The following is a 144,179-nucleotide window of genomic DNA, read 5'->3' as shown; positions in this document are numbered from 1 at the left end:
TACAGTGCAAGACAAGGGGAAAGAGAAGAGACTGGTCTGTCAGAAGGATTCCCTGGAATGGAGAATGTCCTCCCACTGCCTTCTATATTCTAGATAGATCAGATTCAGCACCCATTTGTCTAAAATATGTTTCTAAAGAGACAAATGGAGATTCAGACTGCCTGGAAGGGATGACAGACTGCCAGTGTAGGGGGAAGAGATGAGGCCTCTTTCTGCAGTCATTCTAATTTAACTGCCTTTTGTTCTGGGTGTTCTTGCTTTTGTTTTTTTTTTTTGCCTCCGTGCCACTGCTTTTTAAATATCTGCTTGCCAGCATTCTGCCAAGACTTTTTCTTTCTTGCCAAAATTAGATGAAGGAAGCACAGAATCCCTTAATGAATTTACAGGCAGAGAGCTGAGAAATCTGCAAGATTCCCAAAATCAGGTTACATCTCCCATCACATTTTTTGATCCTCTGCAGCACGTCAAAAACTAAATCTCTATCCAAGGGAGAATTCAAATGTACAATTTTGACATCTGGGAGGTTTTGAGAATGCAGCCAGGGAAATCTCCTTAATGGTATCAGTGGCAGCAGCCCTGGAAGTAGTATCTATAGAGTCAAACTCTTTGCCAACAATAAGTAATGACTTGAGAAATGGAAGAAACTCAGCTACAGAATACAGATTTTTTTTCCTCTCAAGAGAAAACTAAAACCAAAACATTCCCCATACTTTCACAATTACTCAGGATAAACAAATACACGAGCTTGACAGCTTAAAATTCTAAAAATCAAACAGTTTCTTCACAAAAAAAGTGTAAAACAACTTTTAATCACAAAAGGGGGACAGTGCACTCCCATGTACAAGTATGTGAAAAAGTCATGGAGAAAACACACACACTTTCCTAGCTTAAAAGCATTTGTTTCTCACAAAAAGTTATTCCGAGAAAGTAAAAATGTGACATGAAATGTTTCTCCTCAAAGGGTACTTACCTGCCCAGCAACAGAACAGCATAGCCAACAGCACTCTTCTCAGGGGCAGAAAAGCTCTTAAGGGCATGGTACCCAAACCTGACTTTTAGGCAGCTCAGCTCAAGCTAATGGCTTGGGTGCAAGAAAGGAGCCCTGAAGTTTTGGATGCTGGCTGGCTGTTATATCCTACACAGAAAATAATTCATACAGCAAAGACTACTGCAGTTGTAATAAATATGAACATCTACTGTATCCTTACTGCCGATTATTCAAGAAATTTCCACTGGCCAAGAGAGTTCTTCCCAGATCTCTCTCTGCCTAGTTGCTGCTTGCTAAGCTGGTACCAAAAATGGTGTGGACTCTTCTGCATTATTGAAAAAAGTGGCATTGTGAAGTCTGGAATGCAACTTTAAGCAGGTATGTACAGCTATAGAAAAGTACTGAGGCACAAATCCTGAGGCAAGATTCACAACACTGCCAATACTGAAATCCAAATTCCATCACAGACTAAAGCACCAGACTATACAGAAAATGTTCATGTAATGTTGTAATAAACGACTAAATGAAACCCAAATCTGGCAGTAGATCAGAGTCTTACAAATATGAAAGAAACTACAAAACTGACTGAGGTCTCAGACTGGGTTCAAAATACAAATAAGTACCTTTTATATGTAATTCTACTTAAGGAAATATAAATCCAGTATAATGTATAAACCATGCTAAAATCTTGCAATAAAAAACGGTCTTGTTGCTTCATTTGAAGTTGTATGAACAAACGTGTCAGGAAAAAAAAAAAAAATACATGCTTTGTACAGGTTTTAGCCAAAAAAGTTACCACTGAAAATTCAGAAAGAAATGACAAAGATCAAAGTGCCTCATCACCCACTGGAAAAGATGGAAATGTATACAGGAACATTTCCATCCAAGGGAACAGGGAAATACTGATCTTCCAAGCATGGTTGCAAGGATGCCTGGAACAGAATTTTTCTAGCCGTCTGTTTTGAAAGGAGGTGAAGAGATCTATTTGAGACATTCCCCACATCTGTACTACATCCTGAACCACCGATGCCTTGAGCTTTCACTCCTGCAGATCTACCCAGGATCTGCTTAGTCTGTCTGCCACATTTTGCTCTGACTGGTACATGATGCCTGAATAGTCATAGAATGCTGTAAGCCAGTTCTCAGGCCATCACTGCCATCCAGCACAGATGGGTCTGACCATGTACCCCCCCACACTTGCTCACTGAGTTACAGCATTATGGTGTCTGTAACACAAGACGACCCGGTGTCCACAGGTGGTAAAGGACTTTCAAGAAGTGGATCACAGACAATATATCTGTGATACTGATGTTCTTCCATTCAGCCTTTGGTCTCCAAGTTGATACAACTCTGCACGCAAAGTCATACGTATCTGTTTGGACAGAATGCACCAGAACAGGTGGGAAGAAAGGAAGTCCTGGACTGATATTCAACTGTGCTCTCTAGCACTCTTGTCTGATGAAGGCCAGCATTAGCAACTGCGATTCTAGAGAATTTAGGTGCTGGGTCCAACAATTTTGTATATACCATTGAGTTTTCCACATGTGAAGAGGAGTCAGTTGTAGCATGAGAATCACGGGCACCGTTAGTCCTAGCATTTTTTGGAATTCTTTTGCCGATGCAACATTCCTCCTGGAGGATTCAAAAAGCATTGTCTGGTAGGACACGACAATGTCTTTGGAAACAAAGGCAATTCTTTTGTTGGTGATTAAACTACCCAGGAAGACAAGTCTTTGGGAGGGTGTCAGGCACAACTTCTGAAGGTTCAACTTGAACCCTAGCTGGTACAGTAAGATGGATACCTTCTCTAGGGATTCTAAACACTTGGATACAGACTACACAGAGATCACCAAGTTGTCTAAGTAAAGAACAAATGTGAATGCCAAGAGTTCAGCAGTGTCACTACTGAACAACATATATGGATTATACCAAAGGGCAATGCAAAGATCAATGGTGACACAATGATACACATCCTTCTAGTCCAGGGTCACCTTGATGCAGTGGGCCAGCAGAAGAGATGGTGTTTGCAGGGTGAGCATCTTGAACTCTGGAACCTTGACAAACGTATTCAGAAAGGATAGTTCCAACAGTGGTCTCCACAACCGGTCTTTTTTTGGGAGCTATGAAAATTCTGAAGTAGAAACCTTTCTCTTAGAAGGACGGACCAGCTCTATGACCCCTAATGTTCAACATTTGCCAGACTATAGGAGGGAATAAAGTCTTGTCTGGTGGGTGAGGGGGATGTTTCCCACACTGCCACCTATAACCTCTGCCAATGCCATTGAGCATCCATTTGTCATAAACCACCGTTTGCCAGGCCATCTTGTTGACAGCTAATTTCTGAGATAGGGCACCCAAAGGGGAACTTGGGAATGATGGGAGCCAAGCCTTGGCATAATCACAGGTAGAAGGTGGTACCCTTTCTGAAAAAAGAACCCCTCTTTAGGATTGACAGAGTTCTCATCCTATTTGCTTTTGGTGCCTTGACTTTCGTTTGGTTGACAGTTGCATTTGTTGGACCACCAAAAATTATCATACTCATCGAAGGAAACTTGAGAATATGGAACATTTCAAGCACACCTTCCATCAGTTTATTCTGTTACCAAATGTGTTTTAGAATCAGAATTAAGTGGAGCATTCATAATCTCATTTAACTCATCAGAAATGCATGGCTACACAGCCAAAACCTACTTCCTTATCACAACAAATGTCACTATTTTTCTAGAAACAGTATCAGTCCCCTCCAAGACACTCTAAGCATGTTTAGCCACTTGAGAAAACTGGAAACACACTTTTAGTCTTTCTAGTCAGCAGGTGACAATACAATGAACTTGTCCAAGCTATACATACACCTCAACACAAACTTCCACATAACACACTGATAGTTACACACTTTAAAAAGCTACCATGCAGGACTGCGCCAGCTTCTTTGCCTGAGATTCCAGCCACTTGCCTAGTTTATCTTGATGGACTGGGTTTGACGCACACATGGACTTTTTATTGGCAAGGGTTGGTGGGGGACACAGTGGTAGGGTCAACAGACAAGGGGGCTTGGAGGCCAGGCATGACTGAGCACACCCTGAACTTAAACACTTTTGTAGGCAGGGACTTGTTCAGCAGAGGAGAATAGCAAGTTTTCCTAAAAATAAATATTCCCCAGCACTGGAATCAATGGAGGGAAGGTTGCCACATCTGAGGCCTCATCCTCTAAAAGATCATATACCCTGCTGATCTCAGGGGCAGCTGCTGATGCCTAGCAACTAAACACATCCCTAAATCTAGCCAACATTTGGGAAAAAACATCTCTTTGGGGTTATGAACCTGTTCGTCCTCAGATGAAACTGACCTGCCAAACATGGATACTTCCAAAACCTCAGATCCCCTTCAAAATCAAGATCCTTGGGTGGTTGAATGGGGTTGGAGCACTGGTGTTGCTCATAAGCTGGGTAAGGACCCTGTAATCAGCAGCCTGAATAATGCATCTAGCCACACCCCCACCAGCTCAGGTGGAAAACAGTTTGTGGTGGGTCCTCTATCTTTTTCACGTGTACTAACTAGGGGAGAATCCCTGGGGGGAACTGCATCTACACTAACATTCTGTATTCCTCACTTCCCCTAACCTAAAGGGTTTGGTTCTCCCATACCTAAAGCAGGCAATGATACACAGCTCAGTAGGATGCTTCTAACCCTCTTGCCACACAAAGTTGGGATACCTCCACCACACCATGGGACCTGCAGGCAAAAGGAGAGTGGTCGGATAGCCTGCACAAGGCTACTGTGGAGTCACAGGCCATAAGATGAAGCATACTTTATTTACTAAAACAGGAAAATAAGGGGCTGCATCAGAGTCCATCAAGTTGGGGAACAAAAATAGCTGCATGGTCAGCTGTAAAAAATCCCAGTATTATCCCTCTAAATAGCAACCTGAAGTCTATTTCAGCAGGAGTACTGTTCTGAACACTGCACTGAATTAAATGGCAGTACTTTCAGTAACAGTTCAAAGCACAAAATACATGCACAAAAGTCCCCAGAGCTTTGTAAAAAAAAAAAAAACCTAGTTTCTGACTCAAATAAAAACAACCTACATTTCAGACAAGAAATAAAACAAACTTATGAAAAAAAAATCTTATCAGAAATGTTTAACATATAAAATGGCATCAAAAACATGATTTAAATGAAAAAGTAATCTTTTAAGACACTGTAATCCTGCTTAATCACCTCAAATGATCATAATCCCAAAGAAATAACTGCAATATCAGCAAGTTCTTGTGTCAAAACCTTCAAATTAAGCATTTTAAACAGCAACAGGGATGACTGACGTGTGGTTCTGGAAGCAAAAGGAACTGTAGTAAAATAGCGGAGTTTTTGTACCAAGGCCAAACATTCATAAATAGCCATAAAAAGCATTTAAGAGTTAAAAATCCCCAGAAATCAACAAATCGGTTTATGCCTTATACTCTGCAGTCAAAGTAAAAAAGGAAAGTATATACAAAATTCCCACTCAGAAAAAACCCAAAGCAGAATACACCATTCAAGCACTGAGAAAATCAGAGAGGAAATAAAAAAAACCCTTAAAAAGCAGAGAGGAAATAAAAACCCTAAAGTTTTTCTCACTTGAGCAGTCTTCCAAGAGATCCTTCTCTTACTATGACACAAGAAAACAAAGGATCCTGTCTGCGGGTCTATAAGGCAGTCCCTATACTGCCAGGTTATTGGTCCATCACACCTACAGACAGGCAGTAGGAGGGACTCTGAGCTTTGACTGCCAGAGGAAGGTAGGAGGGCACTACTACCTGAATGCCATAAGACAAATGTGTCAGTTGAACATCAGGAAGAAAAGCCAGAAAATGAGGGCAGGGATGAAGCCCCTCTGTCTGCCTGCTACCAGAGGAGGAAGCAGAAGACACATTTCATGCACCAGTTTCAAAAAAAAAAAAAAACCCTCAACATCATCTTCTAAACATTCTATAGCCACAGTTACAGAGTGACTATGGAAGGACTTAATAGCTCTAGCAGATGGGTACCCTGACACCAATGTCAGACAGGGTGAAACACTCATCTTGCTAACCTCTGAGAGTTCACTCACAACAGGCAGCTTAGAGTGGTAGAACAGTTAGAAAAAAAAAATGGGCTACCCAAGCTTTTTCATCAACAGGAAAACTTTTTGTGATGCAGAGAGAGGAAGAGTAGTAGTATGGTGGACGGATTCCAGTCTTTGCCTTTCTAACTTTGGAGTTGTGAGACTGAGGCTGCAACTTGGAGTTGATGGAACTGACCCAGAGCCTGTGACAGAGATCCAAGTCTCACTAGGGACAGATGCAGAGCTTCCTTTTAAACTTCTCAAAATTAACTTATAATTTGAGAGTTAAATGTTTCAAATCATTCCTCTCACAAACATACAACACAAATAAAAGTAAACTAAAGATGATTAAGCTGTGTCTGCTTGCCTCTGTTTTGGGGGCTGGGAGGAGGGATTGTGCGCTATTCTTTGCAGCCAGCCTTGGTTGAGGCCAAAGTTCAGCGTGCAAGTAGAAATGGGTTAGGTCTCTGCTTAGGGAAAAACCAATGCATGCAATACCCTGTAAAAGAAGTTAACAGAAGAGAAGGGGTAGGGACTCAATATTAATTAAGCCCCAGCTCTGGGCAACAGGTTTCTCTCCCATTTCCTGCACCATTCACTTCACCAGTAAGGGGAGGGCTGGTGACCCCAAATGGCAGAGATACAATGGAGTGAAAACAGGCTTGGGCTCATGGGGGATGCAACGTCACCACAGACTGGTATGACTTGAAATGGAAACAGTTCTGACAAACCAAACAGAATGTCTACGAAAGGTGCAGAAAACTTTAAAATTTTTAGTCATGGAACCATTTCTCTGTGATGAATGGTATGATGAACAGGAAAAAAACACTGGAGATGAAGGTGGCTAACAACATTAAGGTAAATGGGAGGAACTAGTGGCCTAGGAAAGTTTCCAATGACAATCTGACTGAAATTGTGCAGTTTCAGTCCTACTGGTTAACAAAGATGGACCTTCCCATACTAGACCCATAGATCATCCCAGAGGAGGTGGGACAACCTCATCCTCCTCAAAAACAGGATCAACTTCCAGGAATGGTTAAGAAGCTTGACTTCGCTCACATATTTTCAGACTACATTGTCTCTGGGGAAGACTTCAGTGGAATCATACAAGGCAGCCAGAGAATGAGGACTGGCAGATATCAAAGAGATAGGGTTGAGGGATTGGCTTCATGGCCAAGGTGTTTATCTCGGAGGCACAAGGTACATGGGTTTCATTCTCACCTTTGGTCACTGGTTATTGACTAGGTGTGTAGTAGTGAGCAGAATTATTGCCTATTATTTAACCATGAACCTATAAGATGAAGGGAATAACATTGAAAAAATATATCTGCCCCATCCCCAGGGGACAATATTGCAGTTGCCCCTACAACAATGTAGTACAGAAGTTCTTCCAGGAGACAGGGAGTGAGCGAAGACAGAAGCCTGCTCCATAGATGCCTGTGAATCTTGCATATGGTGCAATTACGTTTGGTAAGTTGCCATGTTTAAGCCCACTGTCAAAGAAAATCAGCATTGAAACAGAGATTAGGTGAGCCAACTCTAGAGATGTAAGCACCTGGGGAACTTAACTAGAAGGATGGATGCTTGAATGGGCACACAACGGGGTATGAAGTCTAGTAAGAAGACACTGGATTTTTAGCATAAATCCAAGAGTATCTCAACTCACTGATAGAAGCCAGTAAATAATAACCTTTACAGACAGGGTAGGTATGACCCTCATAGAAAAGGAAAGAGAATGGAGTGGGTAAGCTGGAGGCAATGGTAAAAAAAAAAAAAAAAAATGGATGGCTCAACTGACATTGAGGCAGCCTCACCAGCAAAGGTGATGAGCTCCATAATACTCATTATGGGCAGTCACAATGACACCCAGTTTGCACCCCACTGCTTTTTCACAATCAGACTTTGGGAGGAATAAAGCAAATCTGTACAATCCTTGAAATTCCTGTTCCAGTCAGTAATCTTAAGTGGCATTAAGTAGCTTTTATGGGTTGTCCATCTATGCACCTTATTGAACAGCTGACCTTTCCACAGATATTGCAGTTAAGGTTATCAAGCTATAGACCAAGACAAAACTAGGCAGCTGAGCTTTTTCAAGCTGGAAGAGTCTCATTCCATGGGCACATATGCCTGCAATAGAAGTCTTTAACTGCAGAAAAGAACTAGCCCCTCCCGTCAAAGCATAAGCAAACCCTAACCTGAAATGCTACAACTGGCCTAAGTCATAGGTTGTTACTAGGCATGAATTCCAGGAGACCACTAAGGAGCCTACCCCAAATTCATAATTTCTGCAAAACTGTGGTGAAGTGACATGCTGAAGGTCACACAGTAAGTAAATGAAGGCCAAGTGAATTAAACCCTGTACTGCAGAAGTAACCAGTTAATAGCTCAAAGCCTTAATCATATGCTCCAACAGCCAAAACAATGAGGACAGGACCTTTTATATCGCCACTTATGTGAAAGAAAGAACGACAGAGAGGGGAGAAAACAAGGCATTATGGAATTGAGAAGACATGGTAAAGAACTTAAACTTGATTTCTGCATTAGTAACTGTATTTAGAGCACAACCTAGGGCTGTTTACTGAATTTCCTGTTTGCACTTATTTTTAAAATCATTTTTTACTCAAAACTTGCATTTTATCTGTCTTTGGCCTAGCACCCTTGTGTGGGGTCATTTACTGCACTGTTATAACTTGTTAATACTTGTGAACCTCTGCTATCTCTGAAAAAACAAAAAAATCTTGCTTTTTTCCCACTTTTCTGAGATTTAAAAAAGTTCAGTTACAGGCTTGCTGTTGTTGAACTGTTTGTAAGTTTCTGTGAGGCCATTTTTTGCTTGGGCTAAAGGGAAGTCTCTCTGTTGATCAGTGGCAGTGAAAAACATTGAGCAGCCTGCCTGCCCCTGTGGGAGTGGTTACTGACTTGAAACTGTAGTTTTATTGGCCATTTTGGGTCGATTCCAAAACTCCTTCATCTTCCTCTCTTAAAACCCTCTTTTGCGCAGTTTTGCACATTTTTATGCATAGCGCAACAGCGGGCAGCGCCGCCTAATTGGGTTTAAACTATTCCTGGATCCACAAAGGCTGCTCTTCACTTTTTCCCTTAGAACTGCTCTATCTCTCAATTTAAACACCATATTCTCATCCTAAGGCCCTTCACTGGTCCAATTAAGTAATCCTACAAGTTAGCACTATTAAACCATAAGCACTACTTACTCTTATACTCTCTACGATTACCCTGTCCTCTATTGGTCCGTCTTAAATTCAGTTTCCCTATATTACTCTAGCATGTTCAAAGGTCAGTCAATGGTTTCCTCTCCAGTCCAGCTGGTGAATCTGGGAATTTTGAGGCAATGTTACAACTGTCTCATGTACACGGACAACCCTCTCCTCCTCCAAACAGGTTCAAATATATGTGAGAGATGCAACTATGTAGCCAAACTGGAGGCTGAGCTCTCTCATCTCAAAACTGGTGTAACCAGTCAGGAGGAGAAGGTAACCTCACACAACACAATTCCAGTATCACATAGTCCCACCACATCAGCGAACCAAACACATAAATACACAAAAACATACTCGGAGGCTCTAAATAAAAATCTACCTAAGCAACAGAGACCCCCAAAGCAGACATCCAAGCAAACGCTACCTCAAAACAAAACACGCACAACACATAGCCCACAATGTCAGTGTGCCAAGCAGACACAGCCCTTAAGGCTGAATAACACACCTGATACTCTTGTAATAGGTGACTCTATTGTCAGACACACTGACGTCCCGCTCACCAGGCTGAATAAAGAGAAGGTCACGGTGAGCTGCCTGTCGGGTGCTAGGATCCGCCACATAATGCAAGCACTCCGGTCACTCCAAAGCAAATACAAATATGACACAGTCATTGTACATGCTGGTGTGAATGACCTGAGACGTACCTCCCTGGACTACATGAAAAGAGACATAGAGGAGCTCTCTGATCATGTAGCCCAGGCTAGTATGACCCTGACCTTGAGCAGCATCTTACCCTCACCTAGAATGATGCCACAGTACAAAGACAAAATGATCGATTTTAACAATTGGCTAAAATTTTGGTGTCATTCAAAGGGGATCCAGTGTCTGTCAGCCTGGGATGACCTGCTCGACAAGCCACGTTGCTTCCCTAGGGACGGCTTGCACCTGTCGCCACTGGGCTTTCGGATATTGGCAAAGGCTCTTGCCACCCCCATAGTGCCTTTTTTAGGCAAGGCTCAAAAGTCAAACCCACCCCCATAGACAGCACAAGGAACAAGAAACTAAGGGTAATGCTGCTAAACGCCAGAAGTCTTAACCTCAAGATGCACGCACTCGAGCTCTCCTCAGTATGGAGAACATGGATATCTGTGCAGTGACAGAAACTTGGTTCAAGGCTCCAGAGAGCACCCCAGCACTACCGGGCTATACCTCATATCATGCTTTTCGGCCCCAAAACCTGGACCGAACCAAAAAAAAGGAGGGGGAGTTTCCATATTTATCAAGGATATCCACACCTCCAGGTTAGTGGCATTGCATGAAGTATCGGAGACCATCCATGTGCAACTAACAGTGGGCAAGACTGCTTTTCAGTTTATAGCATCCTACAGACCACCCTCTCAAAGTCAGGAATCCCACTCGGCTTTCCAGAAAACATTGGAGAACATGGAGATCTCTCCAAACACCATTATATTGGGTGACCAACTACCCAAACATTGACTGGGAGCACTACTCAAGCCTCAGCACCTTAGCCCAAAGGTTCCTGGAAATTATAAACTCAAATGCTATGGAACAACTAGTCACCACTCCCACAAGAGGGGGCAACATACTAGACCTGATCATTACCAACATGGGGACTCTATGCTCCACACCAGAAGTATATCCCTCATTGGTAAGATCAGACCATAAATTAATTTCACTGGATGCCCACATCCCGACCCCACCCCCAGCCCAGAAAACCACAGTGAAAAACTTCTCAAAAGCGAACTTCTCACTTCTCAAAACTGAAGTGAAATCCTTCAAGGCCCCAGGGCCATTGGAAACTACGGCCCAAACTGCATAATCCAATATAAACGCATTCTACGGACATCTCCAGGAATGCATGGATCATGCTATCCCAAACAAAACCAAGCCCCAATCATCCAAAGGCAGGCGTCCAGTCTGGTGGACCCCTGCCAAAAATAAACTGTATAACAGAAGGAGGAAGCTACTACATGATAGAGCAAAATCCCTAATAGGGAAGGCATCTCTGATCAGTACTAGCAAAAAATTACGATCCCTCATAAAATCCTCCAAGGCTAGCTTAGAGAGAAAAATTGCACAGGACACCAAAGACAATCATAAGGCTTTTTTCAGTTATGTTAGAAACCTGGGATGCAACTCCCAGACATGTTCCGAGTTGATTCTAAACGACAAAAAATACACTGAACCCACAGACATCGCCAATATCCTGGCAGACAGGTTCAGTGCAAACTTCTCCACCCCCCCCCCCCAAAAGAGCAAGTATCTATCCCAGCAGAGGGCTGTCTCCCAAACATCTCTGATGCTCAGGTGAAGGCTGCCCTCTCCAAAGCAAAAAACACTGCTTCCATGGGACCAGATGGTGTCCCAGGTTGCGTCCTACATGAACTCCAAGAGGAACTAATCCCTCAAATAAAACAGCTATACAATCTCAGCCACACTACAGGATATGTGCCCACAGAATGGCGTACAGCAACAGTGGTCCCACTCCACAAAGGTGGAGCCTCTATGGACCCTGGAAACTATCGCCCCATAAGCCTGACTAGCTTAGTCTGCAAGGCTATGGAGAGGATCATCATGGAGCTCATAAACAAAGACATTGGGGACCTACAGACACTAGATCCTACCCAGTTTGGCTTTGTCAAGGGCAGATCCTGCCTTTTGAACCTGGTTGACTTCTTCGAAACAGTCACCAAAGCCATAGATGAAGGGAAGGTAATCCACACAGCCAATCTGGACCTTGCAAAGGCATTTGACACAATACCCCACTCGGGCATCATAGCTAAGCTATCCAGCTTAAATATAAACCCCTATGTCACAAGATGGGTTGCAAACTGGCTCAAAGACAGAACCCACAGAGTGAGAGTTGCTGGAGCCATGTCAGACTCAAAACCGGTCACAAGTGGCGTCCCACAGGGTTTTGTCCTGGGAACACTCTTGTTCGGTATATACTTTTCTGAGGTACAGGCAAACGTGGGAGGACTATGGCTCACCAAGTTCGCAGACGACTGCAAACTGGGTGCCATAATCAACTCTCCAGCTGACACAAACATCCTTCAAAAAGGTCTCTCAGAGACAGATAACTGGTGCCAGCACCATGGTTTAAAGTTAAATGCCAAAAAATGTATAGTCATACCCTTTGGCAAAAACAATGTGCCCACAAATTACCACATAGGCGGAAACCCATTAAGTACAGAGAAAGTTATTAGGGACCTGGGGACCCAAGTTGATAGCAATCTCTCCTTTGAAAACCACATTGCCAAAGTGGTTAGAAAGACCTTCTACATAGCCCACCTCATCACGAAGGGTTTCACATCTAGATCAAGAGAGGTAATCGTGCCCCTTTATTCATCCCTCATCAGGCCCATCATAGAATACAATGCCCCTTTTGGGATGTACCTTACCCGACACCTGCAGCAATTAGAAAGGCCCCAAAAGTATCTCACCAAGAGGATCAAGGGTCTCAAACAGATGCCATATGCTGCTCGGTTAAAAAAACTCCAGCTCTACTCAGTTGCATACCGCCTACTTCGAGGCGATCTATGCCCGACATACAAAGCTATGTCAAATCCAGAATTAATGGACATGCTCCACCTCAGTAAATCTAAATCCCTTAGAGCCACACTGAGGGACTTGAACCTCAGCACAGAAATAAATAGAACTTGCTGGAGGGACAGGTACATAACCCAGAGGCTCCCTTCGCTCTGGAATAGAATTCCAGTTCATGTGAGGCAGAGCACCTCACTGAATCTCTTCAAGAAGAATCTCGATAGGTGGATGGGGGATCGTAGGTTTGTCCCAGGGATTACTCCAGTGTCACTATTAGACAGTGGCACAGTAAACTAAACCTTAAAAAGGTCACAGTATACTCAAATCAAGGGGTGGCGTAAGCCATACAGAATTGGGCTAGGCTTATAATTGCCTCAGGGCAGATAGCCTAGTATGAACCGCCAAGTGTTTCTAGTAACCTTCACCTTAAGTTCTATTAGCTCCTGTAGCTGGAGATTTCGAATATCAGATCATTAAGTTAAGCTTTTACTCTTCAGGTTGCAACAGTCACATCATCTGTAGTATGTAAGCAGGTTCAGGGGAAGACTGCTACATTTCAGACTTGTTTAACCTTGAGCAAACAAAGTAATTAAGACGGTCACTGATTCTAGCTACAAACTGTTAAAACAAATAATGTGCATTGTTTTACGCAAGTGTTATCACTTTCAGATGAACTGCCAAAAATGGGACTTGGAACTACAATTCTTACTTTGAATAAATGAACTAAAGCAACTCCTTCAAGGCTAACATTCAAAATGCATGTTAAATGCTATGCTAAAAAAATTACACTACCAAAATCAAAGGACAGGATTGTAAAAGAAATGGACCTTTGGCCAGGGATGCTCCAAAAGAACAAAATCCTATCACTCTCGAAGTCAGAAACAGAGAAAACCGGTATTCTCAAAAATAAATACACCTCTGTGTGTGCCCCTATAAAATTGAAACAGGGAAGTAAACTACTTGATTTGGACAACAAAACTATGTCAGCACAGCAACTTCCATTAGACCATTTCTAGTTACATAAATAAATGATGCAAAGACATAATGGATACAGAAAAGATCAAGCCGTGAAGGGGAAAAAAGTCTTCAATGTCATTAAGCATTATCTGTTAACATGGTAAATACTTAAGTTAACAGATGCACAATGTAAACAAACATGTAGCTGGCTGCATGACTACAGTCTCAATGATGGTAAACAGGTTTTGACATTAACCAGAACTACAGTCCTAAATGCTGACAGAAGTCCTAAACAAACATTTCTGAGCAAGTCAGTTAACCAAACCAAAGCTGCGAGTTTAAGGCTGGGTGTGCTTCGGGTCCAACACCTGAGGTCAGAATGGAGCTAGTCAGTTTTTTGATAAGACACCTGAGTTGGCAGTAATGCAGCTAGACAGCAACTCAAGCAAGGCCCATATATTCCTCTACTCTGTTGCCTGGAAACAGAACAGAGGACAGCTATTTCATTATAACTTGTTTGCCCTGGCTGACCACTTATGTTGATTCACGTAAACTTAAGTGTTGCAGCAGTTAGCACTACATCCTCACAAAAAGTACAGTTGTGTATGCCTGCCATAAATGTAGATGTTTGAGTGTATTCACTGTTGCAGTCATTACCCAAATGTAATGACTGCAACAGTGTATTCACTGTTGCAGTCATTACATTTGGGTAATCCTACTGGCAGGTTGCCCTCAGTCGGCCTGAATTCCAAAGTCCTGGGTCCTGCGTCGGCTGCTGTCACCCCTTCCCTGATGTCAGGTCATCAGGAGTATAAAAGCAGCAGCCGACACCATTTTCTTTAGTTTTTTTTTTGCCCCAGATGTCAGGTGCCCCCTAAAAGGGTTGCCAAAATTTATATATGAATAATTACATGCACCAATATAAACTTTACCTTCATCTACAAGCAAATACACCACAAGGTTGTATAAATCAAAGAAGGAAAGATAGGTTCCATTAGAAGAAAAGGGGGATGGTGGGTGGATAACCTAGACTGCAACAGTGAATACACTTGAACATCTACATTTATGGTAAGTGCACACAACTGTACTATGTTCTTCGTGTTTCACTGTTGCAGTCATTACATTTGGGTAGAGTCCCAAAGCTAAGGTTGGAAGGCTGGAGATAAACAGCATTGGGAGCGGCTATGAGGCCCTGCAGAACTGCAGTGGCAAAAGCCTGCCCTGGATTTAAAGTAGAATGGCAGATGATAGTGCTTTGTAATGGTGTGTACTGAACTCCAAGTAGCAGCCTCTAAAATGTCCTTTGTACGTACTCCCCTGAGAAAGGCTGCTGAAGTGGCTGCAGCTCTGGTTGAGTGTGACCTAATGCCCTTAGGTACTGGCTTGCCATTGTGTACATAGCAGAAATTAATGCAGTGGCCTATCCACTTTGAAATAGTCTGCTTTGAGATAGCCTTTCCTTGTGATCCTGCAGCATATGCTACTACCTGGGCGACTGTCTAATCTAGCTAAACTGCAAGTATTTCTGCTTCTTGAACCATTTTAAACTGTTTAAAGTTGTTTTTGCACCTGCACGTTTAAAGTTTGTCCTGTTTGTTGCATATACCTGTTGAGGCTACACACTGAAGTGCGCTAGCCTGTGTTACATATTTTATTGCATTTTCCTACGGTTTGTTGCAAAAAAGAAAAAAAAAACAAAACCATTATCCTTGTTTCCCGTCTTTCCTGACCTAGAGTAGTCCAAATACAGGCTTTGCTGTATTCTGGACTTTTGGAAAGTTCCTGTGTTGCCCATTTCCTTTCTTGGATAAAGGGAGGCTTCTTTGTCACCAGTGGTAGTGGGGAGCTTAGAGCAGCCTATCAAGTCCCCCTGTATAAAACCCACTTTGGCACGGTTTTTGCGCTTGTTACTACTCAGCCAAGCTCCTCGTGGTCCTACAGAGTAGCGCTAGCAGCAGAGAGGCTAAAAGAGCAACTGCTAACCTGATAAGTGTTTTTTTTTCCTGCTACTACCTGGGCGACTGTCCGATCTAGCTAAACTGCAAGTATTTCTGCTTGTAGAACTTTTTTAAACTGTTTAAAGTTGTTTTTGCACCTGCACTTTTAAAAGTTTGTCCTGTTTGTTGCATTTACCTGTTGAGGCTACACACTCAAGTGCGCTAGCCTGCATTACATATTTATTGCATTTTCCTGCTGTTTCTTGCAAAAAAGAAAAAAAAAAAAAAATCCTTGTTTCCCGTCTTTCCTGACCTAGAGTAGTCCAAATACAGGCTTTGCTGTATTCTGGACTTTTGGAAAGTTCCTGTGTTGCCCATTTCCTTTCTTGGATAAAGGGAGGCTTCTTTGTTCACCAGTGGCAGTGGGGAGCTTAGAGGAGCCTACCTATCCCTGGAGGAGTGTTCCCTGCATAAGAATCTGGTAGTCTACTGGCCGTTTTGGGCCAATTTCTAGCTCTTTCAAGTCCCCCTGTATAAAACCCGCTTTTGCGCTGCTTTGCACGATTTTGTGCATAGCGCAGCATCGGGCAGCTCCGCTTAATTGGGTTTGAACCATTCCCGGCCCCACAAAGTCTGCTCTTCACTTTTTCCCTTAGAACTTATCTAGTTCTCATAATAAACACCCTACTCCTACTCTAAAGCCTGGCACTTGCTCACTAAAGCAATTATATAAGTCAGCACTAAAAAATGAAAAGCACTACACCCTCACAAACTCCCCTTGAGTACCTTGTTTCCCACTGGCCCTTTTTCTCAATTATAAAGGAATTCCCAATACTATTCTAGCATGTCCAAAGGTCAGTTGTCAATCTCCTCTCGGGTCCAGCTGGTGAATCTGGGAATCTTGAAGCAATGTTACAACTGCCTCATGTACACAGACAACCCTCTCCTCCTCCCAACAAATTCCAACACATGTGAGAGATGCAACTGGAGGCTAAGCTCTCTCAACTCAGTACTGGCGTAACCAGTCAGGAGGAGAAGGAAACCACACTCACTACAATTCCAGTCTCACATAGACCTACCACGACAGAAAACCAAACACAAACACACAAAAACATACTCAGAGGCTCTAAATAAAATTCTGCCTAAGCAGCAGAGACCTCCAAAGCAGACACCCAAGCAACCGCTGCCCCAAAACAAAACACGTGCAACACATAGCTCACAAAGCCAGTGTGCCGAACAGTCACAGCCCTTAAGACTAAACAACACACCTGATACACTTGTAATAGGTGACTATCGTCAGGCACATTGACGTCCCGCTCACCAGGCTGAACAAGGAGAAGGTCACGGTGAGCTGCCTGTTGGGCGCTAGGATCAGCCACATAACACAAGCACTCAGGTCACTCCAAGGCAAGTACAAATATGACTCAGTCATCGTCCATGCTGGTGTGAATGACCTGAGACGTACCTCCCTGGACTACATGAAAAGAGACATAGAGGAGCTCTCTGAGCATGTAGCCAAGGCCGGTATGACCCTGACCTTGAGTAGCATCTTACCCTCACCAAGAATGATGCCACAATATGAAGACAAGATGATCAATTTCAACAATTGGCTTAAGTATTGGTGTCATTCAAAGGGGATCCAATGCCTGTTAGCCTGGGATGACATGCTCGACAAGCCACGATGCTTCGTTAGGAACAGCTTGCACCTGTCACACCTGGGCTTTCGGATATTGGCAAAGGTTCTTTTCACCCCCGTAGTGCCTTTTTTAGGCAAAGCTCAAAAGACAAACCCACCTCCATAGGTATCACAAGGGATAAGAAACTAAGAGTAATGCTACTCAACACCAGAAGTCTAAACCTCAAGATGCATGCACTCGAAACTCTCCTTAGCATGGAGAACATAGATATCTGTGCAGTAACAGAAACCTGGTTCAAGGCTCCCAAGAGCACCCCAGCACGACCAGGTTATACCTCATACCAAAATTTTCAGCCTCAAAACTTGGACCGAACCACAAAAGGAGGGGGAGTATCAATATTCATCAAAGATACCCACACCTCCAGGTTGGTGGCACAGCACGAAGCAGCAGAGACTATCCATGTGCAACTAACAGTGGGTAAAACTGCCTTCCAGTTTATAGCCTGCTACAGACCACCTTCCCAAACCCAGGAACCCCACTCGGCCTTCCTGAGAACACTGGAAAATATGAATGTCTCTCCAAACACCATTATATTAGGCGACTTCAACTACCCAAACATAGACTGGGAGCATTACTCTAGCTCCAACACCCTAGCCCAAAGGTTCCTAGAATTTACAAACTCAAATGCTATGGAACAACTTGTTACCACTCCCACAAGACAGGAAAACATATTGGACCTGATCATCACCAACACGGGGGCTCTATGCTCCAGACCAGAAGTGTATCCCTCACTAAGATCAGACCATAAACTAATCTCACTGGATATTCACATCCCGACCCCACCCCCTGCCAAGAAACCACAGTGAAAAACTTCTCTAAAGCAAATTTCACACTCCTCAAAACCGAGGTGGAATCCTTCAAAACCCCCGGGCCTGTGGAAAATACGGCCCAGACCGCAGAATCCTTTATAAATGCATTCTATGAACACCTTCAGGAATGCATGGATCATGCAATCCCAAATAAAACCAAGACCCAATCCTCCAAAGGCAGGCGTCCTGTCTGGTGGACCCCAGCCATAAACAAACTATACAATAGAAGGAAGAAGCTACTGCATGATAGAGCAAAATCCCAAAAAGGGAAGGCATCTCTGATCAGTATTAGCAAAAAACTACGGGCACTCATAACATCGTCTAAGGCCAGCTTCGAGAGAAAAATTGCACAGGACACTAAGGATAATCACAAGGCTTTCTTTAGTTATGTTAGGAACCTGGGTGGGAATTTCCAGATATGCTCAGAATTAGTCCAAAATGACAAAAAATACACCAAATCCACAGACATTGCCAACATCCTAGCTGACAGTTTCAGCGCAGCCCCCCCCCACCAAAAGGGCAAATATCTATCCCAGCAGAGTGCTGCCCCCATGACATATCAGATGCTCAGGTAAGAGCCGCCCTCTCCAAAGCAAAAAAACAGCATCAATGGAACCAGACGGTGTCCCGGGCTGCGTCCTACATGAACTCCAAGAAGAGCTAAACCCAAACATAAAACTACTGTTCAATCTCAGTCTTACTACAGGATATGTACCCAAAGAGTGGCGTACAGCAACAGTGGTCCCTTTCCACAAAGGTGGTGCCTCAACGGATCCTGGAAACTATCGCCCCATAAGCCTGACTAGCTTGGTCTGCAAAGCTATGGAAAGGATCATCATGGACCTCATAAATAAAGATATTGGGGACCTACAGACACTGGATCTTACCCAGTTCGGCTTTGTTAAGGGCAGATCCTGCCTCTTAAACCTGGTCGATTTCTTTGAAACAGTCACCAAGGCCATTGACGTGGGGAAGGTGGTCCACACAGCCTACCTGGACCTCGCAAAAGCCTTCGATACAATACCCCACTCGGGCATTATAGATAAGCTCACCAGCTTAAATATAAACCCATGTCACTAGATGGGTTGCAAACTGGCTCAAGGACAGAACCCACATGATTAGAATTGCTGGAGCCATGTCAGACTCCAAACCAGTTACAAGTGGCGTCCCACAAGGCTCAGTCCTGGGACCTCTCTTGTTCGGTATATATTTCTCGGAGGTACAGGCCAACACGGAAGGACTGTGGCTGACCAAGTTCGCAGATGACTGCAAACTAGGCGCCATAAAATCGACTCTCCAGCCGACACAAGCATCCTACAAAAGGGCCTCATAGAAACAGACAACTGGTGCCAGAGCCATGGCCTCAAGCTAAACGCCAAAAAGTGTATAGTCATCCCCTTCGGCAAAAACAAAGTGCCCACAAATTACCACATAGGTGGTAATCCATTAAGTATGGAAGAAGTAATTAGGGACCTGGGGACCCAAGTTGATAGCAATCTCTCATTTGAAAATAACGTGGCCAAAGTGGTTAGAAAAACATTTTATATAGCCCACCTATTCATGAAGGGATTCACATCTACATCAGGGGAGGTCATCGTGCCTCTTTACTCATCCCTCATCAGGCGCATAATTGAGTACAATGCCCCTTTTGGGATGTACCTTACCAGACACCTGCAGCAACTGGAAAGACCCCAAAAGTACCTCACCAAGAGGATCAAAGGGCTCAAACAGATACTATATGCTGCCCGGTTAAAGAAACTCCAGCTCTACTCAGTGGCATACCGCCTGCTCAGAGGCGATCTGTGCCAGACATATAAAGCCATGTCTAACCCAGAATTAATGGACATGCTGCACCTCAGAAAATCCAAATCCCATCGAGCTACGCGCTCGAGAGACTTGAACCTCAGCACTGAAATAAATAGGACATGCTGGAGGGGCAGATTCATAACCCAGAGGCTCGCTTCACTCTGAAATAAAATCCCAGTCCAGGTTAGGCAGAGTCCCTCATTGACTCTCTTCAAGAGGAATCTTGATGAGTGGATGGGAGATCGTAGGTTTAGCCCGGGTATCACTTCTGTGTCACTGTTAGACAGAGGCACAATATACTACCCTCGAAAAAGGGCACAGCAAAATTCATTTAAAATGGGTAGCGAAAGCCAAACACACTCTGGCTAGGCTTATAAATGCCCTAGGGCAGATTGCCTAGTATGAACCTATGAACCTATATGTCACTAGTAATTGCTCTGTCTTTCTGAAAGCTTTGGTTCTGTCCAAGTAGAATCTAAGCTGTCTGTGCACGTCCAAGGAAATGCAGAATTCTCTCACCTTTGTTCTGTGGATTTGGATAAAAAGTTGTCAGGTGAATAGTTTGGTTGAGAGCCACACTGGACACCACCTTAGGCATAAATGTTGGGTTTGTCCTCAGAGAGACCGTCTGGATAAAAGGTTCCACAGCCATGAGTGCCTGTAGCTCTGAAACTCGTCTTGCAAATGTTATTGCTAGGAGCAGAGCTGTTTTCCAAGATAAAAACTTTATATCCACTGTAGCAGCTGGCTCAAAAGGAGGCAGGGTGAGTTTTTCCAAGACATAGTTGAGGTCCCATGCAGGCATTGGTGATCTCCTTGGATGCCTTACATTTTTGGCTCCTCTGAGGTACTGCTTTAATAAGGGATGAGAAAAGATTGATGGCTCTACATTGTAATGAGCCGAAATGGCAGAGGCATGAATTTTAATAGATGAAAATGATAGGCCTTTGTCCAGCATCTCAGTTAAGTATTGCAAAATCTGAGGAATATGTGGCACAGCTGTATCAGTTCCTTGTACCAAGCACAGAATCTCTTCCACTTTCCAGCATAAGATTTTCTAGTACTAGGCCTTCTGGCTTCCAAAATGACATCCATCACAGCTTTACTGAGAGGTGTGTCTTGTAGGACATTATTCGCCATGCTACCAGGTTTAAAGTCCTGAGTTGGCTGTGCAGGATCTGACTGTTTTGCTGGGACAGTAGATGAGGTATTTGAGGTAAGGTCCAAGCTGGGCATTGAGACAAGCTCCTTAGTACTGGATACCAGTACTGGCGGGGCCAGTCTGGGGCAATCAGTATCATCTTTGGCTTCTCCTGTCTGACCTTTAGGAGTTCCTTGGGGAGGAGAGGCAGATGGGGAAATGCATATACAGATAGGGCGTCCACTTTCCATGCTTGTCTGTGATAAATCCTTATGCAGAATCTTTTTAGTGGGTAGTTGTGAGGGGAGGCAAATAGATCTATGTCCGGGTATCCCCATTTCCTTGTTATCATGCTAAAGACTTGTGGATCCAGGTGCCACTCATGGGGATCCATGAGGTTTCTGCATAGTTCGTCTGCCAGAGTATTTTTCCTTCCTGGCAGGAATTGTGCCTGCAGATGTACTTGGTAAGTCAATGCGGTGTCCCACAAAGTCATGGCTAGTCTGCAAAGGGGGTAAGAATGTGTGCCCCCCCCCTTGCTGGTTTATATACCACATGACCCTGGTGTTGTCTGTCTTTATCAGTAGTTGTCCTGGATGAAGTAGGTCTTTGAAGGCTGTCAGGGCATTTTGAACTGCTAGCATCTCTTTTTGATTGATATGTAGATGCATTTGGTTTGAGGTCCATGTGCCCTGAATGCATCTTCCTGCCATGTGGGCCCCCCAGGCATAATCTGATGCATCCATTGTTAGTGTCTGCCTGGCTGGGGGTAATGTGAATAGCTGTCTCTTGTTTTGGTGACCAGCATTGGCCCACTATCGAAACTCCTGATGCAGGCAGGGAATGAGAGTAATCATAGTTTCCAGGCTTTGGCAATGTTGAGTCCAAACACTTTTTAGGTACCACTGAAGTTTCCTCATATGCAGTCTTGCATATGGAATTAGTAGGATGCCATGAAGCCCAAAGCCTGCAGAATATTTCTTGCAGATAACTGGGCCTTTGTTGCCAACAGTTTGAAATAGGTAGTCAGTTGCCTTTGTTTGTCTGGTGTGAGATAAGCCATCTGGGCAGTTGTATTTAAGCTTGCACCCAGGAATATTATCTCTTGAGAGGGTACTAGTTTTGATTTCTTTTCGTTGACTGTGTACCCTAGGCATGTTTGAAGTCTTTACACAAATGTCAGATGTTGTAGAAGAATGTCCTTGTTCTCTGCTTGAATTAGACAGTCCAAGTAAGGATATATTTGTATTCCTCTTTGTCTGCAGAATGCAATTACTGGTGCCAGGCACTTTGTAAAGACCCTGGGCGCAGTAGATAAGCCAAAGGGCAGTGCAGAGAATTGGTAATGCATTGAGCCAGCCTTGAATCTAAGGTATCGTCTGCATATTTGTCCGATTGGGACATGCAGGTATGCCTCTTTTAGGTCTAAAGTCACAAGCCTAGTGTTCTTGCCCAGCATGGGCAGAAGCTGCTGCAATGTCAACATCTTGAATTTTGGTATATCTAGGAATGTGTTCAAAATAGATAGGTCCGGTATTGGCCTCCAGGCCTTGTCCTTTCTGGGTACCAAGAACAGTCGAGCAAAATCCTTGTCCCTGCTCTTGCTCTGGTACTTGTTTAATGGCCCCCATGTCCATGAGGGATGAGACTTGTTTTTGTGCCTCTGCCCATTGATTTTTTGGCAGATCTGGCCAGCCATTTGCCTTTGGCAGGGTATGGAAATGAAACTTGTAGCCTTGTGACACTATATTTAGGACCCACTTGTCCTGGGTTATAATGTGCCAATTTTGAGAAAAAAGTGCTAATTTTCCCCCTAAGGGTGCTTGCCAGGAGACAAGTGCTTGGTGCAGGCAGGGAGAAGTCACTGGAACTGTTTCCTGTATGGTTGTGATTTGTCTTCTCCAACCTTGGAGGCAGAAGCCCCCCATTGCTTTGACCGGTATGAACATTACGCCTGGGATCTGCCTCTAGGGCATCTCTGCCCCTTTGAGGTCTGTCTGACACAGGAAAGACCCAATTCTTTGTTGGCCAGTGTCTACTAAAGCTAGGTGGCTGTACTTGTAAAAAAATCTTTGACCGTTTGCATAGATTTAGCTTTGTCCTCCATTTTCTTTAACACCTCTTCTGCCTTAACACCAAACAAAGTATCATGCTGTAAAGGTGCATCTAATAATTTCACTTTTAACATGATCAGGCAGATTTTGTTCCTTTAACCAAGCACGCCTCCTAATTACAGAACCTGTAACTGCGGCCCTGCAGGAGGCCTCTAAAGAAACAAAACCACATTGTAAAGTATGCTTTCCAATTTGTTCAGCTGCATGCAGTAAATCCTGCATTTCCTTGTTTTCTGCACATTCACAGGTTAACAACATTTTCTGTTTAAGCAATTCCATGACATGTTGCTGATATTGGAGCATATGTAACTGACAGTTTAAGGCCCTTATAGCCAAAGTGGCAGATGTGTAAACCTTTTTTTCCCCCCATCTATCCAGTGCCCTAGAATCTCTGTCAGAGGGTGTAGGGTTTTTTTTACAGCGGAAGCCTTAACTCCTTTGGGACCCTGAGAAATAGTTTCTGGGTCTGCAGCAGGGTTTTTAAAAAGGAATTTATGAGAGTCAGGAACCCTGTAATATCGGTCAGGCTTAACAGGAGCTGGAGGTAAGGAGTCAGGGGTAAGACTAGACTCCGAAAACACATCATCTACAATGTCTAACACAGGTAGGATGGCTAGTGGCTTGTGTTGAGGTAGTAAAAGGAAATCCCGGAGCCACTTTTTAGATTCTGAAAAATCTTGGCTCTCCCAGTGGAAATGCTCCCTCATAGTATGCAAGGTTTCCCCAAAAGAATAGTCCTCTGGAGGAGAAGCTGAAGGTAAAGATTCTTCAGCATCAGAATCCTCATAGGGGGGAAGAGAATATTCTTGATCAGAAGAGGAATCAGAAGAAATGGAAACCTGATCTGAAGATTCATAGTCAGTCTCTTGTCTAGGCCTCTTATCAGGAGGGGGATGGGAACCCCTGATCAAGGTAATCAAGTCTTCGGACATTTTGAGCATCTGTTTTTTGGGCATAGAGGCCTGACCACGTGGCTCTTGAGTTTGTTTCTTTGCTTTAGAAGGTGCTTTAGTCTTTGCCTTTGAAGCTGAAGTCGGTTTGATGTAAAGATGTTTAGGTCTGAATACACCCTCAGAAGTCAGTGCCTGCTCAGCAACTCCGGACCCATCTGAAGGGATAATATCAGAGGCTCCAATACCTTGAGTTTCCAGTGGCATGGCCGATTCCACGTGGGAGTCGGTAGCGGCTTGCGATTCTAAAGTAGCGGGCGTCAGGGGCTGCGAAAGCGCCTCACTGAGGACCGGCGAACTGGCTTAGGAGAAGCTTCGTCGGTTTTGGGCCTCTGTTGTCTCTTTCCTTTTCTTTAATTTTTTGTGAACTCCGGTAGTCGGATGGCTATCCGACATTTCTGGATAATTAAACCGGTGTCCAAAATAGCTTAAAGCAAAATCATACCGACGCTTAATAATGCGTTGGTTAAATCTAGCACAAAACCAACAACCAGAAACTTTGTGATCAGGGCCTAGGCAATGAATACAGTCAGAATGAAAATCCTTATGCGGTATTTGCTTTCCACAAGAAATAAAATTATTTACTTTTTCTGACACTGGTCTGGAGCAAGAAAAAAAAGTTTCTCCAATGGGGTACTTAGCTTTGTTGAAGACTTCTGATCTGAAACTTGAACATGAAAATCTCAGGAGTCGGCCGACTGGCACTTGCGAACTGTTTCTGCTTCGGGCACCGCACGGTAAGAAAGACTAAAGAAAATGGTGTTGGCTGCTTCTTTTATACCCCTGACTACCTGACATCAGGGAAGGGGCGACAGCAGCTGACGCAGTACCCAGGACTTTGGAATTCAGGCCAACTGAGGGCAACCTGCCAGCAGGATTACCCAAATGTAATGACTGCAACAGTGAAACACGAAGAACATCTTGGTTTTCCCCATTTCATTCCATAGCCAGAGTTCTGTTTGGAATTTGTAGGTTATCGCATGTCTGTGTGGGGTTCTGCTGTAGTCCTCAGTTTTACCCATGTCACAAAAAACAAACAAACCTGACCACCCTCCCCCAAAGCAAGACTGTGTGCTCTGCAATTGGCTGGTATCCTCTCCAAAACACTTACGCCTAATGTCCCGATTTCCTACAATCCTGAACTGGGTAAGCAGCCAATAAAAATGAATGCATGAAGTACAGTTATGTAAAATCCTACATAACAGTAGATGTCCTTCCCTTCACTGTTGCAGTATTCCTTACTAAAGGTATCCCTGCCTAGGGTAGCCTTATGTATGGCCAGTATACCAAAGCCTTAGGTTTTTTAGAAGGATGCCATATGTTGCACGTATGTTCCCCACACTCAGTGTAGGGCATAAAAGTGACATACAGATGTACCTACCTCAGAACTGAAAAGTAAAAACCGCAGGAGTAAAAATAGACCAAGTAAGGAGTTTAAAAAAAAAAAAAAAAAAAAAGTAAACGTGACAAAGAAAGACATTTACTGTTATGGTAAAATTTTCCACAACTGTACTATGTCATTCCATATCATTGTTGCAGGATTCCTTACTAAAGGGAGAGTACAAAATCTCAAGAGGAAACTTGAGAAAAGGAAAGCCCAGCAGATCTTTCAAGAAAGCCATGCAGGACAACCCTGGCAAATCCAGCTCTCTCTCCCTGGAAACCACATCCAGTTCGTAATGTTTTGTAAAAGTAGTCCAAGTAACAACCTCAAGGATGGAACTGGTATCCAATCTCTTGAAAAAAGCACCAGAAAAAGCCATAGCCAAAGGTAGAATGAGCCTTGACAGAAGCAGAAATGCGTTTCTCAAAAAAGGACTGACAAAAGGAAATGGCTTTAGAAATCCAAGAAGAAATGGTTTGCTTAGAAATACCCAAACCTAGAGATCTAGGATGAAAGTAAAAAGTTGCTCAGACTTGCAAATGGCCTTAATCTTATCTAAAGAATAGCTGAGCTGCCTTTGTAAATCCAAGGTGTGAAGAACCTTCTCCCTAGCAGACTGCAGAGAAAGAAAGAAAAAAAGTGGGCAAATGAAGACTGCTGAACTAAGGGCCAAAAGAACAGTCTTCCAAGAACAATGCTGCCCTTAGCTAGGTGCAGAAGAGAACCAATGCTGTCTGGACCAAAAGGGAGTCACTAACAAGATTTTGGGAGAGTCCTGTTCTATCTTGAACAAGACCTTCCATATGAAAGGAAGGAGAAGAAAAGCATAGAGAAACATCCCCTTCCAAGAAAAAGAGGGTGTCCACCTTCCATGTCAGAAGACTTGGGACTCTGGTTCAAGAGAGACAAAGTTGACTGCTCAGGAGTACCTCACATGTGGACAATGTCCAGAAACGTATCTCTGAAGAATCCACTCACGAGTCTGTTATGGACCTGCTCAGTGTCTGCCATAAGATTCTGCTCTGAAGGAATATAAAGAACCTGAAGAGTCACTTGATATTGGGCAGCCAGATCCCAAACCTGAACTACATTTAATAGAATGACAGGCCACTTGAGAAGATGAGCCCAACAAAGAGGGACAAAACCCTCCCCTCAGAATCAGGAAGGTCAGAAATAACCATATAATCCTGAGAGAGAAAAGCCTGGTCATATGGGTCTAGTAGTTAATAGTCCAAAAGGCTAGTGTACCAGTGCACACCTTTTTGCCTAACAATTCCACGGCCCTACTGTCTTTGTCAGAAGGGATTAGTAGAAGGCAACAATTTGGAACGTTTGTCAGAAGAAACCAGACAACAGGGATCAGCACAACAACATTTGTAAAGAAACTTGCAATCATCAGGCACCTTATAAAACAAGAGGCTGGGGGCTGGGAAGCTGCAGGAGGGACAGCACAGGGCTTAGGAGGAGTTCACAATACCTCTTCTGGACTTCAAAAACCTGGGTACAGTTCTATTCAAAAAATTCCATCATACAAGATGCAGTATCTCCAAAGGAAAGTTCTTCAAGGGGAGAACCTGGGCTAATGGACTACTCTTCCTCATAACCATAGTCTAATGGAGAAGGAATCTAAGAGGAATAAGCCAAAGGGTCTTACCCAGGGTCCAATTCCTCGCTAAAAGAGCCCTACTCCATAGTCCTCTTAATAGGAGTAGACAACCCAGTTGGGGGGGGGGGGGTTCAAGGTCATGAGAACTCTAAAAAAACCCTGTATAAAATCTTGCCATTCACTCTGAGGATCCATAGGAACAAGAGAAATATGTTGTGTTTTCTGCTTCTTTTTCAAAGGGACGTCAGCCCTAACTGACAATCTAGTGGGAATTTCCTCCATAATCAGAATCTGTGAAACACCCCTCGGTCCCTTAGTTATGGTCAGCAGTTTCCCCTCAACATCCATAACAGATGTCTGCAGAGCCTCCAAGGATGTGCAAGAAGCCAGAGCCACGTCAGCCTCCAAAATGGTCACAGCAGAGGAATAGTACAGTTGTGTACACTTACCATAAATGTAGATGTTCAAGTGTATTCACTGTTGCAGTCATTACATTTGGGCTATCTGCTTGCAGGTAGCCCTCAGTCGGCCTGATTAACAAAGTCTTGGGTCCTGCATCGGCTGCTGTACCTTATTCCATGACGTCAGGTTGTCAGGGGTATAAAACATGCAGCTGATGCCATTACATCAGTTTTTCTTGCCCCAGATGTCAGGTGCCCCCCTAATGGGGAGAAATTAAATATAAAAGTACAATGATATGCCTTCAACAAAAAAGCAAATACACCAAAAAGGCTTTTAAGCATAGTAAAGGAAAGTAGAGGTATAGCCAAAAGAAGTTAGGGGGCTGGAGGGAGGGTAACCAGGACTGCAACAGTGAATACACTCGAACATCTACATTTATGGTAAGTGTACACAACTGTACTATGTTCTTCGTGTTTCACTGTTGCAGTCATTACATTTGGGTAGATTCCCAAAGCTATAGTTGGGAGGAGGAATTTAGCATTACGACCAGCTAGAAGGTCCTGAAAGACTGCAGTGGCAAAGCCAGCTCTGGATTTAGAGAAAATTGGCAAATGATAATGCTTGGTGAAAGTATGCACAGAACTCCAGGTAGCAGCTTCTAGGATGTCCCTGGTAGGGATGCCTCTGAGAAAGGCTGTAGAGATAGATGCAGCCCTGGTGGAGTGAGGTCTGACCCCCTGGGGATAGGTTTTCCATGGTGCTTATAGCAGAAATGAATGCAATGGCTTATCCATTTAGAAATGGTTTGCTTTGAAATAGCCCTCCCCTCTGCCCCTGCAGCAAATGCCACCAGCAGTTGTTCAGATTTCCTTTGAAGTTTATTCCTGTCCAAGTAGAATCTAAGTTGTCTGTACACATCTAAGGAATGCAGTATCCATTCCCCTTTGTTCTGTGGATTGGGAAAGAAGGTTGGCAAATGAATGGACTGATTAAGAGCCACACTGGATACCACCTTGGGCATGAAGGATGGATTGGTTCTGAGGGACACCCTGTCCACATGAAAGATGATGAAAGGCTCCACTGCCATAAGGGCCTATAACTCAGATACCATTCTAGCTGAAGTGATTGCTAAAAGGAAAGTTGTTTTCCAAGAAAGAAATTTTAAGTCTGCAGTAGCAGCTGGCTCAAAAGGAGGTAGAATGAGTTTCTCTCAAAGTTAAGGTCCCAGACTGGGGTTGGAGCTCTCCTGGGTGGTCTCAAAATTTTGGCCCCTCTGAAGAACTGCTTGAGCAGTGGATGAGAGAAGAGGGAAGGTTCTGTGCTACAATGAGCTGAAATGGCTGAGGCGTTGATTTTAATGGAGGAAAAAGACAGGCCCTTGTGAAGCATCTCAGTTAAGTATTGTAAAATCTGAGGTAAATTGGGGGCTGCTGTGCTCATCCCTTGAGATTGGTTCCAGGGTAAGAATCTTTTCCATTTTTCAGCATAAGATTTTCTAGTACTAGGCCTCCTTGCCTCTAAAATGATATCCATCACAGGTTTACTGAGGGATGGTACAGGAGAGATTAAGTAATTAGCCAGGCTGCAAGGTTCAGTGTTAGAAGCTGAGGGCGCAGAATCTGGTCCTCCTGCTGAGACAACAAGGAAGGAGACTGAGGCAGGTGCCATGGGGATAACCATGACACACTGTGCAGGTGGGGGTACCAGTGCTGGCATGGCCAGTCTGGAGCAATCACAATCATCCTTGGTTTGTCCTGTTTGATTTTTAGTAGTACTTTGGAAAGCAGAAGGGGGAAGGCATAGACTGATAGGTTTTTCCAGCTGAAGGACAGAGCATCCACTTTCCAGGCTTGTTTGTGGGGAGTTTGTGCAAAATTTGGCCAATTGGTAGTTCTGGGGAGAGGCAAACAGGTCTATATTTGGGCTCCCCATTTGCTTGTGCAAAATTTGTCCAATTGGTAGTTCTGGGGAGAGGCAAACAGGTCTATATTTGGGCTCCCCCATTTGCTTGTCAACATGTTGAAAATCCTTGGGTCCAGTTTCCACTCGTGTGGGACCATGAGGTTTCTGCTTAGTCCGTCTGCCAGTGTATTAATTTTCCTGGCAGGAATTGAGCTTGTAGGTGCACTTGGTAGCTCAAGGCTGTGTTCCACAATGCCATGGCTAGTCTGCAGAGGGGGTAAGAATGTGTACCCCCCCTGCTTATGTACCACATAACGGTGGAGTTGTCTGTCTTTACCATAAGTTGTCCTGGAAAAATGTGGTCCTTGAAGGCTGTCAGAGAATTCTGTACAGCTAACATTTCTTTTTGATTGATATGCAGGTGCATTTGACTTTGGTTCCATTTGCCCTGAATGCACTTCCCTGCCAGGTGAGCCTCCCATGCATAGTCTGATGAGTCTGTTGTTAGGGTTTGGGCAGCATGGGGTGGTGTGAAAGGTAGTCCCTTGTTTTGGTGGCAGGCCTCTGCCGACCAAAGGAATTCAAGGAGTAGGCCTCTGCCAACCAAAGGAATTCAAGGCATAGGCAAGGTATGATAGGAATCATTGCTTCTAGATCCTGAGAAGGTTGACACCATAGGCTTTTTAGATACCACTGTAGTTTTCTCATATGCAGTCTTGCATATGGAATTAGAAGAATGCAGGAGGCCATAAACCCAAAGGCTTGCAGTATTTGTCTTGCAGATAGCAGGGTTTTTGTGGCCACTTGTTTGAAGTAGGTCATCAAATGAATTTGTTTCTCTGGAGTGAGGTAAGCCATCTGGGACATTGTATTCAAGCTTGCTCCCAGGAATATAATTTGTTGACAGGGTATATCAGGTGTGATTCCTTTTCGTTTAATGTGTACCCCAGACAAGTTAGAACCCTTTGCACAAAGGCCAGATGATTCAAAAGTATGTCCTGGCTTTCTGCCCGAATTAGACAATCGTCCAGGTATGGGTATATTTAAATATACCTTTGGTTGCAAAATGCAATAACTGGAGCTAGGCACTTTGTGAATACCCTGGGCGCTGTAGATAAGCCAAAGGGCAGTGCAGAGAACTGGTGGTGCGTGTAGCCTGCTTTGAAGCGTAGGTATCTTCTGCAAGATTCCCTGATAGGGATGTGCAGGTATGCTTCTTTTAAATCTAGTGTTGCCAACCAGGCATCTTTGCCTAGCATAGGAAGTAATTGGTGAAGAGTCAGCATCTTGAATTTTGGAATTTACAAAAAGGTGTTTAAAGTAGACAGGTCCAGGATAGGACGCCATGAATAGTCTTTTCTGGGTACCAGGAAAAGTCTAGAAACCTTGTCCCTTTTCCTCTTCTGGTACCAGTTGAACAGCCCCCCATGCTTAAGAGAGAAAGTACTTGTTTTTGGGCCTCTGCCCACTGATTTGGGGGTAGGTCCGGCCACCCGCTTGGTGTTGGCAATGTGTGGAAGTGAAATCTGTATCCCTGGGACACTATATTTAAAACCCATTTGTCCTGGGCATTGAGTTCCCAGTTCTTTGCATGAAGAGCAATCTTTCCCCCCAAAGGGGCAGTCAGTTGATAAGTGCTTGGAAGTTTTAAACGGAAGTCATTGAGACAGTTTACCACAGGGGGAGTCTTATTACTTGGAGGCCCCCCACTGCCTAGTCCTGTGTGTCCCCTGGGACTGAAACCTGGGGCTTTTGCTGTGTCTGGGTTTGGCTTGAGAAGACCTGGAAGGGCTGGAAAGGACCAATTCTTAGAGGGCCAGTGCCTACTAAAACTAGGAGGCTGAACTTGTAAGAAATCTTTAACAGTTTGCATAGATTTAGCTTCATCTTCCATCTTTTTAAGAACTTCCTCAGCCTTGTTGGCAAACAGGCGGTCCTGATTTAAGGGAGCATCCAACAATTTAGCTTTAACATGATCAGGCAAGGATTGCTCCTTTAGCCAAGCATGCCTTCTGGAGCACAGACCCAGTAACAGCAGCCCTGCAAGAGGCCTCTAATGAATCAAAACCACACTGCAAAGTATGTTTTCCAACTTGTTCAGCAGAATGCATTAAATCCTGTAATTCTTTATTTTCCACAGTCAGGAATCAACATCATTTTCTGTTTAAGCAATCCAATAACATGTTGCTGATACTTTAACATACGAAACTGGCAGTTTAAAGCCCTAATGGCCAAGGTTGCAGAAGTGTTAAACCTTCTTACCCCATCTATTCAGCGCCCTGGAGTCTCTATCAGAAGGGGTAAGATTTTTAGCAATAGAAGCCTTAATGCCCTTGGGCCCCTGTTTAATAGTCTCTGGATCCACAATAGGATTTTTAAAAAGGAACTTGTGTGACTCAGGGACCATGTAGTATCGGTCAGGTTTTCTGGGAGCAGGAGGCAAGGAATCAGGGGCCAAACTAGATTCCAAAAAAGCATCATCAACAATGTCTAGTACAGGAGGAATTGCTAAAGGCCTATGCTGAGGTAGGAGTAAGAAATCCCCAAGCCTCTTTTTTGAATCAGAAAAATCCTGGCTTTCCCAGTGGAAATGCTCCCTTAGAGTATGCAAGGTTTCCCCAAAAGAAAAATCTTCTGGAGGGGAAGCAGGGGGAATGGAATCCTCTGCATCAGAATCCTCATAAGTAGATAAGGGCAAATCCAGATCATCAGAAGAATCAGAAAAAAACAGAATCCTGGTCAGAAGATTCATAAACAACTTCAGTCCTAGGCTTCTTAGAAAGGGGGGGTTGGCTACCACTGATTAGAGTTATTAAATCTTCAGCCATTCTTATTTGTTTTTTTAGGCGTAGAGGCCTGAGCGTCAGTTTTTTAGGCATGGTTCGAGATTTAAGCCTAAGTGAAGAAGAAGGCGTTGGTTTAATATGCAAGTTCGTAGGCCCGAATACACCCTCAGAAGCCGGTGCCTGCACAGCGGCTCCGGACCCATCCAAGGTAGGGACATCCGCGGGTTCCATAGTTGAAGCATCTTGCGGCATACCAGACTCCGAATGGGTCTCAGTAGAGGCCCTGCGAATCAGAAGTAGCGGGTATCAGGGGCTGCAAAGGTGCCTCACTGAGTACCGGCGAACTGGCAACTGGCTTAGGAGAAGCGTCGTCGGCAGTTTTGGACCTCGGCGGCCTGTCTCTGTCTTTATCTTTGTGTTTGTGTTTTTTCGGAATCCCGGTAGTCGGACGGTTAACACACGACCTTTCTGGATAATTAAACCGAGAACCAAAATATTTAGAGGTGAAAATATACAGACGACTGATAGTGTGCTGATTAAAGCACAAAACCGACAGCAAGGTACGTCGTGGTCAGGGCCTAGGCAAGGAATACAGTATGAATGAAAATCTTTATGAGGTATTTGCTTTCCACAAGTAATGCAATTATTAACTTTTACTGACATCGGTAAGGAGCAAGAAAAAGTTTCCCCAACAGGGTACTTGGCTTTAGTTGAAGACTTCGGTTCTGAAACTCGAAAACGAAAATTTCAGGAGTCGGCCGATCGGCACTTGCGAACTGTTTCTGCTTCGGGCACCGCATGGCAAGAAAGACTGATGTAATGGTGTTGGCTGCATGTTTTATACCCCTGACGACCTGACATCATGGAAGAAGGGACAGCAACCGACGCAGGACCCAAGACTTTGTTAATCAGGCCGACTGAGGGCTACCTGCAAGCAGATAACCCAAATGTAATGACTGCAACAGTGAAACACAAAGAACATCTGGACAATCCTCTAGGCTTTCACCAACCTCATGAGATGAGTGGGGAGCCAGTACAGCAGCCAAATCTGACTTGACTTTGTTGGTCTTCTTGGCAGACAGTGGACCCTCAGGTTGGGATGATCCCATCATCACACCCTGCGCCAACATCTTAAGAAGATGGATCACCAAGTAGACAGGCAAGGAGGAGAGGTGACTACAAAAAGTCTTGGGTACAAGTGCTTGACAAATCAGGAATGAGGTATGGCTGTGAGAAGCACCCAAGCAAAACTTGTGACCATCCTTATGGGGAAATCTATCTCCCACACTTTTTACTTTCTGGATGACATGTAACCTTGCAACTAAAAGGACAAGATAAGAAAAAAAAACAACTGGTCCCTTATCTGAAATCAGCTTGGTTAAACAGCAGAAACGAAGGAGCATTCAGATCAACAATCGAAGATGGTGTTCGGACTGGCAGCAAAGTTCTAAGGTAAGTACACCTGTATGTCACCTTTATGCCCTATGTCAAGAAAAGGGAGCATTCACGTGATGTACAATGTCCTTCTAAAAACTTAAGGCTTTGGTATACTGGCTGGATGCAGGGCTACCCTTGGCAGGGCATCCCTTTAGTAAGAATACTGCAAGAGTGAGATGGAAGGGCATCATACTTGAATCTTTTTTTTTTTTTTCAAAACATTTTTATTTGAGAAATTTAATATACAATAAAGTTAAATGAAATTAACTCTTTTCTTTTTTTAAAAAAAAAAGAAAAAAATAAATAAATGAATTTTACATGAAGTAATAACATAATAAATATATAACTGTATACAATATGTTCACCATAGATCAATACATTTAAAATAATTTATAAATATGTAAATGATATGTACCATAACATAGAACTACTTTTGTAAAAAATCATATATTTTACTCCAACTGCGTAGAGAAGAAGTATTTTTAGAAATTCTATTCCCGATGGTCAGTTTTTCCAAACAAGAAACTTCATTACGAAGATTTTTAAATTCTTGTAATAATAGAGAGGAATTAGATTTCCAATTTCTAGTGATAATTTTTCTTGCTATGGCTAGCATAGACCAAATCAAAGGGTAATCAGATACCTTAATACAAGCTGGAACTGGAGTATTAACTAACAGGTGGTGAAGCAGTAGCGTTGTCGCCCCACAGTAAGAGGTTCTCCCGTTCGATTCTCGGCTGCAGCGCCTTCTGTCTGGAGTCTGCATGTCCTCCCCGTGGTCTGGTGGAATTCAAAAGATATGCATGAATGGGTGTGCCTTCGTTGAAGATTGAGCGTCGAGCTGGCACCTCGGCACCGTAAAAATCTACTGCCAATCATTAGCGGATCGGAGTTTCGCTGTGGCGACCCCTAACCGGGAAAGCCAAAAGAAGAAGAAGTTACAGTAAAGTTGTCTGTAAAAATAGCTTTCATAAAAGCATTTATATCATCCCAAAATTTTTTCAATTCATTACAATCATAGAACATGCAAGACCAATCAGCATTTACTTTATTATTATATCTCCAACAATTTATATCTTTTTTTCCCAATTTTACTCAATGTAAGAAGAGTAATAAAGGATTTATTTAGATATTTCCAGGAAAATATTTTCCATCTTAACGAGGAAGTAGTCATACTAGATGATTTCAAAATACTGAATTTGTCTTTGTCTGTGGGAGAATAATTATTAATGGAAAAGAAAAAGTTCAGTAACTATCAGAGCAGAGATTTAAATCCGATTTGATAGCTTTATATATTTGCAAGAGTTTATTAGTGGAAGGAGAATTATTCTGAGGAGATAAAATCAAGTAATGTATTAAGTTTGGTATAACTTTCTTAACTGAAGGGGTCATTAAGTCAATTTTATTTTGCATAAAATTTCTTCCTTCGTGTAACTCCAACCAATAAAGGGACCCAAATCTGAATTCAACAACTAGTAAATTAACGGATTTCAAAACATTATTTGACATCAATTGATACCAATAGAATAAGTTTTTCTGTTTAAAGATACACATTTTATTAGAATCAGAGGTAAAAAGAATACCTGATGAGTAGGTTATGGGAAAGAGAAGGGATAACCAGTCTTTATAAACGTTATACTTAAATATGAAATTTCTAAAAGATTTTAACAAAAGAGTTAAATAATTACTTTTAAATTTTAGGGAACAAAAGGTGGAAAGCTGATCTTTTAGGGCCAAAATTGATGGCTTATTTATAAACAGTTTTTGAGATTTATAGTATCCAACATTAATATTTGAAATAATTTTTTCCATTTAGCTTGATAATTAGTATCAATTAAGAGAGAAATCACTTTTACCATAGATGAAATTGAATACAATTCTAAATTAGGCAACGCTATACCTCCATTATCCCAGCTTCATATGGTGAGATAAAGCAATTCTAGATTTATTTGGAAACCATAAATTTTTAAAAAAATTGCATTTGTTTTTTTAATTATCCAGTAAGGGGGAGATATACAGATGGACTGAATAATGTAAAAAATTTTAGGGAGTAAAATCATTTTAATAATAGTGAGTCTTTCATCCATAGAGAAAGGTATTCGATTCCAATTCTTTGTTAATTTTTCAATTATTGTAAGACAATTATTATAGTTAATTTGTACGATATCCTTAACATTTTCAGCTATTGAAATGCCTAAATAAAGAATTTGATCGGATTGAGTTAGATATTTTTTATAATCATCTTGTAAATTAAATTGTTTTGGGCCAATTAAGAGAATTTGTGTTTTATTATCATTAAAAGTTAGACCAGATTTCCTTTGAAAATGATTTATGTTATTAAAGAGGGCTCACACAGATGTATTTTCATCAGCCAGGGTGAGAAGAATGTCATCAGCAAACAACTGTATTTTATATAATGAAGTGGAATTTAAATTATAACCTGTTATATTGTTATCCCATCTTATTAAGTTTGTCCATGGTTCCATAATTAGTGTAAATAACGGACATCTTTGTTTAGTGCCTTTAACTAATGGTATATTTTGTGATATACTTGTGCCAATTTTAATGTATGCTTGACTATCGATATATAACTGAGTAATGAGAGCATCATACTTGAATTTTGCAGTTACTTTTGTATCCTGCAGCAATTAAATGCAATCTTAAATAGCTAGATACAAAACATCTTCCTTTTTTTCAAAACTGAGTCTATATATTTACGCAATCATAACCACAATAAAACTGAATAACAACTATATCATATTTATTTGCATTTTTTTCCTTGGCTTCAAATCTTGAACCAACTGAAAGCTAGGGATGCAGCAGTACTTGAGCAGTTGTAAAACCAACTTCAGCAGGGAAAGCTACAGCCAGGTTGCAGCTGCAATATGGTAATCTACTGATCCACCGTGGAGATAAAAGTACAGTTATGTACACTTACCATAAATGTACATGTTAGAGTGTATTCACTGTTGCAGCCATTACATTTGGGTAATCTGCTGGCAGGCTGCCCTCAGTCGGCCTGAATAACAAGTCTTGGGTTCTGCATCGGTTGCTGTCTCCTCTTCCATGACGCCAGGTCGTCCAGGGGTATAAAACATGCAGCTGATGCCATTTTATTCAGTTTTTCTTGCCCCAGATGTCAGGTGCCCTCCAAATGGGGAGCAAAAAAAAAAAAAAAAAAAAAAATATTATGTGTATGTATATATATATATATATATATATATGGGTTTACTTTGGATGACCGAAACGCCAGTTCGCCGACACGCAAAACACTGAGACCAAACAACCGAAAACGAAGGTGATCGACAAGGTGAAATCCCGACAGCCGAAAGACCGACATGGGCAACATGTGAGCGCGACTCGGTAAGTGTGCGATAGTGAGAGATTTAGGGTTAGGGTGTGGGAAAGGTGAGTGTGTGGTAGTGTCGGACTTAGGGTTTGGGTAAGGTAAGTGTGTGATAGTGACGGACTGTAGTTTAGGGGCGGGTTAAGTGAGTTAGGGTTAGGGTGTGGGTAGGGTGAGTGTGCGATAGTGACGGGCTTTATGTTTTAGGGTGGGTTAAGTGAGTTAGGGTGCAGGTAGGATAAGTGTGCGATAGTGACGGACTTTAGGTTTAGGGGTGGGTTAAGTGAGTTAGGGTTAGGGTGCGGGTAGGGTAAGTGTGTGGTAGAGTCGGACCTTAGGGTTAGGGTTTGGGTTAAGGTTAGTGGATATGTAATTGTGTGTAATGTGTAGTTTACGTTTTGTGTTTCGGTGTAATGGTGTTCGGTTTTGTGAGTTGTCGGTATTGTGTGTTTTCGGTCGTTTGGTCTCGGTGTTTTGCGTGTCGGCGAGCTGTCGTTTCGGTCATCCAAAGTAGACCCATATATATATATATATATATATATATATATAAAAATATATACATATACACACACATTATATATACACACACACACATACATATAAATAAACAGTAAATATATAGATGCACTTTTAGAAACAAACTTTACCTTCAACTAAAAGCAAACACACCACAAAGGCTTTTGAGTATAGTGAAGGAAAGGAAAGGTATAGAAGGAGATGGCGGGTGGGTAATCCGGACTGCAACAGTGAATACACTTGAACATCTACATTTATGGTAAGTGTACACAACTGTACTATGTTCTTCGTGTTTCACCATTGTAGTCATTACATTTGGGTAGAATCCCAAAGGTATGGAAGGGAGGATGGCACTAAACAGCATTAGGAACGACTATAAGGCCCTGCAGAACTGCAGTGGCAAAGCCTGCCCTGGATTTGGAAAAGAGAGGTAAATGATAATGCTTTGTGAAGTTATGAACAGAGCTCCAAGTAGCAGCTTCTAGAATGTCTTTGGTTGGAACTCCGAGAAAAAATGCTGAAGTAGAGGCAGCCCTGGTGGAATGTGATCTGATCCCCTTGGGCACCGGTTTACCTTGGTGCAAATAGCAGTAACAAATGCAGTGGCTTATCCACTTAGAAATAGTCTGCTTTGATATAGCCTTCTCCTCTGACCCTGCAGCAAGTGCTACCAGTAGTTGCTCAGATTTTCTTAGAGATTTGGTCCTGCTTAAGTAGAATCTTAGTTGTCTGTGCACATCCAATGAATGCAGAATCTGCTCCCCCTTGTTCTGCGGATTTGTGTAAAATGTTGGCAGATGAATGGTCTGGTTAAGAGCCACACTGGATACCACCTTAGGCATAAAAGAAGGATTGGTTCTGAGGGACACCCTGTCCGGGTAAAATATAATAAAAGGCTCTACTGCCATGAGAGCCTGTAGTTCTGAAACTCTTCTTGCTGAAGTGACTGCCAAGAGAAAAAACGTTTTCCAAGATAGAAATTTTATATCCGCAGTAGCTGCTGGTTCAAAAGGAGGCAGGGTGAGTTTTTCCAGCACGAAGTTGAGGTCCCATGCAGGAGTTGGAGATCTTCTGGGAGGCCTTAAATTTTTGGCCCGTCTAAGATGCTGTTTAAGCAGAGGATGAGAAAAGAGGGGAGGCTCTGTGTTGTAATGAGCCGAGATGGCAGAGGCATAGATTTTTATTGAAGAAAAAAAAAAGATAGGCCCTTGTCAAGCATCTCAGTCAAATATTGTAAAATCTGAGGAATATTGGGCTTTGCTGCGTCTGTTCCTTGTGCTTGGTTTCAAGTACAGAATCTCTTCCATTTATCAGCATAAGATTTTCTAGTACTAGGCCTTCTGGCTTCCAAAATGACATTCATCACAGATTTACTGAGAGGTGTAGTTTGAATAATCAAAGGATCAGCCATGCTGCCAGGTTCAGAGTTTGGAGTGAAGTGTGCAGAATTTGATTGTTCTGCTGAGACAGTAGATGAGGTATTTGAAGCAAGTACCAAGGGGGGAGTCGAGACATATTCCTTAGAAGTGGATACCAGTGGTCGAGGCCAGTCCGTAGCAACTAGGATCATTTTTGGTTTTTCCTGTCTTTTAGTAAGACCTTGGAGAGAAGAGGCAGAGGGGGAAAGGCACAGACTGATAGTTTTTTTCCAACTGAAGGATAGGGCGTCCACTTTCCATGCTTTTATGTGATGAATTCTTGAGCAGAATCTGTCCAGCTGATAATTCTGGGGAGAGGCAAAACAGATCTACATCTGGGCTCCCCCACTTCCATGCTAACATGCTGAAGATTTGTGGATCCAGTTTCCATTCGTGTGGGTCCATAAGATTTCTGCTTAGGTCGTCTGCCAGAGTATTTTGTTTTCCTGGCAGGAACTGAGCTTGAAGATGTATTTGAAAAGTCAAAGCAGTGTTCCACAATGTCATGGCTAGTCTGCAAAGGGGGTAGGAATGTGTGACCCCCTGCTTGTTTATGCACCACATAACCGTGGTGTTGTCCGTCTTTAATAGTAGTTGTCCTGGATGAAGTAAGTCCTTGAAGGCTGTCAGAGCATTCTGAACAGCTAACATCTCTTTCTGGTTGATATGCTGATGCATTTGTTTTGGGGTCCATTTGCCCTGAATGGATCTCCCCGCCAGGTGGGGCCCCCAAGCATAGTCTGATGCTTCTGTAGTTAGGGTATGGGTGGCAGGGGGTAGAGTGAAAGACAGTCCCTTGTTTTGGTGACATGTCTCTGCCCAACAAAGAAACTCCTGTTGTAAGCAGGGAATGAGAGGTATCGTTTCCAGACTGTGACAATGTTGGCTCCATAAACTTTTTAGGTACCACTGAAGTTTCCTCATATGCAGTCTTGCATATGGAATTAGTAGAATGCAGGATGCCATGAACCCCAAAGCCTGCAGAAATTGTCTTGCAGATAACTGGGTTTTTGCCATTTGTTTGAAGTATACTGTCAGTTGCCTTTGTCTGTCTGGCGTAAGGAAAGCCATCTGGGCAGTTGTATTCAAGCTTGCGCCCAGGAATGTAATTATTTGAGAGGGTACCAGTTGGGATTTATTTTAGTTTGTAGTGTACCCCAGACATGTTAGAAGCCCCTTTACAAACGCCAGATGTTGAAGAAGAGTGTCCTTGTCCTCTGCTTGAATGAGACAGTCGTCCAGATAAGGATAAATTTGTATACCCCTTTGTCTGCAGAATGCAACTACTGGTGCCAGGCACTTTGTAAAGACCCTGGGCGCAGTAGATAAGCCAAAGGGCAGTGCGGAGGATTGGTAATGCAAAACACCTGCCTTGAAGCAGAGGCATCTTCTGCATGATTCCCTTATTGGGATATGCAGGTATGCCTCTTAAGTCTAGAGTCACTAAACAAGCGTTTCTGCCCAGCATAGGCAGTAGCTGTTGTAAAGTCAGCATTTTGGAATGTCCAGGAACGTGTTCAAAATCGATAAATCCAGTATTGGACGCCAAAAATGGTCTTTTCTGGGTACCAGGAAGAGTCTTGAATAAAAACCTTGTCCTTTTTCCTTTGTTGGTACTGGTTGAATAGCAGTCATATCCATGAGGGACATAACTTGTTTCTGAGCCTCTGCCCACTGATTTTGAGGCAGATCTGGCCATCCGTTTGGAATTGGCAAAGTATGGAAATGAAATCTGTACCCCTGGGATACTATGTTCAATACCCACTTGTCCTGGGTAATTAACTGCCAATTTTTGCATGAAGTGCTAGTTCCCCCCCAAGGGGGCTGCCAAAAAATAAGTGCTTGGTGATGGTAGAGGATAGTCATTGAGACTGTTTACTGTAGGGTTGTCCTTCGTTTCCTCCAGATTTTGAGGTGGAAGCACCCCACTGCTTTGACCTGTAAGAACCCTGTGATTGGCATCTGCAGCCTTTTGACTGCCTGGATTTGCCTTGAGTGGCTCTGTGGACACCAGAAAGGACCAATTTTTAGTAGGCCAGTGCCTACTGTACCTGAATGGCTGCACTTGCAAGAAATCTTTTACAGTTTGCATAGATTTAGCTTTGTCTTCCATTTTCTTTAAAACCTCTTCTGCCTTATTACCAGAGTGTCATGCTGCAAGGGAGCATCCAACAATTTAGCTTTAACATGATCAAGCAGATTTGCTCCTTGAGCCAGGCATGCCTTCTAGTCACAGATTCAGTAACTGCGGCCCTGCAAGAGGCCTCCAAGGAATCAAAATCACATTGCAAAGTATGCTTTCCAACCTGTTCTGCTGAATGCAATAATTCCTGTAATTCTTTATTTTCCACACAATCAGAAATCATCATTTTCTGTTTCAGTAGGCCCATAACATGCTGTTGATATTTAAGCATATGAAATTGGCAGTTTAAGGCTCCGATTGCCAAGGCAGCAGACGTATAAACCTTTCTCCATCTATCCAGCACCCTGGAATCTCTATCAGAGGGGGTAGGATTTTTGCCTGTAGAGGCCTTAACACCCTTGGGACCCTGTGAAATAGTCTCAGGGTTAGCAGCAGGATTTTTGAATAGAAATTTGTGCGAGTCTGGAACCCTGTAATATCTGTCTGGCTTACTAGGAGCCAGAGGTAGGGAATCAGGAGCCATGCTCGATTCCGAAAACACATCATCAACAATGTCTAATACAGGAGGTATAGCCAAAGGCCTATGCTGAGGAAGAAGAAGGAAATCCCTAAGCCTCTTTTTTGATTCAGAGCAGTCCTGACTCTTCCAGTGAAAATGTACCCTTAAAGTATGCAAAGTTTCACCAAAAGAGTAATCCTCAGGAGGAGAAGCAGATGGGATGGATTCCTCTGCATAAGAATCCTCATAGGGTGGAATGGAAAATTTCTGGCCAGAAGAGGAATCAGAAGAAATGGAAACCTGATCCGAAGATTCATAATCAGTGCCTTGCCTAGGCCTCTTAGCAGGGGGGGGGTGGGAACCCCTTGGCCTCTTAGCAGGGGGGGTGGGAACACCTTTTCAAGGTAATTAAGTCCTCAGCCAGTTTGAGCATCTGTTTTTTAGGCATAGGGGCTTGAGCATGTGGCTCATGTGTCGGTTTTTTTAGACAATGAAGATGCTTTTGATTTTGTTTTTGAGGCTGGCATATGTTTTATATAAAAATGTTGAGGCGTGAAAACACCCTCAGAAGCCGGTGCCTGCTCAGCGGCACAGGACCCATCCAAGGGAGAGACAGCCACGGGTTCAATACTCTGAGGATCTCATGGCATACCAGACTCCGCATGGGTCTCGATAGAGGCCTGCGACTCAAAAGTAACGGGTATCAGGGGCTGCGAAAGCGCCTCACTGAGAACCGGCGACTGGTTTAGGAGAAGCTTCGTCGGTTTTGGACCTCAACAGTCTGTCATTTTCTTTGCTTTTTTTTGTGAACTCCGGTAGTCGGAATACTAACAGATGACATTTCAGGATAATTAAATCTTGATCAAAAATATTTAAAAGCAAAACTATACAGATGCTTAATATTGCGCTGGTTAAATCTAGCACAAAACCGACAGCAAGACACATTATGATCTGGGCCTAGGCAAGGAATACAGTATAAATGGAAATCCTTATGAGGTATTTGCTTCCCACAAGTAATGCAATTATTAACTTTTACTGACATCGGTAAGGAGCAAGAAAAAGTTTCCCCAACGGGGTGCTTAGCTTTAGTTTGAAGACTTCGGTTCTGAAACTCGAATGCGAAAATTTCAGGAGTTGGCCGACCGGCACTTGCGAACTGCTTCTGCTTCGGGCACCGCGCGCCAAGAAAGACTGAATAAAATGGCGTCAGCTGCATGTTTTATACCCCTGACGACCTGGAAGAGGAGACAACAACCGACGCAGGACCCAAGACTTTGTTATTCAGGCCGACTGAGGGCAACCTGCCAGCAGATTACCCAAATGTAATGACTACAACAGTGAAACACGAAGAACATCAGAAGAGACACACTGAAACCAGAGCCAACAAAACCTGAAAAGCAGCACCCATGTCTGCCAGACCCACTGGTGCAGTCTTTTTTCCTGTAATTAGCAACACAAATACCAGACGAATGGAGTGGGGGGGGTTAAGCAGATGAAGGCTTTGTCTCCTTTTCCAAGGAAGTAATCTCCAGCTACAGAAGTACCCCCTTGTGAAGAATGATAACCTGTAAAACATAACAAAACTCCACCACAAACCAGGGACGGATAGGTAAAGCATGAGTCTTGCTCCATTTACAATAGCAACAGCAAGTACTTTCTCAGCACAAGAAAAACAAGCCGATAACAGCATGTAGAAAAAAATGCATACGATAGTTCTTACCTGCTTAAACAATAAAGTTGAATCAACACTCAGACTTGTGGTCTAAGACCATGGAGTCTCCATTTCTTTCTGCTTTTTTTTTTCTAAACACTGTACATTAAATGAATTACTTTTCTCAAGTAATAAAAGCAACAAGGCTAATGTACCTCTTCACAAAAGCAACAAGATTAAATGTAACCCTTCAATCAGTTACCCTTCCCTTAGGTCTAGTGAAACCTCCAAGTGTTTCTCTAGCTACATCCTACCGTCAACCTCTAGACATCAAATATTGCCTAGCCACATTTACATTAATAAATTCCAAAACCATGCCACTTACAAATTATTCAGATAATATTAACGCTTTCATGATAGGCAATACAGCTGCACTGATACTCTGATTCTATTTATTGGAGTCAAAATAACTGTTCATAAACTATATTCTACATATCTCAACAACCAAGTGAAAGACAGAACTTACCCTCATAAGTAAGCGCTTGGGTGAACAAAATGCTGCCGACTGTACAAGTGTGGCTTGAGTGGTTATGGATATTGTAATTTGTTTACAAAATTAATATTTACTCTGTTCATAGAGATTAACAAAATTCTGCTCAAGACCTAGAATGTAATGCGTAGTACCCTCTAACAATTGGTTTAGGGTGAAGTTGGCCATTCACACTTCAGTACCCTTAATGTTCCCGAAATAACATTTGTTTCAAATGCTAGGCCATAACATGATTTCATCAAAAAGCTCAAGATGAAGCCATTGGAAGTAACAAGTGCATGTCACTGGAAGGAAGGAATGAGTTAAAAGTAAAACAAGACTTAAATTAAACAGACTTTATTATTAATTTAAAGACCTCTACATGAGGTCTAGACAAACATTAAGCACAGAAAAAAAAGCATTAATACGACTTGGTAAAACCAAAAATACAGGTCTTCATACACTTACACGTACCGCAACTGACGCATGTCCACATTACCAGGATAACAGTGTGCAAAAATAAAATTCTTAAAATAATCATCTAAGACTAACTGTGCCACCCTGCCAGTTTTAAAACTGATTTAAACTACTCCTGAGATACTTAAAGGTCCAGTTCATGATAAGAAAAAGAAATCTGAAGCATTTGTACTCATTTTGACTAGAAGAAAAACAAGCAGATTGAACAGATGTAAATACATTTTATACAAAATTAAAAAAGAAATCTGAAGCATTTGTACTCATTTTGACTAGAAGAAAAACAAGCAGATTGAACAGATGTAAATACATTTTATACAAAATTAAAAATGGAATTTGCTTTTAACCAGAAATATGGCAAAATGATAATACCACATTATTGGTATTTCATACCATTTTGTGAAAGCTGCAAGTCTGGGAATATGGTGCTTTTAACTGTTAAAATGTTTAAACATTTCTATTGTGGTGCAACACACAGGAAAACAGAAAAACATAAAAGAAATAAGTCATATTGGATAACTCTGGCATGATTTACGACAAACAGCAGTCCACAGCAACAGCATGTAGTGTTAGGCTACTTTTTGGAAAGAGACTGACAGTTTACCTCATATGCTACAAATGTCTCAGCTTGAGAGAGAGCAGTTTTTATAACACTGCTTTCATAACAATGGCATGGTTTAAATACTAATAGTACACACTGTAAGCCAATCATTTCAGAGATCTTGTTCTCTCAGCCAGAAAAATAAAAACAAGGCACAAGCAACACACAATAAAACCACTGTAACTAAGCACATCTCAGCCAACCACAGAAAAATCTATAAAAATAGTAGGTACATTCACACTGTACATCAGAGGTCTAAAAAGAGGAGGATAGCCTTTCCCGTTTAAACTGCCCGTTCAAAGTTCTCAATCTGTGGACACTGAACAAGATGCATAAATATACACTTGCCCAACTCGAAAGGAACTCGAACAGCAGTTGTTAGATTGAGGGGCCATCCAGACAAAGGGATAAGGCTAAACAGTAATCTGGACCTATTAAAAGAAAGCCTCCTCAGAGAACAAATACTGTGAAAAAGTATCTGTTACACTTGACAATAGGTCCTCTCCTTAGTGCATCTTCCACAGGAAGATAAACAAAGCCGTGTAAAATGACAAAGGAGGTAGAAGCCACAAGTCCTATAAGTGAACACTCAAAAGGCAGATTAAATGTAATATCAAAAACACCAAGTTAGGATCAATACCTGCAGTAACAGTCCAACAGGATGCATGATAAAGCTGTAAACTGACTGATGAATGATGACACCTCCATAATGGAGTCATTTCAAAGCAAGCAATGTATGTCTGGTGAAGTGGTCTTTCAAAGCAGCATTTTCAAATGATGACTCACTGCCCGATTGGGGGGGGGGGGGTATTACATAGCGATAGCAGTCCACTTGAAGAAGGTTTGCTTAATTACTGCTAACCCCTCGATCCCTGAAGCAAAGCAGAACAGTTGTTCCATCTTCAGAAATTAATCACAAGCTTCCAGCAGAACCTGAGCTGACAGTGCACATCCAAAGTATGATTCAGTAAAAATGACAGATGATATTTGAGTTTCTGATTTCATACCCTTCTGAAAATGCATGCTAATGCAAAACTTGTTCTATCAACTTTCTAAGCATACAAGAATAATATTTAAAAATGTCCCTAATGTTGTGCATTTTCTCCTCTCCCCCATTATTTTTTACTTTGTCCAGAATTCTACAGTTAAGCTGAGAGTTATACCTACAAAACATTTATAGCACTTTTGCCCTTGCAGATGAAACAAAAAGGTAGATGACCTGATCTGTGGACATTTCTGAGATGACTCATGGGATTGATAACGGATTAATGCTAAGGGACACCCAAAACTTGCGGAAGGCTAGCAACAGTTCTTAAAAGGCAAGGGACTGGAGCTCAGACTCTGTAGGCAAAGGCAATGGGCAAAAGGAACAGCAGCTCCCAATACTGAAGAGCCAGCAGGCTTGAAGTCACCTGGAGGCAGAAAATTCTTCAAGGAGGCAGAGATGCCAAAACCCCTTAAGGAACTGCTTGGCAACACATTCACTCTGACCCCAGAATTAGACATCCAGCACACATGTGAACTGTCTGCACCTACATACTGAATTATCAGTGTACAGGTGCTTCTAACTTATTTTACCAGTAAGTAGAGCAAGTCTAATATGCAGAAGGCATCCTAGCAGCTATGATTACTCCCCACCTCCATTGCTATGAACAGAAGAGCTGGAAACCACACCTACTTCAGCCAAAAAGGGGTGATGAGAATAAGTTTGGTCTTTTTTTTTTTTTTTTTGTGATGAGGTGTAGAATCAATTGGAGCAGACGAAGATGTGCAGAGACTTTCTATACCACTGGAGGGAAAAGAACTACTTCCAGCTCCCTGCATTTTTCTGGACACCAAACAAGTTTATCTCTGGGGTCACCAACACTTAGAAGGGCCTTACCAGACAACACTCCAATATACCGCAGCTCCAAGTGCGAACTGCAGAAACAACTCACAAAGACATGTATTTTCTTCTTCTGGAATGATGAAAGCATGATGCACTGCACCGTAGCCCACTTCTGGACATGTATCCCCTCTCAGCAGGGGGGGAGGTTCAATGCCATGTCCATCGCAGGTACCCAACAGGCTGGCTGCTGGGCCGATAGAGATGCCCAGAAAAAAAGTTTCTCCCTTAAAACAGTCATGCCATGAAGAACTGGAGACCCCTCGACAGAGGCAGTCACTTTGACCTCTAGAGCAGGTAAGCTGGGCTCTTGAGTTCTCCAGTGAAGCATACAACAGTGCAACCTGCAAATGGTTCAGCTGCACAAAGAAAACAGCCATAATGACTGTGGAGAGAACTGCCCAGCACTGCAAGTTTCAAGGACAGAATTATGACACCAGAAGTGGATATGTAAGTGGATGACAACTCTGCAAACACCTTGAAGTCTAATGCAACACCTACATCTTCACACATGGGAAAGACAACGTGATTATGACTACCATTAAACTCAGAAAATAAAGCCGCGTCGGAGCCTGGACCCTACAATGTGTCCTCAATCCAGGCTACACTGACAACTTTCTGGGTCCTTTCCTTCGGCAGGAACAGACAATGGAGTACTGATAAAGGCAATCCTCCGACATGGGGAAAAGAGAACTTACGAGCCAAATAAGGACTAGCAGTAGTGAACAACTGTCAGAGACTTGAATATAAGGAAAAAAACTCCAACTTCAAATGGCAAGTAATTTATTAGAGAGCAAAAAGAAAAGCTTTCGGGATAACCCCTTCTTCAGTGCTAATACATAACATTGTAACAGGAACTCTTAATAAACAAAAAATATGTATCATATGACCACAGCCAACCAATAAAATCAATGAAAACATATTTAAACACTTAGCAATTTACATTATTAATTATAATCTCTCTCCATTAAAATAAGTATTAAAGTGACAGCACTATTTTTAACCTCTGCTACACATTGCCATCCTGTTGAAGTCCAAGATGCAAAAGAAAAGTCCTGTCCTGCTCAGAACAAAGATGCAACAGGATTAGAAGTCTTGACACCATCTAGGATAAAGTACCTAGTACACTCCACCCAAAAAGCAGTGAAACCACCATGAAAGCGAAGAACACGCAACTGTCCGGGGGGGGGGGGATAGGTCCATAACTGTCCAGCAACTCCTTGTTGGTTCAGAGGCATCAGAGGCAGTGATAACTGTGCAGTGCGAGTGCAGTGTGTGTGTGTCTGTAGGAGGGCTCTGGGTTCAATCCCCAGGAAAGGCTCAGTATTTTCCTATCAGAGGCAGTGATAACTGTGCAGTGTGTGTGTCTGTAGGAGGGGTCTGGGTTCAATCTCCAAGAAAGGCTCAGTATTTTCCTTTCCTGTGATGTTTCAATTATAATATCAGGTTAAATCATTTGAACTGCTAATATAAAGGATATGAAATGGAACACACTGACAGCCAAAGAGAAAGAGACAAATTTAAGAAAGGTTCCCAAATGGAGGAAAAAGCTGGAAAAACTGAAGAAAATGCAAGTCCAGTTGTAGTGCTCAGTTTCTAGCTGACTGTATTAGCACCTCTGCACAAAGATTTAATCCTCAGCAAAAAGTTTATATGCTGACTGGGCGCCAACCTGGTTAACAGATAACACTATTCTGCAAGCTGTCTCAAGAACTACACTCCAATAACTTGCATTCTAATAAAATATAAATTACACACTGGACTTTATGCAGACGGTGTTTACAGTCATTTAGATAAAAATGCAATCATGGCTACAGAACCAAAAAGTTACAGAGAATCATTCAGAAAAAAGGAACATGCATCATTAAACCAAGCAATAAAACAAGCAATAAAACAGGTGTAAGAGGTGGAACCTATGCATGCCATGGATACATTACAAAAAAAACATTTGCCAGATTCTACAATGCGTTACGGAATGCATACAAAATTAAAACAGATTTTGATAAATGTATGCTATGTAGCAGTCACTAAGAAACAATGAAAAAACAACTTTTTAAAAAGGTCAAATTAAAATCCCAGTGATAAAAAAACAGACAGACATTCCAAGGACATTCTCTGTCACCACTATTTTGCCTTGTCCTTAACCCATTAAGCCGTCTACTTAAACAGAAAGGCTTATTGCTACAGCTTGACTAAAAAAAAAACTTGTCAAATGACAACACACTCACTTTTTTTATGGATAACCTTAAACCTGTACACACTTTCAGGCAAGCGACTGAATGAGCCATTACAAATGTCTAATACTTTTTCAGCAGACTTAGGAGGACATCTGGTCTTGCCAAACATGTGAAAGCAAGATTTACTACAGGAAAAATGAAGCTTCAAGAAAATATGAATTTGGAAAAGGAATGAGATATAAAACTTGAACACGAGGGAGTACATACTTGAAACAAAAGAAGAGCCAGCAATACAGCATGAGCAAACAAGGACAAAACTTAGTGATAAACTAATACTGAAAACTGCCTTGACATCCAAGAATAAAATTCAAGCTATAAATCACTTTTCATGTTTTTTACTTAAAGCTTTGGAGAAAATGACTGTTTCCACTGCACTGACTCAGCTGGACACGAAAACAAAAAAACATGTAATGTTTATAAAATGATGTAAAACACGCATGTTGTACAATTCTCTATTCCTCGGTATGAAGATGGTATGGATCTCCTTGAAGTTGACTACATGTACATGTTTGTTAACTTCATCAGATGAAAAGGAAAAAAAAAAAAAAAAGACAAACTTCTAAGCCATGAAGACAAATCCAAGATGCATCTTTTCTCAGACTAGCAAAAGCATTTTGAAAAAGAGCAAGAAAAGAAAGACAGGTGGAAACAAGTTGCCAAAAACAAAACGAATATAAAGACCATGAACAGAAGAAAAGGAAAGTCAACCAAAAAAACAGTTACAGTGAACTCTTAGAGCTACCACGTGCTGATGAAGACTTGACACACAAATGGCTAAGGAGAGGTGACTTTAAACCAAAAGATGAAGGGTTAATAGTAGCGACCCCAGAAGTGTGAGAGACAAAAAATGTAAGTTTAGTACAGAACCAGAATACAGTTGCACATCTTGTTACATACTTAAGGTTGAGGATATGTACGCTCAGTGAAAGGCACAGCAACGCAGCAAAAAGTTACAGTCTGACTGTGCAAACACTGCACACAGGTAGCAGAGAAGCACTGGAAATATGAACCACAAATGAAGTGGTACTGAGGCATTATCCAATATTAATATTCCAGAAAATAGAAGCAAGGGGAAAAATGTACTCTAAGAGTAATGACACTTTTGTCATTTATCAAGTGAAACAGCTACACCTAGCTACTATATTGCCCTGCATATGGACAGGCATAAAGTTATAAAAGTTATAAAACATTAGGCTATGGAAACATGGCATGAATAAGATAACAAAATAACAATTAAGCATACTTATACTGACAGTACAGGGGAGGCAACAGTGGGTATACAGCAGAGAATAGTATCCTTGGAAAAGAGACTGAAGCAATACTAATTTCATTAACTTTAATTGTACTCTGAATTGGGAATGGGCTTCATTCCTCTCAGTGTTATTTAACTACTCCAGATGTTTAGGGTTTGTAACAGTCTGAAAGATTTTCGCAGTGTCTAGTCCAGTAGGAGAGGGCTAGAATCATAAGAGACCAGACAGAACAATAAAATGTCTTAAGCCCCATCATGCCAGGGGGAAAAAATTAAATTTCCATATCATCCAGACTCTGGACTCCTTATCAGAAGGCAAGCTAGTAAGATGTTGTGATCTCTGGGATATGCTCTGGACTAAAGATGATGCAGGAGTTCCTTGTAGAAAGTATATTAACTCCACTCAAGTAAGGACTTACAGAGGAACAGAAGAACCAGTACAATGATGATTCCAAACTATATGACTGGTACTAGTGATAAAGATCTCCAGAGGAATAATAACTCAAGGCTCATTCTTTTCCTTCCCCGGCACAGTCATGCATTTCTACAGGAAGGGGTGGGCGTACAAGACATTCCATATAAGGTTTTCCATCAGCCTGAAGATGGGACCTGTAGGAAGGTGAAGTTTCAATATAATGATTCTTCTAAAAGTAACAACTTATTGATACTTTGGCTACTCGGAAGGAGAGAAGGAAAATGCCAATGCAATGCTTCAGACTGGGTGCACCTGCACATGACCAGTACATACGGAGCACAGTATATGGCAAGTAAATGCCATATGTCAGGTTATGGGAACCAGCACATAAGGTTGTGCCTGAGAAGGCAAGTGAAGAACAGAAGAAACCCGTACTGGGCTTGGTATCAACTTCAGGCTATATCCCCTAAAGATGTCCTTAAAACACACACCAAAACAGTTTCCACCAGAAAATAAACTGTGATGAAAACTGCCTCATCCAAGAACCCTGGATTGGAAGACGCTGGAGAACTATCATTATTCAGGACCAGTGAGCCCTACTGAACCACAGGAGGCCTGAGGAACAGTGTTCTCGGTATCAAATACAAACACTGTCCTCCACCTTGGAAAACCAAGAACCACTCCCCAACAGCTGGCAGGTTTGCAAGTATGCTCTGGCACTTCAACTTGGGGGTGGGGTTGGGTGTGACTGATGTCTGCTATATACTTACTTTGCATTTTAATGGTGCTTTGGCAGACATTCACAATGGTTGCTCACAACCATAAACATCCTTCCATCAGCGAGGTAGACCAACAGCTTCTTCCTACTGCACCTTCAGGTTTCAGCATCGATTTGTTGGTACTTAAGGGAGTAACTATACAAAGAGCAGTAAGATATGGTGGGTCTAACTATGCTCTCCTGGTATGTCACAAGATGACAAGTGTATGCCAGAAGAAAAGTGTTACTGCAGTCATGGGAGTTTGAGAAAAGCATACAAACGGAGAAAGCAGAAAAAAGAAAAAAAGACATCTCAGTTGTAAACCCACAGAGGAGGGTGTCTCATATCAACTAATTTTTTTTTTATCTCCAGATTCCATTTAAGCAGGCAAACTGTTTTAAAATTATAGAGGAGGAGCAGTACGAGAACCCTTTCTGAATTCCACTCATCTATCAAATTCATACACAAACATTAAACACACCTCTTACCTCACAGTAAGGCACAGCTACAGCCACATAGCATCTCAACTTTCTGCTACCCTCTTCCCACAAAGAACAAAAGAAGTAAAAGACCTAGCTATGATTAGTTCACAAAGCAAAACATTCGGACAACACAGAAGTAGTAGTCACAAGTATGCCAATCTATAAGCTGCCAATTAAAAGTATAACTTTTATAGAGTGTTGTAAAAGAAACCAACTCTAATGTAAAAAACAATGAACAAAATGAAGTTTTAAGTCACCAATAAATAATTCTCAGAAAGCAGAGACAATGTCCAAAGCTAGGAACTGAAATACAGGAGCTTCACTGTAAGATTAAGACTTATTAAAATAATGCACTTGTTTAAGATTTTTTAAATGAACAAGGTAAATAAAATAGGTGAAGAAAAAAGACCTGGGGAAAATGCACTATGCATATAGCTGTCCCACTGTCCTAACCATTTATAAGATTATAGTGTTACAAAACAAGCTACAGAAAGCATATTGATAACATTAATTCCGTAACTCCTATCTACAAAACTGGAGTTACAATTTTCATTCAGACTGCTTTTCCTCTTTTGGGGGTATTTTGTTTTACTTTCAGTGGAAATACTTAGTGCAGTACACAGAACTGCAACTTCCAGCATCACAACTGGGCATACATAACCTCTTAAAAGCCTCCAGCAGTCTAAATATGAAATGAAAGCCATTTTGTTTGGACAGAAACTGTATTAAATCAGCAGTCACAACACATCCAAATGCAGGACTGAACTACTGAAAATGTACTCACCTGGATCTTGAATCTCTGAATGAAAACTCTGCATTAGTAAACTATTGCAATATGTGAAAGTAAGTTTTAATATTCATTCCAAACAATAATTACTCACAAAACTTGTGTACTGACTGAAGATGTGCCAGACAAACTATATGCTTTGTATTTTTTTTTCATTGGGCTTAAATGAATAAAAGCTGTGATGTATTTAATGATTACAGACATGAACAAACTAAATTTAATCTTAATGGTTATTAACTCTCATAGCTGAATCAACCTTAACACTCCCCTGCCCAAAATTCTCAGTCCCCACCCTCCCTCAAATCCAAACAAAGATTTTAGAGTAGATTAACAATGAAAATTCAAGTCTGGTGTATAGCAATTTTTGAATAATGTTTATGACTAGACAGTTATTACGCTGTATGGCACTCATCTCCCATGTCTAGGCAGCCATTAAGGTGCAAAGGCATTCAGCTCCTCATGAAGGAAAGATTTGGTAAACTCTATGCATTTAGAAAGATAACTATTAAATTTATCAATACTTGTAGGCATGGCCATAAGTGCATCTCATTTCTACTCGGATTAACTTAGCATACATGGTTTTATTATACTATACTATAACAAAAGAGGTGCAAATAATTCACACTTAAGAAATATCCTCTGACCACGAATACCTCCCTCAGCTGAAACACCCTGGTTTCCATGGGAACACAAACACTGCTTTACAGATGTACTACTCAGATTTTATATAAATAAACACAAACATTAAATTAAAAAAAGTCAACTTCTCGTATCTAAAAATATATAACATCCATTTTAGTTTTTAAAATTGCCTAGCTCCTCCAGGAGCAACTGTTCACATTAAATGCAATGTAGTTCTAAAAAACGTAAGTGCATTACGATGCATCTCTAGATATCCATCCACTTTCTGTTAAAAAAGTTAAAATTCTCTTCTTAAGAACCTTGTCTAGGTAACTAGGAAGGCGACTTTTTGCAGGAATGCCTTGTCTTTTTTGCAAGTAGTCCTTTATGATGATAGTTTTGACTGTAAGATAGCGGGTTGGGCTCAAGTTTAAGGAATTGCATAGTACCTTTTCTCTATCAGAAAGGAGATCAAATCCAGGAAGATTTTCAATTGCAGAAAACTCCCCATCTTTGCCTTCTTCTTTGCCCCATTTTGCATTAGCACTGCTTTTGTTTTCTTTCCTCTTTTCCCTTTTGTGCCTTGCAGCTTCATATTCTGCAGACTCCTCCATTTTGGTAATACCATTTCTTCTGTACCGTTGTAGTTCTCGGATCTTAGCCCTAAGAACACGCTCTTTATGCATGCTTTCAAAGAATTCTTCAAACTCTTTACATGACACAAATTGGCACAGTGGTCTTAATCTGACTCGCAGTTCTTTCTCTTCCTTGGTAATTTTTCGCTTAGGAATCTTTTCCTTGTCTTTTTTATCCTTTCCCAAGAATGCAGTCACTAGATTATAGTCCCGAGCAATCCTCTTTCTCCGCTGCCTTTCCCTCAGTTTTCTCACATACATATCCACATGGGCTCGTTTTAACTCAATCTCCACATCGTCATCATCATAGTTTACTGAAAGACTACTTATGAGAGTTTCTGCATCCTGATCATACTCTATCTCATAGTCATCCCGCAGGGGCATATATCCCAACTGTTGCTGCTCTGCAGCAGAGATATCCAAGGGTGGCAGTGGCATTGTAATGCTTGGTGAGAGTGGACCTCCACTGGGACAGGTATGGTCTGTCACTCTGTTAGGGATAGTATCAGGAATACAAGCTTTTCCAATGTTTCCATGGATATACATGCACACATAATGTTCCATCACCTCTTGGGGACTCCTTGATGCTCCCACATGGGCTGCCATATCCTCCTTAAACAAGAAAAAAAAGAAGTGTTAATGCACTTAGCTTTACCCGTTACAGAAATGCATAAAAAAAACAAACCAATAATGGAAGCTCATTTTTGCTTTTCTCCACACTCATTTTGTGACAAGCTAGCTTTTATTTTCCAGTAGAAAAGTAGTCTATAACAAGGTGCACACAGAAAGTAACCACAACAGTCTTTGCAAAATGCAGACTTGACAGGTCAAAACTATTCCAGCTTTTAAATCATTTTGGGAGATATTTAAAGCATACCAGTGTGATACTTAGAACAGTACTCTGGAAGATAGATTAGTACAGCAGGAAAGCACAGCATTTGGGTTCACACACCTTAATGCCCTTGTCCAGGCTGGAGGTTTCATCAGCTACAATGTCCACATTAACAGAAATAAATATTGCTGTATATAGAAAATTTTTCAAAGGTGCAAAACACTGTCCTCCAGCATAGAGGACTAAGAACTACCTTACAGGGTAAACTATGGTCTTACACCAATTCGCCAAGAAAACTTAGTGCATGCAGTACCTTTATATAGATAGCACAGTGCTGTCAGTCATTGTGACTCTGTCTCTCTCGCTCACACGTTATTATAGATATATATAGATTGTATATATATATATATATATATATATATATATATATATATATATATATACATATATAAAATGTGTGTGTATCTAAATATCTATATCTACATATATCTACAAACACTTACTGCAGACTATACTTACTGGTGGAAAAGATTCACTGTTTACAAAGGATTATAAACATTTTAAACACAAAACAGTTATTAGAAACTACATCTACTTCCTTACGGGGATGAAAAGAGGGCATCTTTACCCTTACAGCAACCTCTTCTTGAAGGTTTACTGTTAAAGGTAGCATTGCACACAAAGTACAGCTTGAGTACATTCAGATGCTCACCCCCCCCCCGCCATAACTGAACCCGTTTTTAAGAAGACATCGGTACAGAGCTGTAAAAGCATCACATGACATCTACTGTACTTTTCTGTCTGGAAACTTTTAATTAATTTTTGACTTGATGTGACCAACTGCATAGTTACTCCCAGTCACTTAATGTGCCCATTCATTCACCAGGCTGAGATCCCTGAATCTCATTCATTCTCTGGTGAAACAGCCAGGTAAACTGAGGAATGAAAGCTGTTATACGTGCAATACCGATGTAATGCTAATGAAGCTCCACCTCTGCCTTCTCTCCTCCTTACAAACACACACTCCACAGGACCCCAAGTCTACATCAGTGATCCTACCAAAAGGACTGCGCCTGGGCATGTACCCCCCAGCCACCACGAGAAGCAAGCAGGTTCAACCTCATATTACTACTCTTCCCAACGAGAGCTGTTAAAAAACAACTTTGGGCACATGGAACAAAGGACTTTATTCCTCCGGGCCAATGAGGCAGGTTCTCAATTTACTGAAAAAGCTACTGCAAAATGCACACTTCCTAAAAACAAAGTTTACCACAGTCAGCTCCAAACTCTAGTATGCCCTCAAGAATGTGTAGTAACATTCTATAGACTTAACACAAGCATATTAGAAAGAACCCCCCCCCATGAACTATTCTAGGAGAACACCCCCCCCCATGAACTATTCTAGGAGAGATTGCTATACTATGCTTTTTCCTTCATACGCACTACTTCCACAAATAAGGCGCTGTAAAGAGATGCACCCACTTCAAGTCAACCTTGTAACCGTCAGCAAGGATGCCCCAACTGCCAGAAGAAGGTGGGGTGAAAGCCTACACTGCAGCAGTGATCTGGCAAGAGTACCCACACAACTATACTATGCTTACAAAAAGGATCACTGCTGTGGTAGAATCTTTATCGACTGGAAGATTATTAAAGCCATTATCCACCCCAGTGGATAAGCAGCATAGACATTTATACCTCACCCCAAAGAACAACAGCTACAACACCTGATCTGCTCCTGATCTGCACCTAGAAAGGTTATCCAGCATCTAAAATTGCTTAGAAAAAGCATGCACATATGCAGTGTTACCCAAATAGCTAACTCACAGACACTCAAAGTGGGTATATGTCTTTGAAGAAGGCTACTGTAGTGGCTGCTGTCCTCGTTAGGGTGGACTCTGACCCATCCTCCCTACTGTTTTCCACGGCTTGCAGCCACTTTGCTAATATACGTTTGGAGACCGGACCAGCTCAGTTTCTTTCATGCCAGGTAAGCCAGGCAGACCAATTATCTTACCTTCTTAGTTCTACTAACTACTACCCAAACTGCTTAAACACATCAACAAGTGTGGTATTCTTTTTCCTCTTTTACTAGGGGTTAGGGCAGAATACTGGTAGGCAGATGGTTTTGCTCCATACCACTTGCTCTTGTAAGGCATTAGCTATGAAAGTGGGATTTGTCCTGAAGTTAAACCTATTCCTATTAAGAACTGTATGCAACTCAGCCATAAGGAGATAGTTCTTCATGAACAGATTGCTAGTAGATTAAACAGCAAGGACAGGAATGACTTCTGTAGTAGCACCAAATTCATAGCTGGGAAGAGTTAACTTTTCCACCTCAAAATTCAAATTCCATGGAGGTAACACTGAGGAGTGACATGCAGTGCATAAGAGACAGCTCTGGGGAAGCCTTGCTAATACTACAAAGCCAGGAGCTCAACAATTTCTAGTGGCACTTATCCTTAAATAAAGCACCAGAAAGGGAAAAGGTGTTCTTATGCTTGGTTTACTGACCTACTGATGAAAGCGGAGTCCTGTCTTTGAGAAACCGTCCCCAAGATGGAGCAGGGTGAAATCATCCAAGCAGAGTATCAGGCTTGCCACACAGGAGTGCACCAATAGGTTCATAGTCTCTTTGATGCAAGCTTATTAAAGAAGTTCTGCTACATTACTCAACATTAGTGCTAAACTAACAATGCCACTAATGTTTCTCCACACACCCCCTTTGAAAATTTATAAATCACCCAATAAATCATCCAGACGAATCTTAAAGTTTGAGAAGTACTCTGCTTGACAGGTAAGGGCAGCATACTCCAGAAATGGGGGCTATTTTGAGCTAGGTATTTGCCACATCAGCACTTCAGGAAAGACACTTCCTTTACCACTGGTTCTGTTTAACTGAAGGAGTTGGAGCTGGTTTGATCACAACAAAGAAGGCTATGTAGCAATAACCCCCAACAGTCTACATGCCATAGACTAGAGAAACAAGGCTTTTAGTCAGACAATAGTAGCTAAAGGTACACGACCTGAAATCTTTTTGGTTAGGAAACATTAAACTGGTTTAAGTGCTTACTGAAGTACAAGCCAGACAGTGCATTACATTCAATGAGCAAACCTAATAAAAAAGGATGAATAGTAAGGCTATAACTTTTCTTCATTCTAACAAAAACAAGGCTATAAACTTTTCTGGACCATGAGGAGCTACAAAAATACCTTTCCTTTTTCCTTCACAAGAGTGTGCGCACAACCGTACTAGCTGGGAAAACCATGGCGATCTTGGTCAGAGATGCATTACCAGAATTGGCTCTGCATGCTCTTTTCCAGTTTTATCACGACTCTTGCAAGCAGGGAGGGAGAAGGGAAGGCACAAAGGAGCTCTCCTGTTCACAGGATGGTGAAGGCACTCATTTGTGCATGTCGCTTTAAACAGGTACCTGTTGCAGACTTTTCTATTGTGTATTGTCTGAAGCAAAGTTGTTCGGCAATATATTAATTTCTTAACAGCACAAAGGACCCTCAGATCCAAATCACAAACCTCACTGCACTCCCCATCTCCCTAGCTGTCCAAAATCCAGCAATAATTCCAAGCTTCATTATCACATGCAACATAATAGATTTATGCAGTTTTCTTTTCTATGACAAAACAACCTGATCGTCCTGTTTATATCAGGGACAGCAAATAGAAGTTATGTTCTTACCATAACGTTCCATGTTAGTTGTCTTCTTCTCGCCTTCTTCTTGCTGGATGGGTTCGGAGCCGACCTCGGCTCCGACTCGGCCACTCTAAAAGCTCGAGAGTTGGTTCCACCGGCTCGAGGCTCCCCTTACATCCCACAATGCTAGGCGAGAGTTACCTCAGATCTCGTTTGTAAGCTAACCCCAGCTTATAACAGTAACAGTATAACTGTAAAACAGAATCCACCTCTAACAACAGGAAGAAAGAAGGGTGACCTACATCCTGAACCAAGAAATATGCATAATAGCATATGACTAAGAAAGAGGTGGTAGAAAGAGAGGTCACGATCACAACTCCTCTAGGTCTGTCCAGGCCAGGGGGAAGGAGGGTGGGACGCAAGAAGAAGGCGAGAAGAAGACAACTAACATGGAACGTTATGGTAAGAACATAACTTCTATATGTTAAGTTGTCTATCTCGCCTTCATTCTTGCTGGATGGGACAGCGTCCCTAGCACCTTGTCCCGGGTGGCCTAACGGAACAGACTCCTGAGAACAGTGGAACCAAAGTTAGCTCTATGCCTAGAAGCTAAATCCAACTTGTAATGAGAAATAAAAGTGTGAGGAGTAGCCCAAGTAGCCGCTGCACAAATGGTGTCAATAGGCAGTCTGTCTTGGAAGGCTAAAGAAGTAGCCAAAGCTCTGGTGGAATGGGCTTTAGGTTTATTAGGCAATTTATGCTGTCTAATTTCCTATACCAGGAAATCAAAGATGTTAGCCATCTGGATAACGATACCTTTGAAACTGAAAGTCCCTTTCTGCTTTCCGCATAGGAGACAAACAGTTGATCAGATTTCCTGAATTGTTTTGTCCTATCCAAGTAGTACCTTAATTGACGATGAACATCCAGGCAGTGTAATTTTTGTTCAGACCTATTAGAATACTCTGGGAAAAAGACAGGGAGGTCAATGCTTTGGTTTAGATTTGATGTTGAAACCACCTTAGGCAAAAAGGACGGGTTAGTTCGTAAGGATACTCTGTCCTTATGAAACAAAAGATAAGGAGGGCGACAGCTGAGTGCTTGAAGCTCTGAAACTCTTCTAGCTGATGTAATAGCTACCAGAAAAGAGTTTTCCATGATAATAATTTTAAAGAACAAGAGACTGCAGGTTCGAAGGGGAAGAATCAAAGAAGCAAGAACTAAATTTAGGTCCCAAGGAGAAGGAGGATTTCTTATAGGAGGTCTGAGAAGAAAAACTCCTTTCAAAAAGGCTTTGCAGAGCTTGTGGGACATTAGGGCAGATTCAGAAATACCCACATGAAAATTAGAAATGGCTGCCAATTGAACTTTAAGTGTAGAGGGAGATGAACCTGCGTGGAAGAGTTCAGCTAGAAAATCAAGGACTAGTTGGATGGAAGCAGTGAAAGGATCTATGTCCTTTCCTTGTGCCCAATATGAGAAGCGTTTCCACTTACTCAAATAAATCTTTCGAGTGGAAGATTTATGGGAAGCTATCAATATATCTCTAACAGAGTGAGATAATTGAGGAAGCCTGGCTACGGTTGGAACTGGAGGAACCAAGCAGTGAGGTTCAGAGAGGGGAGGGAGCGATGAAACTGACCCGACTGGTGGATCAAAAGATCTGGAACTAGGTCCAGATTCCACGGTCGCTCCAAAAGAAATCGATGTAGAAAGGGGAACCACACTTGTCGAGGCCAGTAAGGAGCAATGAGGATCAATGAGGCCTTCTGAGCGATAGCTTTCTGCATTACTTGAGAGATCAGCGGGAAAGGAGGAAATGCATACAGAAGTCCCCGGGGCCAAACTTGGACTAGAGCGTCCCTGCTGGGTTGGCCTGGTAAAGGGAATAGAGTGAAATATTCTCTGCACTTGCTGTTTTGGGGAGTAGCAAAAAGATCGCAGCAAGGCTGACCCCACTTGAGAAAAATTTCTCTCACTACAGAGTCTTTCAGAGACCACTCGTGAGGCATGAGTATAGCTCTGCTCAACTTGTCCGCAATGTGATTGGACTTCCCAGGGATGTGCGTTGCTATCAGAAAACGCTGAGAAGAAATCGCCCATTGCCACAGTCTGAGTGCTTCTCGACACAGGGGGTATGATCTGGTTCCGCCTTGTTTGTTGATGTACCACACTACAGACATATTGTCTGTCTGGATTGCAATCGTTCCCAAGGGAAGAGAGTCTTGAAGGGCTTGCAACGCTAAAAGCACTGCTCTCATCTCCAGAACATTTATGTGCAAGTGGCATTCGTTTGGTTGCCATGTGCCCTGGACTGTCCTGCCCTGATAATGCACGCCCCACCCGATCAGGGAGGCATCCGTTGTCAGAGTAGCAACTGGAGGAGGTGGAACAAATGGTCTTCCCGACAGGAGCTGGGGGGAAGACATCCACCACATGAGATGCTTTTTGCACGCTTGCGTGATCATAATGGTGTGAGACATTGGAAGTTCCTGGTATGACCATTGAGTAAAAAGCATCCACTGAAGGATCCGCATGTGGTATCTGGCCAATGGAAGGAGGGGTATGGCCGCTGCCATAATTCCCAACACCTTTAGAACTAACCTGGCTTTGACTCTGTTGTTGTTGAGAAGAAGTGACACCAATTTGTGAATGTCTGAAATCCTTTGGTTCGTTAGCCTTGCAGACATGTTTATAGTATCTAGATTTGCGCCTATAGTACGACAAGGCGACAAAACAGACTTTTCGCAATTTATTGAAATACCCAGTTTTTGACAAACGCGAAAAGTATAATCTCTGGCCATCAGAAGGAGATGCTTGGTGGGAGCTGTGAGAAGCCAGTCGTCCAAATATGGAAACACCTGGAATCCTTGTCGTCTCAGGTGAGAAGCTACCACTGCCATGCATTTGGTAAACACCCGGGGGGCAGTGGTGAGACCAAAGGGCAGGGCCCTGAACTGAAAATGACTGGTTCCCAGCCTGAAGCGGAGGAATCTTCTGGAGCGTCTGTTCATTTTATGTGATAGTACGCATCCCGAAGGTCTATAGAGCACATCCAGTTTCCTTTGCCCAAAAGGGAAGAATGGATTGCAGCGTGACCATCGAAACCTTGTTTTCTTGACTGATTTGTTCAAGACACTGAGATCCAAAATCGGTCTCCAGTCCCCTGTTTTCTTTGGAACTAAAAAGAACCTTGAGTAGATTCCGGATCCTTGCTGGTCTGCTGGCACTGACTGAATTGCTCTTTTGCAAGCAGCTTTGAAATTTCCAAAGCTGCTATATCCCTTTGAGCGGTGGAACATCTGGAAGGGATTTTTTTGACTGATTTGGAAAAGCGAAGAAAGGGGATAGAATAGCCTTGAAATGATGGACTGTACCCATTTGTCTTGAGTCAGGGATAGCCAGGCTTCTGGGTACAGTGACAATCTTCCCCCGACTGCCTCCGAAGATGGGCAGCCGGGCAACACCTCAGGGATGCTGAAAGGGCTTGTCAGGAAAGGCTTCCCGATTGCCCTGGTTCTGCGGACCCCCTGCCCCTAGGGCGGCGTCTACTATTGTTATTCCCACCTCTGCCTTTGGTAGGAAGCGACTCTGTCGTCCGCGAAGTCCCTTGAGATTGTTTACGGAATCACATCTTCCCACCCTTCTGGCCTTTGGGGTAAGGCCTAGAAGGAGTCGAAAAACGGACTCCGATGGCAGAAAGGGTCTTGCCATCAGTCTCGCACCTAGTCAGAGTTTCTTTCACTTGAGGACCAAAGAGGGATGATCCATCAAAAGGGGAGTTCGTGAAAGACGTCTTGAAAGGGTCCGCAAAATTGCATAGCCGCATCCAGGCGTGCCTACGTAAGGCTACACCTGTCCCTGCGGCTCTGCTCGCTCCATCGGCTGCATAAGAGAGGAGGCGCATGGAGGAGTTGGATATGGAATTAAGGGTAGCCAGCTGCGTGTTCATTTTATTCTTGGAAACCCACAGCTGTAGGATCCTTTAACATTTCACTCGCTTCCTTGATCAAGTCCCTTTGAAGACGAGTGAAATGGCACAGGTAATTCAGCGAACGCATGGTAAATGTCGCTGAGGAGAACATCCGCTTCCCATACCTATCCATGGACCTAGATTCCTTGTTAGGTGGATGGACAGGCACTGAAGGATCAGCCAGTTCCTTCTTTGTGGCAGCAGCTACCACCATAGCATCCACAGAAACTCCTTTCGATAAAAATTGCTTGTCTGATGGAGCTGTGATGAATTTAGAGGGTCTCCTGGGAGTGGGGTCCACTGAATCAGGAGCCGTCCATGCCTTCTTAGCAACCACCTGCATGAGGGGGTCAAGGGGGACACCCAGGAGGTGGAAGGACGAGAGCCAAACGCCTCAAGATACACAGATTCGTCCTCTGAAGGGTTGAGGGCTGGCCAATTTCCCCTCTGTTTCAGGATCTCCAGAATGTCTGCAAATGAGACATCTTCAGAAGGGGAACGGGGGGAACCCTCAGAATCATCCAGATCTGTGTCTGACGTGATTGACTCACCTGTGTTTCCTCTTGCACTTCCTCTTCCGAGGGGGCTCTTCTGCCAAATCAGGAGAGGCCTCGGAAGAGGATGAAATCCCCACAGGGGTTCCTGAGGAGCTGGCTCTCTGCGGTCCGGGATGAGGGAGTGAGTCGACTTACCCTGAGGCAGCATAGAGGGAGGGGCGGACGGAGCCGACTGTGGAGTAGAGCCAGGCTCTAACACACTCCGCATGACCTCGAATGCACCCCTGTCAGGCAGAGCCAGAGGTCCCCGCTCCGAGGAGCTAAGAACCCCCCTCGGCACCGACAGTGATGGCTCCGAGGTCGATGTCGGAGCCGAACTCACCAGCGCCGAAGCCCCGAGAGGGAGAGGGGGGTCGGACAAGGGTCCGATGCCACTCACCCCCTCGGAGCCGACGAGGGAAGTCCGGCGCCGAGATTCCTCCAAAGAAGAAAACGGAGCCGAAGACAATTGTCTCGGCTCCGAAGTAATCACAGTCTCGGCTCCGACGCGACCCGGCTCCGAACTCAAAAGAGTCGAAGGAGGAAAGAGTTGATGGACCGGGGCAGGCACCGACTGATGAGTCGGGCTCTGAAGCATCTGGGCTAGTGCCTCGGACTTAAGCAGTCGACTCACTACCCTCTGAAGGTCATGATCGGACAGCCTCGATGACCTAGAGGAATGAGACCTTTGGCTCCGTTCAGACAGCAGGGGAGATCCTGGAGCCGAATGAACGGAGCCAAGAGATGGTGACCTAGACCTCTTTCTAGTTGCCGGCTCCGAAGGTCTGGTCGGAGCCGACACGGGTACCTCAATAACCTCGGCTCCGGGCGAGCGAGCCACAGAAACTGTGGACTGAGACTTATCGGCTCCAGCCGGAGCCGATAAAGGCAAAGGTTGAGCAACCTGAGGTCTCGGCTCAGAAGCCGGAGCCGAAGACCTCGATGCCTTAGAGGGCTTCCCTGTTGAAACTGACAGGGAATCCTCTGGCTTCAATAAGCCTCTCAGAATCAACTTGTTTTTCTTTCCTGCAGGACCCTGGGGCTGAAGCCATGGCACACAGCACAGGAATCCTGCAGGTGCAAAGGCCCCAGACAATAGACACAAGAAGTGTGAGCGTCTGTCAGAGACATTTTCTGACAGCACGCATCACACTTCTTGAATCCGGAGACCTTTGCTTCTTTAGACATTTCCCTAACTGACAGGTGTACACAAACACACACCAAACACACAAGTTATACCCTGTCAGAAAAATAATAAATTTAGTAGTGATACTAAAATTTAAAGTACAATAAAATTAAAGTAACTACAAGAAACACAAACACTCCACTAGGGAAGGGAAGGCCTAAAAGCCCAAGGGAAGAACCAAAGGTTCTTTGGTAAAAAGCAGGAAAAATAGGGTCGGGATAAAGTTTTTAATCTACACTAACTAAGAAGAAAATTAACTGAAAAAGGGGTTAAAAGAGTAACTTTTAGAAGAAAAAGTTAACACTCACCAGGAACCGGTAGAAGCAACCAACCTCGAAGCTGTAGCGGCAAACGAGATCTGAGGTAACTCTCGCCTAGCATTGTGGGATATAAGGGGAGCCTCGAGCCGGTGGAACCAACTCTCGAGCTTTTAGAGTGGCAGTCGGGCGAGGTCGGCTCCGAACCCATCCAGCAAGAATGAAGGCGAGATAGACAACTTAACATTATACTTTGACTAGGTTAGGATACCACACAGTGCACAGAGCTGCCTTCTTTGTTCTCACAAACACTTGAAGGATATTGAAAGTATTCTGCTTCCACACAATTCACTCATATAACATATGTGGACGATATCCTTGCAGTCTCAGACCTAGTCCAACACACTCAGCAGGATACTATCGTTTAGCTGCTAAAACTAGCAAAAAATAGGTCATAAGGTTTCAAAAAGAAAAACGTTAACTTCGCTCTCCCAGTGTTAAATATCTTGATCATATAATTTCTCATGGCACCAGATTAACCTTTCCCTCACACATTAATGTAGTGGTCAAAGCTCCTTAACTGCCACAAAGGCAGCTCAGACATTTCTTAGGGATGACAGAATACTGTATGTAATGGTTACCAATCTATATGGAAATTGCAAAACCTCTTACAAATCTTCTACACAAAGAAACCAGAGAGCCGTTACCTTGGAAAGAAGAACATCATTCTTGAAACTTAAAACAAGCTCTAGCCACTGCTCTTGGATGACCAGATTATGAAAAAACACTGATAATAGAAACGGGTTTGCTGAAGGAGTTTTAAACACAGAAGCAAGATAAATAAAAGCCACTGCCTTATTATAGTTTTGCATTAGGTCCTGTAGTTAATGGGCTGCCACCATGTTTAAGAGTAGTTAGTTACTGCTGTCACTATCTCAGTTAACTTTGATCACTATCACTCTCACTCTGCATTCAGTAACCACTATTCTCTTAAAGATTAGATCACCACCTTACTTCACAGCTACACAAGTACAAAGTTTACCACTGACCCTTCAATTACTCTAATGTGATGGCATATGTTCTAAAGGCAACCTCACTGTTACCAGCTACCTAAGCTGGTGACTGCACAACTACACTGCTGTTACAAACAGCCTTCTCCTATGGAAGACTTAAAAAGGATTCACATGTTCCAAATGCAGAACTGGAGCTTTTTAGGATGGATTCTGTAGCAGAAATGAACAAGGTCAACATACAGTAGAGAGTTAATTATCCGAACACAGCCTTCCAAAGCTTTCAGGTAGGAAAAATCATAAAATCTGAATATGTAAACATTATACATATTCACTTGTGCATGTTTTGGAGCTTGGAGCCCACTCGTGTGAAAAATATTCTTTATTGTCCACTGGAATCTCTGAGTGTTTGAAAAGTGTATCCCCCTACATGCAGAAAAAACAGATTTTACAAGTTTTTTTATCTGGTTCAATGTATGTTGGATTATCTGAAATACCCTTAGGTCCCATTTAGTTCAGATAATCAACTCGCTATTGTAGTTGAACTGCTGCCTGCACTGAAAATTCTGTTTAAATCTACAGCAACAGTGGGAAGCATCAGCAATTCCGGTTGCAGAACAGGTAGTCTTGACACAGGCTTGTGAAATTGATAAAGAAAGGCTGTTAACATTTTTACTGATACTATGGTTTCTGACGAAACATGATATTTAGACAGCTGTGGAAGCTCTAAGGTTTGTAAACTCTTCAGGGAGTGTCATCCTTGTATTTAGACACACTTAAAATCCCTGCTTATCCTAAAAAGGGTTACCTCGATTACAGGTCAAACTCACAAATCAGCTCTACATTCCACTACTTAAACAACCTAGTGAAGTATGCAGCATGACAGGCTGCCACTTCAAAATACTGCCAGTGTGAATATAATGCTCAGATCACAAATATGCAACCATGTTTTTGAGTTTGGCAGAGTTGGAAATTTTCAAAATGAGACATTACAGAAGGAAAACAAAACAATGAATCCAAACAGATTGTAAGAAATCCTTGAACCATCAACAGAGACATCCAAATGGAAGACCGGTGGCTTTAAATTCTTTACTTCCTTATCAATTAAGAGCATACCACCTACAATGTTTTATTTAAATAAACAGAGGTTGGTTTGCTCCTAGTTTTCCTTCTCTGAACACATCTGTAGTGTAAGTCTAAAATTTGATGCATCTAAAACATGTCAAATTTACTCAGTTAACTAAAATTCAAAAACTCATTTTAGTTACTGTCTGCATGCATCCTTGCAACAATGAAACTTTCCTCATAGCTAGTCAATGCCCTGCCTTCCTCCTGAACTGCCTGGAGGGGAACAGGGAATTTTCTCAATTATGCTAATACTCCCGCCTGCCCCCAGATGAGGTTACAACTAGCAGCAAGGGAGAAGTCCGGAAAACAGCTGACTATCATCAGCCCCATACATGCTGGCAGCATTTTTTTTTTTTTTGCTGGGCTTTATCCTCTTTCTCTTAATGAGGCAGCATCAACATTGTTGGAAGGGCATCTCAGGAGACACAACCCATTAAGATGTGCCTATCCCAGGCTATAGGGTGGCTACACCTCCTTGGCCAATCCACCTCCCTCAACCCACTAGAACTTTACCAATTCTAGCCTTCACCAGGTCTTGAGGTGTCTGCCCAACTCATACCTTCACCCAGGATGGGCACATCCATCATCTCTGCTAGCCCATCAAGTACTCAAGCCAAACATCAAACCCTGGTTACTGGGGCGGAGCTTAGATGGCCAAATGAGAGCAGTAAATTTTGAGTGTGTGAAGATAGATGAAGGCTGCCAGCCTAGCCAGATAGAATTTTGGAGATAATTCTGTCACCTGTTAATATTAATATAAACCACAGGCTTGTTGTCTTAAATGGTAGAAATAGTGTTGCATGTGGAACTGAAAAAAATTTAGCAACAGTGCACTCTACTGACCAAGTAAAGCATGTTGTGACCCTTTGATGTTAGGACTCGGAGCCAGTGAGTCTAGAGTGGGGCATCCTGCCTATTGTTTTAAGGTCAGAGTTCATGGCCAGAATTTGTATGCATAAATGTCCTTTATTGCTCTGGATTCTGCCCAGAGGTGAAGAATGCAAATGTAGTTTCTGTTAGCCTGGGAACCCAGGGAAGTGTGAAGAATGATATAATGTGAACCAGGAATGTGATTTTAAAACAGAGAGAATCAGAGAGCATTAAGCATTTTTGTCTTGACCATCCAACTCATCAGCACTGCCTTGCTCTATATGTAAGTTCTAGAAAGACTAGACTAAGTGGTTTTCTGCGGTGTCAGAACTGTACTACTGAATTATTTTAAGTATTTCTCTGTGATCTCTGAAACTCTTGACTAGCACTGTGCAGTAAAAGTATTGTCTTGTGTTTTGACTATTTGTTATTAAATATTTTTAAACCCTTTCAACAGTGGCTGTTTTTGTAGAGATAATTTAAGCTCGTACTTGCATACCTTTGGTAAAATTGTACAAAGCTACTCTAATAGCTTTAGCCCTGGGCTATAGTACCAATTGGATAATATTGCACAGTAATACCTGGACACCCTTTTATGGGCCTTTGAATAGCTGATTAATGGCAGCTGGTACTACCGTATAGTCTGGGAAAAAGGTGCACAGCTGGAGAACCTGTGCCAGCATTCCCCAGGAGTGTCCGTGTGGTTGTATAAACTCTTCTCAAAGTGCGTGTGTGTGTGCTACTTGGGCAGGGACACGAAGCACTGGTTGGACAGAGAGGGTGCTGGAGGTTTCAGCCTGCCCACTAGGCTGAGATCTGGACCATATAGCTGTGCCAGTGGGGAGTCTTATTGGGAGCCTGGAGAGCAAGGAAGCGACCAGTCCCGGACTGACTGTGATCTCTGTGTGCTCTTAAGGGAAATTGCACTTTACTGTTTACTGTGTGTATTTGTTATCCTTTTCTACTATATGAGACGCCCCTCACTGGTGTTAGTGGTGAGGACCGAGGCTCCTTGATTGCTGGTCCAGGGCACGGGTGTCACAGAGAGCTCCATAAACTAGTATAATAATATAGGAAAATGTTATTTTCAAGTTTATAACGTCAGAAATCTATAGATAAACTACTAAACTACATAAATATCAATTTTGGTAGAGATATACAAACATTTTCCTGTCAAGTAACTTGGAGATATATTGAGTCACTGAAATATGAATAACTCAAGGAATTTACTTCTCTAAATGACATTGAAGGGAGACTCAAAGAGGAAGAATTCCAAAAAGAATTTCTGCTTAAACAGAATACATGGCTGCTTAACAAAATAGATGACTCAGAAAACAGGGAAAGGAGAAACAATACAAGGATCTTTGGTCTGCCTGAAAACACTGAAGGAGAAGACATTATTTCATTCTTAACAACCTGGATTCCTGAATTTTTAGACTTGAAAGGTGGACTCTCATTTGGAATTGAAAGGGCACATAGAGCACTGAGGAAATCTGCTTCTAACTCAGCAAATACTCCACCTAGATCCTGACTTATAAAATGTCTTTCATTTCTGGACAAGGAACAAATATTAAAATCTGCTTGGAGAAAATCGCCCTTAAAATACAATCAAAGCCTGATAAGGTTTGACAATGATTATTCTTCCAGAATACTAGAAAAAACGAAAGAAGTCTGGCCAATAATAAAACTGTTCAAGCAAAACAACATTAACGCACAGCTGGAATTTCCAGCCAAGATAAAAATACTTTTTGCCAATGAGATGAGAACCTTTAATGACTTAGAAGAAGCTACTATATTCATCAAAAACAACAACATAGTATCTATCCCAAAAGAAATTGAATGGATGGCCCCTACTCTTAAAAGAATAAAAAGAAACAAATCCTTGGACTGATGCTAGAAAGAAGAAACTAAAAAATGATTCCAAGGTAGCTGTCCCAAAAAAAATAACTAACTCTTACAACTACATATTTCAAAGTATCAATTGATATGGTACATCACTTGTCATTTTTTTTTTTTTTTTTAATAAAAGGAGGGTTTCTTAAACAACTGAGAAACAATATAGCAATAACCCACGCCTGGGTGTGGGTAATACTGGATTTACCCACGGTTGGCGTGGTTTGGTCAGAGCCGAGGACCAAACAAAGCCAACTGTGGGTAAATAGCATTACCACACCCAGGCGTGGTTATTGCTATTATCTATGACATTATTTAAGAAAAGAAACTATTACTTTTCTTAAATAATGGCATAGTATAATGCCTGTTTACTGCCCTTCCGCAGATGTCTGGCATCCGGCAGTTCTGATGTACTGCGCCTGCGCAGTACATCAGAGTTGAGCAAAAGCAACGGAGAAAGCAAGATCTCCGTTGCTTTTTTTACTGTTTAGCTATGTTAAATCGGTTTAACATAGCGAGACAACTTTAAAATAAGCAACGGAGATGTCCGTTGCTTATTTTAACTGTCTCGCTATGTTAAACCCATTTAACATAGCAGAATAAAGCAACGGAGATCTTGCTTTCTCCGTTGCTTTTTTAAAACCTGTCTCGCTATGTTAAATGGGTTTAGCATAGAGACAGCTAAAATAAGCAACGGAGATCTCCGTTGCTTATTTTAAACTGTCTCGCTATGTTAAACCCATTTAACATAGCGAGACAGTTTTAAAGTAGAGTTATACTAATGGAAAAAAGTCCGGGCGACCGGACCTTTTTCCATTAGTATAACTCTATTTACAATGTGCACGCTGGCCAATCAGCGTGCATGTTTTGGGGGGGGGGGGGTCATGGTATAATAATGATTCATTCAGAATGTTCAGAGTCCAATAATTCTTCACAAACAAAGGTAGGTCAAGATGGGTTACTATTTACATTGTTTACAAGCCAAACAAAGCAACATATAATACAAACATAGACGTTTCTATTCCCCTACTTGAACTCTAAGACTACTTATAGTGTTCATTTTTCATTGGATTTTACTTCTAATAATTTAAGTAATTAACTAATTCAACAAGGTATCATTCATCAGAGTTCAGACTCAAATGTAACAAATTAACATTATATATAATAGCAGTAACAGTAGAGTGTTTTACAAAAAATGCTGTCATGGAGACTAATGCCTTCTTCAGTTAAATTATGATTTAGAAATGTCATGTATGTCCTGGTAAAGTAATAGTAGCAAGCTCTTAGTACGAATGTCATTATTATTCTGTCTAAACATAGTTAATATCAATTATGGCAGGTATCATAGCTTCGAGTGCTGTTTGATTAAGCTTGACATGGTGTGCGTGGATGCAGCTGCGTCTGGCAGATGTATGTTGCCGTTTTTGTCTCCGGGCAGCTGTGGGCTGCGGCTTGTGATTGAGGTTTACTGATGCTTGTGTATTAGGATGAGACATTTGGGGTTTTAGCCTGGATTCAGGAAAAGGGGTGGATAAAACTGATTTGGGATATTTTGGCAGAGAACAGTTTGTTTATACATCTGCCGAGTGAGAGGTGGGAAAGCTAGAAGAACGTGTTATTGTTTGTTGTGGCAGCTTGTTGGGAGGGTTTTTTTTTTTTGATTTGTTTGCTCTCCATTCTTTTCCTGGCTGCTGCCATCACTGAAAGGGAGGAAATTTAGGTTTGAAGTTGCAGTGAAGTGGAGCTTTGCTTCAGGTGCATCGCGAGCCTCTGGTATACAGTACAAAAAAAAAAATGTATGTATGTATATATATATATATATATATATATATATATATATATATATATATATATATATATATATATATATATATAGATATATATATATATATATATATAAATATATATATATATATATATATATATATATATATAAAAGCTGTTTTAAACCACATGTACTCATTTTGATGGTCTCCCAACACTTGTTTAGCTCATTGATTCTTGGAAGAAAAAAAAAAGAAAAAAGCGCAATTTTATATTTAAAATGTATTTTGGACCAAACACATTAAGGACTTGCATAAAAAAGTGGAAGTCTGAGTTATCATGAAAGACTAAGAGCACTTGGTCTTGTGCAGTACCCTTTGCAGTGGTCTGGGAGGTGAGCTTGCTCGGACGTGTTGGGCATATGGGGATATCTGACTCCAGGGGTGTTTGGGGTTGCTGGGAAGTGCTAGAGAGTCATCAAATTTCCTTCGTAGGAATATCTGTGGGAATGGAAGGTGCACTGAGTGGTTCATTGGCAGAGTGGCCACTGCATGGAACAGGCTGGTAAAATGGAACAGGACAAATACTGGTTTGGATATTTTAAGAACAGCCTGGAAACACACCACATGAACTAGTGAACGGTATTCTGGCAAAACTGGATGAACACTGTTGCCCGTGCTTGAAGTACTGATATGTGTGTGTATGTAAAGGATGGAAATATGCTTATAACAAATAAAAGTCTCATAATTTAAAGTCTATGGACTGTATAAACATGCTCAGAAGGAGCCAATAATAAGAATAAACATTACAGCTTGTGGTCTCTCAAATAACTAAGCAACAGCAAAAAAAAAAAAAAAAAAAAAAAAAAACACAGTAGTTCTGTAATGTATGATTTTAGTAAATCTAGACATAAAATATACAATTGCCAAACAAGATGAAGCAGTCTGCTGAATTTAGATATTAAGACAGGATTTAATAGCATGGGCTTGTGTATAATAACACTACTGTCTTAACTAGTCATAAATGACATACACTACATTGAACATCAAGGGGAAGCATGATGATTTTCTTATATAAGTAAATATGCATAACAAGTCATGTAATTGCTTTAACTTGAATTGTAGCTTTTGTAACCTGTCTTGACCATATATAATACTTAAGCGGTTACCAAGGTAACTAATGTTTTATACATGACAAACTGACAAAGTGGTTCAAGAGAAACAAGAGAAGCCTGAACTTGAAATGTCACAGAATGTAATAATCATATTCTGAACAAATAGTATTAAATTGACAATAGACAGTCAGTTTAATAACATGGGCTTGTGTATAACACTACTGTTTTAACTTGTCATAAATGACACACTATACTGACCATCAAGGGGAAGCATAAATTGACACTCAGCTTAACCTTTTGCTGATTATACAAAATAGAATGTTGCCATTTAAATCTAAAAACCTTCAGTTGTTGTTGTATCTTTCAGCTTTTCCCGGTTAGGGGCTGCCACAGCGGAACTCCGGTCCACTAATGATTGGCAGTAGATTTTTACGTACCGAGTTGCCAGCCCTGACGCACAACCTTCAACGAAAGTACGCCCATTCACGCATGTCTCCACACAGAAGACGCTTTAGCTGAGAATTGAACAGGACGTCTTACTGTGAGGCGACAACGCTACCAAAAATTTTCAGGATATGCCATGAAATGGCAATTTATGAATATGGAAAGGGAACTTGTAATCATTAATCACAATAAGTGAATTTGTTGTTTTTAACCTATAATTTCACTCATTTTATAAGAAATGACAGATATGAAAATCTTTGTGTGTAGGAAATGGGGGGGGGGGGGAAAGAGTGATGCAATGAGAATTAAATGTACTAACCTTCATCAATGTTGACATAAAAAAAAATTGATTCTTTAAGTAGCAATAAACAGTGATTACTTAAATGCTGGCAAACAATGAAATATAACTTCTGATATATACATTAAAACGCATTGTATTACAAACATTAGGTATAAATATTATTACCATCTATTTATATTAAGTAATAAGTTTTGAAAGACTTCATCAATAAGGGTGAACATGTTAAATAACTGTGTGGTATAATCTTTTACTGAGGTTTTATATATGATACATCCTACTTTACTATGACTGAATTGCTTGTCATCTATCTTTCATGTAAATATTAATTGCTTATACAATAGCCAGACGTTTATGTTTTATTAGAACTCTGTCTAATCTACAAGAGTACTATATCTGTTCAAAATAATATAAATATTGCTTATTCCTATTACAAATATTCTCCATATGATAATTCAATTTATGGAGCTCAGATATTCTGGATTGTCAAAGTATGATTGATAATCTGATGGTTTTAGGTTTATCCATCAGATTAGGAATGATTTTCATTCCATGGCTAGTGCGGATCTTAGTTTTCTTAACATTTACTAATTTAAATTTATTTCACAAAACATTTTTTGTATGCCTAACCAAAACATTACTTTACTGGTAAACACTCAAAGTATAAAATTGATAATTTCCTTTAAAAACTCAAACATATACTTTATAGTTAGAGAAAAATGTTTAACAATCACTATAAAACAAAACATACATAGTCTAAATAATCTAAGATGGATTTAACTTTATTATCTTTAAATACCAGTGGCTTAAACAATCCCAGCAAGAGATCGAATCTACTGAAATACTTAAAACTAAGCACAAATAGTCTTCAAGAAACTAATTTCAAAACAAATGACAATTACAAATGAAATCCTAAGGAATATAGGATATTGGCGCAATCCACTTATAAGACAAAGAAAAAAAAAGTTTTATGGAAAACAAATGTGATTAACCCAGAAATCATTTATAAGTATGAAGATAAAGAAGGCCTTAGTGATGGTCAAGTATAATAATAGAATATGGACCCTAGCCAATCTATACTGGTTCCCAGGCATTGGAACAGGAACCGTTTAAAAAAAAAATTGGATTTAATTTCCAATAATTATAAATGCAACTTAATATTAGGAGGAGATTTTAACTGTATATTTGATATTTCTGAAACTACAAATAAAAGACCGCTGCGTAGATCTGCTGTATCAAAAGCTTTAAACAAGTGGGTAGAATAATTTCATCTTGAAGATACTTTCATATTTAAAGAAGATAAATCTTTGTTGTTTACTCATCAAGATCAAAGACTTGGTAACCAAACTAGAATAGATAAAATATTTGCTGCCCATGACTTGCACTCTAAAATCATTAATTTCTCAATCACTCCCTGCCCCTTTTCAGACCACAATTCATGGATACTAAAACTTAAAGATTAATGGTTTGTACCCATTTTGAACTCCAGAATTTCGGCATATATAACTAAAATTAAAGATTTCAAACCCTGATTATCTGAATTACAGTTCTTCTTCGATATTAATTACACCACAGAGATAAATAAAATAATGCATGGGACTCATTAAAAGCTTACATATATGGTAAAACCCTAACTTGGTATTAAAAAAAAAAATCATGGAATTCTGAATTATTAGATCTACAATCCAAACTTTTGTCAGTAAAAGCTGAAAAAAATCTAAATCATTTGGAGATGAAAAAGAAAGTAGAAGTATTAAACAATAAATACAACAAAATTCTAACACATAAAACTAATTTAGCTTTAGAAAAACTAAAAATGAATAAATGAATACCTTGGCCACTTCTCCCAAATATCTACATAATTTATCCACAAGAATCAAAATATAATCAAAAGCTAGTAACATTAAAAGTATATTCCATGAAAAGAAAGAAAGGGAAAAATGTCTTGGATATAGCGGATATTCTTGAGGCCTCAGAAATCACTATATGGAACATTTCCAAAAAAAATACACACATTGTTCAATTAAATCTAGATGAAAAATGTTCCAATATAAAAAATCTAGATGAAAAATGTTCTAATATAAAAAAATGCCAGAGAAATTAAAACTAGATCTGCAAGCACCAGCATCCTACAAAGAAATTACAGATACAATAAAAGAGGGCAAAAATAGTAAAGCTCCAGGTATAGACAGCATAATTATGGAAATATACACACTTTCCTTCAAAGATACTATCCCTCTTCCATAAAACTCTATTAGAAATTCAGTCACAAGATTTAATAACACCCTCTTGGAGATATTCCATAAATCACACCAATCCTAAAGGAAAACAAATCACCAAACCTCTGTACCTCATGTAGACCTATATCATTATTAAATAGTTAATATTGTCATAAATATCTTATAGTCATTAACAGAATGAAAATACCACTATCCAAAACAATAAATAATGATCAAAGTGGATTTATACATCATAGACGCACACAACATTAAAAGGATAATTTCTCTTATAGATTATGTTAATAAAGAAAATAGATTATGTTAATAAAGAAAATTAAAAAAACACTCATAACTGGCTTAGATATAGAGAAAGCCTTTGATTCCCTAAATTGGGACTATTTATTCAAAATCCTAATGCTATTTGAATTTCCTGCATCCTTTGTTCATCTTCTAAAGAATACATATATATATACAAATAATTTAGCGGATGTCAAGTTATGTCCTTTTACCTCCGAATCTATACATCTAACAAAAAGCACTAAACAAGGATGTCCCATGTCACCGATTCTATTTGCTCTGGCTATTGAAATATTGGCAAATTCAATTCGTAACAATATAAAAAATCAAAGGATTAGATGTTTAGGAACAATACAATTTTAAAGTAATGCTATTTGCTGATGGCATATTACTAACATTATCTAATACAAGAGAGACAGAAGAATTAGATATATTAATTGACAAATTTTACATGACTTCGGGACTCCATTTCAATAAATCAAAATTTTTATTTTTAAATAAAAAAAGAACTGCAGACTAAGGGGGTCACATCATAGAGAAACAAGAATCTACCTTAAAATATCTAGGAATTGAGTTATGCAATGATAATAATGATTTTAGGAATTGAGTTATGCAATGATAATAATGATTTAGTCTCAAAAAATTACAATATCATCATTAATACAATTAAAATTTCTGTGGAAAAGTGGAACAAAATAATATTAACATTTGAAGATAGACTACAGTTAATAAAAATGATTTTACTACCCAAGATCCTGTATACAGCTTTGGCAATACAATTATTACCAAAAAGGAATATACTTAAAACTTTTATTAAACATGAGTTTTTTTCTTTATGGTTTCCCAAAAGAAACAGAATAGCTTTAATACTTTTATCAGACCATGGAAACAGGGAAGATTAAACTTGCCTGAAATAAAAACATACATAAAAGCATCAATAACTAAAAATCTCAGATTGGATAAATCCAAATTATTCTGCAAATTGGAAAGAATTGCTAACTGTAATATCAATAAATGAATTTGATTTACAAAAAAATTCAAATAACAGATAAAAACAATTTGCCATGGCACATATTTATTAGTATGCAATATAACATAACTAAACCCACTAAAACTCATATGACTTATTACACTGACTCATTCAGGAACATTATTAATGCAAATATAGATTTAAAAACCTGGCTTGATCTTTTAATACCATTTATAGTCACAAAGAACTTTCCATATAAAATATATAGAAAAATTAATTCATGGGAGCAGAAAGGATTTGTTTGTTGGCTCCAATGTATCAAAGAACTAAAAGTTTTAGATATGCAAGTAATAAAAACAACATACAAAATTCCACAACAGGACTGGCTAACTTTACACAGTATTCTGTCATACTTGCAAGATTTAAGTAGAATAATTAACAATTCTTCATTTAAAGAAATGCCTAAAGTTAGAAAATACATATATGGAAATCATATATTATGACTCTGACATGGGAAACAGTACTTCAAAATTTTACAAACTATTGCTAAACTACAAAACACTACCCAAAACCTCATTATTGGAAATATATAACAAAAGGACACTCAATACAGTTAACTGAAGATATTAAAACAAATGTATATTTAATATACATCCTTTACACAAAACTGGAACATTTTTAATTGGAAATGCTTGCACAGAGCATTCTTAACCCCAGACAGAATTAGCAAAATGTGTTCTTCCATAAAAAGAATATGTTGGAGATGTGAGCAAGTACACAATGCAGATTGGAACCACATTTTCTTTGACAGTGTTAAAAATTAAGCCATTTTGGAATGGTGTTAATAACTTTCTACAAGCTTTATTTAATGAATCATTTTATTTAACTAAAGCTCTTGTATTATTAAATGTGAAAGAAGGTCCTCATTTGAATAGGTCAAACATGTATCTAGTATGGACTACACTTGCTATTTCAAGGAAGTGTATAACAAGAAGATGGAATACAAACAATACCCACTTTGGAAGACTTCTACAGCCTACTGAAGACCACAGCATTATTGGAAATTAAAATTAAAGAACTAAGAATTTATCCAAAGCCATTTATCAACAACCCTTGAAGAAAAGTCTGTTGATTGACACTATACAATAATTGATCGACACTCTGATAATGGATTGCACATACTTATAAAGTAACTGTATACATGAAATTATGTTATAGTGACAGGCTGATGTAAATGTAAATAGTGTACACAGTTATTCAAGATGTTCTGTATAAATACAATGGAATTCATTCAAATGTACAACAAATTCTTGAGAAAGAAAAAAAAAACTCTGGTTACCCAAGTCATAGACAAGGATTCATCACTCTACACCACCGGGCTGGCTATATCCTGGTCTTAAATTTAAGACCATTACAGCAGTTAAAAATTGGTGCTAAATTTGACATTTTACAATATCCAAGTATTTGTAGTTAAAACTGCAGTTCTGCTTTTCTCGTCATTCTACACTATCCTGACCTAGTAGAATAAACAGCACTTTTCAGGCTGGCAAAAGGTTTGTAGAGAGACCTACTGAAAATGGCCCAATGCTTTACCTTGTTTTTTTAAAGAGTACACATGGAAGTGCTATCAGAAAGCTAAGTACACAGGAGATGCTCATGGGAAGGTCCAAGAGAACATTTATGGCTTCACCTTTCCAATGCAAGAATTTCTGATTGCTTATGGAAGCCCTTGCAAAGCTACATGAATCATTTTTCCATGACCAAATCTAGTAACTAGATTTAGGTCATACTTTCAAAAGACTCAGCACAAGGCAGAAGGAACTTCAAATGCTTTTTGTTGTGCTGGCCTGATAAGCCATGTTAATGTGACACATGGCACTCGGCAGGAATTTTGGCAAACTACAAAGGCAAAATGTAACCACCTATGTCAAGTTTCATGGAAGACAAAATGGACAACATGGGGACTGCACCATGAAAACTCCCAATAACAACAGTTATTTCCAGTCTGTTGGTAATGCTCCACACTCTGCCCCAATCCAGATGAGGGAAAGATTCCTGCCTGCACATCAATATGTAGATGACCTGAGCCTCACCACCTGTTGGATACGTTCACCCGTGCCATTCCTTTCAAAATGTGGGGTTCCTATGATACCTGGTTCTGCATTCCAAATTCAATTTGAAAAAACGATGTCACATAAGATTGTATTCAATGTGCTACATTTTTCTGACGTGGTATACTTGCAGTTAGCTGTTTCCAGTGTTGCAGACTTCTTTTACGGCAGAATGGGTTCAATTTCCATGAGTAACATTAAGTGATATTACACCTGGAAAGAGATCATCTTTTCTTGTCACTACAAAAAAATGTCATCCAACATATGCACGCTATTTTCCCAGACACAGGGCTGCGCTTAGGTAAACTGGTGCCCTAAGTGACAAGTCTCCATGGTGTGCTCCACCACTACCACCCCCCATCACGGCCTACTCACACTACCTGGATTACTTTTTATTCCTACCTTTTCTCACAGTTTGTCTTGCTCTTCAGTTTTTTTTTCATATATTCATTCATTCAAATTGGATCTAAGCAAAACTGCACTCTAGGAATAATCTGCATTAAAACTGAGGATCTGGCAAAAGCAAGGTCTCCAAAAGCCATGGGGGTTCTAGATGCTCTGATGTACATTTTAGCTTTTTTCCCCCTTGCATCCTTTCAGCACATCCTAACTGACCAAGACTGCCCACTAATAACCAAATTAAGCTGGAAGCAGGGCTGCTAAGCTTCCAGAAGCCATGGGGTTAGATGCTCCGAGGTGCATTTTAAAGTTTCCCAACCTTTTGATACAATGATGTCCCAAACAAAAATCATGGGGATAGAAAAGAAATTCAATACAACTTTATTTCATTATCCAAATGAATGCTCAAAGCTGATCAAACACCACTTCGCTATAAACTGAAGACAATTCTGGTGTGTGTGTGTGTGTGTGTGTGTGTGTGTGTGTGTGTGTGTGTGTGTGTGTGTGTGTATTATATAAATATACACGCACATCATATTAAATTGGGCAATATTCAGCCAAATGCCCACAATCATACTTCAAGTTGCTACTATCTTATTTATGCCCCTACCCCAAACACGGACATCTTCTCTGTTCACTTTCAACATCATACATGGGAATAAACTAAAACACAAACAAATAACACATTTGCTGAAAACCACATTGTGTATATTATATGCACACACACATTTATCTATATATATATATATATATAATTGTGTGTGTGTATATATATATATATATATATATATATATATATATATATATATATATATATATATACACATACATACATATACATATACACACACACACACACACAAAAAGCAGCATGCTTATTTTCTCTCTCCAAAAGGTATCCACCTATATATGCATCAGCTGTTTGACAGACAGTACAGACCCCCCCTGTGCACTCAAAGTTGCAGGAATAATGACCACACTGTCCCCAGCCCAACACAAAATAGTGACCTTTGAGGTTTGTGAGGAAAGTTAAAACTGCAGCAGGCATTTTTCTCCACAAAAAACAGCCACATCAATTATGCTTAATCTGTGCATATCAGATGTCCAGTGAAGCATTCCATCTTTTCACAACTGCACACTAGTCCCGCTAAGACAGACAGTGACCATTTAAAATGAGCAAGTGACAAGAGGGTGAATTCATCTAGTCAATTAGAACCCCCCACCCACCCATCAGTTATAGGCACCACTTCTGGTGGCTACATATTGTTTCACTTTCACATGTACTTTTCAACTGTCCAGATTTTTGCAGAATATCCAGATTTTTACCCCATATTTTTAGTCCGTCATATAATTTGTGGTTTTCTTGCAAAGCATTAAGGATTAAAGTCAGTAAATAATGACATACATTTGAGTTTCAGGCTTCTTACCCTTCAAAAACACATGATAAACACAAATCCTGTTTATTCTAGCATTTTTCTAATTTTATAAGAGCGATATTTAAAATGTGCCCCTACTTTTGGGCCTCTCCCCTAATTATTATTTTTGGCTTTGTCCAGATTTATTGCTAACAGGTCGCGAGGCATGCCTCTCCTGCCCACACAAACAATTTGCCACATTTTGAAAAGGGTTCCAATCCAAGACAATCCATACAAATCACAAAGCTAAAAATATCTGGTTGATCACTGCCAGCATAATTGTAAAAAAACATGCCATTCCTTTCATCTAGACTAGACTGTCCACACAAAATAATTAAAGTACTGCCCAACATATCTGATGAATCAGTCTGTCAGCATTATTGTAAAACAACATCTCCAACACCATGCCATTTCCTTGCTCTGTATCCAGAACTCTGTAGAGTGGTCCAGACCCTGCTATGTCCCTCAATGTTCAAATATGAAAAAATCTAAACTCATTCAGGTGCCTAGCAACACAGAAGCATTATTCTAAAATAGGTAGGTAGGTAGGGATAGAGCACTACAAAGCATGGTGGCCGGCCCTGAATAGATATGACATTTGCAGTGACAACATCCATCCTTAGTTACCAAAGAAATTATCAGGTTATTGTTATATAGAGAGTTTATCACTCCAGTGAAACAACATTATATAGATCCAGCTTCTGAACAATTGCAAAATAAAACTGCAATACACCAAACAGGTTACATCTGCCACTGCACCCAAGTCAGGAACAATGTACGCTGCTCACAGAACAATGCATGACATTACCTAGTTATCTGAAATACCGCAAGTGGATAACTTTGCATCATATTAGTCTACTCAATAAATGCAGATGTGGGCAGTGGTACTTCAAAATCAATCGGCTCAGTATTTCGTACAAGTAGTAAAAGTTAGGATATGCACCTTAGTGGGCAAACAATGCTTTGCTTTTATCTCCAATCATCATAAAAATTTAGCTGTTATATGGAACAAGCCCCAGGTGACTTACAAAGTACCTCTGAACAGTGGACACTGGTTGGTTAGGAGGTATATTTGGAAATGTGTGAACACGTACACTAAGTTTTAACTGCATTATTTTTCCTTTTGAAAACTGTTCTGATGAAGTATATATCAAACACCAATCATGAGAGTTACTTTAAATTCATAACATTTGATTGAAACAAAGCAAAACTGTGCATGTTAAACAATGATGCGGACAAGAACTATTACGGTACTGTAGACTGAATAAAATCAAAAGCTATGGGTATTACTGTAAATCCTATTTACAAAATGATATTTTATGCAGACATGACTGGAATAGTAAGTACCTTTAGTTTTCATGGCTTTGTTATCAGTACTAAGCTTTTATTGGCGGCATTAAAAGACAAACTAGAAGCCATAACATATGCTCTGCCTCTTACAAATGCTTTCATGGAGATCTATGCCTGGCATTCTATACCAACAAAATGACCACTCTAATGGATCTAATGGAAGAACTTCACAGAGACAAAAGCCTACACAAAACAAGAATATGGATCTCCTCCACCATATAAATAAAACTTTATTGAACGGATACATTCAATACCTAAAAGTTGTCCCATCTCTGTGGCAAACTGGCTCTGCATGTTAAGCAGGCCGACTCCCTCGTCTCCTTCACGACTAACCATGGATGACCAACTTCATACCTGTTATACCTGCAAGTTTATCCTCAGCCTGACAGTTTATTCCCCCCAGATATGAGAGTGGTATGTAGCAAAGGGTGTGAGGTTTTCAGACTTCCTTACCCTGCAGTTCCTATGATCCTATGAACTGGGGAATGCAGCATCCTCTAGCTAGAATAGCACTGCAGACAGACAGCATTCTGCATTAGGACTAGACACTCACTGATGTAAAAACTGCATAGAGGACATCTGGTCGTGGTTAACGTTGAATAATGTCACCAAAAGGGACTCTGGTATTTGCCAGCATCCTAGGGGACCCATGCTAATAGTGTGAGGAGTCTATACAGTCCCTACTATTTTATTTATCTAACATTTGTTTACGGGGATGGTCTGACTGGACAAGTGTCCAATTTCAGCGGAGGCCCGAGGAGAAAAGCTCCAGCAAAGTACATTTTTACTAAAACATGTCTAGTATAACAAAGAAAAAGTTTACTACACAGCATGTCTTAAGCCTCTACAGTACATTTAGTATGTTATCTGACAGAATACAGTTTACAACTGTGAGGACAACAAGAGGATATAGCTAAGGGAGAGGGAGGTTACATGAGTTATAGAGTGGACAGAAGTGTAGTTAGAGGTTATATCTGAGTGAGAGAAAGTTATCCAGGGTTACTAGCCAGTGTGTGCATGCCACAAAACCCAGCATGCCCAGGGCCAGTAAGCTACAGGCTGGCCGGCATCCAGCTGCCCAGACCGGGTTACCTGGTTTAGCTCTGCCAAGTGAAAACTGCCCAGACCGGGTTACCTGGTTTAGCTCTGCCAAGTGAAAACTGGACATGACAAAATGAACTAAGGGCTGCTGCCATAAACAAAGGCAGTTAAAACAAAGGTTATGTTTTAACTAAGCAGAAAGCTTACCCAAAAAGGACCATTTTCAGGTTCAGCCCAGGAAGATATAAAATGGAGAGGGGGAAAAAAAAAAAGAAGAGCACAAATTGAGAAAATATAAAAAGGAAAAAATGAATTGCTGGAGTATAAACGGATGCACAATAAATGATAACCGGTGGTGAAAGCAACTCCTTTATTCGACCATATACACACAATAAAAAAAACACATTAAGCACTTTCATCCACTAGATGTGGACTTCATCAGAATACCATAACTGATGGCTGTTAACAGTTTAAATTACTTTTTTGGCGCCAACTCCGCCTCCCTAAAAATACCTTCTTAAAGCAACACAGTCGCGTACAAAACATATTGTATAGTTTAGGTAATTTAAAAACAACATTAATCAATTACTGACACTAACTCAAACATTTCTGCTTTCATCTTATCTATATTTAAATAGTTAAGTCTAACAATAACGTAAATATTAGTCAACTGAAATTGACTAATGAAACAAAATAATGTACTAGGCATGGACTAAATGTGTAAAAATAAATAAAATGTTCCTAAAATGTACAATAATATCTACATAATACTACATATATAATAGATGTAATAAAATATGATTATAAATACTAAACCAAATAAATATAAAATTTAATTATTACTGTGTTTCTAAAATGGGTTTTATAGTAATGAAATCATTGAGACCTGGTTTTCTAACCGCATCTGTATATATCTGCCATAAAACCTCCTTTTTACTCAACAAGGTCTTAAAATCCCCTCCCTTAGAATCAATCTTCACTTGGTCAATAATACCAAATTTAAAAGTGTGCTCCGTTCCATATTCAAATATATGTCTACTTAGCGCGTTGTTCATATCCTTGTTCTTAATAGAGTACAAATGATCATAAATGCGTTTCTTAAAACAACGTTTGTTTTTTCCTATATAAAATCCCGAACATGAACTACATTTTGCTAAATATATAATATTCTTCGTGTTACAATTACCCCTTACAAATTTGATAGATGTCCTATGAATATTGTCTGAAATAAGGTTATCGGTTTCTAATATGGCGTAACACTGTTTACATGAGCCACATTTTTTAGTACTACCAAAACTTTTAATGCCACTAATTTTGGAAGTTGATTGTTCTAATTTCTTTATTTATATTCGGTCCAGTCCTATATACAAATAATGGGGAGGTCCCTATAAGATCACTTACTTCTTCATCAACCAATAATATATTCCAATTATTTTTTAGAATATTTTTAATAAATTCCACATGCGGAGAATATTCCAATATGCAAGCTCTTGCATAATTATTATTGTCATTTATATCTTCTTTGTTCTTAAATTCTCTACCTAATAATGGGGGAAATCTATTACCCCATTCTTTAATAACATATGCGGAGATATTATTTAACATAGCTCTTGGGTATCCCCTGTTTATAAATAATTCTTATATATATTGCATCTCTCTTAGTACATCTGAATATTCAGAGGTCATACGCGCTGCTCGGATACATTGGCCTTTATAAATGCTCTTCAACATAGTACGTGGATGACAGCTATTGTACTCTAAATAACTGTTTGAAAAAGTTTTTTTCCTATATATATTAGATTTGAAACCCATTTTAGTCTTAGAAATAAACAAGTCCAAGTAAGCAATACCATCGTAATTGCTCACAAAAGTAAATTTTAAAAAACTACCGGATTGATTTAAATATTTCATAAAACTGTCAATACTTTGCTTGTCCCCTCTCCAAAGCAGAAAGATATCGTCCAAATATCGAGAATAATAAACAATATTTTTATAATGTTTGCTGGTAAATAAATGGGTGGTTTCCCATTCTAACATAACTAAATTGGCGTATATGGGAGCGCAAGCCGCTCCCATAGCTACGCCTCTTGTTTGTTTAAAATTCTCCCCCTCGAACTGTATATAGTTGTGATCGAGTACAAGTGACATGAGCTCCATGATAACCAAAATTTTATCCCAATCCAAGCCTGAAAACTTTGAAAAACTGTTACAAAAATATTCTAGTCTGACTTCCTTGGGTATACTGGAAAAAAGGTCCACCATATCTATGGTAATAAACACGATGTCCTCAGACCATATATCTTTGGTTAACTTGGACAAAAACGACCATAAGTCTTTAACCAAATGTGTGATCCTATTGTAAATAGGTTTAAGCCATTTGTCAATGACTACACCCAGAGAGTAAACTTTGGAGCGACTTCCCGAAACTATGGTGGGAAAAGGTGGATGTTCAATATTTTTATGCATCATTGGTATCCCTACTATACTGGCTAAACTAGGGTATTCCACCTTCATAAAGTCATATGTATCCTTAGTTATTCTTTGGTCAAGCAATAATTCATCTATACATAAGTCTATACGCTTGTATCCAATGTTAATTTCGTTAATAGATATCATCTCATAGTTTCCTGATTCATATAAAATCTTATAAATTTCGTTGATATAATCCAAGGTGTAAAATTAGTACTGCTCTTCCCCCCTTGTCAGGTTTCATGACTCTAATGTCGTTATTGGTTGTTAATTCTTCCAGTAATTTTCTTTCCCCATTACTCAAGTTGTCTAAACCCTTCTTCTTAGTTAATTTTTTATTAATACTATATACCTCGTTAATCACTGCTTTCTCAAAGCATCCTATACTTGGATGTGTGGGGGGTATGTAACAACTCTTATTCTTAATATCAACTTTTATATCCAGCTTTGTTCTTGAAACACATGGCTAAATTTAATTTCCGCGTGAATAATTTAATATCGACAATAGTGTCAATCAATCTGAAACAAGGTCTGGGCACAAATTTACTCCCCTTTGCAAATAATGAAAAATGTTCAAATTGTAAATCTAAGTTGGTATAATTATAAATATTAAAAATTATTGTGACAATTAATAATACCATTAAAAGTATTTGGTACTTCCTGGGATTCTATAAGTGTAAATGAATCTAATCTATTCCCATGTCACATTATTATGTGCATATTCTAATACCAACTGTCCCTCTGCTTTCTCCATTTCTAACCTTTTCTCTGTGTACGATTTGTTCCATATTGTCTCTCCCTGTGAAAATTTCCTCCATTATCATAATTCTCATCATAAAATCTATTGCCTTGACCATATTTATCAAATGAATCATATCTGTCATCACTACTTCTCTGTTTAAATTCATGTGTCTGTTGGTTGTTATTATATTTCTTCCAAATATAAGCTCTATTGTTCTTGTACTGCTCAGAATCTCTCTGCATTTTTTTATCTTTCTTAGTGTATATATTATAAGCTTTCTTGTCAGCATAAGAGAACTGTTTATCATACAAATCTTTCCATTGTGGAAAGCACAAATCATTGACTATAATATTATTCAGTTTCTCTACCTCACACAGTAATTTACTCAATTTCTCATCATTTTTTGTAATCAACATTTTCATAAAATCCATGCCAAAAAATCCTGTACATTTTTCTCATCCATAATAATACCCATAGGGATTTTGAAAAACCGTAGTCCCATGGGTACAATTTTCAATTCTATACATTTATTTAAATATGCATTATCAATTTTTAAACATTTAACCGCTAATAAATTTTTACCCAAAGTGCAATTATAGTCTTTTAATGTCCATTTAGACAATAAGGGGCTCATTGTAGACAGAGCCAGAAGCGGTTGTTCATTGTTAAAGTCAAAATTCTTTGCTAAAAAGCAGTCTAATTGGTCAACACCATTACCAATACTAGTAGGTGTAATACCCTTAGATTGAGGGCTGGAACTGTTAGGAATAGTACCTTTGGGAATGTTGGTTGACTTTAACAATGAACAACCACTTCCGGCTCGGTCTAAAACGAGCCCCTTATTGTCTAAAGGGACATTTTAGACTATATTTACACTTTGGGTAAAAATTTATTAGCGGTTAAAGGTTTAAAAATTGATAATGCATATTTAAATAAATGTATAGAATTGAAAATTGTACCCATGGGACTACGATTTTTCAAAGTCCCTATGGGTATTGTTATGGATGAGAAAAATGTACAGGATTTTAATTTTATTTATTTATTTCACATTTGTTGACCGGGCTAGTCCAGCTGGATACATATCCATTTTCAGCAGAGGCCCGGGGAGAAAAGCTCCTCGAGAGTACAAAACAATATTTTACTTGAATCAAAAAATAAAACAATTAGAACGTATTTTTGAAATGTGAAGGGGTAAAAAAAGTTATGGGGAAAACTATATTTTTTTATTTTATTTATTTAATAATTATTTAATAATTTGACAGTTTTGGCATGGATTTTATGAAAATGTTGATTACAAAAAATGATGAGAAATTGAGTAAATTACTGTGTGAGGTAGAGAAACTGAATAATAATAGTCAATGATTTGTGCTTTCCGCAATGGAAAGATTTGTATGATAAACAGTTCTCTTATGCTGACAAGAAAGCTTAAAATATATACACTAAGAAAGATAAAAAAATGCAGAGAGATTCTGCGCAGTACAAGAACAATAGAGCTTATATTTGGAAGAAATATAATAACAACCAACAGACACATGAACTTAAACAGACAAGTAGTGATGACAGATATGATTCATTTGATAAATATGGTCAAGGCAATAGATTTTATGATGAGAACTATGATAATGGAGGAAATTTTCACAGGGAGAGACAATATGGAACAAATCGTACACAGAGAAAAGGTTGGAAATGGAGAAAGCAGAGGGACAGTTGGTATTAGAATATGCACATAATAATGTGACAAATGGGATTAGATTACATTCGTTTACAAATCCCAGGAAGTACCAAATACTTTTAATGGTATTATTAATTGTCACAATAATTTTAATATTTATAATTATACCAACTTAGATTTACAATTTGAACATTTTTCATTATTTGCAAAAGGGAGTAAATGTTTGCCCAGACCTTGTTTCAAATTGATTGACATTATTGTCGATATTAAATTATTCACGTGGAAATTAAATTTAGCCATGTGTTTCAAGAACAAAGCTGGATATAAGAAAGTTGATATTAAGAAAAAGAGTTGTTACATACCCCCACACATCCAAGTATAGGATGCTTTGAGAAAGCAGTGATTAACGAGGTATATAGTATTAATAAAAAATTAACTAAAAAGAAGGGTTTCGACAACTTGAGTAACGGGGAAAAAATTACTGGAAGAATTAACAACCAATAACGACATTAGAGTCATGAAACCTGACAAGGGGGGAGGAGCAGTACTATTTTACACCTTGTATTATATCAACGAAATTTCATAAGATTTTATATGAATCAGGAAACTATGAGACGGTATCTATTAACAAAATTAACATTGGATACAAGCGTATAGACTTATGTATAGATGAATTACTGCTTGACCAAAGAATAACTAAGGACACATATGACTTTATGAAGGTGGAATACCCTACTTTAGCCAGTATAGTAGGGATACCAAAGATACATAAAAATATTGAACATCCACCTTTTCGCTCCATAGTTTCGGGAAGTCGCTCCAAAGTTTACCCTCTAGGTGTAGTCATTGACAAATGGCTTAAACCTATTTACAATAGGATCACACATTTGGTTAAAGACTCATGGTCGTTTTTGTCCAAGTTAACTAAAGATATATGGTCTGAGGACATCGTGTTTATTACCATAGATGTGGTGGACCTTTTTTCCAGTATACCCAAGGAAGTCGGACTAGAATATTTTTGTAACAATTTGTCAAAGTTTTCAGGCTTGGATTGGGATAAAATTTTGGTTATCATGGAGCTCATGTCACTTGTACTCTATCACAACTATATACAGTTCGAGGGGGAGAATTTTAAACAAACAAGAGGCGTAGCTATGGGAGCAGCTTGCGCTCCCATATACGCCAATTTAGTTATGTTAGAATGGGAAACCACCCATTTATTTACCAGCGAACATTATAAAAATATTGTTTATTATTCTCAATATTTGGACGATATCTTTCTGCTTTGGAGAGGGGACAAGCAAAGTATTGACAGTTTTATGAAATATTTAAATCAATCCAGTAGTTTTTTAAAATTTACTTTTCTGAGCAATTACGATGGTATTGCTTACTTGGACTTGTTTATTTCTAAGACTAAAATGGGCTTCAAATCTAATATATATAGGAAAAAACTTTTTCAAACAGCTAGAGTACAATAGCTGTCATCCGCGTACTATGTTGAAGAGCATTTATAAAGGCCAATGTATCCGAGCAGCGCGTATGACCTCTGAATATTCAGATGTACTAAGAGAGATACAATATATACAAGAATTATTTATAAACAGGGGATACCCAAGAGTTATGTTAAATAATATCTCCGCATATGTTATTAAAGAATGGGGTAATAGAGTTCCCCCATTATTAGATAGAGAATTTAAGAACAAAGAAGATATAAATGACAATAATAATTATGCAAGAGCTTGCACATTGGAATATTCTCCGCATGTGGAATTTATTAAAAATATTATAAAAAATGGTTGGAATATATTATTGGTTGATGAAGAAGTAAGTGATCTTATTGAGACCTTCCCATTATTTGTATATAGAACTGGACCGAATATAAAAAAGAAATGAGAACAATCAACTTCCAAAATTAGTGGCGTTAAAAGTTTTGGTAGTACTAAAAATGTGGCTCATGTAAACAGTGTTACGCCATATTAGAAACAGATAACCTTATTTTAGACAATATTCACAGGACATCTATCAAATTTTTAAGGGGTAATTGTAACACGAAGAATATTATATATTTAGCAAAATGTAGTTCATGTTCGGGATTTTATACAGGAAAAACCAAACATTGTTTTAAGAAACGCATTTATGATCATTTGTACTCTATTAAGAACAAGGATATGAACAACGCGCTAAGTAGACATATATTTGAATATGGAACGGAGCACACTTTTAAATTTGGTATTATTGACCAAGTGAAGATTGATTCTAAGGGAGGGGATTTTAAGACCTTGTTGAGTAAAAAGGAGGTTTTATGGCAGATATATACAGATGCGGTTAGAAAACCAGGTCTCAATGATTTCATTACGATAAAACCCATTTTAGAAACACAGTAATTAAATTTTATATTTATTTGGTTTAGTATTTATAATAATATTTTTATTAAATCTATTATATATGTAGTATAGTATTATATAGATATTATTGTACATTTTATGAACATTTTATTTATTTTTACACATTTAGTCCATGCCTAGTACATTATTTTATTGTTTCATTAGTCAATTTCAGTTGACTAATATTTACGTTATTGTTTTTACACAAACTTAACTATTTAAATATAGATAAGATGAAAGTAGAAATGTTTGAGTTAGTGTCGGTAATTGATTAATGTTGTTGTTTTTAAATTACCTAAACTATACAATATGTTTTGTACGCAACTATGTTGCTTTAAGAAGGTATTTTTAGGGAGGCAGAGTTGGCGCCAAAAAAGTAATTTAAACTGTTAACAGCCATCAGTTATGGCATTCTGATGAAGTCCACATCTAGTGGATGAAAGCGCTTAATGTGTTTTTTTATTGTGTGTATATGGTTGAAAAAAAGGAGTTGCTTTCACCACCGGTTATCATTTATTGTGCATCCGTTTATACTCCAGCAATTCGTTTTTTCCTTTTCTGGTGTTGCTTGGCTGGCGTATTTGTTCAAAATATAAAAAGGGAATACTTTTAAAGTATTACTGCACTGGGATAATAGTGGCCTAGGTTATCACTGTTGTGCAAAAGCTGGACTTAAAACCAATCATCCTGCCCAGAATTAATTAAGGACAGCTATAGGTTCATGGGTAGGTACTAGGCTATCGGCCCAAGGGCCTACGTAAGCCTAGCCAATAAGATTCCCTGGCTTTCGCCACCCAAGAAAGTTATTTTCCTGTGCCACTGTCAAGCAGACACACAGAAGTGCTCCCCGGGGTTTATTTCCTATTTCCCATCTACTCATCAAGATTTTTCTTGAGAGTGCTAATGAAGAACTTTGCTTGACATAGATGGGTAGCCTGTTCAAGAGTATGGGAAGTCTCTGGGACAGGAATCTAGGAAACAGGAATCTTATACTAAACATAGCATTACTGACAGGATACAGCTTCAAAGTGGATGACATGGTGGTAAGTAGAACACTTGACATCTGCATAAGGTGTAAGGAGAGGACAGAAAATCCACTTAATTTGGGATCCAGGGTCTGCTACTCAGGGTGAGAACAAACTAGAAATGGTGTGGACATTGTGGTGAGGGAGAATCTTCTGAAGACTGATGTTGTCAGAATCACTGTTAGGGCTGTACTCAATCTCAGCCTAAGCCACACAGCAGAACTGTGATGCAGCAAATATCACTGGACCTGAAAGTTTACTGCAGTGAAAGCATAACAGTTCAAGCAAATACTCAGGGATCCAACACCTCAAAACACGGAAACAGCTGGGAATCAAAATGGAGTGGCAACATCTCAGAATAGCGTGTGTGAAGACTATAGAACACATTTCGCTGAGCCAGGTATGGAAATAAAGTGGACAAGGAAAGGTGGTGTTAGAATGCAGAAGTCCAGGAAGTCAGGAAAAAGTGGGAGAAAGAGAAAAGATGGACTATGATAAGAAAGAATACTGACCCGTTAAAGAGGCAGACAGAGCAGTCACAATGCAAAGAACAAGACAAGACATCAGAGACACTCTACCAGCTTCAAACTGGATTCATCACATTGCACAAAAACTCTCCCGTTTTGCAAGGTAAAGACAGAAAGAAGGAAAGATTAGCAGGTTTTTAAAAAGCAAGAATAATGTCTCTGATGGTAGATATTAGACTGGACTTTCTTAGAATCACTGAAGTGGAGAAACCAAATGGTTAGTCTCAATTTTAGATTGGGGGACTGTTAAGTCTGGCAGGTAATAAATCCGATCCTGTCTGGGATTCAGTATCTATGGTGGATACTTGGCGTGAGACCACACGAAGGGGAACCATACCAAACGAGGCCAGAAAGGGACTATGAGGATTAGTGTGCTCTTGAACCTGCTGGCTTCCTGTAGGACTTTTGGTATCAATGGGATCAAAGGATAGGCATACAGGAGACCCGGGGCTAATCGTACTACAGCATCCCTGGGTGGCTCCACAGGTAAGGGGATCAGAACGAAATACTTGCTGCATTTGGTGTTCAAGGGGGACGCAAAAAGGCTGCAACAAGTTTGGCCCCATCAGCAAAATATCTGGTTTGCTACTGGCTGATTCAGGGACCACTCATGTGGACTCAGAATGGATCGACTGAGCGTCTGCAAGAACATTGGTCTCCCTGGGAATGTGCATTGTAATCAAAAGCGGCTAGAGGAAATCATCCATTCCCACAATCTCATGGCCTCTCTGCATAATGGGTAAGAGCGAGTTCCCCCCTGCTTGTTAATATACCAGACCACTGACATGTCTGTATTAATTACTATCATTCACAGAGACAGTCTTGAAAGGCTTGCAACATCAGAAGGACTGCTCTCATCTTGAAAGACTTGCAGCATCAGAAGGACTGCTCATCTCCAGAACGATGACATGCAGTTTGGTCTCTAAAAATGGACCACGTGCCTTTGACCAATCTTCCTTCGAAATACCCTCCCCACTCCAATAAGGAAGCATCCATGGTCACTGCGGCTGATGGGGGTGGGAGAAAAAAAAATCTGCCTAGGTGATGATCATCTGATGACATCCACCAAAGCTGCTGCTTGCAGATTGAAGGCAGTTTGATGGCAACAGTTAAGGGATGATACAGGATGGACCACTAGTGTCCAGTGAAGTACTCACATACAGAACCTTGCTATGGGCACTAGAAGTATGGCAGTGCCAACATAGAACCTAGAGTTCTAAGAATAAGTCTTACTGGGGAAGAGGACGTATCCAGTAGAAGTTGAAATTGTTGTCTCAGAGATGATACCTGCTGCAATGGTAGGCTTGCTATTTGCGGGACAGTGTTCAGTTGCATTCCTATAAACTTTATCATCTGCACAGGGATCAGATTTGATTTTGTCAGATTTATCGTGATCCCAAAGCATGCAAGAGGTACTGTGTCACCAATTCCACCTGATGCCTTGACTGGCTCCTGACAGCAATATCGTATAGGTACGGAAACATCTGGAATCTCTGTAGTCTCAGGTGAGCTGCCATTACTGACATGCATTTGGTAAACACCCTGGTGCTGTGGCGAGTCCAAAGGGCAGAGTTCTGAATTGGCAAGGATTGGCTCCCAGCTGGAAGCCCAGATGTGTCCTGGAGCACCTGTCGATCTTTATGTGACAGCAAGCATCCTGGAGGCCTACTGAGCATATCCAATAGTCCTTGTGTAGTAATGGCAGAATAGACTAACTGTCACCATGTAAAACTGACTTCTTGACAAACAAATTTAGATTGCTCAGGTCCCCTGAATTTTTTGGCACCAGAAAGAAGCATGAATAAGTTTCTCATCCTTGTTATTTGGCTGGATGACTTTTTGTCTAGAAGTTTTTGAATTAGGTGGAGATTGAGGGGACCCTTCTCCCTCATAGAGATAAGTGTTCTCTGTCAAAGACTCCAAAGGGGAGTCTACATGCTCCCTCTTGCACGTCCTCTCCCGATGCACCTCCTCCATGGGACAGTCAGGGGAGGACATGGAAGAGGAAGGGACCCCTGACACATTGGAGGGCTGGAAGACTTCATGGACAGGCTGACCTTGGGCAGTATGAATGGGACCAAGGCTCAGACCAGCTGAGGACTGCATAAGTGCCAGAGGAAGAGGAGATGCATCTCTGGGTCAAGAGAATGCCCTCTTTGTCACCTGGAAAGCAAACAAACTCAGAGGTCCACCCCCTCCATTTGTTATTTTGTTCTTTTTCGTTATTCACATAGGTTTCAGTAACAACAGTAAACTGTTAATGTTTCTCAAAACCAAACTGCATCTTTTCCTTTATGTCAATATAATCACCCAACCATAATCTTATGCACTAAACCTCCCTAGGCTCAAGTCTGTGTGGCCCGAGGCAATACTGCCTTCCTGCCCAGATTACATTCACCACTTCTAATTATTTAGCCCTAGTTTCACACAATTATTTTAAGTCTCTTTTCAACAACAATTCACACATTGGTGATTACCCTCCTATCACAGGCTCAGCTTGCGTTACTTTACAATCTGTAACATCTGCAGTGTTTTAGTATGCAAGACTACTGGTAGTGGATATATCTTAATACAGTACTAAAAAACATTTGTATGATATAAAACAATGAATTATTTTCTGCTTGTCTCAATTACAGCTGGATTAATATCTTGCGTATACTTGGTAATCTAGACAGTCCGTACAGTTGTATATTTTTCCACTCTCCTTTGACATCCCTGCATGAATTTTCTGCAACAAGCACTGGTATAAGACACACTTACTTGAGGCTCACTGACTCCCATAGTTGGAACAGCACTTTGCTATTTGACAGGGATTATAACTGTCACAACTAGGACTTATGACACATTATGGACAACCTCTTCTAATGTACCTGCTTTGACAGCATTTAGATGAAAAAAACAAACACAGTCAAGTTCTCTCTTTCCTCATTTAACCCTGTTTGGTTCACTCTCATAGAATACTGCAGTTTACCTTGTACCTAGCACATATAAAACCATTTCTTGTTTCTACAGAAAGTTAAATTCATCTGTCATGGAAAAGGTGATATGCTACCTGACATAAAAAGGATATAAGGTATGTGCTCACAGTCATAGATTCATAAGTGTGTACTAGGCTAATGGCCCTGGGGCCTTTACAAGTCTAGCCCATAGAAGTGCCCTGGCATTGTGCTGTCTGTCATTAGTTCCCAGTGCCTCTATCAAGTAGAGCCACTGGAGTGATTCCCAGGGATTTCTATTTCCCATCCACCCATCAAGATTTCTCTTGAAGACGGCTAGTGAGGTGCTCTGCCTGACGTGTATGGGAAGTCTACTCCAGAGTATGGGCTTGAGTCTCTGGGTTATGAACTTATCCCTCCAGCATGTTCTATTGATTGTGGTAACGAGATTGAGGTCTCTGGAGTGTGTGGCGTGGAGAGATTGGGATTTCTTTAGATGTAGCATTTCTAACATAGCTGGGTCAGACATGGCTTTGTAAGTCAAGCAGAGATCGCCTCTTAGTAGATAAGAGACCGAGAACAGCTGGAGTTTTTGAGTTTGTCATGTAGGACATGTGTTTAATGCCAAGGATCCTATTCATGAGGTACTTTTATGGCCTCTCCAGCTGTTGCAGATGTCTAATGAGGTACATGCCAAATGGTGCATTATACTCGGATTGTTCTAATGAGGGAAGAGTAGAAAGAAACGATTACCTCTTTCTTCCTAGATGCAAAACCCGTGGTAATGAGATGTGCCATACAGGACTTTCTGACCACAGTGGTGATGTGGTGGTCAAAGGAGAGGTTGCTGTCAACCCGCGTCTCCAGCTCTCATAACGCCTTCAGCGCTCAGTGGGCTCCTATCGATGTAGTAATTAGTGGGAGCAGAGTTTTTTCCCCAAAGGGGGTGACGCATTTTTTGACATTAAGCTTAAGGCCATGGTTTCGACAGCAGTCATTGGTCTCAGTGAGGTCTTTCTGTAGCATGTGTGCATCACTTGGGGAGTTAATGGCTCCCAGCTTGCAGTCATCTGTGAATTTCGTTAGCCAGAGTCCCTCAGTGTTGGCCTGGACTTCTGAGAAGTAAATGCTAAACAAGAAAGGACCCAGGACCGATCCCTGTGGGACTCCACTCGTGACTGTTTGGCAGTCTGACTTGGAGTCCGCTACTTTCACACTGTGTGTTCTGTGAGCCAATTTGCAACCCACCTAACGATATAGGGGTTGAAGCCTAGTTTAGTGAGTTTATCAATAATTCTCGAGTGAGGAATGGTATCAAAGGCCTTGGCCAGATCGAGATAAGCTGTATAAACTGCTTTACCTTCATCCACCGCTCTGGTGACTGACTCAAAGAAGTCAACCAGGTTGAGCAGGCATGATCTACCTTTCACAAAACCAAATTGTGTGGGATCTAAAGTTTGGAGATTCCCTATATCCTTGTTAATTAGTTCCATGATGATGTGCTCCACAGCCTTACCTATCAGGCTCGTCAGGCTAATGGGGCAATAATTTCCAGGGTCTGTAGTCGCTCCTCCTTTATGAAGAGGGAGGACTGTAGCAGTGCGCCATTCGGTAGGGACAAAGCCTGAGGTGAGGCTGAGAGTGAACAGAGCACACAGATGGGGTGCCAGTTCACTTTGTAATTCACGTAGAACACAGCCAGTGATATTGTCTGGTCCCATGGAAGCTGTATTCTTAGCCTTAGACAATGCAGCTTTAACCTGTGCTGCAGTAATGCAGGGTGCCTGGCATTCTCCCGGTATTGAGATTGTTCCTTTGGGGGGGGGGGGGGGTAAAGTTGGCATTGAATCTGTCAGCCAGTATGTGGGTAATATCTGTTGGCTCAGCATAGGAGGTACCATTGTGCAGTGACTCAGAGCAAATATGGGTATTGTAGTGGAGATTCTTGATATAACTAACGAAGGCTTTGTGGTTGTTTTTAGTGTCTGCTGCAATTCTGCCTTCATAGCTGACTTTGGAGGTTTTGATGAGGGATCTCAACTTCTTGTTGAGGCTAAGAAGGGAATTTTTCCAGTCTTGGGATTTCACCTTTTTCTGCAACAGTTTCTTCCTTCTGTTGTAGAGTTTATTAATGGCAGGGGACCACCAGATTGGTTTCCTTTTTTGGAGGAGAGCATCTTGGTTCTGTTGGGTACGGCTAGTTTCATGCATTTATGTACATGTCCGTACAGTGCATTGGTGTATGATTCAGCAGTTATGCATCCATTTTCCATTGGCATGGGTAGCGTGAAATTAGCCACCTCTGTTTTTAGATGTTCAAAGTCAGCTTTGGAGAAGTTTTTCACGGTGGATACTTTTGCTGGGAGTGTGGGTGAGATGTGGATTTCCATGGCAAAGAGTTTGTGCTCGGATCTAATCAGGAAAGAACTGACTTTTGGTATAGAGCAACACTTGTTCAGGTTAGTAATAACTAGGTCAAGGATGTTGCTTCCTCTAGTGGGGGTTAAGAATGACCTGGTCCAGGGTATTGGAATTGATGAATTCCAGGAAGTGTTGGGCCAGTGCATTGGTGCTTGAGTAGTTTTCCCAGTTGATGGAGGAGTAGATGAAGTCTCCTAATATGAGAGTGATATTCTAAGGTGCTTAGGAATGTGGAGTGAGTCTAGGGACATGGTTGGGGACCTACAGCAGGCTATGACGTGGATTGCAGTCTTACACAATATTAGTTGCACCTGAAGTATCTCTGAGGCATTATGCTGGACTACTAGTCTGGAGGTGTGCATATCCTTTATGAATATGGAGACACCAGTGCCTTTAGAGCTTTGGCCCATGTTTCGGGGCCAAAAGGTGTGGAATGAGTTATAGCCTGGTAGCGCAGGGGTGCTTTCTGCCGCTTTAAACCAGGTCTCCATTACAACACAAATGTCGATGTTCATTTTGAGGAGTGATTCGAGCGAGTGCATCTTGAGATTTAAACTTCTAGCACTGAGCAGTATGACTCTCAGATTGTATTTATTTATAGCTGTTCCAGTGATAATTTGGTCTTTGGAACACCGCCTAAAAAAGGCACTATAGGGGTGGCAAGAGCCTTAGCCAGTACCTGGAAACCCATGGGTGACAGATGCAGGCCATCTCTGGAAAAGCATTGAGGTCCGTCAGATATGTCATCCCAAGCAGACAGCATCCCCTTAGAATGATACCAGAAACATAGCCAATTGTTGAAGTCAATCATTATTTGTTTGTACTGCAGTATCATTCTGGGTGACGGCAGGATACTGCTCAGGGCTAGTGTCATACCTGCCTGAGCCACATAATCTAAGAGCTCCACCATGTCTCTTTTGCCAGATTGTCCTGACTAGTAGCTGCAGCTGCAATTACAACAGTCAAGTATTTTAATTTGACTGGTTGTCCATTCCTTTTAGTACTTGTCCTATCTAAACATGCAAACAGCATCTACGTATCCCATCACAGAGACAATGATGTACTAACAGTTATATATAGCCAAGGACAATACATACACACACAAACATTATATATTACATACATATATCTCTCTCATCATCTTCTTTCGGCTGTTTCCATTAGGGGTTGCCACAGCAGATAATCTGTTTCCATTTATTCCTGTCCTCTACATATTGCTCTGTCACACCAACCACCTGCATGTCCTATCTCACCACATCCATAAACCTTATCTTGGGCCTTCCTCTTTTACCTGGTAGCTTCATCCTTAGCATCTTTTTCCCAATATACTCAGCATCCCACCTCAGCACATGCCCAAACCAACGTAATCTTGCCTCTCTGGCTTTGTCTCCAAACCTTCCAACCCGGGCTGACCCTCTAATATACTTATTCCTAATCCTGTCCACCCTCGTTACACCCAGTGCAAATCTTAACATCTTTAACTCTGCCACATCCTGCTCTAACTCCTGCCTTTTTCTCAATACCACTGTCTCCAACCCATACAACATAGCTGGTTTCACTACCCTCTTGTAGACCTTCCCTTTCATTCTTACTGGTACTAGTCTGTCAAAAATCACTCCTGACACTTTTCTCCACCCACTCCATCCTGTCTGTACTCTCTTCTTCACCTCTCTTCCACACTCACCATTACTCTGAACTACTGATCCCAAGTATTTAAACTCATCCACCTTCGCCACCTCTTCCCCTTGCATCCTCACCATTCCTCTATCCTCGCTCTCATTCACACACATATATTCTGTCTTAGTCCTGCTGACCTTCATTCCTCTTCTCTCTAGAGCATATCTCCATCTCTCCAGGGTCTCCTCCACCTGTTCCCTTACTCTCACTACAGATCATAATGTCATCTGCAAACATCATAGTCCATGGGGACTCCTGTCTGATCTCATCTGTCAACCTGTCCATCACCACTGCAAATAAAAAAGGGCTCAGAACTGATCCTTGATGTAATCCCACCTCCACCTTAAACGTATTTGTCAATCCCACCTTCACCTTAAACCTATCCGTCACTCCCACTGCAGACCTCACTGCTGTCACACTACCCGCGTACATATCCTGTAGCACTCTTACATACTTCTCTGACACTCCCGACTTCCTCATACAATACCACAACTCCTCTCTAGGCACCCTGTCATATGCTTTCTTCCAACTCTACAAAAATACAATGCAGCTCCTTCTGACCTTCTCTGTACTTCTCCATCAACACTCTCAGAACAAACATCGCATCTGTAGTGCTCTTTCCTGGCATGAAACCATACTGCTGATCACTAATCACCACGTCCCTTCTTAACCTAGCTTTCACTACTATTCCCATAATTTCATGCTGTGACTGATCAATTTAATCCCTCTATAGTTACTACAGCTCTGCACATCACCCTTATTCATAAAAATCTGTACCAAAACACTTTTTCTCCATTCCGCAGGCATCCTCTCACTTTCCAAGATTTTATTAAACAATCTGGTTAGAAACTCCACTGCCATTTCACCGAAACACCTCCATGCTTCCACAGGTATGTCATCTGGACCAACAGTCTTTCCATTCTTAATCCTCTTCATAGCTATCCTTACTTCCTCCTTGCCAATCCACTGCACTTCATGATTCACTATCCCCATATTAGGAGGGTGGCCTAATGGTTAAGGTTGTGTACCTTATAGACATAAGGTGCAGGATTTGATTCTCACATGGGGTAATTGGCTAGGCTTAAAATAGCCCACAAGGGCAGTTAGCCTATGAAGCCTATATCAATAATATTTGGTATCCCAATATCAATAATAAAACATCATCAGACCTTCTTTCCCTCTCATTCTCTTCACTCATCAACCCCTCAAAGTACTCTTTCCATCTGCTCAACACATTCTCCTCGCTTGTGAGCACGCGTGTATACACACACAAAGTTTTTTTTTTAATACCATTCTCATCCAGGGAAGGTCTACAAGAGGGTAGTAAGACCAGCTATGTTATATGGGTTGGAGACCGTGGCATTGACAAAAAGGCAGGAGTCAGAGCTTGACATGGCAGAGTTGAAGATGTTAAGATTTGCACTGGATGTGACGAGGATGGACAGGATTAGGAACAAGTATATTAGAGGGTCAGCCCAGGTTGGAAGGTTTGGAGACAAAGCCAGAGGCGCAAAATTACGTTGGTTTGGACATGTGCTGAGGAGGGATGCAGAGTATATTGGGGAAAAGTTGCCAAGGATGAAGCTGCCAGGTAACAGGAAAAGAGGAAGGCCTAAGATAAGGTTTATTGATGTGGTGAGAGAGGACATGCAGGTGGTTGGTGTGACAGAGCAAGATGCAGAGGACAGGAAGAAATGGAAACAGTTGATCTGCTGTGGCAACCCCTAACGGGAGCAGCCGAAAGAAGAAGAAGATGATTCTCATCCCTTAAGAAAATAGTGCTCTTAATCTCGCTTTATTTTGTAAGAAAATCAAAATGTGAACTATAGTAATATAACCAAAAAGTTTTTTTCCTCTACATATCTGTTGTGTAAGATAACTAAATTTTAAAGTTTGTTGCTGATGGCAAAGTCTGCCTAGCTTTCAACATAGGAAGAATTCTGAAGACAAAAATAATGGCAAGGGGGCACAGTCCCCAAAATAAGGACAACTTTTAAATACTACTTTTAGCTAGGGTTACCACCTGTCCCACTTTGCGAGGGACAGTCCCTCTTTTGGCAGTTGTGTCCTGCAAAAAAATTGAAAAAAAAATGGCAAATGTCCTGAGATTTTAGGACAAAAATATTTCCAATATTTTCTTTAATAGTTGCATAAATTTTGTATCTGAAACATCTAAATGTTATATGAAACAGAATAATCAACTCAAATGCCAAAATAATAAGCTTTTATTTTGGCAAAAAAGTTAAGTTCTGTCCTTTGTACTGGCCGTGGGTATGTTTTGCCTTGTAAAATCTGACGTTTCTACAAGAAATGTCCCACTTTGGGCATTTGAAAAGGTGGCAACCCTACTTTTAGCAAACTGACAGATTAGCAGGCATTTTTCTGAAGGACGTGAAATCATATTTTGTGACTTCGAACTTCAATGATTTGCCGCAAACTTTAGAAGGAACAGGTAAAAAAATACAGGATGCAAAAAAAATCTGAAAATTCTACAAAACTGTGTACAGTTGGGTGATATGAAACTCTTTTTCCAAACGTTCACCTGGTGCAATATCTAAGCGTATCTATTAACAAGGACTTACCCAATTTCCAAAGCCATACTGCTCGATCGCATCGAGCAGCAATTGCTCTTCCCTGCTCGTCCAGCCTCCCTCCGCCTCCAGACCCCATAGAGTAAAACGTCCACCATCTACTAGCTGATAACCGTGCCACCGGCGATGGTTGCCGATTTCTGCTCCCGCTGAAAAACACTCCGTGCATAACTCAATATCCTGACACTCTGTACAACGAATCCTTAAACTAGTCACATCCGCCAAGCAATATACACAATACTTCTTACCCAAATCCGCCATATTAATTACCATCGGGCTTTGTTAGGAGTGGACCCCGCAACTAATGAAAAGACGCCTGCGCAATAACAATCTAGTTTTTCACTGGCGGAGCGATAAATTGCGCCGTTGGCTATACGAGTCCCACAGTTGTACCTCAGGAAGACGTTAACACGTGATCTAACGTCTCCTTGGAGACGGACGCAAACTGCTACTATTTGTTTTTTGAAGTGGCATTCTTGTCTGCAGTTTTATGTGTGCAATGTTTTGTAAGTTGTACTTTTCTTGGTATTTGTCACTGCCAGCAAATCACAGAACATTAATAAATCCAGGAGTTCTAGTCAAAACTGACAGAAAAGCTTGCTGGAGACGGAGGGTTTGAAAGATGACAGATACCCCCGAATTCAGTGAAGAAAAGGGTCAGGTGCAGACCGAAACCAGAAGTGAGCAAGGTTTAAATCCCAGTGACTACAATCAGACTGGAGAAGGCACAACAAAAGATGAATACACAAACAATTCGACAGCGACTGGGAGTGAATCCGTGGAACAAAAAGAAGCCGAAGAGGCCCCGCCAAAGACATCCAAAGACGAAGCTCTTGGGTCACAAGATCAGCCACCAGGTGGACCATTGCAGACGGAGGATAGTGTCTCTCCTTTGCTTAACAGTGATAGTTTTGCTGTGGGCGACGAGGATGAGACAGTGCTACCTGCCCTGCCTGACACTGTTGAACCGCTTCCTCTTGAATCGAGTCCTGTAGCAAATCAAGAAGGACCGTCTTGCCCTAACATATTAGAACCCAAGACCCCAGACCAAACTAAAAGTGGCACTGAAGGAGAAAAGGAAGAAGATGTGAAGAGAGAGGAAGAAGTGGAGACAGAAGAAACTATAGGTTTTGTTGATGTAGACAGAGAAGAATTAATCAAGAGGTACCATGAATTAATGGATGAAAGGGGCAAAATCCAACACCAGAATGCCCAACTCCAAAACAAACTGGCAGATTATTTTCGAAAGAAGAAAGGCGAGGAGATGAAACGAGAGGTGGATAAGGCAGTTTCAGACCAGGAGCAGCGATATATCAAGTACATGTCGAGTTTAGAAGAGCAGAAGTCCCAGTACAAGCAAGATTCTGATGATTTCCAACAACAAATTGAAGAGCAGAGAGCTCGTTGCCAAGAGAAATTAGAGCAAGTAAATAGCGAGTGGCAAACCTTGCTGGCATACAAAAAACAGGTCGCTGTAGCTGCTTTGAGTCGCAAACTGGGAAAACAGTCTGCAATGAAAGAGGTGGAAGAGCTACTGGCGAAAGAGCAGCGCAAAGAAAACGAAGTGATCCGGGTCCGCCTAGAGAACATAAAATTGAAAAACAAAATAAAAATATCTGAGTCAAGTCTGAAAGCAAAGGAAGAATTGGCGGAAGGACTACACCTTATTGATTTTGAACAGCTTAAAATTGAAAACCAGACATACAACGAGAAAATAGAGGAACGGAACGAGGAGCTGTTGAAGCTCAGGAAGAAGATTACCACCACAGTGCAGGTCCTGACTCACTTGAAAGAGAAGCTGCAGTTTGTGCAAGTAGAGAACCAGCGTATGAAGGGTCAGCTGCTGGATATTGAAGCTAATGTGGCACAGAAACGGGACATTCTCACAAGGACAAAACAGGCTAGAGATAGCTTGAGGATAGATAACCTGAAGCTGCGCCAGCAAAGTGGGTTGTTAAGCAATAAAGTTTTGCTGCGGGATTTTGAGGTAAAGGTTACTGCAAACGAGGAGCAAGCACTGCATCTTAAAACGCTGAAACGACAGTATGCTGAGCTGACTCTAAATTCGGCTGGCATCAAGGAAAAAATTGAACGAACAAGATCTGTTTCTTAGTTGTCACCAAAAACTAAAATTTCATTCATTTTACAATACTCCGATTTCATGCTAGTTTGAGATGAATAGCCAGTGGATTATTGAATACTGTTGTCATGACTAATGTTTTACAGGTTCAGTCCACACCAGCACTCAATACTTTTGACATTTCCAGATTTGACTGATACTGATTAACAGTTGTCTGTACTATGACTACCTTTTATGGATCTTGTCATGCTTTCAAAAACAAAGGTCCTTTAGTATTTCTCAAACTTCACCAAACTATATGACACTATACATTGGACAGTGGGCAAAATGTGTGACACATGACAAAACATGAAACTAAGAATGTAAAACACAATAGAGGTAGCACGCTGACGGCTTTTAGGTAGAATCTCCTTACCTCCAAGATGCAGAGGTCCTGGAGATGATATAGGTGCAGGGGTACAGCTTGCTGAGAGGCATAAAGGCTTCACCAAATTGCTGGGGATCTGTAGTAAGAGGGATACAGTTAACGAGTTCAAGTTTCTCATTGTTAGAGGCAAAATTCTTGAGTGCCGTTATGCATCCTAATACACTATAGCTTTAAGAAGCCTGTTTGTATGGGTTATTTTTAAATATAGGACTTTTGTGTTATGGGGTTTCATTCTCAACTTAATTAACTATTAAAATCAGGGTGAAGAGATTAAAGAATACCAGTTCCCTTAGCAGAGTATAACATACAACTCTTGCATTATGGCCTTGTTATTTTTTAACTTGTAGTGTACTAAAAGGAGATATACAATTGTAAATACCTGCCTGTAAATGAGAAGAGGCACTCCAGTCATTTTGTACATGACATTATCTTTTTACAAAAATATGTAAGCAGAAAATAGGACAGGAATTTTGTTCACAGTATGAAGGTACTGAACCGTGTTGCAGGCATTACAGTGCATATTGCTATTTATGTGGGACAGTTTTCCCTTAATTAAAATAACAATAAATATGATGCTTTATTTGTTGTTATTTCAGGATGGAAAACCCTGGAAAGAAAAAACAGATCAGTATAAAATGGTCATATGCTTTAGCATTTTATGATAATCACCACTGTGTGCCTTTAGACTTTTAACAATGTTAAGGTAAAATCATTTATGCTTATTTGGTATGATTCGCATTTACCCAAACCTTTATTTTAGACATATGGATAGTCTGACAATGGTTTCTCATCAAAACACTAAAATATAGCTTTGTTTGTTTAGACTTGCAGTTTTGGCTTCAATTAAAAATTTTGCAAATTAGAAAATGTACAAACTATTTTGTTTAAATTATAGAGTAAATATATTCCCACAGGTAAGTTGTTTTAGAAACTGTATTAGTCAATCTAATGCACACATTTCCTGTTGCTAAAGTATAATTTTGTAATCCTGTACTACTGCTGGAAGATTTTCCAAAGTGATACAGCTGATCAACTGCCTCTTTATGTGGGCACCATTGTCTCCTGCCACAGTGGAGCACCAACATATGTCATTTTAGAAAAATGTAAATGTTATATTTATATAAATCAAGGCATTAATATAGTAAAATGAAATTGCTACAAAGTACTAATCAGACTTTCAGAAAATACTGTTTTATGGTGTTTGCCATGCTTGTATACTCATGAGTCTAATTGTTGCTAAGCTCTTCCAAAACTCAAGAGTTTCATATGATGTGTTCAGTATCGTCTAGGTTAGTTTTCAAATAAAACATTCATATATATATATATATATATATATATATATATATATATATATATATACTAAATCAATTATATAGTAAAATGCAATTGCTACAAAGTGCTAATCAGACTTTTAGAAAGATTGTTTTTAGCGTGTTTGACCTACTTGTATAATCAGAAGTGTGATGATTGCTAAGCTGCTCAGAAACTTAAAAGTTCCATATGCTATGTACTGTATTGCCTAGATTATTTTTCAAATGAAACAAGAATTATACTCCATTACTACATGTGCCACTGATAAAACATGTTTTCGGAAAAAAATAGAAATTGGATGGTTATGTGTCACATTGTAAGTAGTATACAGCAAAGATAACTGGTACATGCAAAGGACAATATTGAAAAATGTTTGAAATCTCCAAAGGTCGGGTTAGTTGAAAATTTCAATATCCACTGTTAGGCTAACAGTAGCAGGTATAAACTTCACTGTAAAAATAACAGAACATTTTTTTTTCACAAAAGTATGAGTACAAATCTGAGCACTAGCTGTTACAAATTCCAGTATTGTATTTATAGATAATACTTACTTGATAAAAAGTAACACTTGCATAAATGTTTTGCAAGTAAGGACTATGTGACATTGTTCACATAGTGCCTAATGTTATCATAGTTTCTATTGTGAAATTGTAAAATACATATATTTTTTGTTATAGTTACATATCTACTGTTCTAAGGGTCTTTTCTGGGGATGGCAAAGTGTACAGAGCTATTTCTTAATGCATTTATTAAAATATCACTTAATACATAGGCACATATACATTATTAGAAAAGAAAACAAATCATATTAACATTGTTTTTCATTTGCACACATTATATGTTAAAGATTTTCTTTTTTATAGCAACATTCTTTCATTCTAACATTATATAAACCATTCAATTCCTGCCTTCCCTTAAACCTCACTCCTCCTCCTGAATATTATTTTGCATGTATTGTTACCAGAAATTCAATTTATTTCTAGGTAATTTGCTCCTTTCCTTTTCTAAAGGTCCCTCTTCCAGTTCTTTTATCTTTTTTTACAGTAATCAATACTTTAAATACAGTTGGTTTAGATTTTGACTTCCATTTTACAGTAATTGCTTTTTGGCAGCCAACAGAATTAAACTTAATAAGGCTTTACTATGTCTAGGGAATTCAGATCCTCCATCCTCAAAAAAAATCATGGTACTTATGTATTATCGCAACCACATTGGAAAGGACTGACAATTACTATGTTTTCTATCAGCCCTTTAAGATATCTTTGGGTAACAAAATCCACCTTTTTTACAATGTACTCTTTACAACACTATTTACTTTCAGGGGTGTAATGGAAAATTACCTAAATCATCGGTTGTCCATTTCTTATGTGCTGTAAATGTTACCACGATGCCTGTTCAAATACATACAAAACAGTGTTTTGTCTTTGTGGCTTGAGTCTTAACCTAGTAGAATATAATTGTCGTGAAGCTAAAGCTGCAAAGCTAAACAAATGTTTTGAATGTAAATTCACAGCGATTGCCATAACACATCCACCACAGAAGAAGCGGTGAACCATTTGCCAAGCCGTGACAGCAATGCCAGGTCTCTTACTGTGGGGAGCACATGAATAAGCTCAGCAGCCACACCGCTGCAGTATTCCAAGTGCAAGTCTGCCAGAATAACTGAAATGATAGAAAAATACTTCACTGTTAAGCAGTAGAGAACATACAAGCAAAGTGATGGGAAATCATCTGCCCGCCTCACTGCTGAGGCAAAAGGACATCTTGTTCAACCACCAACAGCCTGAAACACTAAATGTCCATGGTACCATTGAGTGACCACGCACCTGTGCTACATTACAAGGGGGAATCCCAAAGGGTGTAGGCCTTACACGCTTGACTGTGGTACTTCCACTACTATCCACCAAGCAAACAGCCAGCTCACTCCATTACACTATACCGCTGGTACTGACTGCCATGCCGTTTGACCATCTTACGATGCAGAACTGCATACTGAGTCATGTAGAATGTAGCTGCGATAATACGTAAGTACCAGAATCATTTACTTAGCTATAGCCATTTGTTCCCCCAATATTTCTGACAGAGTAATCTGTAGGGAATTTTCAGTTAACTCATTCCACTCTCAAAAACATGTTCCCATTTACCCCTGTCTTCCCCATCACAACTCCAACAGTTGCTGTTTACCTGAGGAAGAATTCTTTAAAGTCTGCTTATAGTATAAAAATACCTTTGCAAGCACTTCCAAGCAAAAATCCTAAACCTTCTGGACTTTGTTGTATACTTGAAAGCCATACATACGTCTTCCCATTGTTTCATTGTAAATTGCTTTCTAGTCTCCATTTCCATTCTTTTCTAACCTTCTCTGATTGATTCCTTTAGTTATCACTCATTATTTTATATGTCCTATTAATTATCCCCCTTTTAACAGCAGCTTCTGTTCTAGATTTGACTAAAAACTCTACCAGAGCAGGTCTTTCCCTTTGCCAATACTATGATATCAGTCCGTGATAGGGAAGACAGTCTCTAACCTGCAGTCCAAACCTATTCTTGGCCTCATACCACTCAGCTACCTTTCCCTCTCGAGTTGATTGCTCCCAATAGCTTGGTTCCTTTGCCAGTTTTCTCTAGCAAATTCCAATCGACTCTTCCTATTTTCTGTACCCCCTACTTGCAGTTTTCCCTATTGGAAAATCTTTCTCCATTCATATGTTGGCTTAGTTCTTAGAATACTCACTGCAGCTTTAGGAATGCAATGTTTGTATGTAGTTCTTTTTCTCCTTAAGGATCTGCATCTAAAAATCCCACTTTCCTCATTTGTTGAACTCCCCCTCTACTTCATTATCATCCTTTTCCACTTTGAATCATAACCTTCTGATTGTTTTATGTCTATGAGCTCTAAAATATCCATTGAAATAACTTAATTCTTGCCCACTCTTTTTAATTATTGCCCACAACTTTTCCTCAGATTACTAAAAATATGCCTGACTTGTATATCAAACTTAGTGACTAAAACATTTCATTGCTTGTATCTTCCAGTTTCTTCATTTTCAGTTTACCTTTTGTTTAGACTCTTCCAACATATCTTTAGTTGCCTTTTGAATCATGCCCCTAAATACTTCATTTGATCATGTCAACATACATATGGGTATTGTTGAATCAAGTCATGGGTGGGTACATAATTTATGGCTATAACCTTTGTTTTATCTTCATTAATTTTATATGAAAAGACTTGAAACTATCTCAAAATATTCCACACCACTAAAACGTCATTTTCTGGATTTATCAAGTAAAAATATCATCTTCAGATAATGCCAACTTTTTGTGATTACCATACCAATTATATCACTGAATTTCATATTTGCTTTGACAGTGGATCTAAATGTAAAGCAAATAACAAAAAGGAGACACTTCTGCCTGATTCCTCTATTCAAACACAACCTACCAAAAAGGAATTTCTCACTTTAATTCTTGACTCTAATCCTCTATATATTCTTCTAATTAACAGTATTATTGTATCAGGGAATGCATGCTGTAGGTGGATTGGACACTGTAAATTGGCCTAGGTGTGAGTGTATGCATGTGTGTGCCTTCTGTGGAAGGTTGGGTGCTGGGCTGGCAACTTGACACCGTAAAACTTCACAGCCAATCATGAGCAGACAGGTGATCCACTGTGGCGACCCCTAACTGGGAAAAGCCGAGAGAAGAAGAATTGTATCAGGGAATGCAAATGCTTCCATTGCCCTACTGATAAAATCCCAGCTTACTCTGTCAAATGCTTTCTCTGCAACAACACCCACCAACAAAAGTGGTATTTTCTTACATTCTGCTTTCCTGTGGATCATAAATGTTCTGTTAATGTTGTTAAGATGTTTGCCTTGCCTCCACAAAACAACATTAATCAAAGTCTATCAATTTTGGCAATACCTGTGCCATTCTTTTAGGTGGTATAGATGTAAACACTTTATACCCACTGTTTAAAATTGAAATGGGTCTATATGAGGCTGGGGCTGATGGGTCTTTACTCAATTTTGGGTAATACAACCACCACAGCTTTCTTCCAAGAGGCTGATGCTTCCCCTCCTGTTAAATAAAACCTTCCAGATCTATATCACTTTCCTCCTTCCAAGCTTCCACAGGAATACAATCTGTTCCTGGAGACTTTCCTGCAGATTGATTATGCATCACCATTTTTATCTCATCTCCTTTCCTCCTTTCTTAACTATTAGTTGTTGAGCTTCATTTCCTCTAATCTTGGCACAATTAAGTCTTCCATAAATATTTCCATTTGTGCTCTTTCTTGGTTTCCACATTATTCTGCTTTATACATTTTTTCATAAAATTTCATAACTATCTGTAATGCGTGCATAGGATCATTGGTTATTTTTCTTGTCATAGGCTCCATAAGTTTGACAACAACCCTTTCTACTTTCTGTTAAATTTTCTATGCTAAATGTTTTTGTGCTGAAATTGTTATCAAAAATAGTTGCTTAAAAGCAATCTTTCTAAACTCATGCATAATATACAAATACTCACATATTTTCTCTTTATTATTCTGCAGTTACTCCTCTTCTTGTAATGTGAGATTCCTCTTATTGGCAATACTTTGACAGTCCCTCTAAATAATACCTAATTTTTTTTAGACATATCTCTTTCTCTTTTATTTCTACCCTACTTTTAGACCCAGTTCTAATTTTTTTGCCACTCACTATCTATTCTTTCTAAAGAAATTTCTTAAAAGCTCTCAAATAATTTCCACTATCATTCCTTAAATGTCTTTTTTTAATAGGCAGGTGGGAAAGCATCAGTGTCTCATTTTTATTTCATTACTCTGCATTTTTATCTTAGTTTTTATTGGTGCATAATCTGAAATAGTTATTGGATGTGTGTTAAAGTTTTCAATTAAATGCACATTCCTATGAAATATAATTTCTATCCAGTCCAGCCCAGTTATTGTACCAATGGAAAAAAGAAGTTATGTCTTACCATAATGTTCCATCTGTGTTGTAGATCTTTGTTCATTCATTACAAATAGAACCTTGGTTCCATCCTTGGAACCATTACAGCTGTTTCCAAGCTCGTGCGGGCCAAAAACTCTCAGCTAAAACCTATCCATAATGCCCCTCTCCTAGTTACTCCAGATCGAGTTTGCCCACCCTTAGATAGATGTAGTAATAGAAAAATAGTAGGAGGCTCTGTCTGAGCAAATACCCTAACCAGGCATTCCTAAAGTCCACCAGGTGTCCAGGCAGGGGGAAGGAGGGCGGGAAATAATGAATAAACAAAGATCTACAACACAGATGGAATGTTATGGTAACACATAACTTTCTTTATCTGATGTAAATCTTTGTTCATTCATTACAAATAGAACCAAGTCCCCAGCTACTTGAGTCCTGGGTGGCCCTAAAGAAGGATATTCCTGAACACCATAGAACCAAAAGATGCTCGTCCCCTGGAGACCAAATCTAATTTATAATGAGATATAAAAGTATGAGGTCTTGCCCAAGTGGCTGCTGCACAGATATCATCCACAAAGGCTCTGGAATGAAATGCTACAGAAGTAGCCATAGATCTGGTAGAATGAGCCTTTATTCTGGAAGGTAAGGGTAGCTTATTCTGTTGGTAGATAAAGGTAATGACGTTTCTAAGCCATGAGGATAAAGTCACTTTGGAAACAGGTTTACCCAATCTGGGTCCTGCAAAGGCCACAAACAATTGATCTGTTTTCCTGAAAGATTTAGTCCTGTCAAAATAACAACGAAGCTGCCGATGCACATCAAGGGTGTGCAAGAGGTACTCCCCTCTATTAGAATGCTGAGGGAAGAAAACCAGCAGGTCAATGGATTGGTTAATGGAAAAGCCAGCAATGATCTTGGGCAAGAAAGAAGGGGTCAGCACGAAGGGACACTCTATCCGTGTGGAAGATCAAGTAAGGACTCTTGACACTCAAGGCCTGCATCTCAGATACTCTTCTTGCTGAGGTAAGTGCTACTAAAAGTAAAGTTTTCCATGACAAAAATTTCAAATCACATGAATCAAAGGGCTCGAAAGGAGAACCTGTGAGAGACTGAAGTACCAAAGTCAAGTCCCAGGGTTTTAAGGGAGGCATGACTGGAGGTTTAACATGTAATACTCCTTTCAAAAAGGTCTTGCATAGGCGGTGTGACATAATTGAAGAATTATCAAGACCATTATGAAAACTGGCGATAGCTGCTAAATGTACAGTGATTGTCAAAGCTGAGGCTCCTGAATGTAAAAGAGTAGTCAGGTATTGTAGGATCTTTTGAATAGGCATAGAGAAAGGGTCTAAGTTCTGATCTTTGGTCCAAATAGAGAACCTAGTCCATTTACTAGAATAAACATTCCTAGTGGAAGGTTTGTGTGAGGCCAGAAGAATTTCACGAACAAGAGATGGGATGTCAGGCAGCCTGACAATCATTGGAAGTGGAGGAATCAGGCTGTGAGCTTGAGACTGTGCAGGTTCAGATGAATCAGTCCCTGAGGATGAGATAGCAGGTATTGGGAATGATCCAGGATCCATGGGCTGTAAATCAGATGAGGCTATAGAAATGGGAACTAGACTTGACGGGGCCAGTAGGGGGCAATGAGGATCACTTTGCTTCTCAACCTCTGAGCTTTCTGGAGAAATTTTGGAATGAGGGGAAATGAGGGAAAGGCATACAGAAGACCCGGGTACCAATCGTGCATTAGAGCATCCCTCGGTGGTTCCCCCTGAGGGGGGAATCATTGAAAATAGCTTCTGCATTTGTAGTTTAGGGGGAAAGCAAACAGGTCACAGCAAGGCTTGCCCCAGTGTTGGAAGATCTGATCCGCTGTTGCAGGGTTGAGGGACCACTCATGAGGCATCAGGATGTCCCTGCTCAGATTGTCCGCAATAAGGTTGGAACTCCCAGAAATGTGCGCTGCTATAAGAAAGTGGTTGGAAGCTATCGCCCAGTGCCAAATCCTCATGGCTTCCTGACACAGAGGGTAAGACCTGGTTCTGCCTTGCTTGTTGATATACCAGATGACTGACATGTTGTCTGACTGAATTGCAATGGTCCCAGAGGGTAGGGATGCGTGGAACGTTTGCAACACTAAGAGAACTGCCCTCAGTTCCAGGACATTTATGTTCAAGTTGGCCTCCATGGGGAGACCTGGTGCCTTGGACAGTCTTTCCCTGGAAATGCCCCCCCACCCTAACAATGAAGTATCCGTGGTCACCGTGGCCGTGGGCTGGGGAAGACAGAACGGTCGACACCAAAGATTAATTTGTGGCTTCATCCACCATAGCATGTCTTCCTTGTAACAGTTTGTAAGATGGACCGTGGTCAAGTGGGTGAGTTAGCAATGACCATTGTGTGGAAAGGAGCCACTGCAGGAATCTCATGTGCAGCCTCGCCAGTGGTACTAACATAATGGCAGCCGCCATGGAGCCTAAGAGTTGCAGTACAAGATGTGCTGGTACATAGGTCTGAGGGAGAAGGTCTTGGATTTGGTGTCTTATTTTCAAAAGCCTGTGAGGGGGAGAGAAGCTTGACAGGATGTTGTGTCGAAGACCGCTCCAATAAATTCCAGTGTCTTCATTGGGGACATTTAAGATTTGTTTTTGTTGATTGTAATCCCCAAGCGGAGAGCAAGACCTTGAGTGTAAGAGAGGCTGCAGGCTGGGAGATTCCTGGTCGGAGTGGAAATGAGCCAATCGTCTAGATAGGGAAACACCTGGAATCCTTGTAGTCGAAGATGAACTACCACAACTGCCACACATTTGGTGAACACTCAGGGGGCTGTCGAGAGACCGAATGGCAGTGCCCTGAGCTGGTAGTGATTGGCTCCCAGCTGGAAGCAGAGAAACCTCCGGGAGTGGTGCTCCATCTTTATGTGGTAGTATGCATCCTGGAGGTCTATAGAGCACATCCATTTGTCCCTCCCTAGGAAGGGAAGAATGGACTGTACCGTGACCATCCAGAATTTTTGAGGTTTGATAAATTTGTTCAATAGGCTGATATCCAGGATTGGTTTCCAGTCTCCTGTCTTTTTTGGCACTAAAAGGAACCTTGAGTAAAACCCGGATCCTGTTTGGTCTGGTGGGACTGGTAGGATGACTCTTTTTCTTAGCAGCTTTTCTATTTCTAAGGCTGCTAATTCCCTCTGATTGGGTAGTACATCGGGGATTCATTTGATGGGTCTGGGAGTTAAATAGAATGGTATTTGGTAGCCTCTGGATATTATTCTTTGCACCCAAACATCCGTAGTAATAAGATGCCAGGCTGGTAGATGCAGAGAAAAATGACCCCGACTGCTTCCAGAGGAAAGCAATCGTACTGCTGCTCAGGAGCGTTGATAGGGTCTGCTGGAGAAAGAATCTCTAGCGCCCTGGTTACGTGGACCCCCTCTACCCCGAAAGGGGCATCTTCCATATGAGTTGCCCCCTCTGCCTGGGGTGATTGTTCACCATGAGTGTCATGAAAAGATCCTTGGGAGTTTTTGAACCACATCGTTCCTCCCTTCTGGTTCCTCTGGGGGTTGGAGAAGCATATGCCCACAGCAGACAATGTCTTTCCATCTTTCTCACTACGTGAAGTGTGTCTCGTACTTTGGGTCCAAAAAGGGCAGATTCGTTGACAGGTGCATTGACGAAGGAAGATTTAATAGGGTCTGCAAAGTCACACAACCGCATCCAAGCATTACGTCTCATGACAATGCCTGATGCGGCAGCTCAAGCTGCCCTCTCGGTGGTGTGAGATATTAAACACATTGAGGAGTTTGAGATTGATTCAAGGGTAGCTAGCTGTGAGGCAACATTAACACGCACCTCAATCAGGCAGTACCCCAACCAAAGAGGAAGACATTTTGGAAATTAGGTTTCTTTGGTGGCGAGTAAAGTGTGCCAGATAGTTCAGCGACCGAATGGTGAAGGTCGCTGAAGCATAGGTCCACTTCCCTAGTCTGTCCATGGTCTGGGACTCCCTGTTTGGAGGATGGACAGTGGAACTATCTTCTGCCACTTCCCTCTTGGTGGCCGCTGCCATGATCATAGAATCAACTGTCAACTGTTGGGACCAGTGGGGCTGGTCTTCAGGTGTAGACAAAATTTTGTCTGTCCTCCGGGGGACTGGTTCTACATTGTCCAGGGCCTTCCAGGCATGCTGCACAATGAGTTTAACAAGGTCATCTGCTGGCGGGGTCACCCAGGAAGTAGATGGCCAGGCACGGAAGGCCTGCAAGAACACCGATTCCTCAGAAGAAGGGTTAGAGGACTTCCAGTCTCCCTGCGGATTTCGAGAATGTCTCCAAATTAGACGTCATCTAGGGGAGAACGTGGGGACCCTTCCCCCTCATCACAATCAGCATCTTCAGTGATAGAGTCCTCCGGGGAACCAAGGTGCTTCCTCTTGCACCATTCTTTCCGGGGTGGCTCCCCAGTGGGATCTTCTGAGGAGGACTCTGGAGAAGGGATTCCCTTCGAAGGGTGTTCTTGTGACTCTTGTGCCCGAGGTCCTGAAATAGAGGGTTGGGAAAGGAGCATGCTGGGGGGTACTGATACTGATGCCATTGGTGCTGATTGTGAGCCTTCGCAGTGAAGGACCCTTTCCATCACCTGGACAGCAGGCCCAGAACCAGGAGGAACAACCTTGGAACCAGGGTCACACCTTGCCCTGAGGAGCCCACCTCCAGGTAAGGAGCTCCGAGAGAACTGGAAGCCGTTGGAGCCATGGACATAGATGGAGCTAGTAAGAAACTAGGTGCAGGGCTAGGTACCAAGGTATGCATGGTCCAAGCACTGCTCTGAGAGAGCATCAGCTCCACAGGAGCCAATGCAGCAAGGGTGGTCAGTGCCAACAGGGAAAACACTGCTGTTGGAGCTGAGATAATATGCACCAGAGTGGACATCTGTAGTGAGATCTCCAGGATCTGGGTAGAGGCTGGAGGAGGATAAACAGGAGAAGATGTAGTAAAAGATTCCAAGCCAAGAGGTACGGAAGGTCTAGCTGGAATGGGCAATCCCCTAGCTGCCAGAAGCTGGTACACAGCTCACACTAGATCTAATTCAGTAAAACTCTTACTGGATCTAAATGTGGCTCAGGTTTTTCCAGAAAGGGGCTAAACCTCTTGCCAAAAAAGGGTCGTAAGTTGGAGAATATCTTGTCCTTGGCAGGTATTCGAGTTTTGGAGCTGATGGAGCTGAAGAAACTGTCAGCACCGTGGCTGGAGATGGTGCTGAAGCAGGTACAGTCATCGGAGCCAAAGTCAGATCCAAGGACGGCATCAAAGTCAGTGGTGCCGAGGTTGGAACCAAAATAGGGGTGAATATCATGGACGGCACCAAGGGAGAGGACACAGAGCCTGGTGCTGAAGAGGTCTGCGCTGAGGGCGCTGGTGAAGCACAGAGCTGACTCGGTTCTGTAACTGATGGAGATGCAGGAACTGAGTGACTCCGTTTTTCCTTATGTGTTTTGGTCTTTGGAGGGGGTGAGATCTCTGACCCAGATAGAGCCTCCGAAAAAGGTGTCTTTTTAAAATAAGTTCATTTTTACGTTCTGCTAGTGTACGATTACTAAAACTAGCACAAATATCACAGTCAGCTTTAATATGATCCTCTCCCAAACAGTAGACGCAACAAGCATGTGTATCTGAGTTACACATCTTACGCCCACATTTGTCACACTGTTTATACCCCAGCTTAGCTTTGTCTGACATAGTAAGGCAACAAGGCTATCCTATAGAAAAAAAAAATTAAGGGAGAAAAAAGGGAGAGAATACCAATGATGGTATTTAAAAAATACCATACATGGTAAGGAAGAGCCTGTCAAAGGCAGGAGAGAGGGACAGTACCAGTAGTGGCAGAAATTAAAATACCAAAGTAAAGGGTAGGGAATAGGATTAGGTTATAGGTGACAGTGATAAAAGTCTAACTTGACTAAAAATAAACAATTTTGAAGAGAAACTAACTTAAAAATAATTTTCTACTTAGCTTTGAGAGAGATGGCTAGCACGTCTGACTAGGAATGCGGCAAATGAGATCTGGAGTAACTTAGGAGGGGGCATTATGGATTGGTCTTAGGTGAGAGTTTTTGGCTGGTGCGTGCTTGGAAACGGCCATATCGGTTCTGAGGATGGAACCGAGGTCCTATTTGTAATGAATGAACAAAGATTTACAACATCAGATTAATATGTAAATTCTGTTTTTGGAGTTCTTACCACTGAATTCGCAGCTTCCACACCAAACATTTTCATAAATTTCATTAGAAATCTACCCGCTTTTGTTATATTTTCTCTTCTCGGTCCTCAACACATCCTCAGTATTGCAAATCAAGTTCCCACCTAAAAGTAATATTCCCTGCTGAAAGCTGATTATTTCTCCTAAAGTTTTCTTAAGCTCCATAATAGCAGTTTTAACTATAATATAAATACATACCAGAATAATCCCCCTCCCTTGCCAATTGCCCTTTAATACTACACGTTTACCATTATTGATTTTTTTCCCTCTTCAATCATTATTGGTGTCCCACTAGCAATTAGTATTATCACTCCCCTTTTCCTTTATCCCTGATATTCTGCTGAATATCCATTTTGAATCCTTTCTCTGTTAAATTTATATGCTATTTTCTTTCCAAATGTTTTTCCAGAAACATTGCTATTTGCGGTCTGCATTTCTTATTATAATTCAATACTCTTTCCATTTCTCTGTGTTTGTAGGGCCATTTACATTCCAAGATAGTATGAATAGAGTAGCCATTATGATAAAACATATTGTTCCCACTTATATACATCATAGTCGTTTTTATTTTATTTATTTATTTAATTTTACATTTGTTTACCAGGATGGTCCGACTGGGACAGTGCCCATTTTCAGTGGAGGTCCAGGGAGAAAAGTGCCAGCTTACATACAAATTATCACAACAAGTAATAGAAATTATAAACAAAATTGACAAAAAATGAGTGTTAACACACAGGATAAAAATGTAAAAACAAAAATATATACATAATATCAAATAGAACAAGACTTTAAACACTTGAATTTAGACACATATATGGTTGAATTTATATATGTGGAGGAACATAACATTAGTTAGGAAATTAAGCAGGGAGAATCACTTAGGCAAAGTAGTACATTGTTAGTAATACTTTTTGAATGTGTACTTCCAAATTTTGTCTCGAGTGTGCACAATAATGTTTGGCAAGCTGACCTTTTATACAGTTGTTTCTTTGCCTCTCCATTTGAACATATATCACATTTCTCAAGACATTTTGCTGTAATAGAAACCCTCAAACAAATCAACTAAATACATTTTCAAAACACCCCATCACCTATTAACTTAGAACAACCCCACAAAACTATACACATTTTTTAACATATGAAGTTTAAAGATCCAGATAAGAACAACTCCCCCAAATTGACAAGTACACCCACAGGCATACCCTAATCTAGTATTAAGATTGCCCATGCTAAGGCTCATGTTACAGCATGTGCTCTCATACTGATTGCTGTCTGTTCGTTTCTTATCTCTGTTCCCTTCCTAAATGTGAAAAAACAACTTGTATGCTTTCAGCAAACATTACATTTTAGCCTTAAGAAAATGTACACTGATTACCTTTACATAAAACTAAATTATGCACTGTTCTATTAAATGCATGAAAGTATCAAGAGTGCTAAGGAGGCCGCTCTTATTCAGTTCCCATAATTTTGAACTTTATTTTTCACTAAACTGATTATCATTATACCTTTACATTTTGCACTTCCATCAGCAAAGAATGTTCAGAACTCAAGATTAATTGCTTTTACCTGGAGACAGTTTGTCTCCATGTAAAGGTAGTCAGTAAAACAAAAAAAGAAAAAAAAAAACAGCTGATAACTTGCTGATGCATGAGGGAATCTTTGTAAATTTAACTCATAACAGGATGTTCAGAATTCCCCTGTCTAACTGCATTTAGCTGCAGATATCTCATCTCCCACTGAGAACATATACTCATGAAAAAAAACATGCTAATATTTTTGCAGATGTGAGATGTTTAAGATTTTTCATGGCTTTCATCATTTTGTCTTACTTTTAAGCCTATTTGCTTACAAAAATTGTTTATAGCTCAAACCAAGGACAATAATCTAGACATCAGCTCTTGTAAAAACAAGGGGAAATTATAATTTTAGTTTTATATATAATATAATCACTACACTTTTACACCCCTCCTCACAGCCAAAGATCACAACATTATATTAAACTAAACTTGCTTCTGTTCAGTCTTTTTTCTTCTCTTGTTATACTGTAAAACCTATATTTCTTACAACTAAAAATGTACTTGTTAATTTTAGTATTGTTAATATATATAACAGACAGTGACAAGACTCCCTCCAACATTTCAAAACACCCCTCAATGCACATTATACAAAACTACTTTACAATATAGCATGCTGTTTATATCAATAAATGTTTTATACAAATACTAATAAGAAAAATTGTTTTTACTTATACTTACTCCTTTTTCCCCTTTACTGTTCTTCTAAATGTTAAAGACATTAAGTGGGGTATATGCCTTACAGTCCATCCACATGTTTAACAAAAGTCCAGTCTTTTCTCAGCCACTTTTATTTGCAAATTTATATTTTACAAATATGATTGATGTTTTATAATCTCACATTTATTCGCTAGTTTTAGTGCTGCTGTTTTTCTTCCTAATCATCTCAATTTCCCAGCATTAGACTTTGATTCAAGTTCAAGGTAATCCTGATTCTAATATCTAGTCAATTCCTGCACTTTTTCTGTCTCAAACATTTTTCTTTGGAACACTGGAAGTATTTCACTGGCAAACTCTCTACAAGCTTTATTGTCAGAAGAAAGAGAAGCAGAATCTCATTCTGTTTGCTGACTTAGTTTTTATTAGATAAACTTTTTAATTTCCTCCTTAACCTGTTCTACATATAAAATGTATTTGATCATCCAGGAAAAAAATGCTCTAAATACAGCTGGATACAGCAACTTGAATCTCATACCTGCCTCTCAACATTCCCTGATTGTTGGGATAGATTATCAGTGATTAATCATGTTCCACAAACACTCTGCTGTCTCCAATTTTTAATGCTATTTTCTTCTGCCACCATTTTTGTTAGAATCAACTCTTTCTGCTGGTATGATGACATCTTTATTAATATAGTTCTTGTCTGCTTTCTCATGATCAGGTTTGAAGCATACACTAGATGTGGCCTTGCAATTAACAAATACTGCTGTGAAACACCAGTCCAGTTGTTTATTTGTGCTTTCATAAAATTAATACAGTGGTTTCCTTTCAGTTTCTCTGGTACAGCAGAAAGTCTCAGATTTTCTCTGTACACTCTGTCTTCTATCTGAACTGTTTTTTTTTTAAATGAAACACCTCTTCTTTAGAAGCTTTATACTCATTCAGTATTTCCTTCATTTCATCTTCTGCTTTTTGCAATTTTATCAGTTCATCTGAAAAACTAGTTAAAGCTTCTTCTATTTTTCCAGCCATTAATTATTAGACTGAGATCTTCCTTCAATATTTCATTTATTTTAATCACCTCTGAATACACTGGATTTATTTTTTTCCTCTAAATTATTGGAAGATATCTCTTGAACCAAAGCCAAAACTTGCACTGCTTTTTGACGAAGAGCTGCAAAATCCTTTCCAGCCAGTGTTTTTACTTTGTCTTTTCTGGATGATTTTTTCAGGTTCTCCAAATTTCTTCTTTTGTGGTATCCAGGCATTGCCCTTACTAGCCAGTAATATAATTTTACATAAATAATAGTTTAAATGACACTCCTATTCCTCCGTTTCTGTTTTCATAGTGGTAAAGCTGAAATTAAGGTGTTGGTCTGAGTGCAGCCATGTTGGAAGTCCTCAAGAGTGAAGACCCTTGACAATAAATATAGGTAAACAATTGTTTGCATATGTGTGTACAGTTCATATATATAAATAGATAGTTTTTGTTTTTATTTGTTAAGCAGGTTGGCCACTAATCACAAGTACATCTTACAGTAATCTAAGAGCAGCAGTATTTAGTTACATAACATTCTCATTGTCCCCGGTTTTGTATGTGGAGTTTGAGAAACTCAACAGGACTTGGGATGAAACTTTTTAAAAGTTAATAGCTTTAATCCTCTGTGCTACTTCTTATGTACTGCATCTCATTTGCAGATCTCCTATGTTTCCTACTGCATTTTTGTATATGACTTTAAAAAAATCAAGAAACATCTTTATTAAGTTATCACGTATGACATAGGTAATCATGCATTTATATAAATGAAAATAAACCATACTAACATAATTTTAGTTGCAACATAAATCTACCCAATCATTGTCAGTCAAATTACATAGCTTATTCAAATCCTGCCTTCTTTTCAACATCATTCCTCCATTGTATGTATTGCTCCCACAATTTCCATTTTTTCTATATAATTTGCTCCTACCCTTTTCTAAAGATCACAGTTCCAGTTGTTTTATCACAGTTACTATATTCACTACTTCTAGTACAGTTCATTTAGACTTTGATTTCCATTTTCTAGTAACTGTTTTTTTTTTTGTTTTTTTTTTAGCAGCTACCACAATTAGACTCAGCAAGGCCTTACTATGTCTAGGTAATTCCGATTCTGTATCCTAGCTTAGAAAAATAATTTCCATAGATACACCAATCTGTTCACCCAGTATCTCTGATAGAGTAGTCTGCCAACTCATTAAACTCCCAGAAAATATGTTCCCAATTACTTCTTTCTTGCCTATTACACTTCCAATATTTGCTATCTACCTGAGAAAAAATTCTCTGGAGTCTACTTGGGGTATAAAAATACCTGTGTAAACATTTCCAAGTAAAAATCCTAAATTTTCTATATTTTGTTGCATATTTGGGAGACATACATATATCCCCCATTGTTTCTTTGTGAATTGCTTATCCATTACCTCTTCTCAATCCTTTCTAACCTCCTCTGATTGATTCTTATTGTTATCATGCAATATATTATATGCTCTACTAATTATTCCTTTTTTAGCACCAACTTCTGTTCTAGACTCTACAAAAACTCTACCAGTGCCAGTCTTTCATTTAGGACCTCCCTATTCTTTCTCTTTACATATACTCTATCAATCCTTGATAAGGAAGGCAATCTGTAACCTGCAGTCCAAATACATTTTTGGCATCTTCCCATTCTATTACCTTTCCCTCTCTAGTTATTTGCCCTCAGTACCTTGTTCCTTCACCAGTTTTCTGCAATAAATTCCAGCCCCTCTTGCCTATTGTTTGTACCCCTAATTGCAGTCATCCCTATCAGCAAAACTTCCTTTCTCCATTCCCATGTTGGCTTAGTTCTTAGAATACTTTATGTTACTTTATAAATATAATATTCTGTACGATTATTGTTATTCTCCTTTAAGATCTGCACCCAAAATTCCAGTCTCTCCTTGTTTTTTGAGTCTCCCCCATTTCATCATCATCCCTTTCCACTTTGAGTTAAAGATATCTCCTTGTGCTATGTATAGGCACCTTAACTGTGTAGTTGTGAAATACCCCTTCAAATCAGACAATCCCAATCCACATTGTTCTATTGGAAGAATCAGCTTATCCCACTTGACTGTTGTCATCGTCCCCTCTCAGATAAAATCCTTCAACTCTTTATTAATTACTATCCACAACTTTTCCTCTGGTTGATAAAAATATGCCTGACCTGTGTATGAGACTATAGGGACTAAAAACATTTTAACTGCTTGTATCTTATTATTGATGGCCATATAACAGAGCTTCTACTTTCTCAGATTTTGTGTTATCTTTTTAGTCTCTTCCCACATATCCTTAGCTGTCACACTGGAATAATTTTTAATCCATAATCCTAATACTTCATTTTATCATGTGTCCATAAATATGGATATTGCTGAACCAGTTCATGGGTGTGTACATAATTTACAGCTATTGCCTTTGTTTTAGTTTCATTAATTTTGTATCACAAAAAGATTTGAAATGGTCTGAAAATGTTCCACACATTGAAATGTCCTTTTCTGGTTTAGTCAGGTATAAAATAATGTCATCTGCAAATAGAGACAGCTTTTCTTGACTACCATACAAATTATATCCTTCAGTTTCTGAGTACCTTATTTTCTTTGCAAGTGGTTCTAAATATAATGCAAATAACCAAGGGGAAAGAGGACACCCTGCCTGGTTCCTCTGCTCAAACAGAAATTATCAGAGAGGAACCCACCCACTTTAATTTTCACCTCCGATCCCTCATACAGCCTCCTGATCAATGTTATATTTTTTTCAGGGAATGCAAATGCTCCCATTGCCCTGCTCATACAGTCCCACATTACTCTGTCAAATGCTTTCTCTGCATCAAGACCCACCAACAACAATGGTATTTTCTTACATTCTGCTTCCCTCTGGCTCATCCGTGTTTTGTTAATGTTGTCAGATGTTTGCCTCCCTTCCACAAATTCACATTGATTCATGTCTGTCAATTTTAGCATCACATTTGCCATTCTTTTAGCCATTATAGACATGAACTCTTTATAATCATGGTTTAGTATTGAAATGGGCCTGTATGAAACTGGATTTTGTGGGTCTTTACCCATTTTAGGTATTACAGCCACCACCTCTTTCCTCCAGGATGGTGGTGCTTTTCTTCCTCTTAAAATACTGTTAAACAAAACCTTCCAGATCTTTTTTGGTTTTTCCCTCCTAGCTTACAAAGTTCCACAGGAATACCAGCTATTCCTGGAAACTTTCCTGTAGATTGGTTATACATCACAATTTTTATCTCATCTCCTCCTAGTCTGTTAGTAATTGAGCCTTATCTGCCTGTAACCTTGAGATATTTAATTTTTCATAAGCATTACATGTGTCGTTGGGCTAAAAGTTTTTGTGCTTTAGAATTATTATCAAAAAAACAGCTTCCTAACAGCAGTCTTTCTAAACTCATGCATATTATTGAGGTAATCCCTTATTTTCTGTTTAGCATTCTGCAGTTTCTCCTCTTCTTCCTCTGTGAGATTCCCCCTAGTCTGCAATACTTTATCATTTGTCAGTCCCTCTAAATAATTCTTTACCTCTTAACCGTAGCTCCCTTTCTTTAACGACCATCCTATTTTTAAATGGATCCATATCATTTTTTCGAATGAATTAAAAAATCGAATACCTCTTTTTTGAACTTTATCCATCGAAACATAATCCATTGAAAGATAATTTCAGCAAAGATTTACCCAGGGAGAAAAACTATTTGGGCATCATTGGGAGTTTGCCTTTCTCCCCACTGTAGTGCAATCTCAGAGTTGGTATATTTAGTTAGTGGGGTGTGGGAGGGTGCAGCCCCCCCACCTGGGTGGGTTTTAAATTATGTGTTTTTTGTGATGGTCAGTAGCTTGGCTGAGCAATTTTTCCCCCTGGGTAAATCTTTGCTGAAGTGATTAATGTATTAACAAAATACCAAGAACCAAGATAAACTTCAACACCAAAGAAATGAAGAACGAGGTCGGAACCAAAATGGAATTTATTGCGAACAGCACCACACTACATCAAAATAAACAGCAGCTCAACACAGTCGATTAACCTAGGTTTCGTCCTATGTGGACTTCTTCAGAATAAAAAATTAACCATAAAAGTCACTTAAATAACTAAACATCAACCCCACCCATGTCATTAACCAATCAATTATCTAATCTAATAACAATAAAGAATGAAAAAGAATTAAAATAACAAACACAATCATGTATAATATATGTATGAAGATATATGAAAAATATAAAAATATAAAAATGTGTGTAGTGTTAACAGTAAATACTGCTCTTACATACATATAACGAAACCAAAACATTAATAAATTACATTCCATATACAATCAAATACATCAAAATTTTAACCCAAAATATGTTTGAGCTTAAGAACAGGCTTGATTGTGCAACAATCATTTAACCCAGGGTGACAATGCGCATCCAATCTAAGTTGCCATCTAAGCTCACATAAATCTGAATGCACCTCTAAAGTTCTACCCTGTGAATCATACTTGATTTGTTGCAATACACAAAATTTAAAAGAATGGTCCAAACAAGTGGAAATGTGTCTGGCTAATGCATTAGTTAATTTTAGGTGTTTTATGTCCAATAGGTGCTCTCTAACCCTTTCTCTGAAATACCGACAAGTTTTTCCCACATGAAAAGCAGGGCATACTTGACACTTGGCCAAATAGACAACATTCTTCGTATAACAATTTATTGTTATTTATGGTTAACCCATACCCAGTACTTTGTGGAATTTTTGGTATACCCAAGATACACAAGGGGTTGGATAACGTTAAATTCAGACCTATTGTAGATGGTAAGAGGTGCAAAACTTGTTTCATAAGTCAATTTTTAGATCATTACATGAAACAAGGATTAAATGCTTTCCCATACATAACGAAGGACTCTTGGGATTTTTTGGAAAGGGTTAAAAAATTTAAGTGTAATAACAAATTGAGCTTTCTTACCATAGATGTGTGTAATTTATTTTCAGTCATTCCCCATGATATCTGTCTCACATGGTTAGAGGAACAACTGCCGGTAACAGGCAATTTTGAACAAGATAAGATCAATGTTTTTGTCAAACTTATGGAGGCAGTTTTGAAAAATAATTTTATATTTTTTGAAGGGCACCTATTTAAGCAACGCACTGGTGTAGCTATGGGTGCCGCCTGTGCCCCAATTTACGCCAATTACATCATGGCATATTGGGAGCAAAATTATGTTTTTACCAGTGAATTCAGACAGTATATCAAATTATACACGCGTTACCTTGATGACATATTTATTATATGGGAAGGTGAGCGAGTTGTTTTAGATGCTTTTTTACAATATATTAATAATACAGTTTGGTTCTTAAGATTTACCCATGATTTTGACATGAACAATATCACATATTTGGATGTTAGATTAACTTTTGATAGGACATTAGAAATGATAAAATCTAACATATATAGAAAATCTACTTTTTCAAATTCCGACCTCGAATATAGTAGCTGGCATCCAAGGCACCAAAAAAGAGCCATAGTAAAGGGCCAAATAGTGAGAGCTGCCAGGATGGTCAGCGAGGAGGAGGATTTCATAAAATAATTGAATTTTATGATTACCTTGTTTTTAAACAGAGGATATCCAAAGGAATTATGTTTAGAATTGTTTAAAGAGGTTAAATTTAAAAGGGATACGGGTTTTTATACTCCCATTCCTAGAGGTGGAAACATGAAGGCTTCTAGTATTACATCTGTCAATTCAGGAAATCTAGGAAAACTAGATGAACATCCACTGCACTATATTTTAACTTACAATTTTGATTCTGAATACATAACAGGTATGGTTAACAAGAATTGGGGTATTTTGCAAATGGATAAGAATATAGTAGCGAAAATGGCTTTGGCACCTAAGTTTATATATAGGAAGGACATATCCTTAAAAAAAAGATTTTTGAAAGCTGTTCTCTTTCCCTAAGTCAATGTAATAGCAGGGCACTTGGCAATTTTAAATGTGGGATATGTACCATTTGTGAACATATATTGACATCGGGCAGCATTCTTACCTTTAATCAACATCGTATTCATATTACAGGCCATTTTGATTGTTATACGAAGAATGTTGTCTATTTGGCCAAGTGTCAAGTATGCCCTGCTTTTTATGTGGGAAAAACCTGTCGGTATTTCAGAGAAAGGGTTAGAGAGCACCTATTGGACATAAAACACCTAAAATTAACTAATGCATTAGCCAGGCACATTTCCACTTGTTTGGACCATTCTTTGAAATGTTGTGTATTGCAACAAATCAAGTATGATTCACAGGGTAGAACTTTAGAGGTGCATTTAGATTTATGTGAGCTTAGATGGCAACTTAGATTGGATGCGCATTGTCACCCTGGGTTAAATGATTGTTGCACAATCAAGCCTGTTCTTAAGCTCAAACATATTTTGGGCTACAATTTTGATGTATTTGATTGTATATGGAATGTAGTTTATTAATGTTTTGGTTTAGTTATATGTATGTAAGAGCAGTATTTACTGTTAACACTACACACATTTTTATATTTTTATATTTTTCATATATCTTCATATATATATATATATATTATACATGATTGTGTTTGTTATTTTAATTCTTTTTCATTCTTTATTGTTATTAGATTAGATAATTGATTGGTTAATGACATGGGTGGGTTGATGTTTAATTATTTAAGTGACTTTTATGGTTAATTTTTTATTCTGAAGAAGTCCACATAGGACAAAACCTAGGTTAATCAACTGTGTTGAGCTGCTGTTTATTTTGACGTATTGTGGTGCTGTTCGCAATAAATTCCATTTTGGGTCCGACCTCGTTCTTCATTTCTTTGGTGTTGATTAATGTATTAAGTTTAGACAGATAAAGTTCAACAAAGATGTGATTGATATTTAGTTGTTCTACAAAGGGATACAAACCCTTTTTAAACTCCACTTTAATCTTATCCCACTCCCTAGCTATATTTTCAGAAGAATGTTCTATTTTCTCTAATAGCGCCTGAATAATTTCTACTACCCATTCCTTAAATTCTTCTCTTTTCAACAGATAGGTTGGGAAGCACCAGTGTCTCCTTTTTGTTTCATTACCTTGTGTTTTTATTTTAGTTATTATTGATGCATAATCTGAAATAGTTATTGGGTGTGTATCAAGACTTTCATTTAAATGCACATGTTCATGTGAAATGTGAATTCTGTCTAGCCTAGCCCAGTTTTTGTATCTCGAGGAATAATATGTAAATTCACTCCAAACTCCTAGTACTGAATTCACATCTCCTTGCCAAATGTTTTCATATTTATTTATTTCAAAAATTTACCCCCCTTTGTTATATTTCCCCTTCTAGGCCTCCCAACACATCTTCACTACTGCAAATCAAATTCCAGTCCCCACCTATAAATAATTTTCCTTGCTGAAAGCTGATTATTTATCCCAGAATGTTCTTAAGCTCCATTATAGCATTTTTTGTTGGAATATAGATACATATCAGTGTAATCCTCCTCCTTTGCCAGTAGCCCTTTAGTACTACAAATCTACAATTATTATCTTTTTATCCTGTTCTATCACAAATGCAGCTCCTCTTGCAATTAATATAATTACTCTTTTCCTTTGTCCCAGGTATTCTGCTGAATAACTATCCTGAAAACCTTTCTTTATCAAATTTATATGTTCAGTTCTTTCCAGGTGTGTCTCCTGTAGCATAACTATTTGTACTTGGCATTTTTTAATAGTTCACTACTCTTTCTTTTTTGTATTTATCTGTGAGACCATTGGCATTTAAAGACATTGCAGAAACCATCATTGAGTTAAAAAGTTATTATTCTCACCTTTTATGTATAATAGCTTTTTTAAGTGTCTAGTTCTAGCCTTTGTGTTACATGCATATATTCTTTTATGTAGTAGTTTATTGTCATATCCATTTGAGCCTATGTTACAGCATACAAAACCTTTTGTTTTATTGAAAGCCTTTAAAAAAATACCCTCCTAAAAACTATTAACTTAATGCTAACACACAAAACTCTGTACATCTTCAAATATTGAAGTTTTACCCTCCTAACAAAAATGTGTCCCAAACTGACAGCCAAATTTACAGACTTGGGTTAACCTAAAAGAAAGATTATCCATGCTAAGACGCATGATGCAGACTGTGCTTCAACTAAGTGCTGTCTGGTTTCATCTTAGCTTTATAGCTCTCCTAGATAGGAACCACTTAAATCCTTTCAGAAAACATTATGCTAGCCATTTCTCTTTATCAGATTGTCTCTATGGAGACATGAGGACCAGATACAAAGTTGCAACTAAAAGCATACATTTATTTGATAGAAGAAAAGTTTTATAATTTTCAATGCTGCTTTACCTTTACTTGTTTTCTCTTAAAACGTGTTGCTAGGTCAAGCTAAGAGCCTTAATCCAGTTATTCCCCTATACAATAATGAGAAAAAGTGAATCAATTTTTCTTTTGTCATGCTCTTTTGACCAGACTTTTTTTTTTTACATTACAGTGTCTACATTGCTTAAAACTGAACAAGGAGAAGCAGAGAAAAAGAGTGAGAAAAAAACAGGAGCACCTGTTTATATTAGCATCCCAACTACATTTAAAATAACTGATAAAACTTTATAGCATGCAAAGAAAATTATACACTATAAAAATATAGATTTTAAGAAAAACATTTTGTTTTACTTGCAGTTAACTTTCTCCCCCCTCCTCTCCTATTTTTCCAAACACTGATGACATGAAGTAGGGCATATACTTTAGAGTCCCCTACTAGTTTAACAATGTCAAAAAAGTCCAGCATTTCCAGATTTTCTTGTTCTTTCATGTTTCACAAATATAATTATTGCTTTGTAATCCTGCATTTGTCAATGTGCAAGTTACTGGTTTTATTCCTGTTCATCTTCATCTCCCAAAGCCTGTCTCTGCTTCACTCGCTTCTTCTAGTCAACTATTGTGCTTTTCTTTCCCTCTCTCAAGCTTTTTCCACTGAAACATTGGAAATGGATTCACTGTCACAGTCTCTCTGTGGTCTTTATTACCAGAAGAACAAGAAGCAGACTCTCTTTGTGTTTCACAGCTCACTTTTTGTTGGACACATTTTTGTAATTCCTCTTTAGCATGCACTGCATCAAAAATGATTTTGTCCCTCCAGAAAATAATATTTTGAAGACAGCTGGGTATGGCAGTTTGAATCACACACCGGATTCTTGACATTCTATGAATAGTGTTATAAATTTACTCCTCCTCTGCCTAGTGTACAGTGAGTAATCACTCTCCACAAGCACTCTGCTGTCTCTCACATTTATTACTTTGTCCTTCTGCCACATTTTTGTCAGAATCAACTCCTTCTGCTGGTAGGATTGCATCTTTTTCCCCTAAAATATTTCCTCCAAAGACTCTTCATTTCCTTCTTTATATACAATTCCCCTATTCCTGCCCAACCATCTTTTTGTTATAGTACAAGCTACCTTTTTGTACTTCCACAGTGAATCTCAGCAAGATGCCCACAAAAATAAAGCTCCCCACACTAAGTTAATACTTATAGCCATACTTATACCAGCCCTCATTACTGCCTATCTCCTTACCTTCTTTGAAAAAGTGAATTATGTTCACTACAACAACTTTCCTACACAAACAGCTTGTCTAAATTCTAGCCTTACCCATACTCATATAAACATTACATCTACTCCATGCTACCTGCTAGCCAAATACCATCGCCTCACATATATGAAAGTCCTTAACTCCTCCATAAGGAAACCAAAGAATCTAACTAGTTACTTTTACAACCCTACTTCAAGACTAAAAGCTCTCACCTTAAAAGATGGTGATATCCACCCCAACCAATGTTAGCACAGTCACAGCTCACAACACCACTTCTTCTACCCTAACCACCTTAACCAGTCTCCCAAACTCCTTACTAATAGGTCATCTTAATATCCGCAGTGTCAACAACAAAGTTGCCCATCTCCATGCTCTTCTAGACACTCATTCCTTTGATATCCTCTGTCTTACAGAAACATGGTTAAAGCCAGGAACTAAGGACAATGAGATAACACCCCCAGGCTATAATATGCTGAGATTAGACCATGCAAAACATAGGGGTGGAGGAGTAGCAATTCTATATAGGACTGGTTTACAAATCTCCACAATAACTTTTATCCCCCACTTAGACATTAAGGCAGAAATCCTTATCTCTAGACTTAAACTAAACACTAGCAAATCCCTAAACATCATATGTACCTACCTTCCTCCACGTAATAATAACACTACTATAGAGAATATTCTAAGCTGGATTTCCACTACCTATCCACAAGAAACAATAATATTAGGGGACTTTAATACTGACTGGAAGTATATCAACACTGACAACCCTTCCTTACATATTAACCTACATGGCTTTAACCAAACAATCACTTCAACTACTAGAATTAACAAACCAAATAAAAAAGAGAGTATCTTAGATTGGATTCTTACAGACAACAAACTTATAAAGTTGGAACCTTACCTGATGATGTGAGTGATCATACTTTGACTTACATTGCAAGACAAAAGAATGACATTCCTAACTCCCCCACACTCAGGATTTTAAGGTCAATTAAGCATTTTAACACTATATCTTTCCAAAATGAACTTGATGCCTGTGACTGGAACCCTCTAAAAACTCTCCCTCTTGAAGAGGCTGTTAAATATTTCAACTCTAAATTCCTAACAATCCTAGATGAGCATGCACCCAAACGAACTATTAGAATGAAGTCCAAGACTGCCCCTTGGCTGTCAAAAGATACTAGACAAAAGATATTACTAAGGAACAAATCTTGGTCTAAATGGAGAGCTACTAAATCCATCTCTGATAATCAAACCTTTAGACAACTGAGAAATATCACAAAAAGAGCTATTCTCACTGATAAAAATAACTACTATTGTAAACTACAGCAAACTAACCATAACAATCCTCAAAAGTTCTGGTTAAGCTTAAATAGACTACTTAATCAGGGTCACTCTAGCACACCATCCCCACTAGGAACTGATAATAATACCCCCCAGCAAATTGCCAATACCTTTAACACATTTTTACAGACACTATACAATCCTTAGCCCATCAACTATCCATAGACAGCACTATTCTCCCTATCCCTTTACCTGACACTCTACCTACCTTCCAACTTCAACCCATCTCTACTGCCTACATCCAAAAAATCATCCAAAAACTTAAGCCGTGCACCCCCTCTGCTGACCAGTTACCGTCAGAATATCTTCAAAGAGCTGCTAAATCAGTAGCCTACCCTATATCTATCCTTATAAATAGAACCATCAATGAAGGAAACATCCCAGACATTTGGAAAATCTCCCATATAATCCCTTTACATAAAGGTGGTAACTCTAATGATTATTCCAATTACAGGCCTATAGCTCTCTTATCACCCCTAGCTAAGGTTATGGAAAAATGCATTCATCACCAGCTAATGGACCACTTAACCCAACACAATATCTTAGCAAACTGCCAACATGGTTTCAGGCCCTACCACAGCACCACTACCGCTCTCCTTTCTTTCACCGACTCCATCAACCATAACCGTAATAGCAATAGCCTTTCCTCAGCAATTTTTATTGATTTATCTAAAGCTTTTGATATGGTTAACCACTCCTTGCTTATAAAGATCCTTGAATCCCTCTCTCTAGATAACAAGGCTATCCGCTGGTTTAAATCCTACCTTAATAATAAGCAACAAGCAGTTTTCTGGGAGAATGAGTTATCCTCCCACTCGCCCATCTTCCTTGGAGTCCCTCAGGGCTCCATTCTAGGTCTTGTCCTTTTCTCCTTGTTCATCAATGACCTCCATGCTGTAATCCCTCAAACAACCACTATACAATATGCAGATGATTCCACGCTCATATGTACTGCCAATACTTCATCTGAACTTCAAACCCTAACCCAGAAAGTCTTTAGCACAGTAGAAGCTTGGTTCTTGAAACGCTGCCTCCTGTTGAACGCTAAAAAGACCAAGCTCTTGCTCTTCTCACCTAACACTAAGCCCCCCCCCATTGATTTCTCAATAAAATCCACTAATGGCACCCTTATATCCCCAGACTCCTCCACCAAACTGCTAGGCATCACAATTGATAACAATCTCACCTTTGATAACCATATTAACAATACCATTAAAACAGTAAACAGGAAAATAGGCTCCTTATATAGAATAAAACCTTTCTTAACCCTAACATCTAGAGTTAAAATTGCTCACTCCCATTTAATCTCATCTCTTCTGTATGCTTCACCCATATACACTAACCTAAAAAAACCTAATGTTGTCAAACTAGCCAATTCCTATAACAATATAGCCAGATTTGCCACTGGGAGCCATTATAGAACTCACCATTGTCTGAACCTACAGCAACTTTAATGGTTAGAACTAAAAAACATTTTGATACTTTCACAACTTACCATAGTTCATAAAATATTTTACCAACCAAACAACACCCCTATACTTTCCAACCTTATTACCCCTTACAGAAATCTCAATTCCTTACGATCTTCCAGGAAACTTCTTGCTAATACAAGCAAGTCTAATAATCTGGCAGTTGACTCCTTATTCAACAATATCGCTGGAAAAAACTGGAATATGCTGCCACAAGAGCTAACTATACTTCCCTTGCTGCCGCTTTTTAAACAAAGACTCAAGAAACACCTTAAGACACATTGGTTATGCCCCTGTTCCAACCCTGACTAATCCTCTGATTTCCTCTACTTTACCACTATACTGTATACTCTTCTAGATCCCTTTTAAGTAGTGAATATCTCAAGTAATTTTTCATAAGTCTTGTCATGAATGTTCTGTCTCAATTCTTCTGTATATTTTGTTCTGTCTCAATCCTTCTGTATATATTTTTTCTCAGATAACACTCTCTAAATGACCTTTCCTATGTTCTGTATAATCATTGGAAATAAATCTTTTCTTTCCTCAAGAATTAGCTGATACTTAGCATGATAACATCATTTCCTTGTATTTTGTGTGATATGATCTGGGAAAAAAAATTGTTTTCTATGATACTGTGATGTCCTTACTGTATCCCTGTTTTCACAAATGGAGCTTATCTCCTCAGGCCTCCACTGAAAATGGACATACAATCCAGCTGGTCTAGTCCGGTTAACAAATGTAAAATAAATTAAAATAAAAATTTACTATTAAAGGTCTAGGGTGCTTTCTCATGGCCAGGTATGGACCATACACATTATGTGCCCTTTTGGTTAACAACTCTTGCTGTGGAATACCAGTCCAGTTGCTTATTTGTGCTTTCATAAAATTAATGCAGTCTGTTCAGAGGAATGAAGGTCAGCAGGACTAAGACAAAATATATGTGTGTGAATGAGAGGGAGGATAGAGGAATGGTGAGGATGCAGGGAGTAGAGGTGGGGAAGGTGGATGAGTTTAGTACTTGGGATCAACAGTTCAGAGTAATGGTGAGTGTGGAAGCTCTGTAGAACATGGACATTTTGGGCTGCCAGTAGTCTTATCACTGAAGTGCTATCTTACTGCTTCCCCTCTGGAGGCAGTTGGAAGTCATATATCCATCTGTGCCCAAATGTGGCTGGCCATCACAAGAGACTCTTGTGTAAGAGAGATCACATCCAGAGGCTATTTCATAATACCATTTTAACCCCCAAGTGTTGCTCTCAGATGTAATACCCTAACAGCTAAAAGTGGCTGAATGGGAGGTTGCCTTCCTAATCAGGAGAGCCATCCAAAAGGTAACTAGGCCAGATAAATCAGGCCATTACTCAAAATTCATTCTGGTTCCTCATTAAGTACATCCCATTAACGGTGTAAAATTGGGCAAAAGCAAAAAAATAAAAGTAAAACCAACTATATTTTGCATTGGGCATAAGCAAAGGATTAAAGTAGATCTTACTATTTTCTCCATTGCCTGGTCAGTGTGGGGTCGGACTAACCCCGCTCCGCTCACCCTCGCTGCGCTCGGGCTCACTCCGCGCCCCTCCCTGCCCCCATATCCCACCCGCCCCCAGTGGTCCTACTTTTATACCTAACTAACCACACCCACTACTATCCACACTCTCACACAATCACGCGTGACTTTACCTTACATTCACCCACCTCCCTATACTTGAACCACTCCCACCTCACTTGTTATCTGCCTAAGCACCGATAACTATGTCATATACCATGAAGCCCCACCTCTCTCTGGCTCTCAAGCCAACCATAAAAACTCTGCCCCTTACTCTATTAGTCCTTACAACACTATATGTGCTAACTACTTATGAGGACACTATCTACAACGGATATCACTATCCCAAATATCATACCTGTAGTCTATCATCCTTACCTTACACTGCTTATCCTACTCACTACCCAACCAATATGGTACAATACACCAGATACCCCCCTCCCCTATAAACCAAGAATTAACTCTCCTAAGTCCAAATATGCTGACATTTTACTACTCAAACTCCTGAAACTCATAGAACATCTAAGAAAAAACCTGTCTAAGGATGGTGACATCCACCCCAATCCAGGCCCTATCACAAACACTTACTCACATAACCTATCTCTTCCCCCGACCTCTCCTAACTCCCTCCTTATCTGCCATCTTAATATAAGAAGTCTAAACAACAAAATACACAATCTGCACACCCTGCTAGAGATATACCACCCCGACATTATGTGCCCGACAGAAACCTGGTTAAAACCAGCCACAAAAGACAAGGCACAAGGCTATAACATATACAGAAAAGACTGCCCAATAAAAAAAGGAGGTGGTCTCGCCGTCCTCTATAAATGCTCACTAAATATTACCTTGAACCCTTCACAACCCCACCCAGATCTCCAATGCAGAATTAATTTCCCTGAAGATACAAATAAATAAGGAAAAAAGCATTAATCTACTTGTGATCTACATTCCCCCCGGAAGCAACACTGACACACTTGAGCATATCTTAAATTGGCTCGCTACCAATTGTCCCCAGGAAACTATTATCCTGGGTGATATGAATATAGACTGGAACCAATGCTCCTCTGAGACCAACCCCACCCTCATAAATCTCCATGGCTTCTCACAAATCATAACCTCCCCCACCAGACTTGGCAACTCCAACCAAAAAGAAAGTCTTCTTGACTGGATACTCACTAACAGTCCATCTCACGCCTATAAATATGGGACTCTCCCAAAGCGAAATCAGTGACCATCTCATAACCTACATAGAGAAAAATAAGGTAGGGAGATGTAAACTACCAGTCTATAAATCCATCAGGAACACTAAACAATTTGACCTTGCTAAATTCCAACTAGAGCTGCAGTCCTGTAACTGGTCTAATCTTAAATACCTCCCTCTTGAGGAAGCCGTTATAACCTTTAATTCCACCTTTATAAAATACTCAATTCCCATGCCCCATACGTTCAGCCAAGGTTAAAAACCTGACTGCTCCATGGCTAACAAAAGACTCTAAATATAAAATCAAACTTAGAAACAAAGCCTGGGACAAATGGCGTGCCTCCAAAACCCCCCTAGACCGATCTCACTTCCAACAATTTAGAAATGTGACAAAAAAATCCATTTTACTAGACAAGAAGAACTACTACCTCCAACTCCAAAATAAACACCAACTTAATCCCCAAAAGTTCTGGGCAGGTATTAACAACCTTCTCCATCCAGGCAAGACCTCTACCCCAACTCCGGCTGACCTAAATGATAAAAGTCCTGAAGAAGTGGCCAACGCATTCAACTCTTTCTTTATTAATGTTATCAAATCCTTAGCGGCACAACAAACACTGACCAACCCCACTACCACGAGTTCGACTCTGAAGTCAGAACCCTCCTTCCACCTACAACCTGTTTCCACTTCCTTCATTAGATCCCTACTGCAGAAACTAAAGCCTACTACCATTGCTGCTGACCTTCTACCAGCTGATTACCTACAAAAAGCTGCAGAGGTCATAGCTTACCCCATCTCCATCCTAATTAACCGCACCATAACGGAATCTACTATCCCCTCAATCTGGAAAATCTCCCACATCATCCCTCTCCACAAAGGTGGGACATCTACTGATCTATCCAACTACAGGCCAATAGCCATATTGTCACCACTTGCTAAAATCATGGAAAAATGCATACACAATCAACTAGTACACTATCTAATCCAGAACAAGCTCCTATCTACCTCACAGCATGGCTTCAGACCCAAACACAGCACTACTACTGCCCTCCTGTCCTTCACTGACACAATAAACCACAACAAAAACAACAAAAACATGTCATCCGCTCTCTTTCTTGACCTATCAAAGGCCTTCGATATGGTCAACCACCAACTACTGCACAACACTCTAAAAACATTCGAACTAGACAACACAACACTCAAATGATTCTATGCCTATCTCTCAGATAGAAATCAAGCCGTACTATGGCAAAACAAACTCTCGCCCCTATTACCTAACACCACAGGGGTTCCCCAAGGCTCCATCCTGGGACCCTTACTCTTTTCTATGTTTATAAACGACCTCCACACAGTCATCCCCGAGTCCTCCTGTATACAATACGCGGATGACTCAACACTTATAAACACGGACAGGTCACCAACTAAGCTATTATCCAAAACCCAAGACTGTCTCACTGCAGTTGAAGACTGGTTGCTAGGTCACCACTTGATCCTTAACCCTAAAAAAACCAAACTATTACTCTTCCAGCCTACCCATAAACCTACCCCCATACTCTTTTCTGTTCAATCCAAAAATGGGACTACTATATCCCCAGACTCAAATTCCAAATTACTAGGTGTTACCATAGACAACAAACTCAGATTCAACCTTCACATTAACCAAACTATTAAAACAGTTAACAAAAAACTGGGGTCTCTTTATAGAATAAGATCCTTTCTTACTCCCAAAGCAAGAGAAGCCACAGCCCGCTCTCATCTCCTCTCCTCACTCCTTTATGCCTCACCCATACTTACCAACCTGTACAAATCTGACCTAAATAAGCTCTCTGGCTGCTACAATCACATTGCTAGATTTGTTACTGGCATGCCTTACAAAACCCATCACTGTATCAACCTGCACAACCTAGGCTGGGTGGAACTACCTAACCTACTTCAACAAACCCAGCTAACAGTAGCTTTCAAGATCCTCCATCAACCTGACTCCATTCCTGCACTGCGTAATTTAATCACCCCATATCTAAACCTAACTAGTCTGCGTTCAGCAAACAGGCTACTTGCTCAAACAGTCAAATCCTGTAACTCTGGAGGTGACTCGCTGTTTGCAAATTCCATTGGTAAAATATGGAATTCCCTTCCGCCTCAACTCACCACCTCTTTACCCAAATTCAAGAAAAATCTAACCCTTCACTTTAAAAATCAGTGGCTCTGCCAATGCTCCAAACCAGACTAAACCCACCACCCTCTGGAACCCCACTTCTCCTCATGTTTTCCTCTAGGCTCTTCCTCTATCTAGCATTTACTCTGACTTTTTTTCCTTCTAAACCTTAAATGTTTATCAAGTGCATAATCTTATTGTACCTACGTATTAGTCTTAGTAAAGAGCAGTAGTTTCTCTGTTCATTTATCTCTTTGTACCTATGTATTAATTATCAAAACATGTAGTATATTCTCTGTTTATAAGTATGTAAACTAATGTCAATGTGGAGCTTTTCTCCGCAGGCCTCCGCTGAAAATGGACATGTATCCAGTCGGATTTTCCCGGTCAACAAATGTAAAATAAATAATAAATAAATAAATTAAAACAGAGAGTCTTGTAAAAAAAAGTGACATAGGTTCAAATGGAGATGACCAGAAACAATTGTATAAAAGATCAACCTGCCAAACACTAGTGAGTACATGTACTACAGAAGCTGGAAATATTTAAAATAGCAGTCATACTTAATAGGTGGGAATAATACTTATAACAGTGACACTCTTATCATGGAATTTGAAGGGTCTCACGGGTATAGCCAAGAAGGAGAGAATATTGAATTATATAAAGAAATGCAGAGTGAAAATTGTAATGCTGCAGGAGACACATTTGGAAAGAAACGAGCATGTGAATTTGATAAAGAAAGGATGGATAGTCAGCAGAATATTAGGGATAAATGAAAACAGGAGTATTTATAACAATTGCTAGAGGAGTTCCAATAGTGATAGAAGAGGGGGGAAAGATGATGATAGTAAGAGGCTACTGGTAGAGGATTATCCTGACATGTATTTATATCCCTGCTACTATGGAACATAAGAAAATGTAAGGAGAAATAATCTGCCTTTAGCAGGGATATTGGTGGATACTGAAATTTGATTTTCAACAGTGAGGATGCATCTGGGGGGCATAGATGGGAAAATTTAACAAGAGTGTAGATTTATGAAAATATTTTGTATGGAAGATGTGAATTCAGTAGTAGGAACTTGAAGAATTTACATATATATTCCCTAAGGTACAATAACTAAACTAGACAGAAATTATATTTCACAAGATTGGGTGCATTTAATTAATTGAGATCTTTGACATACACCTAATAATTATTTAAGACTATGACCCAATAATAACTAAACTAAAAATGTAAGGAAGTAAATGAGGCACTGGTGCTTCCGCATATACCTGTTAAAAAAGGAGGAATTTATGGAATGAGTAATGAGAGTTGTTAGGGATGATACAAAGTACTTCACAAGTTTTTGCTAGTGAGTGGGATAAAATGAAAGTGGAGTTTAAACACACAGTAGAAATAAAAGAAAACGAGATATGGTTAAGAAGTAATAAGAATTATTTAGAGGGACTGATGAAGGTTAAAGCATTTTAAAACATTGCAGAACAGAGAGAATCTCACAGAACAAGAAGAGGTGCAGCTGCTGAAAGCTGAAGAGAAAATAAGGGAGTACCTGGATATAATATGCATGAATTTACAATGATTGGTGTTAAGCAACTGTTTTTTTTTTGACAACTCCAGAGAGTAAATTTCACTATTTTCTAACTTCAGTCTTTAATCATTTCCCGCTAACTTGCCAAAACACACAATTTTATGAAAAATGGACAAAAAATATGAGGCAAAAATCTGTATAGTTGAGAAGTATGCAATAGGAATTCTAGAAGAAATAGCTGCTGACGCAGCTATGGATCTTGTTGACTGGGCTTTTGGAGAAGTAGGCAACTTTAGACCATTTTTGTCATAAACAAAGGATGGTTATCCACTTTGCTATTGTCACATTTGAAACTGCTTGGCCCTTACGATTAGACAAAAAAGAAGCAAACAACTGTTCTGATTTCCTGAATTGTTTCATCCTATGAAGGTAGAAATGTAACTGTCTGTGAACATCCAAGGAATGTAACCTATATTCTTCTTTGTTGGAATAGTTAGGAAAGAATACTAGCGACTGAATGTACTGATTTATGTTAGCCTCTGTAGCCACTTTTGGCATGAATGAAGGATTAGTATGTAGGGAGGCTTGGATGAAAGTGCCTGCAATTCAGAAACTCTTTTCACTGAAGCAATAGCAATGAGTATAATAGACTTCCAGGATAAATACTTCAAGTCACAATCATTAGCCAGTTCAAAGGGACTTTGGGTCAAAGTTTGTAGGATGACAGTGAGATCCCATGAAGTAGTCAGGTCCTTGACTGGAGGTCTAAGAAAAAATGCCTTTCATAAAGGCTTTACATATGGCTGAAATGATAGATCTCTAAGGTAATCCCAAACAAAAATTGGATATGGCTGCTAATTGGAGCTTAATGGTCACACAACTAGAACCTTGCTTAAAGACTCGAGAAACAAAAGGATTGAGGAAATATGAGTTGAAAAGGGATCAATGTGATTAGCAGCAGCCCAAATAGTAAATCTTTTCCACTTGCTCTTATATACTTTCTTGGTGGAAGCTTTTTGAGAAGCTAGAATGATAGCTTTTACTGGTGAAGAGAACCTTGACCCTCTGGCAATCATGGGAACTGGAGAAACCATGCGGTTAACTTCAGTGTGGGGGAGATCTGGGTGAAGTCCTAGAGTAGGGTGAGAGAGGCGGTCCAGTTTGGGTTCCAGTATCCATGGAGGATGTTTGAGGTGAGATTAGAGGAAGGGGAACCAAATCTGATGAGGCCAAAAGGGGGACAATGAGGATCACTGTGCTCTTTAACCACCTGGCTTTCTGAAGAAATTTTGGGATCAGTGAAAGAGGAGGGATAAACATAAAGGAGACTGAGGGGAGCCAATTGTGGATCAGAGCATCTCTTGGAGAACTCCCTGCAGGAGGGATCAGAGTGAAGGAACTGCTGCACTTGCTGTAAGGGGACAGAAAGAGATTGCAACAGGGGAGACTGCAATGGTCTAATATCTTGTTCACCACTGACTGATTGAGGGACCACTCATGGGGCATCAGAATGGATCTGCTGAGTCTGTCTACCAATATGTTGGATTTCCCTGATACATGTGTTGCAGGCAGAAAGTGGTTTAGAGACATCGTCCAATTCCAAACCCTCATGGCCTCTCTGCAGAGAGGGTATGAATGGGTTCCTCCTTGCTTGTTGATATACCAGACTACTGGCATGTTGTCTGTGTAAATTGCAATGGTCCCCAGAGGGGAGTCTTCTGAATGGCTTGCAATGATAAGAGCAGCCTCTCTTTTGACCGCCACATTTCCACTGTGGTAAGAAAGTCCTTCTGTGTGGCAGATCTCATTACTAAGGGTTTTGCATCCAGGAAGAAAGAGGTCACTGTCTCCCTCTATTCTTCCCTCATTAGGCCAATCATCAAGTACAATGCCCCATTTAGCATGTACCTCACTAGACACATGCAACAACTGGAGAGGCCACAAAAGTACCTCACAAAGAGGATCCTAGGCCTTAAACACTTGTATATGGACAGACTAAAAAAAACTCCAACTATTTTCTGTCTAATATTGCCTACTTAGAGGCAATCTCTGCTTGACATACAAAGCCATATCTGATCCAGCTCTGTTAGAAATGTTACATCTAAAGAAATCCCAATCCCTCCGCACCACACATTCCAGTGACCTCAACCTCATTACCGCAATCAACAGAATGTGCTGAAGGTTCATAACCCAGAGACCGCCTTTACTATGGAATAGACTTCCCATACATGTCAAACAGAGCACCTCACCAGCCCTCTTTGAGAGAAACCTTGATGAGTAGATGGGAAATAGAAAATTCTCCCTTGGGATCATTCCAGTGGCTCTACTCGACAGAGGCACTGGGAATTAAGTTCAGGTGGCACGATGTCAGGGTAATCCTATGGGCTAGGTTTGTAAAGGCTCCAGGGCCATTAGGCTAGTATGCACCTATGATGGCTCTCATCAAGAGGACATTGATATGCAATCTGGTCTCTGAGTCCATGTGCCTTGGACCATCTTCCCATCGAAATGTCCCCCCACCCTAGGTGGAAAGTGTCTATGGTCACTGTGTCTGGGAGAGGGAGGATGAAAGCTCTGCTGACTGTCAGGTCCAAGTGAATCCACCGCAGTAGATTAGTCCTGCAACTGTTGGTTAACCTGATAGGAACAGATAGTGACTGATGTCGAAGTGACCACTGAACAGAGTCCATTGAAGAACATGCATATAGTACCTGGCTAGAGGAACCAATATTATAGCAGCTGATGTAGACCCTAGGGCTCATAGAATTAATCTGGCAGGAGGAGAGGGATGAGAGAGAATGGTTTGGACTTGAAGAGTCAAGGTGTTGATATGGTGCTGAGGCAGGGAAGCTATTTGCCTAGTGGTGTTTAGCTGGCCCCCAATGAATTCCAGAGTTTGTACTGGCAGTGGTTGCGACTTGTGTATGTTTATGGTGATGGCTAGGAAGTGGGATATCTGATAAAGATAGTCCCTGGCCTGAGATAGTTGATGCTGGTTGGGGGTAGTCTGGAGCCAATCGTCTAGATACAGGAATACCTGATACCCTTACAGTTGGAGATGAGCTGCAACCACTGCCATACACTTGGTGGACACTGCGGGGGGGGGGGGGGGCTGTGGTGAAACCAAAGGGCAGGGTTCTGAATTGGAAGTGATTGGCTCCCAGGTGAAAGGGAAGATGAGCACCTGTCTATTTTTACTTGATAGTACCCATCCTTTAAGTCCACAGAGCACATCCAATCATCTTTCTTTAGTAATGGAAGGATAGACTGAACTGTCACCATAAGGAACTTTTCTTTCTTTACATATAAATTGAGTTTGCATAGGTCCAAGATAGGCCTCAGGTCCTCTGTTGTCTTTGGCACCAAAAAGAAATGGGAGTAAGTTCTAGATCCTCCCTGATCAGCTGGGACCTCTTGGATGATTCTCTCTCTTGCAGTCATTTTTTTATTTCAATAACTGCAAATTCCCTCTGGGTGGAATGTCTGGGTATTTCTTTTGAATTTTTGGAGACGGTAGAGAAAAGGGAATGTAGCCTTTGGATATTATGCTTTTCACCCAAGCATTTGTTGTTATTTGGGCCCAGGCGCTTGGATGCAGGGAAAAATAGTACACTGACTGCCTCCAGAGTTGGACAGTTGGGCAGCGCTGAAAAGGCTTGTCGGAAAAAGGTTCCCTGAAGCCCTGGTTTTGCAAGCCCCCTCTACCCCTGGGGTAGCATCTCCCATTTTAGCCTCCTCCTTTGCCTCTGGAGGAGAACTCTCCCCTTTGTTCAGGAAAAGACCGTTGAAATTTATGGAACCAATCCTTCTTAGCCCATCTTTGATTCTTTGAGTAGGTTATTTGAGTGGAAAACTTGATCCCCAGGGCAGACTAGGTCTTACCTTCTTGCTTGCTGTGGGTGAGGGTGTCCTTAACTGATGGTCTGAACAATGAAGACCCATCAAAGGGGGCATTGACAAATGATGCCTCAAAGGGCTCCACAAAATCACAAAGCTTCATCCATGCATGTTGACATATCACAATCCCGTTGCTGGCTGCCCTTGAAGATCCTTCTGCTGAGAGGGAAACAAGTCTCATGGAAGAACTCATTAGGGAGGTAAGAGTGGTTAGCTTAACATAAATCTTGTCTTGCTCCTCCTTAGGCATGCAGTCCATCAAGGATTTAGAGAGTTCCTTAACCAGGTGAATAAAATCTGCCAAGTAATTAAGTGCTCTAAACGAAAAAGTCACTGAAGCAAAGGCATGCTTCCCAAACCTGTCCAGTGCGCTGGACTTCCTGTTTGGTGGATGGACAGTAGAAATCTGCTAAGTGAGCTCTTTCTTGGTAGCTGCTGCCACCACCATAGCATCAACTGGAATGCCCTTACACCAAAAGGTTCAGTCCTAAGGGAGAGAGAGGATTTTGTCTGCGTGCTTCAGTACAGGCTCTATGGTGTCCAGGCCAGATGGGCGACAAGATCTATGAGAGCATCTACCTGGGGGACTATCCAAAATGTAAATGGTCCTCCCCTGAAGGCCTCCAGGAAAATAGATTCCGCCACGTCTTTGCTTTAAAATTTCTAAGATGTCTGCAAAGGAGACATCATCTGGCAGTGATTTGGGAGACCCCTCTCCCTCATTATAGTCCATATCCTTGGGAAGGGACTCCATAGGGGTGTCCAAGTGCCTCCTCTTGCATGTCTTCTTCCATGAGATCTCCTCTGTGGGATATTCAGGAGTGGAGTTGGAAGGGGAAGGGTCAACCTCAGGTGGGAAGGTCTGGAGGTCCTTGGAGGCAGGCTAATCCTGGACAGAAGTGGAAGGTCCAAGGCCCAGATCTGATGCAAGAACATGAGAAGGAGCAGAAATCAAAGAGTCTGGTGCTCTGCTTGCAGAGAAAGCCTTTTTTAGAACCTGGAAAGCCGAAGGTTCCAAGGACACTCTACCTAACTCCCTAGGAGCCAAAACTCCTGAAGAAGAAGGCAAGAGCTCACTGGAACCTCAACTTCAAGACAGAACCAGACCCATGCTGTTGAGGGCCAAAGCTCCAAGGGAAAGGGATGGATCTGAAAATACTGGAGTTGAACCCCAACCCTTGGATCTGGCAGCAACATCACGCATCCAGGACTTGCTCTGATCTGAAGACCTCAGAGCAGAGGTAGTCAAGGACACATTCTGCATCAAGGAAACAAAAGTCCTTTGATCTGACCCCGAATCCCTTGGAAGACTACTGTCTGGTGCGAAACTGAAACACGGATTGAAGAATGAAAAAAAGAAGTGGGAGGAATACTCTTGGATTCCACTAGGGGAGAGAGCTGGATGTACCTCCAGCTGGATCTGAGCCTTGATAACAGACCTTACCATTTTGTCCACATCATCATACAGGTTTCTAGAGGATCTGGAAGAAGCCACTGAAGAAGGACATGAGTGCCTGGTGGTTTGTAAAATTTTTGTCATGACAGTGGGCGAAACAGATCTAATGATTTGCCAGGAGAAGGAATGGTAGCTGGTGGATCTGGGAAAATGCATGAGCACTCAGACCCAAACATTTAGAATCCAATGAAGTAGAAGGGATTGGGGACTTTGAAGCAGTAGGCTCACTTGGAGCCATCAAATCTATGGGATCCAAGGAGCTAACATTGGTCTTGGCACCGACAACCTTGAATCCAAATCTTTAGGCATCTTGGTCAGAGGCTCTGAAGACACCCTAGACTCTTTATGGTGGCGTTTCTTGGCTTTAGAGCCCAGAGATTCCATAGGGGGGGGTTGAACACCTGTCATGTGCATCCGAGTAAGGGATTT

At 40.2% G+C, this 144,179-nt stretch overlaps 2 protein-coding genes across 2 annotated transcripts; one reads left to right on the top strand and one right to left on the bottom strand.

Annotated features, from left to right (window-relative positions):
- Window positions 1-44,224: 44,224 nt before the first annotated feature.
- Window positions 44,225-101,597, bottom strand: TADA2B (transcriptional adaptor 2B). Its single transcript, XM_044062813.1, has 2 exons — window positions 101,223-101,597; window positions 44,225-54,642 (listed from the first exon to the last, which is right to left on the bottom strand). Exons 1-2 carry the CDS (start codon window positions 101,502-101,504, stop codon window positions 53,650-53,652), a joined length of 1,275 nt encoding a protein of 424 aa, XP_043918748.1. The 5' UTR covers window positions 101,505-101,597; the 3' UTR covers window positions 44,225-53,649.
- Window positions 101,598-101,611: 14 nt separating this feature from the next.
- CCDC96 (coiled-coil domain containing 96) lies at window positions 101,612-104,058 on the top strand. The gene has a single exon (XM_044062812.1). The coding sequence runs from the start codon at window positions 101,854-101,856 to the stop codon at window positions 103,342-103,344; it is 1,491 nt and encodes a 496-aa protein (XP_043918747.1). The 5' UTR covers window positions 101,612-101,853; the 3' UTR covers window positions 103,345-104,058.
- The last annotated feature ends 40,121 nt before the right edge of the window (window positions 104,059-144,179 follow it).

Source organism: Protopterus annectens, chromosome 2.part1 (genome assembly GCF_019279795.1).
Source record: "Protopterus annectens isolate FY-2018-M chromosome 2.part1, PAN1.0, whole genome shotgun sequence".
Classification (NCBI taxonomy): Eukaryota; Metazoa; Chordata; order Ceratodontiformes; family Protopteridae; genus Protopterus; species Protopterus annectens.
The sequence above is the reverse complement of the archived record's forward strand: the minus strand, read 5'-3'. Positions and strand labels throughout refer to the sequence as shown.

Bases quoted from the DNA above. Each gene is read 5' to 3' on its own strand.
- TADA2B (XM_044062813.1), bottom strand. From the start codon at position 101,504: ATGGTAATTAATATGGCGGATTTGGGTAAGAAGTATTGTGTATATTGC. The intron at 54,643-101,222 runs GTAAGTCCTTGT...TTCTTGTTTAAG, and splicing joins AGTATGGCTTTGGAAATTGG to GAGGATATGGCAGCCCATGT.
- CCDC96 (XM_044062812.1), top strand. From the start codon at position 101,854: ATGACAGATACCCCCGAATTCAGTGAAGAAAAGGGTCAGGTGCAGACC.